Raw genomic sequence first — 144179 nt, forward strand, 5'->3', positions numbered from 1 at the left:
TTACTAAACCCCTTCCAATGTCTAAGCATGAGAAGCATACTAGTGCAACTGGATTGAAGAGAATGATGTAATTAGAAGTTTTTATTTGTTTTGAGAAAATAAATTACATATGTAATACATTCATTTGCAGAATTATGTTTAATCAGAAATTATCATTTCTCTTATTTAATTGTGGTTTCAATAATAAATAAAATGTCCAAAATAATTATGAATTGATGTGCTCACTAGGTTGATGACCTTTTGAATGAAACCCCACAGGTGAAAAAAATTCATACATTATTTAAGTTTCTAGTTCGGAATCATTAAAGTGGACATAAATGATTTCAATTTGGACTAGCATGTTAAGATTGATTGGATAGCGCAGTTTCATGGGCTATAGGAGCGTAGTGATGTTCGGTCAATCACATGGATATGCATGAATGATGCATGATCGAACTATAGACCAACTTTGATGTTCAAGTATAGAGCTTCCGGATATATTAGTGGATTCCTTTGACATGAGTGGAACATTGATCTCATTCAATGGATGATATAACTGTGGTACATTCAAACGTCTGCCTGTAACTGGAGATTATAAAGGGTGTTTCCTGGTGTATGGAATATTTCAAGCATTATGACCCCATACTTGAACCCCACTGTGATCATACACTCAAGTACGGTGGCGTTCCAAAGGGAAGAAAAAGAGAGCAAAAGAGTCGCCAACAAGTTTTAGGAACTTGTAAACCCAAAAGACAATCCAAAAGGACCATCAACTCCATAAGGTCTTGAACCAAACAGGGTTTGGGGATGAGGGTACGAATCCAATCTACAAAAGAAAAAGGACCCGCCCTATAAAATAGGCCTCTACTTTGTTCTGCTCGTATTTATGTGCGCTTTTCGAATAACATACAAACATCATATTAAACCTAACCTGTTTAATCTATGTTGGTTGAATATTAATGCACAAATAACACTATTATTGGCGATCACTTGAATTAAAATCACATTAGCCTAAACCAAATTATTAATTATCTTATTAGGCGTGATTTCAAGTACAAATTCCCTTTAAACATGCATAAAAGGTGTGATCAAGCAATAACAATAAAACATCAAGCAACATAATAATAAACAATACTAAATAATAATAATCATAATATTCATAATAATAATAATAGTCAAAATCATGTTAAGGCATAATAAAGCTTAAATATAATAGCAAGATCCTAGGCATGATACTAACAAGATTAATAACAAATCCTAGCATGTCACTAAACATCAAAGATCAAAGCTTTAAACCTAACATGGTACTAACATGATATTAGAAAGGATAAAGGCATCCTAAACATGACACTAGAAAGCATAAAATAACATCCTAACATGATACTAGAAAGCATTAAAAGCATCATAACATGATACTAGGAATCATAAAACAATAATAAATATGCTTTCTACATTGTGAATAAAATAGGGAGTAAGCTAATCTACTTACTTTGAAGCCTCGTACATCTTTCTAATAACAAAATACACAAGTTAGTAAACTTCAATGAAAATATTAAAGAACAATTAAATAATTAAAGGAATTAAATTAAACAAAGTTTTGACTAGATTTGGACCAAACCCTCAGAAAATATCAAACCTTGCACGTCTAGGGCGAAGACAACTTCGAACTTGGCTAAGAGATTCCAAATCTTGTGAATGCGGAATTGTGTATTTGTAAAAGGGTTGGTTTAGAAAGAGAGAGAGAGAATAAGAATTAAGTAATTCTTGATGAGAGTTGATGAATAAAAACGGAGGTTTGAGACCCCATTTATAAGAAAATAGTTCGGAAAATCATAGAATTTGATAAGGAATAAAACTCCACGCTGTCGCCAGGAATTCACTCTGTCGCGAGTCGACAGCCTTGTCGTTTGGCGACAGCCTGGCTTAGGCGTGTTTTTCCACGCGGAATCCGATCTTTAATCAACTTGATCTACGGAATCCGTACAGAAGATAAAAAACGTATTTTTCAAAGTTAATAATAATAATGTTTTATTCCAAATAAAAGTCTACTTTAAAATAAATAATTATTAAATCTAATAATATTAGAATTAAAAGGAACCTTCTAGAAAATTATAAATAATTCTAATAATTTTAGGAATAATAATTAACATTGGGCCCTCCTCTAGATCATTGGGACGTATGTAAATAATTAACCGGGCCCAGTTTAGTATTTTGGCCATAACTTCCTCAATTTTCATCGGAATTGGGCTTATAATATATCGTTGGAAAGATCTCTTCGAGCCCCATCCAACTACACTATTATTGGACCTTAATTATGGACCAAAGTAAACTGGTTTGGCTATTTTTAAATAAACAAAGTTATTTTCAAAAACAGAGAGAAGAGAATTTTAAAATAAGACTAAACCGCAACACTTGACTTTCAAACATTTTCACCTCATTCGATTATGGTTCGACGTAAAAGGCATTCATCACTGGGTTTGGTTTTGGGGAGACACAAATGGGTGTCTATAGAAGCCCTAACTTTGACTGAGTTTGGAGAAACCATGTTTCGAAAACAAAAGTCAAAGTATCGATAGGGACGGAGAATGATTCAGAACGTTCTGCGATTCCAAATCATTCTTATAACGCCGATACTTGAAAAACAATGTCAGCTAAACAGATAAGAGAGTTAAGAAACGCGTATCTTGCACCGTCGAGCACACGTCTCTGAAAGTAACCATTTTGATGCTTTTATTGTGATAACCTCCACAGTATCTCGTGAACGCCATCATTGAAGGTAACCATATGTCGTCATCTTTAATACTCTTGGTGACAATCCTCCACAGTATTTCGGGAACATCGTCGAAAATAACTTTATGTTGTCATCTTCTAGGTTGTTGTAGTACGTCGCCACGGCAGTACATCGCCGCTATAGACAATCTCCTCTTTACCTTGAGGGATCGTCGAAGGTGACCTTACTTCTCCATCTTCAAAACTTGTGACATTACCTCGCCGCGGCAGTATTTCGCCACTAGAAAACTCCTCTCACCGTTGGGATATCGCCAAAGAATCATTCTGTGTATTTAATATATCGTTATTTTTTATTCCAATGCCTCGGTGCTTCTACTTTAATGAACCATTATTTCGGTGCTTCGTTATGAGCCAATACTTAGGCGCTTTAAGCTAAGTGAGATGATCTTTCATCAAGTCGATCACTTAATACAATTGCAATCAAGCTGACTAAATCATGTCAATTTTGCTTAAAGGGGCTAACTGGCGTACCAAGGAACCCAAACTGCCAAAAGAGGTCCACAAAGTCATAATGTGGGGCCCAGCATCTTGTCGCCGCTCCAGCGCTGGCCAGAGACAACTGTCGCCAGCAATCGCGTATGTCGCCTCGCGACAGAGTCTGTCACCTCGCGACAGTCCTATCGTTTGGCGACAGAATTGGGGTTTTAAAACCCGTCTTCTTCTTCTTTCTCATTTGCTGCTCTGCTTGTGCGTTTTTCACAAAAACTTCAAATCGCTCGTTCTCACTCATTTCTCAACCAAATTCGCTCAAACTTGTTGCAAATCGAAGCTTTCTCATCTATTTTCCCGATCTATGTAAGTTTTGCTCAAACTCTACTCGGTTTTTGATGAATTACACGTTCTTGCTCGCGGTTTTTCGAAAAAATTCGAAAATATTCTTGCTTAATTTGCTTTGTTTGTTGAATTTTATGCCTTGAATTTGTTTAATTATGGTTGTATATCGCCTTGGGAGTATTTTGAGACTTGTTTGACTTAATTTGGTGAAGAAATGAACAATACACCATTGTTGGACCTCTTAAGGTCGTGAAGAACAATGTGACTCGTTCTTCGCATTTTTACTGCTTTTGCTTGTACAATTTGTCACAATATTCATCATATGTTTGCAAGAAATTGTTTGTTTGCTTGAAAAATGCTTATATGCTTAGTTGAATTTTTGCTCTGTTTTAGTACTACGTACTCTGTTTTGTGAACATAGTATCATGCAGCCTATGCGAACCTTAGATACTGTAGAGTCTTAAAATTTATTACTTTTATATACTTTAGCATGGCTAGACGACGTGGTTCTGGCTCTCGATCGAGAGACTCGCGCCGAGAGGACGAGCCTACTAGCGAGGGCGAGGACATTCCTTCTACCTCCAGGTTGGGTCTCATGCCAGATTGGGACGAGCGCACCCTGTTCCATGCACCAGTCCACCACCTGTCGGAGCGAGTCCAACGTGGTCTTACGAGTGGGAGGACCCGTAGCCATGGCTTGGGTAACTCCACCATCGGTTCTCTCTACGACAATTTCATCAGCCGAGATGAGGGTTTGCGTCGTCTTTGGGAGTCATGTGGGTTGACTCTTCTTCTGGCCACCCGGGCCATGTTTTCATACGATGGGGGTAACCTCGTCGTTCGATCTTTGGTGGAGTTCTTTTGGGACACCACCAACACTTTCCACTTTCCTTGGGGTGAGATGACGGTCACTCCAGCTGACTTCAGCCTCATCACGGGGTTAGAGTTCCAGTCTACTCCTCTACCGTTCGACACCGACGTCACTGTCTACTCGCTGGAGGTTCAGGAGTTGTTGGGGCCCATCGTTGTTCGGGCCCAGGCTGAGGCTTAGTCGGGATAGATGAGTTCCCGATGTATTCATCGCTGCACACTGGCTGCAGCTTTTGAGGATGATGACACCACCCGAGAACAGTGGGTGCGTATCTTTGTGTTGATCTTGCTGTCAGGGACGTTTTCCCCTGAACGAGGTAGTAGAGTACTTCTTTACTACCTGCCCGCCGTTCGCGACCTTCACCTGGTCGGGACATATGACTGGGCCAGCATGGCCTATGCGGACTTTCTACTGGGCCTGCGGCGTTCTTGTCGTCACAGGGCCTTGTCTGGAGAGGTGGCCCTTTCCAGCTTTTGGAGGGTCGTAGAGGTATATCTCTTTTCTTTTTGAGATTTAACTCTAGGTTAGAAGCATAATCTTTACTGACTTTTGCCTTTCACATAGATCTGGTTCTACGAGTATTTCCCCTCACTTGCGCCTGCGAGGCCTTCTCCTCGCGTGCTCCCAGTTGCTGCTAGTTGGGGAGGCCGCAGAGGTCCACCGGAGGTGCTACGCCTTCGAGAGATGATCCTCTCGGTAGGTTTCTATAACTATTACTAATTTCTTTTATCGCCTTTTGGTAATAGTTCCTTACATAGTGATTTTGCAGGAGCCCAGCCCGGTCTATCGACCCTGGGCTGCTTTTCCTATTCCTGGGGACGTATGACGCGGTGGTCTACCTAGGGGAGAGGGTAGCCATTCAGCACTCCTCAGACGTTTTTGTAGTTCCTGCTCCTCCACCCCGGCACATGTTTCATGATGCCTTGCAGCGGGATCGAGCTAGTGGATCTTCTTGGGGTACTCCTTAGAGATCCTATATTCTCCTCGAGCAGAGTTACGAGGAGGATCTGCTACCGTTGCTAGCGCCGGCTCCCGTCCTTTCGGAGGAGGCAGCGGTATGCTTTTATTTATTTCTTGTCTTTCATTAGGTAGCCCCCAAGCATTTTCCTAACCTTTTATTCTTACCAGGTTGGTCCTAGGGAGTTCATTCCCCCGAGGATGTCCATACGTTACCAGGGTATGTATGGGCCGATCGAGGAGCTCATTCCACCAGCTCCAGAGGGGGAGTAGTTTGTGGAGCGTTCTATCCCCCGTCACCAGACTCGAGTAAGTAACTTCACATGTCTTGTCTTTATATTTGCTTATAGTTGTTACTGACTTAGTTACTTTGGCAGTTTTCTCGCGAGGAGGTGACAGCTATGGCTAGGTGCATAGACGCTTTTCGCAGCCAGATCGTGAGGTTGCGGAACCGTGCTACCTGTCGTAGGAACGACGCTGAGGAGGTATTATTCCTTACATTTAGCATCGTTATCTTGCCTTTTACTTGCATTTGCTAACTTTGATTTACTTTTGCAGGGACAGCCTATTCCTTCTCCATGCACTCGGTCGAGACCCGAGCCTAGGAGAGAGACTACTAGGTCTGACTCGAGGCGTCGTCGGACTACTTCAGGTGGTCGGGGTGGTCGTTCTGAGGCCGCCGCTGTGGAGGACTCAACATCATCTCTTGAGGATGTTCCGACCGGGCCGACCAGTCGAGGTGGGATGGGTGGTGGGACGTACGAGGTTGGCTCGTCGTCGCAGCAGCCTTTGCAGCCCCAGCCTCTTTCCGTCGGGTACCAGGGTGAGGTTAGATGGCCTGGCCCTGAGTTGCAGTTTGCGCCGACTTGTGGTTCGGGGGATGGTGACGGACATACTCCACGGAGTAGGACTTTCTTTGACACTTTTGGTGTGCCTCACCATTTGCGACCTCCTGCACCGTAGTTGTACCTGTATTTTTATTTATTTTGACTTTGTAGGACTTTGTCTATTTTTATTTACATGACTCATGTATTAGACACTTTGTATATGTGCACTTGTTATGTATTAAACATTTTATCTTTTATTTTTTTCATTTTATTTTATGTGCGTGTGAGTGTGTGAGAAAGTGTAATTTTTGCGCAAAATTTCCGTCATTTTTAATATTAGTGGAGGGTACCGACTCTCTCCCCCAAAAGAAGAATGAAAAAAATAAAATGAAGGAACAAAAGTATAATCACCAAAAATAAGCCTAAAATTAATTATTATTTAGTGGTAAAGATAATGAAGGCACGTTATTATTTTGACAAACCTAATTCTGGATTTTTTCATGTCTATAAAAGAAGAGCTTTCCTCTTTTGCATGTTTAGCCAACTTCTTTTATTGAGTGGTAAAGATAATGAAGGCCAAGCAATAATCATATCTGTTATAGAACAAGTTGAATCCGGGAGAAACCCAATGCCACTAATTGTTGGAGAGACCATGTTGTGGCTAGATGCATTGAGAAAGAATCCAAAAGCACCTTTTCGAGGTTCTCCAATTTTATTATAGGTATAAAATAATACTATTCTTAATTACAAGGAATTAAAAATATTTTTACACTGCGATGCTAATCAAATGTATGTCTACAGATATGGCTCATGGAGAGGCTAAAATTTATTTATCCTCCTGATGATATCGAAAAATACACTCCCAATTGCGTGGTTTGGCGAAAGAAACGATTTTTGAGGATAGGTCGCCGTGAGTGGAGCAAGGTGTTTGCTGCTGGTGATTTTACTCTGAACTGGGTCATCCCTTGGTGGAAGATTGAGAAGATGGTTGGTTGTAATAGCCAAGCATACTGTCGTCTCCCGAGCTTATCAAAGTTGACTTTTTATTTCCCTTGTAGAGTTAAGAGACAATATGGTCTTGCACAAACCATCCCTACAGGAGATCTCCGCCGTCCTTATGAATTTCCTATGTCGCAAGAAGTTGAGCGTTTTGACAAATATTGGAGTGGTAGGCCCTTATGGGAGGTGATTACCCACAGGGTTCCACCTTGTTTGTCAAATAGTGTAAAGCAATGGCTTGATGGAAAACTTCAGAAATCCCAAGTCAAGGTTGAGAAGACCGATGTGAAGAATCGTCTGGGTGACAAAAAGGTCCCTGCTAAAGAACGCCTAGGAGAAAGAAGTGAATTTAAGACTCCTATTATGCCAAAAAAGAAAAGTTCTAAGAAAAACAAAGGAAAAAGAAAAGTTGATTCTACAGAAAAGAAAGCTTGGGTGGAAAAGAAGCATGGAGTCTTAGCGGAGGGAGAAACTATTTATACTAAAATAGAATGTATATCTTCTAATGGATGTCTCCTAGCAAAGGTTATGGACGAAGAGGAAGAGAATGCGTACAAAAATTGGAAAAGAATTAAGAAGGAGAAGAAAGATTAGAGCATTGCTTTTCCTTTGATTTATTAGACAATGTTAATTTGTTTTAGTTAATTTTTAAGCTTTTATTTCATCAATAATGTAATTTCTTTATTAATTAATAAAATTTCAGCTTTTAACTTTACGTTTAAAGCAATGAAAACAATTACAACATTTATTTTTCGGAGAACTTTTTCGAGTACGGAAGTCGAACAAATTTCCAGAATATACAAAATCTGCCCAGACACTTGCAGAACCTTAGCGCTATTATCCAAATGATTGTCGCTGACGAATTGCCTCTGTCGCCTGGCGACAGAGTCCTTTTTTTGGCGCCAGTCTTGAAATTTTGCAGACATGTATTTTTTAACTCTGGGATGCGAGATTTTGAAAAATTAAAGTGGCCGCACCCTGTTTTGGTTGCCTACGTATCCTTTGTTTAAGGAATCAGGCCAAACGTAGCTCTCTTGAGTGTTTTACTCAAGTAATTATGGGTAGTATTTCTTAAGTTGGTCAAGATTTGTCATGTTTGAAAACTCGTTACCATCCATGTCAATTAACTTAGCCGCGCCTCCTGACAGGATTGTTTTGACAATGTATGGTCCGGACCAATTAGGCCTAAAATTGCCTCTTGGGTCCAAAACATTTTTTCTTAATGCTTTTAATACCAAGTCCCCAACCTTGATATTTCTAGTCTTGACCTTCTTATTGAAATATCTAGCCATGCGGGTTTGATAGCATTGGGTATGATGTAGAGCTTCCAGTCGTTTTTCATCGAGTAGAATTAACTCTTCATACCGTGCTCTAGTCCATTCGACTTCATCAAGTTTACTTTCTAACGCAATGCGTAGAGAAGGTATTTCTAACTCTACAGGTTGTACGGCATCCATTCCATATACTAGGTTGAATGGCGTATTTCCTGTTGATGTTCGGATTGACGTGCGATAGCCCCACAGTGCGAAGTGAAGTTTGTCAGGCCAATCCTTATAATTTTCAGTCATTTTTTCGATAATCGTCTTTAAATTTTTATTAGCGGCCTCAACTGCTCCCTTTGCTTGAGGTCTATAAGGGGAAGAATGATGATGTTGAATACCATACTTTTGTAGCAATTCTTCACATTCAGCTTGAAAGTGAGTTCCATTGTCAGTTATCATTTCATGTGGGACTCCGTATCGACAGATTATGTTTCCTTCGATAAAGAGTGCTACATGTTTTGCAGTGAGTTTAGCATATGATTGTGCTTCTACCCACTTTGTGAAGTAATCTATTGCGACTAAGATGAATTCATGACCTCTGTTCCGGGAGGTGTAATTTTTCCAATTATGTCTATTCCCCATGTAGAGAAAGGCCATGGTGAAGTGTATGTGTAGAGGAGAGATGGTGGAACATGTTGCAAATTTGCGTAAATTTGGCATTTGGGGCATCTTTTTACATATTGATGACAATCCCTATTCATGGTAGTCCAATAATACCCTTCTCGCATTATCTTTTGGACTAGCATTTTGCCATTAACATGTGTTCCACATATTCCTTCGTGGACTACTCTCATAGCTATTTGAGCGTCTTTTTTGCCTACACATAATAAAGCTCGACCTTTAGGTACCCTTTTATGTAACTCATCTCCTATGAGTACAAACTGGGAAGCTAAAAGCCTTAGTGCTCTTTTTGCCCTTTTGTCAACATGAGGAGGATATTCTCCTTTGGTGACATAATTTAGTATGTCTGTAAACCATGGTTCTTCTTCATGTTCTTCCTCTTGAACCACTTCATCGTCTTCTATAGCTTGAATGTATGCTGGTTTATGCCTTTTTTCTATGGTCAAAGGCATTTGCTCAATTTCCTTAGGAATTCTAACCATTGAGGCTAGTCTTGCCAAGGCATCGGCAAATTGGTTTTCCTCTCTAGGTAGATAAGTGTATTCCACCTTTTCCAACTGATCAGTGAGGGTTTCCAAATATTTTTGGTAGGGAGCTAAGCTTTCACTCCTAACCTTCCATCTCTTCGAGATTTGATTGATGATCAATGAAGAATCTCCAAATATCCGGAGTTTATTTACTCCTAAGGCTAAAGCAGTTTCGAGGCCCACCACACATGCTTCATATTCGGTTGCGTTGTTGGTAACGTCGAAATCTAACTTAATGGATATAGGAACATGTTCCTCTTTAGGTGATACTAGTAAGACTCCTACGCTGCATCCCTTTTGGTTTGAGGCTCCATCAAAATACAAAGTCCATGTATCATCCTCTGTCATCATTAAACTTTCATCTGGAAATTCGTTTTCTTCCAAAGGTGTCGAATCTTCTATTGGGAAATCTGCCAGAAAATCCGATACCACTTATCCTTTGATTGCCTTTTGAGGCATGAATCTTATATCAAATTGGGCCAAGTTTACTATCCACCTTGAGATACGCCCGTTAAGTGTAGATCTTTCGAATAGATATTTGAGAGGATCCATTCGTGATACTACGTAAACGGTATGTACAAGCATGTAATGTCTTAATTTAGTTGTGGCCCACACCAATGCGAGGCACAACTTCTCTAGTGGTGTATAGCGCGTCTCGTACTCAAGCATTTTCTTACGTAGGTAGTAAATAGCATTTTCTTTATTTTCTACCTCTTGCGCAAGCATAGCTCCCATTGTTTCTTTTGTAACGGTTAAGTATAACCTAAGGGGTATTCCAAGGAGTGCTGGAGCTAATACAAGAGGATTCGAGAGATAGGCTTTGATCTTTTCAAAGGCTTTTTGACACTCGTCGTCCCATATGATTGGTACGTTCTTCTTAAGCTTCTTGAATATTGGTTCACATATTATGGTTAACTTGGATATGAACCTACTTATGTATTGCAACCGGCCAATAAACCCCCGAATTTGCTTTTCGGTTTTGGGCGGTGGCATGGACATGATTGCCTTGATTTTGGTGGGGTCTATCTCTATTCCTCTAGAGCTTATGACGTATCCCAAGAGCTTTCCTGAGGTTACTCCGAAAGCACATTTAGAAGGGTTTAATCTCATGTTATATTTCCTTAGCCTTTCAAAGAAATTTTTTAAGGCTATTGGGTGTCCTGGGCGGTCTTTGGATTTTACAATCATATCATCTACATAAACCTCTACTTCTTTATGCATCATGTCATGGAGTAGGGCAGTCGCTGCTCGTTGGTAAGTGGCACCCGCGTTTTTCAACCCGAATGGCATTACCGTGTAGCAGTAAGTACCCCAAGTTGTTATGAACGCTGTCTTTTCATGTCCTCTTCAGCCATAAGGATTTGATTGTATCCTGCGTACCCATCCATAAATGAGAGAAGCGCATGATTTGCCGTATTATCTACTAAAATATCGATGTGCGGTAAAGGGAAATCGTCCTTTGGACTTGCCTTATTTAGATCTCGATAGTCGAGACACATTCGAACTCTACCATCTTTTTTCGGAACTGGGACGACATTGGCGATCCATTCGGGGTATTTAGATACCCTAATAAACCTGCAGTTATTTGTTTTTGTACTTCTTGTTTTATTTTAAGAGCTACGTCGGGTTTCATTCGACGTAACTTTTGTTTTACAGGTTTCATTCATGGGATTAATGGTATTGTGTGTTGAGCTATCTCTCTATTAATGCCTGGCATATCTTCGTATGACCAAGCGAATACATCAATGAAGTCTTTAAGTAGGTTAATTAAATCGGTTCTTTCATCTTTGCTTAGCGTTAGTCCGATTTTAACTTCTCTTTTAATGGTTGGATCTTTTGAGATGTCAACCGTTTCTGTATCCTCAATTATTGGCGTTTTATTTTCAAGTGTTTCCATTGCTTTAATTATTTCTTTTTCATTTTCATCATTTGTTAAGCAATGCTCGTCATCTTTAGATAAAGAAAAGCAAGAGGAATAAGGGGAAGAAGACATATTATTGAATTCTGAAATCATTACATCGAATAAAGAAATGTCCGTTGGGACTTGATTGCTAACTATCCTAGAAGTAGAAATAGAAGGTGGGGGTGCTACAACTAAGGATTTGGAAGACTCGATAGGGGAAGACTCTGACTCGGACTATGACTCAGACAATTCTTCGAACATTGGCCCTTGTCCTGTAGAAACTGAAATCTTCTTTCCATTTATAGTGGTCACCTTCACCGTTTTGCGCCATCCTCGCTCTTGATCTTCTATTGGAGTGATGAATTTCGAGGGATCAAAGTTTTCACTTTGAAGGATCGTTTGAATGAGTGAAGAGTTGTCTTCCGCATATATTGGCTCATTCTTTTCTCTTCCAAAGAGGAGTCCCATGACGTTAAAGTCAAAGCAAGGGGGTGCTTTCTCCTTATAAATTGGAGTTGGGATTTCGTCTAGGAAGTAACAATCTAAAAAGATCTTGAACCCTGGTTGTCTTATGCCATTTGCAACGAAAGGTTCAGGAAATTCATGACAAGGGTTATCCTCCCCTTCTCTTATAAATTGTCCATTTAGAGTGAGAGGATATTGATCCATTGGTATTTCCCTCTTTTGTGCACGAGCATTCTTTCGTGCTCTCGACTTTTCCTGGGCCCGCTTAAGATCTTCGCGAGTTGGTTCAAAACCAAGTCCGAAAGTATCCAACTTAGGGAGGCCAGGTAATCCCATATGCTTAGCTATTCCTTTCTTCTTTCCTAGAGTCATTCTAGGAAAGTGTCCTTGTTTTCTTAGAATAGCATTAGTTACCATGTTTGAGTGGAGGTCGTAATGACGAGGGGTCCTTTCATCTTCTTCTATTAAGGAGACCTCTTCGCTAAAGCCCCACAAATCTTCATCATTTTCATCGTGCTCTACATTGATTAGTGGATTTTCCACCGATTTTGATCCTCATAGATGAAGCATCGATGGTGATTGGAATTCCTCCAACTATAGCTTTACTTGTTGGTGAAGAGATGAAGGGACGGCCTTTAGATCATGAAGCCAAGGGCGTCCCAATAATAAGTTGAAAGATGCTTTAATGTCCACTACTTGGAATGTAGTGGCATGCTCAATTGCACCCGTCGTTATGTTCATGGTGATTGTTCCTAATTCTTGACGGTGTGGGTTATCATAAGCCCTTATTCCTTGAGTTGATGGGGGCAAATCCTCATCTCTTATTCCTAACATTCTTGCAGTCCTAAGTGGGTAAACATTGATTGCCGAACCATTATCCACAAGAGTCATAGGAACATTCATCCTCTTACATATTACTGTGAGGTTTAGAGCTTTGTTGTGTTTGTCACCTTCCGGTGGTAAATCCTTATCCGAAAAAATAACCAAGTTGATTGGACTTGGAAGATCACTCGTGAGGAAGTAGCTAGTCCCTCAGGAGTGGTGTCCGAATCTATGCCTACTTTAACCAAAGCATCCATGACTGCAACTCTATGCTCTCGGGATGTGGCTAAGAGCTTCCATACGTTCATTTCAACCTTAGTCTTTTTTAGTTGTTTGACAACATCGTTGTCTTCTATGATTGGTATGGGAATTTGCTGAATAGTGGGCATAGGTTGTGTTAAAATGGGAGGTTGCATTCTCCCGGACCAGGTGAGGACGTCTATGGGCGAATCTTCCTCGTCCCAAATGTCATTTACTGGGTATATTGTTGATAGAGGAGTCTCTTCGATATCTTTGATGTAAACATCCTCATCATCACTGTCCCACACTCCATTGATTGTAGCATCCTGTGGGAGTTGAACCAGTTTCTTATCATCAATCAATCGTTGAACCAAATCTTTGAACTTAAAGCAATTCTGTATTGTATGTCCCCCTGATTGATGGTATAAACAATAATATTTGTCCATCCTTTTTAGTGACTCAAATGGTCTCGGTTCGAGAGGTTGGATTTTACCATTCTCGGAGAGCATTTTGAACATGTTAGCATATGACGTCCCAATTGGAGTATAACGTTTGTTATTTTTCTTGGGAGTATCAATTACTTGGAGAGAAAAGGATTTCTTCTCCTTGGGTGGAGGTCTACTCTTGAGCAACTCATTTTTCTCTCTTAAAGCTTCATAGGTTTGGAAACACAACTTGTACATTTCCGACAATACTAGTGTTAATACATAGACGTCTTGCTTAGTTGCAGGTTCTTGGTCATGAGATTCAACAGCATCTTCGAAGATTTCATCTTCAATAGTCTCGATAGGTTCTATGAGACTAGATGGGTCCACTTGATTTTCTTCGTCAGAAATAGCCAAGGAATCCGACAGTGGCGCGGTGTTGATGCTTGGCTTCTTACTTGCAGGGGGCAATGGAAGCTTGTTACTATCAATCAAATCTTGATTGGCTTCCTTTAGCCTCCAACAATTTTCCGTAGGATGGCCCCTGCCTTGATGATATTTACAGTGTGCATTTGGGTTCCAGCTAGCCGTTCTCCTTTCGACAGGTGGGTCCCCAAATGGTCCAATGGGAGTTATAAGACCTTTTGCGTGTAGACGGTCAAATGCGGTGTCATAACTCATACCAATAGGAGTATAGTTCTTCCTAAATGGTTTCTTTTGTCCTTGATTGTTGTTCATAGCTAGGACTTCATTCAAATTAAAGGTGCTAACATTGTTTGAGTGGGTGGATTTAGATGAAGAAGGATTGTCGGTCTTCTTACCCTTCCAGCCACTATTGGAATTATTGTTAGCAGCTTTTTGTTTGGCTAGGTCATCTTCAATATTAATACCAATATCATAGACGGCCTTAAAGGTATGCAGATTGCTTTGGTACCTTAGAATATTTTTCTTGGAGGTTCTTAATGAACATCCTGACAGATTCTTTTTCACTAGGTACTTCAACCATTTTTGCAGTGGTTTCCCTCCATTTATTAAAGAAGGAAGTGAAACCTTCATTTTCTTTTTGCTTTAGAATTGCAAGCTCTCTATGATCAGTTTCAATTTGAATATTGCATTTATATCTTTCAATGAAAGCACTTACAATAGACTCCCAACTAGAGGTCTTTTCTTTATCAAGTGAAAAGTATCACTGTTGACATACAGCTTCTAAAGACAAAGAAAATACATAATGAAAAGCTTTCTTATCTATCCCCTTAATATTCATTATAGTTTCAAATGCTCTTAAATGAAAGTAAGGGTTATCCATAGCCTTAAATTTAGGGATGTCATTGGGATTGAACTTCTGCGGGAGAAGGTCTTTATCCACCGAGACCCCTTGTGAGCTAATCCCTTGGAATCTAAAGTCGTTGGACAGCTTGCCCAAGCTTTCCTTGATTAGGTCCATTTGTTTTTGTCTCGCAGGGTCACTTATTTGCAGAGTTAAGTTTTGCAATGTCTCAGCCAAGTTGGCTACCTGTCCCTTGATTTCATTAAGCTCTTCTTGACTAGCCATTGTCTTCTTAGCTTTCCTTTTCCTACTAACCGGTTTGTCAAAAAGTAAGATTTGCACAAAGGTGTTTTCCTTGATTAAACGCCCTTCCTTTCTTGTCCACGCGCTGTAAGTTAAACCATATTTGTTTTAATACTCGACTCTAATTGACTTGACTTCATGGTCTAAAATTAAAAAGAAAAGGCAAAAGATAGGGTATACTTCCTCCGTTTCTTTTTACTTGCAACACAGTCTTGTGGCACGTGTTTTGAGGTTGGGTTTATGTAATGTAAACGGATAAATTATTCATTATAATTTTTATAAATGATACTTAACCCTATTCTAATCTTCGTGTAGAAATTATATTGATAAAATTGCTCGTTTACCCTCACTAATCATCTTTTAAAACTGCGTGCCTAAAAGGTGTGTTGCAAGTAAAAGAAAACGGAGGAAGTATATTTTAAGGGAAGATTTAATGAAGTTTTAAATTGGAGGATTAATATCCGACTTACCCCCCTAAAAAAAATGACGGAAAACACGCATGCAAGACTCTCTAGACATGGTCATAATGTGACAAACATGTTATGTGTGTGCTTTATGAATGTGTGTGAGTGACATGCTTTGACTCTTAGTGTATGACCATTGGACTTTAAGTTCCTAAACTCAATTAAAGACTTGAACGTGGTTTGAACCATTTATAAATTGGTAAACTGATTAGTAGACTGTTTAATTAGACTCGTCGTGATGACCCGAGCAAGAAATTGGACTGTCGCTAAAATGACAGGACTGTCGCCACCGTTTAAAGCCTGTCGCCAGACGACAGAACCGTCGCCAGGCGACAGACACTAAACAGCGGCGCCACAGCCCAAATTTCTGTGCCATTGCTGGAACATCAATCTGGACTATTTCCAGTAATTTTACTCTAAGTGGACATGCCTAAAGTCGTACTAAGTCAAGTTGATTAATTTATTAGCCTTTAATTAATTCGAGATTAATTAATTACTAGACAAAGTCCTTTTAGTCATTAGTCAATTTATTTAGTCTTAATCACAAGTCAAACAAACGGTTAACACATATATAGTATCCACAAACAAGGATGCACAAGTAGTTCACATAGTCATAATATGATGCAATGAGTTTGCAACCTAACCATGGCTCTAGTTCTCTAAAGTTCAAGGATATGGGTTAAGTCAAAAAGGTCCATGGCTATGAATCCGTATGCATTGCACACAAGCCTACCGTGAGGGTTGGTGCGAATGGACGGGACCCCGCGAGTTCGTGATGAAATCGAACTCGACTCCATGGTTTGGTGGATTCATAAACTTTGCACGTACCCGTTGTTGCACATATAGTGGATATTCAATTGGGCAGGTGAAGCAGGAACCCCCAGAGGGTTATGTCCATATGTAGAACACATATGGGTTCAGAAAAGTGAGAAAAGGACTCAATCAATAAGTACAATCGAGCTAACAGTACTAGAAATGGTCAAAACAAGAAGGCAGATCCCTGGCTCGGTATTGGAAGAACTTGGCGCCAGACTACAGGGACTGTTGCCGCAAAAGAACCTCTGTCGCCAAGCGACAGAAGCTCTTTACGGGCGACAAGCCTTGCTTTCTAGGCGCTAGTTCCTACATGCCTTGGCAAGTTTCTGTGTTCTTAGAATTTTCCAAATTTCGCATTGTTTTTTAGATTCTAGTCATGAAAGATATTTCTCAAATTTCCTACGTCTAAAAATCCTATGTTTTTTACTCATTGGTCTATCCAACGAGAACCTTTTAATGCATATGACAATAATGTTAATCAAATCACCCACATGAAATATTTAGAATTTTTCGAGTCTCATCCGCTCATTCTAAATAATTGCGCATTATGACCCCAAACTTGAACCCCACTGTGATCATACACTCAAGTACGGTGGCGTTCCAAAGGGAAGAAAAAGAGAGCAAAAGAGTCGCCAACAAGTTTTAGGAACTTGTAAACCCAAAAGACAATCCAAAAGGACCATCAACTCCATAAGGTCTTGAACCAAACAGGGTTCGGGGATGAGGGTACGAATCCAATCTACAAAAGAAAGGACCTGCCCTATAAATTAGGCCTCTACTTTGTTCTGCTCGTATTCATGTGCGCTTTTCGAATAACATACAAACATCATATTAAACCTAACCTGTTTAATCTATGTTGGTTGAATATTAATGCACAAATAACACTATTATTTGCGATCACTTGAATTAAAATCACATTAGCCTAAACCAAATTATTAATTATCTTATTAGGCGTGATTTCAAGTACAAATTCCCTTTAAACATGCATAAAAGGTGTGATCAAGCAATAACAATAAAACATCAAGCAACATAATAATAAACAATATTAAATAATAATAATCATAATATTCATAATAATAATAATAGTCAAAATCATGTTAAGCCATAATAAAGCTTAAATATAATAGCAAAATCCTAGGCATGATACTAACAAGATTAATAACAAATCCTAGCATGTCACTAAACATCAAAGATCAAAGCTTTAAACCTAACATGGTACTAACATGATATTAGAAAGGATAAAGGCATCCTAAACATGACACTAGAAAGCATAAAATAACATCCTAACATGATACTAGAAAGCATTAAAAGCATCCTAACATGATACTAGGAATCATAAAACAATAATAAATATGCTTTCCACATTGTGAATAAAATAGGGAGTAAGCTAATCTACTTACTTTGAAGCCTCGTACCTCTTTCTAATAACAAAATACACAAGTTAGTAAACTTCAATGAAAATATTAAAGAACAATTAAATAATTAAAGGAATTAAATTAAACAAAGTTTTGACTAGATTTGGACCAAACCCTCAGAAAATATCAAACCGTGCACGTCTAGGGCGGAGGCAACTTCGAACTTGGCTAATAGATTCTAAATCTTATGAATGCGGAATTGTGTATTTGTAAAAGGGTTAGTTTAGAAAAAAGAGAGAGAGAATAAGAATTAAGTAATTCTTGATGAGAGTTGATGAATAAAAACGGAGGTTTGAGACCCCATTTATAAGAAAATAGTCCGGAAAATCATAGAATTTAATAAGGAATAAAACCCCACGCTGTCGCTAGGAATTCACTCTGTCGCGACGCGACAGGGTCTGTCGCGAGGCGAAAGCCTTGTCGTTTGGCGACAGCCTGGCTTAGGCGCGTTTTTCTACGCGGAATCCGATCTTTAATCAACTTGATCTACGGAATCCGTACAGAAGATAAAAAAAGCGTATTTTTCAAAGATGATAATAATAATGTTTTATTCCAAATAAAAGTCTACTTTAATATAAATAATTATTAAATCTAATAATATTAGAATTAAAAGGAACCTTCTAGAAACTTCTAGAAAATTATAATTAATTCTAATAATTTTAGGAATAATAATTAACATTGGGCCCTCCTCTAGATCATTGGGCCGTATGTAAATAATTAACCGGGCCTAGTTTAGTATTTTGGCCATAACTTCCTCAATTTTCATTGGAATTGGGCTTATAATATATCGTTGGAAAGATCTCTTCGAGCCCCATCCAACTACACTATTATTGGACCTTAATTATGGACCAAACTAAACTATTTTGGCTATTTTTAAATAAACAGAGTTATTTTCAAAAACAGAGAGAAGAGAATTTTAAAATAAGACTAAACCGCAACACTTGACTTTCAAACACTTTCACCTCATTCGATTATGGTTCGACGTAAAAGGCATTCATCACTGGGTTTGGTTTTGGGGAGACACAAATGGGTGTCTACACCTGGTTATTTCAGAAGTTGAGTGGGAGCTTTGGTTGCCACAAGATTGGATAGAGTCTTCCTATTTAATTAGGAATGTGTCTTATTTTGGCCTCTTGAAGAGGGAGAATTCTGAAAATGCATGGCCGTGCTCAAATGTGTTACATAGTAACCATTTGTTTTGTAATTCTAATTCGGATTTCAAGAAATGATTTGTAGATTAATAATGATTACATAAGATGCAATCATATTATCAAATCGACACAAAATGACTTAAGGAATTTGAATATTGCGCACTTGTCTCAGACAAGTGGGAGATTGAAGGAATTGTGTCTTCGATAAGTGCAATTACTAGATATATCAAGGATCACTATTATGGAGATAATAAGTTCATTCTATTGGGGCGTCATCCTCTGTTGCTAGACTATGAGAGATGATCTTTGGGCTAGTCAAATGGTCCAAATCCCTTTAGAATGGATCCTATATTAGTCACACACAAGGGTAATGGGTTAAGCAAGTTAGAGGCCCATTAATGGGCCTCATGAGCAATTAATTAGTCATAAGTATGATTGGGCTAAGTGTAGTTTGAGTGGGATTAGGAATTGGGCTTGGATTTGGACTTGGACTATTATTTAGAGATATGATCTATAAATATTAGTCATGCCTAGGGTTGATAAATTTAAGTCACAATTAACATACAGTGAATTGTGAATCTAAGCAACCAACATCCAAAAGCCCTCACCCCTCTCTCTCTCACACGCACGCCTCTCTCTCTCCACTCTCACCCACGGCCGGCCACCCCTAGTGGCCCACGTGGTGTTGCGCGGTGGTTCTTGGCTAGTTGATCGTTCGTTCATCTCCGTAGAAGGTTGATAGAAGGGTTCTTTCGCGACTAACTAGCATTAGTGGAGGTCTTAATATGTTCCCGTGGACCGAGTAGAGGAATCACGTTTGAGGTTCTTTATCTCCCTTATTGTTCTTGCTCGATCACCGTGGAATCACGCTTCAAAGGTATAATTCTTACTTCTTTATGTGTTATGCATGAGATCCTTTGTTTGGTGCTATGTGAATATGATTTTTCGCATTTAGTACCTATAATCTCCTACAGGAAATCCCACCATCATCCTCAAAAGTCATCAAATGAGGCAATTGGGGGACTTAAGGTTTTTCAAGAGGAAGGCATATGAGAAAAGAAGGTAATGACATGGGATAGGAGGGAGCAAGGTCAAGCTTTCTTGACAATGAGGTGTAAGGTGAAGAAATAGGAATTGGTCGCTCACTTACACCACTATCCATTGAAACACAAGTTCTCTCATCCAATGAACTCACATCCAAAGGGCTCTCCTCCAACTCATCATCATTCAAATCAAGCTCATTCTCAATCATATCCTCCTCATAAACTTCACACCCTAAGTGAGCTCTCAAAAGCTTCAAATCATGATCAAGGTTCAAAGGAAGCTCATCAAAGGGTTGAGGGTCAAACTTGGGAGGTAGCTCCAAATAATAATGAGAAGTACAATCTCCCTCTAAGTAGGCCTCATCCATCTCAATGGTGGAAAATGTAGAAGAGAAAGGGTCATCAAAGGTGAAAGAGGAGGGCAATGGTTGAAAATTTGAGATAGGAGTTGGAGACTCAACCTCACCAAACACTTCACTCTCATCTTCATAATCATCAAAAGTAAGCTCCACCTCCTCAACCTTATCACATGGAACCTCTTCTTCATCAAAATCATCTAAGCTCAAGGCTTCACCCTCGAAGCAACCATGGTCATCATACAAAGGAGATGGGGTGGAAGAAGGTTGGTCTTCAAAAGTAAGGAATGGGGGAATGAAATTGCAATAATCAAGGGAGGTGGGTGGGGAAATTGACTCGTCAATTGGTTTTTCAACACTCAAAACCTCTTGGTTCTCATCACCCTCAAACATCCAATCTCCTATGGAGACTACTTCATCCTTCTCATCCTCACTCTCTTTCTTCACAACTTCTCCACTCTTCAACAATTGCAATGTCCCATCCTTACATAACTTAAAAAACGTTTCCTCAAAATTAAGAGAAATCAACCATTTTAGTTTCTCTTCAACTCCATATAAAGGGTCAATGGAACGAAATTCAAATTGGGAAGAAGGTTCAAAATGCAAACTCTCTCTTGGAACATCCATCTCTACACCCTTTTCTTCACTCATAGGCTCTCTAACGTCCTCCTCACACACCTTAGGCCTCTCAAAATAATCATCATCATCATCTTCCATATCTACCAATGTAGTAGAAACTTCATTTACATTCAACATCGATGACAATTCATTTCTCATCTCCTCATTTCTACTAAGAATGTCCTCACATTTCTCTTCCATCGTTTTCAACAATTCCAATTGGCCTCCCATATTCTCCGAATATCTAATTTGATCATGAGAAGACTCAATGCTAGACTCCAAAGTTTTCAAAGGTGAAGAGAGTTGAGGAGCATAATGAGGATAGAATTATGTGTAAGCATGTGAGGATCAACACTAGAGATATGAGTGACATCATCAATATGGGGGGTGGGGGCACAAGAAGGCATGCAAGATTTATTATTCATGGAACATGGATCATAACAATCATCAATAGAAGCATTTGAACAAGAAGGCATGCAAGATTTATTATTCATGGAACCTCTCATTGGAGTCGGCTTCTCAAGAGTTAGCCGATCCTTTTTTTCCAAAAGGATGGAGCAGCTGTCCTTGTGGAACTCGTACCTTGGGACGTACGGTTTCCACTCTTTCTTCTTTTTCTGGGCCGGCTGATCGGAGTTATCAACGGCCTAGATTTGTTTTTTCTTTTTGCTCTCTTCTGGCTTAGGAGCCGGCTGAGCAGGCCGACTCTCCTTCTGTCGGTCGGACCTTTTAGAGTCCGACTGCTTGCTGGAGGAGCAGAGCTCGGTCGCCTATATATAGGCTTCCGCCTCTCGTAGTGCCCCCTGCAAGGTGAAGATTTGTTTGCGGACGAGTTCATACTTGAAAGTAGAACCGTCCTTCAGACCCTTGAAGAAGTCTGTAAAGGCGACCTCATCAGAAAGCCCATGGATCTGGATTCTCACCAGATTGAACCGCCTAACGTAGGAGCGCAAGCCTTCTCTATCTCCCTGCTGTACATTGCCAAGATCAAGGCTTGTCTTTTTGGCACGAATGTTCATAGAGAAGTTAGAAGCAAACAAGAACGCAAGCGTCTTGAAGCTATTGATGCAACCAGCCGGCAGATTGCCGAACCACTACTGGGCTATGCCCTTCAGGGTGGCTGGAAAGCAGCAACACCATGCGGCATCATCCAACCCCTGTAAATACATGAGGCGGGCGTATGCTAGCAGGTGGTCTTCAGGGTTGGTGGTCCTATCATAGGTCCCAACCAGCACATTTTTAACCTTGGTTTGATAGCCGCATGCCAACTGCCCTACAAAGAAGGCAGGTTGAATAAAAGGTTGGGCATCCGACTGGTACAATGGCTGGGCCATGTACTGAGCCGACTGGATTACATGAGGTCCAGCTTGAACCCGAGGGCTGCTTGCTAGGGTCTCATGCGCAGATTGTGAATACCTAAAAGAGGTAGTCTAGAAGCTATCATGATAAGTCGACGTTAAAGCCGACTCTGAAAGCTCATTCCTCTTCTACTCGATGTAATGTCGAGCGTTAGAGAATGTTTTCTTGCTACCATCCGGCTGAACATGCCGAATGGCTTTTCTTGTACCCGTTTCTGGGAAACGGAGTCTGGTAAGGTCAAATTGAGGCCGATCCTTCTCCTTAGGGGCAGGATGAGGAGTCGGCTGTCGATCCCTGACCGATTTGTGCTTGCCTATCTGGGCTGACTTCTTGGCCGACTGCTCCTTTCTAGGAGAAGCCGACTTCTTGTCGGTGAGTTGTTTAATCTCACCTCGGAGATTGCTCACAAGCTTCATGAGCTCGTCTCTGGTTATTGGGGCTGATCTTGTCGCCTAGGTAGGATCAACCGACTTCTTTGACTGTCCGGCTGATTTGCTCGGAGCAGTCTGAGAATGAGGGTGTTCCCGCTTTTCCTTGCTGCCGATGCGCCTAGAGATGAAAGACCCATCTCGGGCAGTATAGGTTTCGACGTCACCGTCGTCACCTGAGTCATGGTCCGTTTGGACCAACACTTCTTCCAGGGACTGATTGGTCTCTGGTGGCTGTTTAGTCTCCGGAGGCCGATTGGTTTCCGGAGGCCGGTTGATTTTAGGAGTTGGTACAGTTTCCAGTGAGGCCATCTTAGAGGTACTCTCCCCACAGACGGCGCCAAATGTTTCGGGGTTTTTTGTGTCCCTCGGGAGAGTTACAACACTAAGACTGGATGCTCAACTTGGATGTCTGTACCTGCAAAACAACGGAGCACCGAATGGTCGGTGTTCCGCCTCCGAAGCTTGATAAGTGACTTTTATGTCACTTTTAGGGTATTTATCGAGTCGTTTCTCGGCTTATTTTCCAATAATTTAACCCTATTTGTCCTTTATTTCTTTTATTTACTTATTCTCGTCTTTTATCTTTATTTCGAGTATTTTAGTAGTTTTTAATAGTTTTTAGCTTATTTTCTTAATTTATTTTAATTATCTTATTTCCTTTGTTTTTATTTTAAGTTTTTAGTTCTTGTTATTTTAATAAGTTTCTAGTTTCTTTTATTTTCTTATTTTATTTTATTTTCATATTTGTTTTACTTTATTTTATTAAATTTCTTTTGATTTTATTTTTAAGTTTATTTTATTTTATTTTATTTTTATTTTATTTTTATTTTGTCTTTTGATAATGCCCTCGTGTTTTTGTTGTAGGTCGAGTTTGGTGTTTCGGGTTTTAAAGTCGTGTTCGAGTTCAAAGTCCGGGATTCGAGGCACAAATTTGAGTCAAGCCCCTGCTGTCAGCCTTATCCTTCACCACAGCATTGCCTATTCTCCACCACACACTCCCAACGCACCACCTCTGCCTCCAGTCAATACCCACGCAATCCCACACACACACACCAACAGCAACAGCAACCCAACATCACCAGTAACAATTGCACCTCACGCAACAACACCACCACCGCATCCACTACACCAGCCACCTACCAGCACCAATCTTCACCCCGCAACAAACCCAACACCAACACCAACACCAACAGCAGCCCTCACTCCCCTGCTTCACGCCATCAACAACACCAACAACAACCAGCAGCACCTCGCAACTCACCCCGCAAAACCACCAATCAACCAACCACCGCGAAGCCACAGCAGCCACCAAACCACGACACCAACACCAACAGCAGCAGAAATTGCGCCACCATTAACGCACCAATTCTCAGCAACAAATCGAACAACAGCGCCCAAAATTTAGAGCAATTCAAATCAATTGGGTTTGAGCAAACCCATTGAGAAGTTCGGTCGAATTAATTATGCAAAAACACTCAGAATCATTCTAGTTTTTCAGATTTTTAGTGGAGTGGTCGGACACACCCATGGTTCGACCGAACCAACCCATAGTTCGGTCGAACCCACCTTTGGTTTGATCGAACCACCTCACGAGCTTCGCACATGGTATTTAATGAGATCGAACGGTTGATAGCGAAGATGAAAGATGATGTTTGATGATGGTGAATGGCGGTTGAATGGCGGTGATGATGGTTTTTCGATGCTGATTGATGAGGGAAATCAGAGAGCCACGAAGAGGGGGTCTGATTGTGTTTTGGGGGATTTGCTTTTGTTTTTCCCTTTTTTTTACTTTATTTTCTTTTTTTTATTTTAGTTTTGTCATTTTAATTGTTTTATTAGTTTTATTTCATTTTATTTTCTTTTTTTTATTTTTTTAGCCTTGTATTATAAATACCCCCTTTTGGGGTTATTTCTCTCTTAACTTTTTCAAATCTCTCTTAACATTTTAATTCTACCCTAGATTAGATTAGAGTAGTTTTAGTTCCTTTATTTTCTCTCTCTTAGGGTTAGATTAAGATTTTCTCTCTCTAGTTTAGGAGTAGTTTAGAGAGAGAAAGCTTGGATTTTTCATGGAGTTTTGAGAGGTTGAAGATACAATTTGTGGATTTTTCTTCTCATTAATTCAATGAGTCTTTATAACTTTCTCTCACCTTTATTGCTTTCATTTATTATTGTTTTTGCTTATTTATTTGTTATTTTGAGTAGATTAATTAGTTTATTTGTTTAATCTTGTTTTTATTATTACTTTACCTTGTTTTCCATGTCTTTCTTTATTATGTTAGCTTAGATTTTGTTCTAGGGAAATGGATGAAGGTTATGTTAATTAATTTAATGATTGATTGTGGTTAGTATGAAATTGTTTCTTGATTATTGTGTATGGATGATGCTTTTATGGATTAGAATCTTTCTAGCTAATTGATTCTATGTTCTTAATTGTATTTTCAATCAATTGCGCGAGAGTGAGTTGATTGAGAGCCCTAAATTCTTCCATACCTTTGCTAGGCTAGTTGCACGAGAGTGAATTAGTTTAGTAGGATAATTAACATGCTTAATTGTGCGAGAGTGAGTTAAATGTGTTGATTGTTCCTAATCGAGGTCATTTTCATCTAATTGTATGATATTATTGAATGCATTGATGTAATTGGATTCCACTTTCCCTAGTTTTAGTTATTTGCTCTTAATAGTGTTTAGTTGAACCTCTCTCTATCTCACAAGCTTTCCTAGTAGTCTAATTAGCACAAATTGATACACTTAGTCCTTTTGGGTTCGACCCTTTACTTACCCCTATACTCATATTAGGGTAGTTTAGGTTATATAAATTTCTAATTTGATTAGGGTTAGTAGACCAACGACACTATTAATCCCGCGATCAAAGCTTAAGTTAGTAAAGGTCCGGAGAGTAAACGTGCGGAATGAAAAGGTTATCTGTTCGGATTCCGAGCTCGAGTGTACTGTTCTCCTAAGAGAGACAGTTCAGACAACGATTGGTATTCAATCACTGAATATTCCTAGAAAAGTGTGCTCGTAAAGAACATCGTCCCCCATAAATGAGGGGAATGTTCCCTATTTATAGGGTCCAAGAAAAGTGTGCCCTCCCTAGGGTTTTGTGCCCTAGGGAAGGACACGCAGCTTTTTGCAGGGCCTTGGGATTTGGGCCTGAAAGCCGCCATTCACAGGGTCCTTTATCTGCTTGCCACGTGTCATGCCCTGGGAGGTCCAAAGTGGCGCCCCTTCCAGTGACACGTGGAGGACTCTGATTGGGCCAACTGGCCAGGGTATTTTTATAAATATGCGATATACGACAAGATAGTGCAGTTGATACTTCTAAAGTATAATAATAGTATATTAATATCATAGTGTGAGAAATACTCTTAATATGTGGTATGGATATCTGAATTATTATAATAGATAGCCTATTATGTAAGAAACGGTATGATGGTACCAACAATCAGAAATGTATTCAGATATCATTATAAAATAGCATGCGAAATGTACATTTAAATAATTTTATGATACTTTACATAATAGAACCGATGAATAATATGCATATGCATGATAGAATGGATTATTGATCTAAAACATATGTCCATTATGATATCGGCATAATGATAATCATCAAAAGTTTATCATGGACCAAAAGTCCAATGAAATATGGATTTTAAATCCACACTATACAGTGCTTACATTAATTTGAGTCTTATGCCCATGTGCATGCGTGAGTCAAAGGTTAATGGATTGCTTATTACATGTTTAGGAAGTTGTTAGATGCATTACTCATTGTATATATTGTTCAATATCTTATCATGATTCTTATATCTCATATTGCATGCACTAGCTAGTTTCTACATAATAATTGTGGTGTGTGCGAATGTCTGCCCAATGTATAGCATGGCGTCTATACAACATTGATGGGAATTTTGAAAGGAATGGTGTCCTTCGAACAAGTGTATTATTCTAATAGCGGGTTCAGAATTATTAGAAACCTAATATATTCAGTAAGGTCAAGTGATCGGAATGCCTGGGTGGAGGCCGCTTCCGATCAGTAATATTAATATAATAAATATTACAGCTTAATCTTCACTGAACCCTTCGGGTCACACCCAAGAAAATATATGCGAACCAACTCGACGAATTAATTCGGAAGAATTGAAATTAATTCGTCGCCTGAGTGTTAAATATTTAGACGTCGGTAATTCGAGCTTAGAGCGTCGAAATCGATCGTCGGAAGTCGAGTCAAAATGATAAAAGACGAGACGCGCAAAATAATAATAAATCGACCATATTCCCAAAAATACACCTAGCATCGGAGTGCTCCGAGCATCCGAATGCTAGGGGCAAGATGTCCTAGCAAAGGTGGCTAGCAAGTACCAAGCCGAGCCATTGTTGGCTGGTGCGAGCTAGCGCACCGTGCTAGCAGCCACGGCCAGCCGCGGCTAGGCACAGCAGCAGCCGCGCCGCGCCACGGCAGCAGCCGCCGTACCGCGCCACAGCCGCAACCGCACTGCGCCACAGCAGCAGCTGGTGCGGGCTGGGCTCGGGCCAGGTGCGGGCTTGGCTCGGGCCGGGCTCGGGCTTGGCTCATGGCTTGGCTCGGGCCATAGGGCCGTGAATAAGGGGAAGCTTGGAATATGGGAGTAAGTGGGTGAGGACATGTGGCACAAGGAGAGTATTGAGTGGGGAGCAAGTATGGTCCCCTACTCTCCATGTGGTCCTCACCAACCCATCTCACATGGTAATGCCACTTGTAGATTTATTATTAATTTGCAATTTTAATTTAATTTAGCTTTAAATTAATTTGTGGAATTTCATGATCCCACATTGATGGGATAGAAATTCCCACTCATACTTTCCTCTATAAATACCAACCTTGGGATTTGGAGTAAAGTGCTTGAGTGGGATTTAAAAAGAGCATTCCATAATTTTTGGGAAAACTCTTAAACTCATATAACACTCGGGTTTTGGTCGGATCTTGCTAACCCCAAGGTAGTAGACCTTAAAGTTGTGTTCGCCCATTTGTGGGTGGATACCGCGGAGGCGCGGCGCTTGACGTGCTCGTAGCTTTCAAGTAAGAGCCCCGGGTTTTGGGCGAAGCTCGCTTCGAGGGTAAGATTCGTTATCTTTTCTTTGTGATTATTTATTTATGCTTTGTGATTTTAATTATTGCGAGTGGTTCCTCGGGTGGGGTTGTTTCCGCGGTGAGTCGGACTCACCAAACCCCAACAGCGGTATCGGAGCCCCGCTCGTTTATTTTTATAATCATGTTTTTCAAGGTTTATTTTTGGCTTATTTTTCTGGTTTATGTTGCTAATTAGATTAGTAGCTCGGTTTTATTTATTTAATCCCGTTTTTAATGTCGAATTTGGCCCAGAACCCAGATTTTTGCCCAAGACTAGTGAATTTTGGGTGGAAAACATGTTCTGGAAAGGTTTTTACTCCTTTGGGACTGTGATTTTAGCCAAATTCTGACCTGAAATGCCTTTTTCGAGGGGTTTTTCGTTTTTGACGAAAAATTTTAAGTCTTTTCTAACCTTGAAATTAATGGCATAAATTGTTGATTATATGGTTGTTTATTTGAATTATTTTGTGCATTTTTATGTCCCCTTAAAGCACACTTACTTGGTAGTATTTGATGCTTAAAGGTTGATTTATTTTCACATAATTGCAAACTAATTGCTTTTTAGTGTGAAAAATTTATTTTTTGAGGCTTCCTAAGTCTTAAAGATTCAATCTTTATTTGTGATAAGTGATTGAGACTTTAAAAACCACTAAATTCCATGTTATTTTGAGTTGAACTTTGTTGTTTTAATCATTTTGAGTTGATTAGAAACATAAAGTTTCGATTTTTGTGATAGAAATTTGGTTATCTTCATGTTGGAAGATATAATTTTCAAGGATTCGCAAATTTTAGATGTTGGAATTTTCATTTGAACATTAAAGTTCATATTTTTCCAACTTCCCTTTACTTTGTCAAATTCTCAAGTTTAATTTAAATTGATTAAATTGAAAGTGAGAAATTGCCTCAATTTTATTTTGCACCAAGCTAAACCAATTTAATTAAAGATGGTTCTTGGAATTATTTTGGTTATTGCACTTTGAAAATTTTATTAATAAGTTAGACTTGTTTAAAATTTTATTTTGCTCACTAAATTAGTTCTAAAATTAATTTAGAATTAATTATTTTTGTCTCGCGAAAAAGGGATCAAATCCCAAGGTTGTGGCACGCAAAACGAGGTAATGCACCACCATGGCGAGCCAGGCTGCGCAGCAGCCCGCATGTGGCTGCCAAGGTGGTTGCGCCGCCTCACTTGTGGGCCAGATGGGCGGCAGCAGCCACGCACAGCAGCAGCACACGCGCGGCAGCAGCAGCCACGCGCGGCTGTGCTGTGGCAGCAGCTCGCGGCCGTGTGCTGTGGGCCGTGTGTTCGTGGTTTTAGCGTGTGCGTATGCTTGGTGCGGTGAGGTGACTAGCCGTAGTAGGCTTAATTTTAATTATTTTGCCGTTTTATTTATTTTAATTAATTTTGTTTATTTTAATTAAAATTTTGGGAGGCTAGGCCTCGGTTTTGAGCGGCGTTGGCAAAATTTCATTTTGACAAGTTTGGGTGCTACCGACTTAATTAATTAGATTAATTAAGGAAATGTGGAATTTAGTGGGAGCTTCAATTATTAATGACATAAATTATATAATCGGTTAAACAACTTTGACTAGTTTTAATTAGGCGTGTTAATCGGATTAACCACCTAGATTAGTTACTAGTGCGCGCGTTGTTTAAATGCATTTTACTTGTTTTAATTTTGTAAATTGCATGGGCCATTCACAAATAGTGAATGGATGAATGAAATATATATATATTCTCTCTCACAGGTTTTATGAAATGGCAACTAGTGGGACCCGAATAGGATAGAAAATACGGACTACGTGTCGTTATGTATTTTTGTAAATCTAAATACGGTCTACGCACCGTTAAGTATTTTTGTACTTTAATATTTAGATTATTCCTAGTTGTAGACACTAGTTTTTGCATAGTTTTGTTAAGTCTTGAAGACGGCGTATCTTGGAAGACAAAGCCTTGAATTGCAAATGAAGACCTTTTGAAGATATGAAGATTTCAAGGGGTCATGCTAGTTGCCAATATGCATCTATAATTTCGCTTTATATTTATGCTTATATATATATGTGTGAATTATTCGTTAGATGCATGTTTAGGTTTTCTTGATGTTGCGATGATTAGTTAAGCTCACTTAAATCAACCAACATATAAATCCTAAGTCCCTAATAATATTGAGTCAAACTTGCCTTTCCAAAACAACACTTACTAACCGGACGATGGTGATGGTAGGCTACGCCAAAGCGAGGTGCCGTCACTTCTCTAAGGGGCAAAAGGCACACCGGGTGTGCACGTTGGTTTTGGTTTAACTCATCGGTATGAGTGAGGAGTCCTCACATACCGTGGCAAAAGAGATACATCGTCAAAGATGCATTAGATGCGACAATTGTCTAACCAAGAGTGGCTTAGAGCCATTAGCAAGGCAATACTTACCCTAGAAGATTGAGTGTTTAAGTCAAGCTAAAGCATGCTTAACCACTCTTTGTTTCTTCGGATCTTGGAATCGCCTTATTTTCGCCAAATAGGGACAATTTTTATGCGTAAATAAGACGTTTAATAAGATTGACGTTTGCATGAATGCTATTTCAAACTTATTATGTTCTTGATAAATGGTTATACTTTGCACTTATATTTATAGTTTTCTAAATCAAATAATATTGTTTCCATGATTGGTAAAGGAAATCCTTGATAATAGTTCTCAAAGACAGGAAAAGCATTTCTAAAATACAATTCTCATAAATGACTTTTATAACTAAGTCCGAAGGGACGGTTGGACATCATGTATTCAAAATACTAGGTAGTTTTGATAAAACATGTGGTATTGAGTTGCAAACCCAAGATTGCCAATGTTTGACAACCAACGTATCTTTTCGCATCACAATTGAGTAGGACTCATTGATGTAGTAATTCGAGTAAGAATTAATGGAAAAGATGGAACTTCATTTAACAGCGCACTAGGTGCTTGATTATGCCTAACAAAATATAAGAGTCAAGGTACTTAAAGAAATTATTCTTAAAGTAAGATTATGAGATATTGTATGATAAGAAATATAGGAAAGAAGGAACGAAGAAAAGGAATTAGATTTCATTTCAACTCATGAGTTCATGTTATTGTAGTTAACTTAGCAATTCATTATCTTCACATGTATCGGATACTGCTTGAGTGTTCCACTATGATAGTGACCTCAAACTATTGAAGTTAAGCTAAGTTATCGACTTACAAGCTTAGAATGAAGCAAGAAGAGCTACATCAGTTGTAAGGTCGTATGTTTTGTTTAAAGACCTTTTAAGCCAAAGGCTGGAACAAGTAATGGTTATTATGTTCCATAATCAGCAATTGATCCGTTTACACACAAAAGACTCACAATCAAAGTAATGAGCAATAGTTGCGAGATTTATTTGAATGGCATGGCTATCCAAGCGTTAAGTCAAGAATGCTTGATTATAAACAAACATTTCCCTAACATGATAAACTCACTAAGTTCAAGTCATGGGCTTGATTTGCGTTCCAAACATCTTTAGCAATGTCACATCGACAAGAACGTACTCAAGGCTCTATTAGATAGGCTCTTGATAGTTGCTCGAATTGGAATCGTTCTAAGACAAGAAAGTCTTACTTGTTGAAACCGACCAAGCAGAGAGCTATTGTTCTTGGTATAGACAATTGACTCCGAAGGCTAAAGAGAATTCAATTACTTCAACATTTCACAAAGAATTTGAAAGGATATGGCTATATTCATCAAATGTGAACAAACTTGACTTGAGTAGCTCAAGAGTTCAATGAAGTATAGAATCGACTTGGCAAGATATCAAAACGTCTAGATTATATCGAGCGATGTTTGCTTGAGCCAAGCGTGACTATCTCAAAGTTATGAATGGAAATTTTCATAAAGAACTCCACAAAGAACATAGTGTGTCTTCACGGAGACCTCGGTGTCATTTGAAAATGACTCGAACGATGATGGTTCATAACCCTTCCTATAAAGTTCTTAAAGATTTGCACAAATGACTGATGTTACACTAAACAAAATGTCGAAGCTAAAAAAGGACGCCATATTTAGTTATGGATAGAAATAACTTCTAAAAGTCTTTTCAAGTATATGTCTAAGGCTCTTAGTCTCAGTGGGAGCAAAGTCGCTCAGTGGGAGTTGAATGGCTCAATAAAGACTAAGATAGCTCAAGTGGGAGCTAACTGTTTGTTTCACAACGAACTTTTACCCAAACACAATATACATGTCTCTTTGTAAGCATTCAAGTGAGACTACAGGTATTACCTCCACATCCTAATTAAGAACAAAAATGTTTATTGCTCTAAGTAATGTCTTTCTGGAAAGTAACACGTTTCTAAAACGACAAGTGGGAGGAAAATGAACTCGATGACCATCGAGCTTAGCAACAAACTAGAACTGAGAATCTCGGAAGACCTTAAAGGACTTCGTGATAATGCTTGATCAAGAATACTCAAAAGGACTTTACAAGTGCCTTAAAAGAGAATTCATTACTCACAAAACATTAAAGATGTTGGAGTAAGATCAACATAATAAAAGGGCTTTGAAAGCGCCTTAAAACTCAGTGTTTGATGCAATTACCCCGTATAGGTATAGAATTCACCAAAGGCTTATATTGAATCCTATAAATTTTCTATTAAGTTAGAAACAAACCTAAGACTTACAAGCATACTATTTACTATTAGATAGTAAAGGAATAATGTCTTGTAAGATAGCTACGACAAATCCAAATTCCGAATAATGGTTAAAAGTCATGAAAATCCGAAATAGACTCCATGTTTGAAAATCATGTTTGAAACTTGATTAATTTGCATGAAAGTTGAAAGACCCATCGATTGCAAATAAGTTTTCAAGGAGAAAACTAACAAATGTGGAAATGTATATGCATACATAGCTAGATTGGTTGTAAAAGTTATAATTAATTTCAAGGAGATGATTTTAATAAAATCCCATTCACCAATCGGAATGCTCAAGTCTTTTCGTGATTGATCTAGCAAAATTGCGCATATGAAATATGGCAAAATAGATACCAAAACCGCCTTCCCAAAATGGAATTTTGGAAGTGACTATGGAATAGTCTAAGGGTTTTGAAAATCTAAATAATGCTAGATTTGAAAGCAAGCACGTGAAATCCGTCATGGGATTAAAGGAAGCATTACATGAAGGAATTGGAACGTGTTTTTTCATAAAGTTTTGTCCCACATTGGGTTTTCCTGGTAAGGTTTTTAATGAGGCAGTATCCGAAGCGTATTACGAAGAATGTTGTACTCTTTTTCCTTCATTAGGTTTTTATCCCACATGGTTTTTCCTAATAAGGTTTTAACGAGGCACATTCTTAGATAATGGACATCCAAGGGGGAGTGTTATGAAATATATATATGTGGATGCCCATTATACCCTAGTATTATTCCAGAACTTTCTAGATTTTAGGGTTTATTATTCTCCAAGCAAATCCTATCAATTGTATTGTATCTATATAAATCTATACCTCCATTATATGAAATACAAGTAGAACACACAGATTAATTCTCTCTCTATCTCTTATATTTCCACCTTATTTTATAACACCACTGGTCTTTTTTTTTTTTTCCTAATAACACACACTACCCTAAAAAACTAACTACGTAGCATTTTTTTATATTACCCAATTTCTTTTTACAAACACCAATATTACAATAATTGCATATTTTTTCCAAAATTATGTGCATTTTTTTTAATAATATCGCTACCATAAGCTCCACTATTTTTTATCCATTTGTTTATTTATATTTTTTAAAATCAGTTAACTACCTTATTATTGGTTCAATAATCATCGAAACAAAAATATATACATGATGTTTTTAATGTGACAAGACATTTTTTTTTGCGACAAGCAATGTGACTAGAGTAACCCCTATAATATTGACGAAGTGACCCCCCCATAACACAAAACGCATAACTCTTATAACACTGGCGGGATAACAGCTATAACGCCGAACGAGTAACTTGTATAACATTGACAAAGTAACCCCTATAACATTGACAAAGTAACTTCCATAATAGCTAGCTACACGGAGTATCCGGCCGCATAAAAGAGTAGGTTACTATATCCCAAACAATTTCACGTAGTTAAAATATATTTTTATTATTAGATATTTGTAATATCTTTCTATAATATATATATCTCGTGCATTTTGCACGGGTACACTCCAGTCTTATATATAATTTAAGAGTTATTTTGCCAACTTTCATTCAAAACACTCCAAAGTTCCATCCTTGCAATTCTAGCCCTTCTAATTTTTAATTTTTTTTCCTACCATTTTTTTCCCTTAAATATATATACTACATATGTCCTGCATGAGCACAATTTTCAGAGATTTATTTTATTTATTTATTTATTTATTTGTTTAGAAGACAAGAATTTTTTTTTTTAAAAAAAAAAAGAAAAAAAGAAAACGGAGTAAAAAATAACTCGTACGGGGTACAAAACTCGAAAGTTCCACAACCATTTTGTTATGCAGTGTGTAAGCTCTTTCCCGCTCTCATTAATGGCGGCTTCCACCACTACCCCTACAACCTTCTGGGATCCTGAAGACTGGGAAATCGTCAACGACGATGGCTTCGTCTACAAGCGCAAGAAACGTCGAATCGACCCTTTTTCCTTCCCTCGTGCGTCAGATCCCGAACCAGATCCTGCTTTTCAAATCAAGCAAACAAGGAAGAAAAAACTTGCAACTTTGCGCAACTTGAAGGATAAATATCAAACCGAAATTTGTCTCTGGGACAATTTGTCGAACACCTTGAAGACAATGGAAGACAGTGTTAAATCTAAGCTTGAACAGGTTAAGGAGAAAGATGACGAGGAGAGAGAAGGTGGGAAGGTTCTAGAAATGGGTGGTAAAGGGTCTGGATCTGTTGTTTCAGTCGAAAAAGGTTCTGGGTCTTTGGTTGATGAGCTTCTTTTGCAGGTAACCATTCAATAATTCGTGGTTTAATGCCATTTAATATGTGATTGCTTTTTCTATGTTTAAACCTAGCTTATTGTTTAAATTTTTCTATTTCAAATTTAGTATTGTGAGCTTTTAGTATTGGAATTATAAGTGTTGGGATTTCTAGGTTTTGAAGAAGTTTTGGTAGATTGCATTATTATAATTTTATTAATTCATAGGAGTATGTCTTGATTTGGTTATTTGAGTATTAAATTGTGTAATTTCAATTGAAAATTGGAATTAAAATTGCTTTGCGATGGTATTAATTGAGTATAGACCTTCAACATTAGGGAAATACCAAGTGAATTTTGGGTATTTTGGAAGAATTTGGTTTGTGTTTGTGTTTGTGACGTGGGTTTCTGCTAGTAGTGTTGTTGCAGAACTTTCTATCATTGTATTTGGATTACAACTAAATTTCGAGATGTTTTGTGTGTTCTAAGGTTGAAGCACAGGAAGCAATAATACACAGCTTTGAGCAACTTTGTGATGTAGCAGAGTCCTTGTGCAATGCCCGGGAGGAGAAGGCAAAAGAACATTACTTTAATCTCCCAATTTGGAATTCGCCTCGTGAACTTATGGCATCGCTTTGTGAGGATTGAGTATTGCTGGGCTCATGCCAGTGGTGGCTGTTTATGGGCTATGCCTGAGTGTTAAGCACGTAGGTGTCAGGTTAGTTAAAATAGTTTTGTGACCTGTTATTCAACTGAAGTAGTGTACAAGGATGGGTACTATTTTTACTCAAACTTTGGTATGGTTTTGTTTGGAACTTGAGTCTTGTTATTAAAATACTCAGTAATTTGGCTATTTCTGTGACCCTGTTCTGCAATTGATTGGTGTGATGTTGATATTGATATGAATCGTGTTGGGATGGGGTGTTGTTGGTTATGGAATAACCATTATCTATACTCCTAGATTGAGCTAATGATCCAGTAACAGGTGTATTTTTTCCAAAATATCTCTCTATAAAGTCAGAAAAAACTGGTACATGCCGTGCACTTAAAATATCTCAAATATGCCACTGGCATTGGGTATGAGTTTCAGATTCGGTGCATTTCCTAGTCTTGGATATCATAGGGCTCAAAGTTTTGGACACAACAAATTGGAGGCATATGTGAAGATACAATATTCATATAACACTTTTTCCATTCTTAAGACATTTGTACAAGCTTTTCCCATTGTATAAGGTTAAACACATTTGAAGTTAATGTGTTCAGCTTCTTACAAGTTATAGTTAAAAATCTTCATCTCTGATTTTAAAGCTTGTATGATATACAGAAGCTCTTGATTGTCTTTTCCCTCTCCTTTTACATTTGTTGAGGAGTTGAGGTGAAAATTGAATTGTCGAAGGCAAGGATTCCACTCTCATATTCTTGTTGAATGAGTGTCCAACACATTTACATACCATAAAATGTAGAGTTGAATTCACATATTTTTCGGCTTACTACATGATGCAAATGAGAAGTATTAGCACTTCAGCTCTTTAATAACTAGGTAGAATGATACTCACCTGCTTATTCTTTGTTGGCCTGTCCAGTTCTGATGAATTGTTGAGGCTGTCTGGACATAAGTTTAACTTAATGCATACCTTTTCTTGAGATCGGAGGCCTATATTTCATAGCATGACCTCGTTCGCAAAGTCTCAAACTGACATGGTCATAGTTACTTTGGTTTGTTCAAGTCAAAGAATTCGGGTTGTTTCACTTCCAGGTTGCAAATTGCAATTATGTTGTATGAAGTGAAGAGATGGCTAAAAAAGCTTTGAGTGCGCTCTGGTCTCTTTCTAGTCTTTGTCCTGTCCTGTCCTGTTCTTCAATTCCTTCAATCACGATACAGTACACACTACACAAATCTACTTTGGTTCGGATACTTTGGACCATCCTTGGGATGGATGGTTCCTCGCACTTCATACAGACCACTCTTATTATTTGCTGCATCGTCGGTGAAGGATAAAAGCAGAAAGCAAATTTTGACTGGTGCTACAAGCCCTACAGCTTTAAGGTAGTTAGACAACAAGTTGCTAAAGCATCAAATATTTACAGATTGCAGAAAGTGAGGCAATTTGTTGTAACTGTGCCAGATTCTATGATAATGTGTATACACATCCACAAAAAATTAAAAACATTAAGGACCTTCTAATGTAATTGACGTTATTGAAGAGTATCTTCTAATGTAATTGAGGTAATTGAAAAGAAAATTTCGATTCGATCAGTTGAAGACACCAATTTTATTTTACTTTTATCGTTTTCTATTTTTAATAATTTTTTGGAAAGGAAAAACACTACAAATATTAGGGCTTTACACTCCCTCTAGCCTATAGTACATTAGTAAATACTGATAGGTGTCAATTGAGATAACCGGATGGAGTTTGGGTTGATCCATGAGTCATGATACGTCAGGCTTATTCGGGTTTGGTATAGTTGGTTTAAAATTACCCTTTTAACCCGCCTCGGTCGGATCGGGTCACTTTCGGTCGGATCAAATTCGGGTTTAAATCTATCGCGTCTAGATCAGGTTTGGGTTGGGTCAACTTCATTTCGGTTCATATTCAGTTTGGATAAGTTTGGATCGAATTCAAAACGATCGGGTTAATTTTGGGTTGGATGACTTTGGATTGGGTTGGTTCCGATTCTAATTTTGATTCTGTTAAGTTCGGTTTAATTACTTAGGTTGATTCGGTATTCGATTAATTCTGATACAAAAACTTTTTGTGTTTGGTTGAGTTGACCAAACTTTTTGTGTTGGCGAAATTGCCCTCAATAGCACCAACTATAGGTTGTGTGTAAAGAATAGCACAACCATGATTGGGTGCACTCTACATATCAAACTATTAAAGGCCTGTTCATATTTACTGAACTGAGCTGAACTGAACTGAACTGAACTGATTGGAGCTGAACTGAACTGAACTGAACTGATTGGAACTGAACTGAACTGAACTGAATTGAGCTGAAATGAATATTTTATGTGAGAGGGAAATTAAGAGCTGAACTGAACTGAACTGAACTGATTGAAACTGAACTGAACTGATTGGAGCTGAATTGAACTGAAATTAAGTAAATATGAACAGGCCCTAAGTTTGATGCAAAAAATGTCATAAAAGACATTAGAGATCGGAGATTATGCTTGAAAAACATTTTTTTTTTTACTTATTTTAATCTATTTTACCAATTTCATTGTTTTTTTAACCCGTTAGCCCCAATTAGTAAATTTAATACTACTCCTTGGAGAACACCATGGTAAATGAGGAAGTAGACGAATACTAATCCTAAATCCTAGGCAATCAATCGGTACAAGACATTCTTTAAATTTTACTTTGGTAGATTTTGAAATTTAATTTCTATTTTCGTGCTGAATTGATGCATAGTTATTTATCTTTTTTTTTTTCTTCATAATTTCATAAACTTAGGATATTAGTCGGTGTTATGATGATTTGTTGAAATTGATGTGTTGTTTGGACGGATTTGTATAATTAGTAGATTTCAATATATTTTGCCAAACATAATCCACTCGTTGCAATTCATTATGAATGTCGTTACAAAATAAGTTAAAAATAAAAGTAATTAGGGAGCTCGTGCTAGGTATAATAAAGTAACAAAATAAGCTAGAGAAGAAGGGTGAAAATTCGTTTAAATGTTAAAATAATATAAATACACTTTCTTCGATGTTATTTATGACATTTTTTGCACCAAACATGATAGTTTGTGATGTACAGTGCACCCGATCAAGGTTGTGACCCAACCTATAGTCGGTGCTATTGACACTAATTTTGCCTTATTAAAACTAAAGTAATTATTGAGTTTTATTATTTTGTTACTAGGTCGATATCAAGTCATTCATGTGTCATTTTTCATATCGTGTTATTAGTACTAGTATATGTTTAAGTAAAAAAAAGAAGTAAATAATAAGTTAGGTTTAAAATTATGGTTGGTTTAAAATCATGTCAAGTCAAAATCAGGTCTGGTTAGTATCATTTCGAATAAAAAACATATCGTATTGAATCGGCTATTTGTCGGGTCAATTTCAGTTCGGATTGAGTTCAAGCCGGGTCAAATTGGTTTTGGGTTGAGTTCAAGTCTGGTCAAATCAGTGCCTTCGAATTCGGGTTGAGTTCAATTCGGTTGCAGATCGGGTTTGAGTCTTGAATTTCTCGAATCAAATCGGGTAGATTACAGTTCGAAACGGAATTTTTTTTTTCCGAATCACTTCGATTTTGACACCTCCCACATGCTTGTATTCTTATAATCAATTATCCTACAATGTTAAGCCTATAGAAGATAATTTCTTACATTACTTAAATATTGCAAAATGGCCATCAGTTGCATGGGAAGGTACATAAGATTTTAGGTAATAGGAAAAAGAGGAGAAAGGTAAAGTTACTTATTTGTCTATTAAGTGATTGCAAACATTAAATATGCAACAAGATTGTATTGGATATATATGCAGTGCATAAGAGATTTATCCATAAGGGAGGGGGGACATCTTATGAATAGTGTGAAGACAATAATATCCTCAAAATGTTAGTTTACATCTACTCCCTCAATTGATTTCAGATTAATTACCCTTTTTTTTATTTCATCTTTTCTTTCTCTTAAACGCTCCTCCTTCCAACATCTTATGAATAGTGTGAAGACAATAATATCCTCAAAATGTTACTTTACATCTACGCCCTCAATTGATATAATATTAATTACCCTTTTATTAATTCCTCTTTTCTTTCTCTTAAACGCTCCTCCTGCCTTCAATAATAAAAAAAAGCTCCTCCTTCATCCTTTGCCTCCCTCCTCTATTGAAGTGACTTATGAGCTCTCCATTGAAGCACTTAGCAAGCTTCTCTCCTCCATTGTAATAGTTTATAAGGTGAGGCAGAATTGTTTATTCATTTTTTAATTTGAATTATTGTATATCAAGTTCATAATCTAGGTTTGTTAAGTTTATTGTCTACCTTTTTTTTTCCATTAATTTTAGTAGCGAAGAACACAGATACACATGCATCTGAATCAATTGAGCATGTATTTCGAAATTGACGTTTAAATTTATTGGCAATCGAAATTTAAATTCCATATTTTCTGCTTTTTTCACTTTCTCTTGCCTTTTGTTTGATTTAATTTTACAACCCTGAGATGAATTAATTGTAGAAAGGAGTTTGATTAGGAGACACCATTGCTGTCTAATATGGTTACATGAGATATGTTGTTTAATAAGTGTTTCAAAGGCTACAAATAATAGAATGAATAATGTAATTGTTTGATCAAAAGGAAGATGGTGTGGCGTATGTTTGGGGTAAAAATACCTTAGACACCTGGACCAATGAGAGAGTGCCACGTGTCAAGGGCTAGCAGGTCATCCCAGACCACTCATCAGCTGACACGTGGAAATCTAAGATATTCATTCTGAATTGCGGCCTTCAAGGGCTCAATTCCCAAAATCCGCACTTTACGGCGCAGCCCATCAGTCCTAGGTTAGAGTGACCTAGGGACGGGCACATTTCCCAACGACCCAATAAATAGGGAGATATTCCCCCATTTTGGGGACATCTACAATCATTTATTACACCCTTATTCTCTCACATCAGAAAACACCCGAGCTTGGAATCCAAGCAGATACCCACCTTCCGCACTTTTTACTCCTTTACCAGTTACTAACTTGACCGTCGGAGGCGGAGCTCCAACAACCGGAGTCTCCATGTTTTTGCAGGTACAACTTGAGCCGAACCAGACTTTATGACGTAACTCTCCCAAGGTACAGGCGTCATCTGTGGGGAGAGTACCTCAAAGATTATTCAAGGGTTTGTACCACATCCTAATCCCAACAATCTACAACCGGTTATCCAACCGGGTGGTTTAAGCGTTCCTCAACCGGTACATCAGCCGGATGTCTTTATTAACCACGAAGATGATGATGTGGAGACGTATGTAGCCAAGGATGGCTCATTTATCTCCAAGTACAAACGTTCTAAAGACCAGCTGGAACGTAATACAGACCAAGTAGGTCCAAGCAGGCGGCCCCCTAGGAGGCCAGAAGGGGAAATCTCGAAGGCCAGAGGAGAAGCTCCAGTCACCCGGGACGAGCTCATGAAATTCATGAACTCCTTCAAGGGTGAAATCAAGGAGATGATCAACAAAAACAAGGCTTGCTCTAGCAAGGGTCAGCCGGCTAAGAAGACTACTCCATCTGAGAGGAAGAAGCCGGTCAAGGACAGGCGGCTAATCCTCATGCCAAAGAGAAGGAGAAGGCAGTCGCAAAACTTGACTGGATAACCTCCACTTTGAGCTTTCTAGACAACTTTAGAGAAACTTCTGTAAGGAACTCACAGTCCTTACATGAGAGTCGGACAGGCGGCAAGACCGTGCATACTGACCCTTAGATGATGATTGGGTCTGTCTCGTATGCACCCCATGCGCAATATGGCCAGTATGGCCTTTAATTTATGCAGTTGCCTCCCTTCGGAGGTCAGGAGGCATACAACAATAATGTCCAGCCATTGGACTGATAGCTCCGACTGCTCAAACTTGGTGAACAACCTTTTGCGTTCACCAAGAATATAACCAAGGCGGCCCAGCCGGCCAAGGTTAAGAATGTATTGGTAAGTACCTATGATGGTACCTCCAACCCAGAAGACCACCTAATGGCATACACCAACCTCAAGTGCTTACAGGGTTGGGACGATGCCACTTGGTGTCGATGTTTCCTTGCTACATTGAAGGGCATTGCCCAACAATGGTTTGGCAACTTGCCAGCCGACTCTATTGATTGCTTCAAGAAGCTAACCTTCTTGTTTGCCACCAACTTCTCAATGATCATTCCTGCCAAGAAAACAAGTCTAGACTTGAGCACCATTAAGCAGGGTGAGAGAGAAGGGCTACGCTCATATGTTAGGCGGTTCAACCTGGTTAGAATCCAGATTTAGGGACTGTCTGACGAGGTAGCATTTACAGACTTCTTCAAGGGTCTGAGAGACGGGTCAAACTTTAAGTTTGACCTCGTCAGAAAAGGCTGACAAAGGGATGTTGAAGTCCTACATTTCTAAGTCCCCAGGTGGGACCAAAAAGAAGAACAAAGTGCAGTCATCCAAGACTACCCAGCCTAATAGTAGTTCTGACACCGATAAGGAGCCGGTCTACACTATAGCAAGCGGATTCTCATGTGGTGGCCCTACCATCCGGGGCACCAAAAAATATCTTCGAAAGATGAACAAGGAGATGATGAGCAGGCGTGTGGCAGTTCCACCTTCCCAAACGTCCGGATCACTGAGAAAGACAGGAGCAGCGTTCGCCGTCCGCAAGACGACCCGGTCGGCATTGAATGTAAGGTTGCCAACCAACTAGTTGGGCGTATCCTTATAGACACCGGTAGCTCGTAGGATATCATCAGCCTCCGGTGCTTGGAAAAGCTGAGGTACAAGCCCAACATCATGCATCCGGTAACCCACCCCTTGGTTGGTTTTGGGGGTGGGATTGTTTACCTAGTCGGTCGGATTGACTTACCCATCCGACTGGGAGAGAAAGGAGAAGGACGACATCTGGTCGTTAAGTTCTTGGTCGTCGAGGAACTGACCGCCTATAATATCATTTAGGTCGTCCCACCCTTAACGAAGCCAAGGCTGTAATCATCCCTTCTTTCATGCTCATCAAGTATGAGAGGGATGATGGCTCTGTTGGTTCCTTAAACGGGGATCAGAAGACGGCCCGGGAGTGTTATCTCTCAGCCGTCAAAGATACTGTGGCCCCAGACGGCCAAGGGCAGGAACCAATAGACCTTGACAATGTCAAGGAGGCCAATCCAGCCCCACCAGCAGCTGGAAAGAAAATAAAAGTTGCTCGGTGGAGGTAATAATGAAAGAGAAGAAATAACAATCACTGACCGGAGAGCGGTCAGATGAGCTCTATCCCCAACCGGCTGGTGAAAACATTGATCTTGCTCTAGACGACAGCTGTCCAGAGCGTACGATAAAGGTTGGGACGGTTGCTTATGCAACCTTGGGTGCAAGCTTGCACCTTCTGCTGAAGGTATTCAAAGACATTTTTGGCTTTGAAGTGGAAGAGATGCCAGGTGTCAGCCCGGATCTCGCTTTCCACAAACTCGCCGTAGATCCAAAAAAGAAGCCCATCCGGCAAAAGAAAAGAAATCACGGCGAGGAAAGAAGTTAGGCGGCAGTTGTCGAAGTAAAAAAGCTGTTAGATGCTGGGTTCATTCGGCCATGTAATTTCCCCGACTGGGTGGCGAATGTTGTGCTTGTAAAAAATTCGAATGGTACCTGGCGTATGTGTGTTGATTACACAGACCTCAACAAGGCATGTCCGAAGGACAGTTATCCACTTCCAAAGATCGACAGCCTAGTCGATTCAACAGCGGGTCATGCCTTGATGAGTTTCATGGATGCCTATTCCGGCTTCCATCAGATACCCCTTTGGAAAAACGATTAAGAGAAGACGACCTTCGTCACTGATTTGGGGTTATTCTGTTATACTGTGATGCCTTTTGGCTTGAAGAATGCGCCGGCAACGTTCTAACTGATGATTAATACAGTCTTCATCAATCAAATTGGGAGGAATGTAGAAGCGTATATTGATGACATGATATTCAAATCCAAGCAGCAGGCGGATCACCTTGCTGACCTTCGAGAAACCTTCACCACACTCAGGCGGCATAAGGTTATGTTAAATTCCAAGCAATGCGTCTTTGGAATTGAATCAGGAAAGTTTCTTGGATTCCTGATTGATCAAAAGGAAATAGTGGCTAACCCTTAGAAGATACAGGCGGTGATTGACATGAAGTCACCTCGCACTGTCAAGGAAGTACAGAGACTTACCGGTTGCCTGGCTGCATTGGGGAGGTTCCTCAGCCGGTCTGGTGACAAATGCCTTTACTTCTTCCAAGCAATCAGGAAAAAGACTAGATTTGAATGGGGGGATGACACGGAGGCAGCCTTTCAGAAACGGAAAGAACACATGCACTCTTTGCCAAGGCTTGTTAGCCCTTTGCCTAAAGAGACGTTATACATGTACCTAGCCGTTTCAGACCATGCCCTCAGTGCTGTTCTCCTTGCTGAGAGAGACGACATCCAGCTCCCGGTCTATTTCATTAGCCATGTGCTAAAAAATGCTGAACTCCGGTACCCCATGTTTGAAAAATTTGGCCTTGCTCTGTATATGGCATTCAAGAAGCTGAAGCCTTATTTTCTGGCACATCCGGTTGTAATTTACACCGATCAGCCCCTCAAGCGGCCAATGTCCACCTTGGAGTCATCCGGCAGAATGTTGAAATGGGCTATTGAAATGCAAAGCCTTGAAATCTCTTACGAACCAAGAAAAGCAGTGAAATGTCAGGTGTTTGCCGACTTCATTGTCGAAATGACTCGTCTGGTTGCTCAGAATAATCTTGATTGGGTTTGATAGGTTTATGTAGACGTGAGCTATATAAAGAACGGCTGTGGTGCAGGCATTATCTATGAGTCTCCTGAAGGGGACAAATTTGAATATGCACTACGGTTCAAGATTCAGGCCTCAAACAACGAGGTAGAATACGAAGCTCTTCTTGCCGGTATCTGCATGTGTAAGGCAGCAGGGGCAACAAAGATTGACGCCTTTTCTGATTGATAGTTGGTCGTTAGTCAGTATGAGGGTAAATATGAAGCAACTCATCCGGCTATGAGCAAATATCTTCAGGCGGTCAAAGAAGAGGCTGGGGCACTTGAAGAATTCCGTCTGAGTTAGGTGCCCAGGTAAGACAACAACCAGGCGGATGCATTGTCCAAGCTGGCATTTTCTGCATGTTGTGATACACCACCGTCAGTCTTTTGGGAAGTTTTGGAAAAAAGAAGCATATATGAAGAGCCCCATTGGAATTCAGGACCGAAGCTCTACCTGGATGGATGGCATCCGGGTATATTTAACAGATGACACGCTCCCTGATTCACCACTGGAAGCAGACGTCATGAAGAAACGAACAGAAAACTTCGAGATGAGAAATGGAGAGCTTTTCAAGGCTGGTTTTCTTAAACCATTATTGAAGTTTGTTACCCCGGAAAAGGGGAAGGAAGTTCTCGAAGAATTGCATGCTGGATACTGCGCCTCCCATATAGGCAACAGATCCCTAGCCTTTAGAGCCAGGCGCCACTATGTCTGGCCTACTCTTGAGGCAGATGCCAAGGAACTGGTGAAGAAGTGTGAAAAATGTCAGAGGTTTGGCAAACTTCACCGCCCGACTACTGATCTGACAACAATTCACAGCCTAGTCCCATTTGCTAAGTGGGGCACGGACATTCTAGGTCTGTATACGCCTGCACCAGGCAGAAAACGTTACATTTTGGTGGCTGTGGATTACTTCACCAAGTGGGTGGAGGCGGAGGCGGTTAAAAACATTAAAACAAAGGATGTCATCTCTTTCATCTGGAAGAACATCATACCCGGTTTGGGGTACCTATGTCTTTGGTGTTTGATAATGACCCTCAGTTTGAGACGCCTCGGCTCAAGACTTGGTTGGGAGATAAAGGGATCTCAAACTATTTTGCATCAGTCGGCCGACCCCAAGCAAATGGCCAAGTTGAAGCCTTCAACAAACTTTTCTTAGACGGCATCAAAAAGAAAATTGAAAGAGCCGGTGGCTTATGGGCATCATGTCCTATGGGCCATCCGGACAACTGCCAAAGGGGCAATCGGAGAGACCCCATTTCTCATGGTACACGGTGCTGAACCCGTCTTGCCCATTGAACATTACGAGCCAACTCTCAGAGTGATGCTCTTTGATGAAAAGGCAAATTGGGAGGCCATGCGGCTAGCATTGGACTCCCTCTCGGAACGCAGGGGAAATGCTGCCCTACGTTATAAGATATACCGTCTGAGAATGACGAGAGCCTACAACAAGAAAGTGCACAAGCGCCCTTTGAAAGTTGGCAACTTTGTGTTACGAAAAATGGAGGCAACCGGTAGAGCCAATGAGCTTGGAAAGCTAACTCCCAATTGGGAAGGCCCCTACCTGATCTATGAAGAAGTTGAGGATGGCACCTACCACTTGAAAACTCCAGATGGCAGACGCTTGCCTATAACTTGGAATGAAGACAACTTAAAAAAGTACTACTACTGAATTTGTAAATGTTTTGTAAACAAAAAGTATTAATGAAAAATTGCCTTTTGTTTTCAATTGTGTTACTGCCTTTTAATTTTCATCCCGTTTGAGCAATGCACAGACGGGCCTTTTGCTAAAAACACTTAGTCTGAAGCTTAGTGGAAAAATTCAATGTTCAAAGAGACATGCGACCAATGGCCAGATAGTTAAACTAGGCACAAAACCGCCTAGTGGCTATATAGTCGGTCTCAACCTAGACAAGTGGCCAGTGGCCGGATGGTTGCTTTCTTCATCAAACCGCCTATCCCAACATGGATAATGGTGTCCGGCGATACCCTTCCGAGTGCAATCGTCACAGAGGGAAGCCTACCTGCTTGCTCTACGTACCCATGCAGACGGCAAAAATTGAACGACCAAATTGGTCAACTCATAGCCATCTGACCCAAACAGTCTTTAGAACGTTTAAGTTTTCGAAGTTTCGGATGTCTTAAGACATCACCGGAGATCGACCAAAGTTCTTACTTAGGCTTTTTCATTCCTAAATTACGCACTCTCCTATTAGGGCAAACATCTCGCGTAATGGGTATCCACTATACCCCAGACGATCATTTACCGCCCGGGTCAGAGGCTGGAACGCCTGTTTAATGGCCGGCTGTGCACTTGGTTTGGGGCAATCACCATTGTGATTGATTAGCTTATAAAATTCTCATACTCTTTAAAGTATCAAACGTTTCCAAGCCAACCAATCAATCTCTGATGAAACCAACCCCACAACCGTGCAGGGACAAGGATAGCTGGATAAGTACCTGTCGCATGCTTTTCATAAGTTAGGCAAAATATCAAGTATATATCTAGTATATATACAAAATTCAAAAATCAAACGCAAGTATAATAAACCGACTGAGTCGGCATACTTCATAAATTAGAAATTGGCACAATGGACAAAAGGAGAGTTAACCAGAATCACATCTGGTGCAAAAACAGAAACTAATGTTACTCGACTCCATAGTCGGTAAAAATACAACAATTACTCGGCACACAGGCCGGAAAAGAAAGTAGATGGCATACTGCCGCAGAAATGGAGTGGCTGACTCAGGTTTGCTGAGGTTGCTGCTCCGGCTGATCTTGGCCTGTTAGGAGGGTTCCTTCCTAATCATCAGCCGCTTGAGGCTGGCTATCTTTGTTGCCCTGATCCTTAGCCGGATCCTCCTCCTCATCGTCGGAGACCTCATACCCCAGGCCTTGAAATGAGGCGGAGCTGCCTCTCCCAGAAGATGGGCATCATACACCGTAGTGGCGTAATCATACCTTAGCTTATAGACTTCAAAGTTTATGGTTGGTTAGAGGAGCCCCCAGGCTATCTTCAGCCGGGCCTCATTGTCCCGCTCATTTTCATCCACCATCTGGCGCTGCTCTGCTGCAATTTCACTACTGGTTCTTCAGTGTGACCAGTTCAATTCCCAACTGGGTAACATCTGCCCGGAGCTTGGTGTTCTCCTGGTCAGCCCCCTCCAATGCCTTGAGATCAGATTGAGCATTCTTCAGTTGTAGCTCAAGGTCATTAGCCTGGTTGGTAGCAGCATTGTTGGCAGCCATCAAGTTCCGGATCAGCTTCTCCTGTAGCAACTCTACTGCTTTAATCTTTAATTTAGACATATAATTAGCATATTCAGCAGAGTAGAGGTTTTGAGTGTGATCAGTGTCATTTATGGCACTCATTTAGCTTCTTTTAGGATGACTTTCATGCTATTTTATAGCTCTTTTCCTTAGTTTTCCTTAGTTTTGTTCTTTATTTCTTAGGTTGTGCTTTCCTTAGTTAGTTTTATGCATTTCTTTGTTTATTTATTCTTTTTCCCTTTTATTTGCTTGTTTTCAGGTTATGATCGTGTTTCCAAGGATTCCTGAGCCTTCCTCTCACATTTCTCATCAATTGGGATGCCTCATTTTCGTCTTTTGGAGCTCAAGTTTGAAGGAACGCAAGGAGAAAGTCAAGAGATCGGTGCACACATGCGGTGGGGCATCATCTTTGGCATGAACCCACCAAAATATCTATTTCAAGACTGCCTACCTTAGGGTTCATCATCATTACCAAGACGAGCGCACGAGGATGAGGTAGGACGAAGAAGAGGGGGCTTACCCTGCTGCCAGGTGCAGGCGCGCATAAGGGTGGTGCGGCCGCGCACCTGGGTGGTGCAGGCGTGCCATGTGCAGGTGCGGGCGCGCCATGTGCGGGTGCGGGCGCTCCTCCTCTTGCCCCTGTTCCGTACCCATTTTACCGTGGCCGCGCCTCTTCCTTGATGCGATCGCGCCTTCCTGGGTTTCCTTTGGGACGATGTAACTACTTCTTCTTTTGTATCTTTCCTATATATAGTCTTTCCTTCTATTTTTAGAGAGAGAATAATTAGAATAGAATTCGAATTAGTTTTTGATCAAATTAGAGAGATTTTTAGAGAGAAAAACTCTAGGTTTTAGTGAGAGAAATTCATGGTGGATTGTTGATGATTGAAGCTTTCTTTAATTCCTTTGATCTTTGATCAAGATTGTAAGATTTCCGTTTCTTTAATTCAATATTTAGTTTGATCTTTAGTTTGATTTCAATTGTTTTGTTGAATGTTTAAGTTTGATTGATTTGTGATTTGATTTAATTTGATCATGATGAATTTGTTTCTTAGTATTGTTTTGATCTTGATTTCAATGGCTAGTGAGTAGATTACTTGCCAGGGTAATGGTGAAGCATGTATGAGTAATGGATCTATGCTAATTGGGGAAAATTGATGGAGTTGATGATGTGATTAAATTTGATTGATGATCATGTGCATGTGTGTGATTAATTAAAGAGTAGCTAACTTTGATTGTTGTACTAGATTGCATTGTAAGTTCACATTGATATGGACCATTGATTTGTGGCTTATATTTACACGATTGAGGTGTCTTGTGATGTTTCCTAGCTAGAGTTTATGGTAGTTGACGCTAGTTAAACCTCTAGGAGAATAGCTTGATATGCTCTATTAGTTGCATGGTTGATCTTCTCTCACATTGCTTGACTTAGTCAATTTGACCTCCCAATTAGTTGATTCCATTATGACTACATGTGGATCCTAGCCCTAGTGCTTATTACATTTGATTTCTTCGTTCACGTTTATTAATCATCTTTGTCCTAGCATAGAATTCTCACCCTATCTCTAGACTTCGGTATAGCTTGACTATAGACAATAGACAATAGCCCACCATTCCTTTGGGCTCGACCCTCGACTTACCGTTATACTTGTGTAGGGGTGTGTTGAGTGTTTATAAATTTTGTTTGACCTTGGGTAGGGGTTAGCCTCAACGACCTAGCTTCGACCCTCAATCAAAATGGTGCCGTTGCCGGGGAATGGTGTCGTGATTGTATATTGTTGTTGAGTCTATTCCACTTAATTCAAAAACACAAAAAGATTTTCCTTTAGGCTACACTTGTAGCCGTGCTAGTAATAATTTCGTTTGAGATTGTGTGCAAGTGAACATGGGATAAGCTCATAGAGTGACGTTGAAGGAGTTGTGCACACCGAGCACTTACAAGTATGAGAGCGGGATTATATCCTCATAGCACAAGAAACAGTGCTATAAATCATACTACACACTAATCTCTAATGGTCATTAATCGTCCACAAAAATATGACCTTGATTAGGGATAATTTTCGATTAAAATATTCAACGTTCACTTAATAGGTGTTTTTTTATCCAAGCCATTGACTTGATACCCTATTTTGAATATTTATTAAAATCGAATGGACTCACTATTTAATTCTAAACCATAATTAAATAGAGACGGAGTGATTTAAATTGCATGAAAAATTTTAATTACTCCAAAAAACTGAATGGTTCATCATAGTGCTTTACATCAACATTGTCCAAAATTTAATTAAAACACTATAATATGGAAATCAAAGCCAGTTCACGACATGCTTGATTCCCATTACCTCAATGTGTTTGTTGTGCTTCACTTGAGACAAAGGTTTAGTAAGTGGATCGACTACATTGTCATCCGTTCCCACTTTGCAAATTCTGATTTCACCCTCTGACTTCCATTCTCGAATCATGTGGAATCGCCGTTGGACATGTTTGACTTTCTGATGTTCTCGTGGCTCTCTAGCCTGAGCAATAGCTCCATTGTTGTCACAATAGAGGTCTATTGGACCCTTGATGGAGGGTACAACACCAAGTTCATCAATATACTTGCGAACCCAAACTGCCTCCTTGGTCGTCTCAGATGCTGCCAAGTACTCGGCTTCAGTTGTAGAATTAGCGGTTGTGCTTTGCTTTGCACTCTTCCAACTAAACGCTCCTCCATTGAGACAGAATATGTATCCGGATTGTGACTAGAAGTCGTCTCTGTCTGTCTGGAAGCTTGCGTCGGTATATCCCTCAACAACCAATTCATCTTTACTGCCATAGACCAGGAATTTATCCTTGTTCCTTTTCAGGTACTTCAGAATATTCTTGGCCGCAGTCCAATGCGCCTCTCCTGGGTCTGATTGGTATCGGTTCGTAGCACTCAAGGCATACGATACATCTGGCATAGTACATATCATGGCATACACGATCGATCTAATAAGCGAAGCATATGGAATACGACTCATCCTTTCTCGCTCATCAGGTGTCTTTGGACACTGCTTCTTGCTTAAGGTTATGCCATATGACATGGGTAGGTGCCCTCTCTTGGCTCCTTCCATTTGGAATCGAGCTAGTATCTTATCGATGTAAGTACTTTGACTCATTCCTATCATCCTTTTTGATCTATCCCTATAGATCTTGATGCCTAGTATGTACTGAGCCTCTCCCAAGTCTTTCATTGAAAAACATTTCCCAAGCCAAGCCTTTACAGACTCTAACAATGAAATGCTATTTCCAATGAGCAAAATGTCATCGACATATAAGACTAGGAAAGCGATGTCACTGCCACTAACTCTCTTGTAAACACAAGACTCATCTGGATTCTTGATAAACCAAATTTACTGATGGCTTCATCAAATCGCAGATTCAAACTTCTGCTTGCTTGCTTTAATCCATAAATGGACTTCTTAAACTCGCATACCTTCTTAGGATTGTTCTGGTCGACAAAACCTTCAGGCTGTGTCATGTACACAGTTTCTTCCAAAATTCCATTGAGGAAGGCGGTTTTGACGTCCATCTGCCATATTTCATAATTGTAATATGCAGCAATCGCTTGAAGAATTCGAACGAACTTAAGCATAGCTATTGGAGAAAAGGTTTCACCATAATCAACCCCGTGAATTTGCCTGTAACCTTTTGCTACCAGCCTTGCTTTGTAAATGAATACATTTCCATCTTTGTTGCTTTTCATCTTGAAAATCCATTTACATCCGATAGGTGTGTAACCCACGGGTAAATCAACCAAGTCCCATACTTGATTTTCAAACATGGAGTCCATTTCGGATTTCATGGCCTCTTGCCATTTTGCAGAGTCGGGGCTCGTCATAGCTTGCTTGTAGGTTGCCGGCTCATCTCCATCCACTACTAGGATGTCCTGATCTTCGGTTAATACAACACCGAGATATCTGTCAGGTTGAGATCTTGGCCGAGTTGACCTACGTAGGGTAATGGACTGAGCATTTGCATTGTCGGTTTGACTTTGCATATTTTGACTTTGACCAATGTCAACAGATGCTTTGTGAGCACTTTGATTGTCAACTTGTCCTTGTTACTCGTCTTCTCGAACTTCGTCGAGTTCGATTTTCCTCCCACTTGGCATTTTGGAGAGATGCTCCTTCTCCAAAAAGACACCATCACGAGCAACAAACACTTTGTTGTCAGATTTGTTGTAGAAGTAATACCCTTTGGTTTCTTTTGGATAACCCACAAAGTAAATCTTGTCATATTTCGGATGAAGTTTGTCAGAAATGAGTTTCTTGACATATGCTTCGCATCCCCAAATCTTGAGAAAAGACAACCTTGGCGGTTTATTTTTCCATAATTCATATGGAGTCTTTTCCACTGCCTTTGACGGAGCACGATTTAGTGTAAGTGCCGCAGTTAAAAGTGCATGTCCCCAGAAAGAGATTGGAAGTTCATTAAGACCCATAGTCGATCGGACCATGTCTAACAGGGTTCGACTCCTTCTTTCAAATACTCCATTCCATTGAGGTGTTCCCGGAGGTGTCAACTCTGAAACTATTCCATGTTCTTTCAGATAGTCATCGAATTCTTGGCTCAAATATTCGCCACCTCGATCTGATCGAAGCGCTTTGATTTTCTTGCCGAGTTGATTTTCAACTTCGTTCTGAAATTCTTTGAATTTATCAAACGATTCAGATTTGTGCGACATTAGATAGACATAACCATATCTACTATAGTCGTCCGTGAATGTTATGAAATACCGTTAACCACTCCTTGCGGGTGTACTCATTGGCCCACATACATCGGTGTGTATTAGTCCCAACAAGTCACCGGCCCTTTCTCCCAACTTGGAGAATGGTTGCTTTATCATCTTGTCTAATAAACATCCTTCGCAATTCTCAAAGGATTCTAAATCAAATGAGTCAAGAATACCCTCTTGAAGAAGTTTCTTGATGCGTTTGATGTTAATGTGGCCAATACGACAATGCCACAAGTAAGTTTGACTAGACGGTGTAGTCTTAGCTTTCTTTGCAGGATTATTAACGTTATAAATTTCTCTGTCTAGTGATAACACATAAAGACCATTTTCTGATTGTGCCGTACCATATAAAACATCATCGAGATAAAATGAACATGATTGGTCTTGAACTCGAAATTCAAAACCTTTGGCGTCCAACGCCGAAATTGAAATGATGTTTTTGGTAATGTTGGGAACACAATAAACATTGTCAAGTTCCAAAACTAGCCCTGTGGGCAAAGAGAAACTAAGAGATCCTACGGATATAGCACCAATCCTTGCTCCATTTCCTACCCGGAGCTCGATCTCTCCCTTCGCTAGCCTCCTAGTGTTCCTTAGTGCCTGTTAATCGGAACGAAGGTGTGAGACACATCCGGTATCTAATACCCATGAAGCCGAGCTAGTGAAGTTAAAGTCTATAACGTAAATATCTGATGTAGAAGCAACGGTTCCGTTCTTCTTATCTTCCTTGAATTTGAGGCAGTCTCTCTTCCAATGTCCCTTCTTCTTATAATAGAAGCATTCGAAATCAGACTTAGAAGATGCTACCTTTTTCTCCTTGTTGTCTTTGGTAGCTTTCGGCTTAGGTGGGAAGTACTTCTTTCCTTTCCCCTTGAAGCCCTTCTTCTTTTTGCCTGCCCTTTTGAATGGCTTTCCCTTCTTAATCATGAGCATATAATGCCTTCCCTCATCCTTGAGCGTCTGCTAAGCTTGCTTCAACATCCCATGAAGCTCGGTGAGGGTATTCTCCATGCTTTGCATGTTGTAGTTCATCTTGAACTGGTCATAGCCTTTGTGAAGGGAATGGAGAATGATGTCAATAGCCATTTCAGTTCAATACCCCGCATCAAGCCTTCCCATGTTCTCAAATAATCCGATCATTTTGAGCACATGTGGGTTGATTGGCTCTCATTTCTTGAGCTTAGTCTCAAGGATCTGCCTGTGGGTTTTAAACCTTTCAGTTCGAGCCTGTTCTTGAAACATATTCTGTAACTCAGAAATGATCTCATAGGCTGATTCCTTCTCGAAGAAGGTTTTTTGAAGTTCAGGAGACATAGTGGCTAGCATTACGCACTTGACATCCCGATCGGCTACTTGCCATCGGTTAAGGGCTGCTTGAGTTACCTCCTCATTGGGAGCCTCGGGCATTTCCTCATCAAGGACATACTCTTTCTGTTCTTGCATAAGAACGATGCGCAAATTCCTTTGCCAATCAAGGAAATTGGTACCACTCAACTTCTCCATGTCGAGAATTGAGCGTAATGAAAACTGGTTGTTTGAGGTTGAAGACATGATTCTACAATTGAAAGAATTTTAATGAAAAACCATTCAAAATTACTTAAATAAGATTGAATTTTATTCATGCAAATTTTCAATACTTATTTAACATCTCATTTACACGTAAATTGTCCCTATTTTGTGAAAATAAGGCGATTCCAAGATCTGAAGAAACAAAGAGTGGTTAAGCATGCTTTGGCTTGTCTTAAACACTCAATCTTCTAGGGTAAACATTGCCTTGCTAATGGCTCTAAGCCACTCTTGGTTAGACAATCGTCGCATCTAATGCATCTTTGACGATGTATCTCTTTTGCCACGGTATGTGAGGACTCCTCACTCATACTGATGAGTTAAACCAAAACCAACGTGCACAACCGGTGTGCCTTATGAGCCTTGGAGAAGTGATGGCACCTCGCTTTAGCGTAGCCTAGCATCACCCTTGTCCGGTTAGTAAGTGTTGTTTTGGAAAAGGCAAGTTTGACTCAATATTATTAGGGACCTAGGAATTCTATGTTGGTTGATTTAAGTGAACTTAACTAATCATCGCAACATAAAGAAAACCTAAACATGCATCTAACGAATACTTCACATATATATAAGCATAAAATATAAAGCGAAATTATAGATGCATATTGGCAACTAGCATGACCCCTTGAATTCTTCAAATCTTCAAAAGGTCTTCATTTGCAATTCAAGGCTTTGTCTTCCAAGATACGCCGTCTTCAAGACTTAACAAAACTATGCAAATACTAATGTCTACGACTAGGAATAATCTAAATATTAAGGTACAAAAATACATAACGGTGCGTAGACCGTATTTAGATTTACAAAAATACATAACGGCATGTAGTCCGTATTTTCTATCCTAGTCGGGTCCCACTAGTTGCCATTTCATAAAACCTGTGAGAGAGAATATACATTCCATTCATCCATTCACTATTTGTGAATGGCCCATGCAATTTACAAAATCAAACAAGTAAAATGCATTTAAACAACGCGCGCACTAGTAACTAATCTAGGTGGTTAATCCGATTAACACGCCTAATTAAAACTAGTCAAAGTTGTTTAACCGATTATGTAATTGGCATCATTAATAATTGAAGCTCTCACTAAATTCCGCATTTTACTTAATTAATCCAATTAATTAAGTCGGTAGCACCCAAACTTGTCAAAATAAAATTTTGCCAATGCCGCTCAAAAACCGAGGCCTAGACTCCCAAAATTTAGATTAAAATAAAAAAAATTTAATTAAAATAAATAAAACCGCAAAATAAGCAACATTAAGCCAATCGCATTTCAAATGGCTTTCGCTTTAAGCGTTTTGCCAAGGAAACACAAATAATCGCGGCTCATGCAAAATTAAGCATATTACGGCTAGTCACCTCACCGTGCCAAGCATATCCACACACCCAAAAATCCGCACACACGGCCCGCGGCAAGCAGCCATAGGCTGTTGCCACTGCCGTACGCACATGGCTGCTGCGGCCGTGTGCTGCTGCCGCGCGTGTGGCTGCACGCAAGGCGGGGCAGCCACCTTGGCAGCCACATGCGGGCTGCTATGCAGCCCGGCTAGCCAAGGTGGCAATAAGGAGGAATGAGAGAGAATCCAAGGGTAGCTTTGAAGGAGTTGGGCATTCCCGGTGCTTATAGGTTTGAGAGTGGCATTGCTCCACCTACAACACCGGCGAACGATTTCGAGATAAGACCGGCCATGATTACATTGATAGAACGGAGGCAATTTAGTGGAGCTAAGAGTGAGAGTCCGTTAAATCACCTAAAGGAATTTGAGAAGTATTGCAATACCATTAAGGTGAACGACATTTCTCAAGAGTTCATTCGGCTAAAGTTGTTTCTCTTTTCTCTCATTGGTCGTGCCTTAGAGTGGTTGGATAAAGAGGTTAAGCCCAATTCGCTTAGAACATGGGATGATGTTACTTAAGCTTTCTTGTCTCACTTTTACCCACAAAAGAAGACGGCGGAGGCTAGGGCATTAATCCAAGGATTCAATCAAAGACCCAATGAAAATCTCTATAAAGCATGGGAGAGGTAAAAGGAGTACCAAAGAGAATGTCCACATCATGGGATTCCTACTTATCAAGTGATCCAAATTTTCTATGGAGGATTGAGTGCTCAAGGCAACTCATGCCTAGATGGAGGAGCCGGAGGTCCTATAATGAATAGGACGGAAGAAGAAGTAGTTGACATAATTGAGGATGTTGTGAGATACTATAGAGATTGGCAAGAAGGAGAGAGAGAGTCTACTAGCAAGAGTGGCTCAACGGTCTATTCCGTGGATCATCTCAACGCAATCAACAACTTGTCATCCCAAATTTCATATCTAGAGAAAAAGATGGCATCAATCAAAGCGAAGCTTGAGAGTGTGTCCGCGAATTCTTTGAGTTTTCCCTCCCAATCCAAAGGGAGAGGTACAATCTATAAATCTTCTCCTTTTACTTCTAATAACATGCCAAGTGGTTGTCTATTTTGTAATTCATGTGGTTCTTATGATCATGATTCTTCCATGTGTTCACAAGCTTTTATTGTGATGATGTTGAAAATAATGAATGTGAACATGTGAATTTTGTGTCTAATGCTAATGGTGATCAAAGGTTTGAAGGACCTAAGAACTTTGGTAATAGGAATTCTCACCCTCAAGGTGGTTTCGATAATTATAACAATGGAGGATATAGGAACCAAGGAAACCAAGGTTTCCGAGGTAACTATAACAACCAAGGTAATAATAATCAAAACTCAAGCCATGGGTATGGTATTCGAGGCCAATCTCAAGGTTATGGTAACCATTACCATAATGGTGGAAATAGTCAAGGCCGAGGGAATTGGAACAATAGCCAAAATAGGGGAAATTTTCAAAACAACAATCAAAGGGGACCCCCTCCCGGTTTTGCTCCAAAGCCCCAAGCCAATGGTGAAAATTTTTATTCCCAACCATCATCATTTAAGTCAAATTTGGAAGAGTTGATTGATAATCAAACCAAGATCATTAACATCTATATGGCGGTTAGTGATAAGAAGTTTAATGAGATGATGACTCATAACAAAATGCTTGAGACACAAATAACCCAACTTGCAAGCACTCTTAAGGATTATGCTAGTCCTTCCTCTTTGCCTTCTCAAGGAGTGGAACTTAAGAAACCCGTTTATTCCGTCACCACTAGGAGTGGAAGAGTTCTTAATGAGGGAGTTTCTAGGTTCATTGAGGAAGATGAGGAGAGGAGTGTTTTGAGGGAGGAAGATGAGAGAGTTGTGTCCAAAGGTTTTAGTTGTGAGGAAGAGCAAGAGAAAAAGAAGGATGATAAGAAAAAGTGTGAGGAGATAAGAATTCCCGATCTACCCTATCCTCAAAAGTTATTGAGGCACAAGATGGATGAGCAATTCGGCAAATTTCTTGAGATGCTTAAGGAGGTTCATGTTTCTATCCCTTTCACCGAAGCTATCCCACAAATGGCTAGATATTTCAAATTCCTCAAAGAAATTCTAGATGCGAAGAGAGGTTGCAATGAAGTTAATTCGGTGGAAGTGGGAAAGTGCTTTAGTGCTCTAATCCATAGGGAGTTACCGGAAAAGTTGGAAGATCCGGGGAATTTTTCTATCCCCTTCAAAATCAAGAAGTTGATGTTTGAGAATGCTCTTTGTGACTTAGGTGCTAGTGTGAGCATCATGCCTTACTCGATTTTCAAAATACTCAATCTAGGTGGACTTCTACCATCCAATATAGCCCTTCAATTGGCCGATCGATCTATCAAGATTCCTAAGGGGAGAGTTGAGGATGTCCCACTCAAGATAAGAGAGTTTGTTTTTCCCGTTTATTTTGTGGTGTTAGAAATTGAGGAAGATGAACACATTCCTATCATCTTAGGGAGACCTTTCTTAGCCACCTCGGGAGCTTTGATATATGTGAAAGGGGGCCGCATTACTTTGAGATGTGGTAAGAAAGAGGAAAGTTTTAAGTTGAAATCAATGCAGGAGTCTTTGTCTCTTGTGCAAGAAATGATGTGTGTAAGTTCCTCTCGTTCTATTGACAATGTTTGTATGATTGACTCTTCTACTAACGATGCTCTTGATAATTTTGACGATGTTTCAAGTTTTGATAGCATGAAGGTTAGTGAAGAGAAAATGATGATTCCTAAGCTCGTACACGAGGAGGAAGTTGAGATTCCTAGTTGGTTTGAGCTTATTCCTCAAGATGAATGGGAGGTCTATATGATTGTGGATGTTGAAGTTCCATCTACATTTGAACAACAAGCCAAAGAAGAAGGCTCGTGATTCCAAGAAGTTGAGAAAAAGGAAGAAGTTGAGAAAAGAAAAATGTGAATTTGAGAAGTGTTTCATGGAAGTTTCATCAGGTAACGAAGGAACACTAGTAGAAAAATCGAAATAGGCACCGCCAAATGGCCACCGGTTTTTAAAAACCGGTGGGGAAATAGTGGGGGAAAATGGGCGGGATTTTGTGGGAAGGGTATTGCCACCGGTTCGGTTCGAACCGGTGGGAAATTATTAATTCCACCGGTTCAAAACCGGTGGCTTTGTTTTTTTTTTTTAATTATTAAAACCGCCCCTCCCCTTTATAAACCCCTAACCCTAACTTAATCCTCTCCCCAGCCTCTTTCCTCCCTCCCCTTTCCTCATTCTCCCTCCTGCTCTCTCTCTCTCTCCTGTTCGTCTCTCTCTCCTGCTCTCATTCTCCCTCCTGCTCTCTCTCTCTCCTGTTCGTCTCTCTTCTCTTTTCTCTTCGCACCTCCTTCTCGTCGCACCTCCTCCTTCTCGTCGCACCTCCTCCTTCTCGTCGCACCTCCTGCTTTCTCGTCGCACCTCCTTCTCTTCGCATCTCCTGATTTCTCGTCGCACCTCCTTCTCGTCTCACTTCTCTTTTCTCTTCTCTCATCTCAATGCTTTGTCGTCGCCGGCGGTTTTGTGGTTGCTGGTGTTAAAAAATTAATGGTTTTAAAGGTTAAATTCGACCATGAAAACTCTAGATCTAGACTTTTCATGGTCGAATTTGACCTTATTAAACCAAATTCAAATCAATTTTGGTTTTTAAGGTATGTATTTTGGTTTTTTTTTTTAATTTTTCGTTTGTTGTTGGCGGATCTGGCGGTGGGTAGGGTTTTAGTTGCTGTCGTGGTAGATCTGGCGGTGGTTAGGGTTTTGGTTTGGTTGTGTGTTCGATCAGGATCGTCGCGGGTTTGGTGATGGGTCGTGGTGGGTGGGTTTGGGTGATGGGTCGTGGTGGGTGGGTTTGGGTGATGGGTTGGTTTCGGTGATGGGTCCTTGTGGGTTGCATGCGGTTTGGGCTGGGTTGGAGCTGGTGGTGTGTGGTGACGGTTGGTGGTGGTGTGTTCTGGGTTGTGTGTTCTGGGTGGTGTGTTCTGGGTTGGCGGTTGTGTGTTCTGGGTTGTGGGTGGGTCGTGGGTTTTATTGGTTATTTTGTTTTTTTTTTTTTATTTTGAGAAAATTAGTTTTTTAAGTGAATATATATGTGTTTAACAATGCAGGGTAGAATATGGAACAACAGACACCAATTCAATGTATAAGAAACTCTCGTCAATATATGTTGGTGTTCAAAATGGCCAGATTGAAGACAAGAAGGGTTGGATAGTTGAAATTAACTAACTAAGTTTTTATAGTTTCATATTATTGCTTGTTTCATTAGTATGAAATTGAAAATTAAATTTAATTTGTAGTTTATTTTATCGAAGTATTTATTGTGTTTTGCAAGTATTATTCATAATTTTCAAATAATATTGCAGACATTAGTTAAGCATTCAATATAATGCACTAGACCATTTTATAATTTTAACCGATTAGCATTCAAATTAGTTTTTTAAGTGAATATATATGTGTTATATATATATAATGTATATATATATATGTTTATACTACTTTTTAAGTGAAAAAAATGAAAAAAAAAAAAAATTGTTTTTAAGGGCATTATTGCCACCGGTTAACCGGTGGCAATACTTTATAATACCAAAAAAAAAAAATTGCGGGAAGGATTTTTGCCACCGGTTAACCGGTGGCAATTAGTTATTTTGCCACCAGTTTTGAACCGGTGGCCTTTTGTTCTAGGATTTGCCACCCCCCAACTGACCACCGGTTCAAAACCGGTGGCATAAGGGGGTTTTGAACCGGTGGCCAACTAGTATTTTCGCCTAGTGGAAGGTTGCCAAAGAATGAAGAAGATTTCTCTCTATCTACTACCTTGAAAAAGGTGGTGTTCTTTGACCCTCCATGACTTGGAGAAGGGTCGAGCTTAGGACCTTAAGCAAGCGCTTCCCGGGAGGCAACCTGGAGTTTCTAACCTTTTCCTTTGATTTTTGAATTTTTCTTATTTTTCCCTCTTTTATTTCCTTTTTTTTCTTTCACTTTTCTACTTGTTTGGATTTGTAGGGTGAATTTTTCGGGATTGGATTTCACCAAGCGAGCATGAAGAATGAGGAGATGTTTTGCGATATTTGTCATGATTATGTTCGATTTTAATTGAAATTTGAGGTAAAGGGGTAAGAATTTTAGTGAGGTGAGTTAGGAAATTCAAGCTTTGAATGTTGAAGGAAATTGATGCTTGGTGAGTTCTTGTAGTGGGTTCATGAATCTCTAGCTTTGAGCTCACTAAAATTGTATTTTGCTACTGCCTATATTGGTGTTTATCACCATCAAGATTCATGTACGCACCCAAGAACACATTGAGAATCAAAGAAAAATAAAAAAAAGGAAGAAGGAGGGGGCTTGACTGGTGCGGGCGCGCACGGGGTTGGTGCGACCGTGCTCCAGTCTGGTGCGGCTGCGCATCACATGGACGCGGGCGCACCTGAGCCTGTGCACCCCCTCCCTATTTCTTCTTCTTTCCTTTCCTTTTCCTTCATTTTCCCCTACCTCTTTCTCACTTATCGAAAACCTATCACCCTCATCTCCAAAACCGCACCTCCACAACTTCCATACTCCATCAATTCTCATCAAATTTCTTCAAATTTTCACTCCAAAACCATTAAAATCAACTACATTTCCATTCTACTTATCAAAAACCATACAAATTCACCAAAATAAACCCCTAATCTCTCTCCTCCAAGGTTGGGTATAATTTGGGGTTTTTGTGTGTGGTCAAAATTGGTGGCTCAAAGTTGTTCAATCTTGCTCCATATATGGTATAATAATCTTCTCTATCTTCTATTTTCTTAATTATGTCATTTATATGCATGTATTGAATTTTTCTATGAGCATGAATAGTAGTAGTATGGGTTTTGTTGATTTTGATGATTGATATTGATTTTGGATGTTAATTTGAGTTGTTTGTTGATTGATTTTGCATAACATTGTGTTGTTTGTTGATTTTGTAGCATTTGTGAACATTTTGGTTGGAATTTGTTGAAGTTGAATTTTTGTAGTATTGGTAGTAAGGTGCTCGTTTTGGTATTGGTTGATTTCTTATGTATTAGATTGTTGTGAAGGATTTTCTTGGTTGATTGGTGATATTTGGTTGTTTGAATTGAGCTTGAATATTGGTGGAAGTGCTGTTTCTTGAATTGGTGATTCTTGGAGTTTTGGTGTTGGTATAGTGTTGATTGTTTTTGGTGAACCAAACAAGCTTCAAACATGTCTAACCTTCTCAAAAAGTTTACCAAAAAGCGCAAAACCAATGTCTCCATTGATGAAGCCACTCCTAGCACCTCTACTCCACAAAAACAACCTCCTACTCCACTTCTAAGACGACAAATCCTTGACCCTAAACAAAAAGCCCTATACCAAAAGCTCAAGGATGAAAGAACCCTCAAACCCACTCGCCACTATCTCCAACATGACATGACTAGTTTGGGGATAGATGAGGATGTTAGGGAGTTTCTTTTGAACTTGAGAATGGGTTCCTTTATTGCAAATTCCTACCGCACCTACAAGGAGCCAACATTGGAGTTCTTGGCTACTCTTGAGCTTGTGCCCGTGGAGAGGCAATACCGGGTGCAATTTCAACTCTTCAATGAATTCTTTGACCGCTCCTTAGAAGAGTTCAATGCGGCTTTGGATTTTGATCCACATGGAGATATTTTGGATCTTGAGCCGTACATCATTCCGGAGTATGATCAAAATACTTGGTGGGAAGATATCTCGGGGGTTGGTGAGTTCATCACCAAGGATGCCAAGATTTCTATTGTGTACCAACCTTGTCTTTGGGTGGTACACCGGCTTTTGGGTTACGCGGTGTTCCCCAATAAGGAAGAGTTGGGGAAGATGAGCAAGCTAGAGCTCATGATCTTGTGGTTGGCCACCCGTGGAGAGTATCGTGGCTGGTTAAACTTGGGTTACGTGTTTGCCACCTATTACATTTCATTTAGGAACCGGAGCACCGGTGAGATTCCATGTGGGGGTATGGTGACGAGACTCTTGACTCACCTTCACCTTGATCATTACTTGCCTTATTGCAAGGAAATTGGGGATGGCACTACTATCTTTCTTGACTTGAAACAATTGGGGCAAGTGCAATTCATCTCCAAGCACTATGAGGAAGGGAAGTATGAATGGTTCAGGGACAACAAGCATTGGTGCTTCTTGCCTAACCCCGCATTGACTTCTTTGCACCGGATCGACACCGAGAACGTGTGGCACATTCCTAAGTCCTACCGGCGCCCCAACTTTGACTCCGATGATGAAGAAGAGGAGGAAGAAGATGAAGAAGAAGAACAAAATCAACAACAACAACATCAACAACGTCAACAACAACTACAAGATCCACAACAACAACAACAACAACAAGGGCGACAATCTACTTTTGCTAGTGCCGATTTAGAGGCACTAAGTGAACAAATGAGCGGTTTGCAAATCCGCTTAGAGAGGATGTATGATCAAGACTTTGAAGCAATCTATAACCAAATGAGAGGTATTTCTTAGATGCAACATGGTATGTTCATACAACAACAACAATTATATGATGCGGAAGTAAACCGCAGGAACATTGTTCCCCCGGTTAACAATCCTTACTTCCCGCCCCATCAAGGTCCTATACCTTCTTATGGGCACCTGTATTGGCCGGGACCTTTTGAGCCCGGTACCGAGCGTCGTTTCTACCCGGATGGGCAAGGTAATTACGATTACAAGGCTCCCGAAGGGTGTGACTATAGGGGTGATCCTAACTACCCATATGTACACCCTAACCACCCACTCAAGCTTGCTTTGCCCGAGAACTTCACTCCTCTTGCCCCTTGGCAACAAGATAACTTCAAGGGGCATTATGGGTGGCCCGATAGTTTCACCGGAGGTTGGGAGCCTTATCCATCCCCAACCTTCGATGACCACTTGGGCAACAATGACCCAGATGGGGCCGGGCCGAGTGGTAGTGGTGGTAGTGGTCATTAGTTCCCTATCTTCTTGTGGTTTTTTTGCCTCCATCCCTTATGTTTATGTGCTTGCTTTGTATTGTTAGGATGTTGAGATGTATCATTGTTTAGCTTGGGGGAACTAATTTCATGACTCGATGGCCTATACTTGTTGTTGTGTACATACTTTATTTGCTTGTTTGATCTTTATGCTCTTCTTGTTTGGTTAGCTTTATTTTCTTGATCTTTTGTCCTCTTAATGCATGATTGCTTGCCCGGTGTGCTTGATTTTGTGTTGTTTTTGTGATGATTTGATTATGATGATGTTGTTGTGTTTTCGCTCCCTTAATCCAAATCCCTTTGATCCAAAACCCTTTTTTATCCAAATCCCTTGAATTCAAATCCTGTAGTTTAGTTTAGTTTTCTAGTTAGTTAGTTGCTTTCTTGTTTTCTTAGCTTTTCTTTCTTTTATTCTTTGATAGTTTATTTCTTGTTTTGATTAGTTGTTTATTGTTTTTGATTAGCTTGGTTTCCCTTTATTTGGTATTTTTCTTTTATTTGTTTTGAAGTTTTTAACCTTTTTCTTTGTTTATAGCTTCTTTTATTTTTCCTTTTTCACTTGGCTTTTTGAAGATGCTTTCGGTCTTGGAACGCAACGAAAGTGGTTTCTATATTTCTCTCGTTTATTTTACTAAGCATGGATAGCCCGATGAGTTCTTTCTAATTTTTCTCTTTATTTTTCTTTGGTTGCATAGACTAGGATTAGTTTAGGGGAAGTTGAATGGTTCGAGGATGAATGCTTGTTAACACGTAATGTGTTTGGGATCGACGACAATGTTGTCTTTCGATCACTTGTTTGTCAATTGGGATATATGTGTTTAACTTGCTTTCTAGTCCTTTTCTCCTTTTCTCCTATTTTCCTTTATCTATGTTTCCCTTTCTTTTCCTTTCTTTTCCTTTCTTTTATTTTTCTTTTCCTTTATTTTCTTCTATTTTCTTTCTTATTTGTGGTTTGATTTTGAGGGTTATTTTTCATTTTTGTTTCTTTATGAGTTGGACTTTGTACATTGGACTTTGTCTTTTGCATGATTTTCTTCCTAGGTGGTAAAGGTATGCACGGTTTGAGACTGTGTTTGGTTGACTCTAGGATGGGTGTATGCTAGGGTAGTCGGTTTGAACTAGGAGGATCATAAAGCCGGATTCTACTTGTTTGTGGCATGCTTGGTAGTTGCTCCCTATAGTCAATTTGACACCACTAGTGAGTTTTTGCTACATCCATGTGAGGTTCATCGTTTTTCAAGCTTCAACCTATTTTGTATGAGCGGCGTAGATCCTTGGCTTTGCAAACCTAATCTATAAAGCTTGATGTACGATTCTTAAACCTGAGACCGAGCTATCTAGGGAGGACAAAGGCACATTTTTCGGGGTGGTATTTTTCATTTTTAGGATAGTTTGTTTCATCTTTATTTTTGGGTTTACATTTGCCTTCTTGCAACCATTTGAGCCTATTCCCTTCTTTTCAAGCCACATCTTTAGTTCTTTGGCCTTTTGTTTCATTTTCTTTCTTTTCTTGGTTTTTGTGAAGCAAATTGATCATATTTGATGGAGTTTGTGTGGAGAAGTTGGATGTTTGGTTTTTATGAGTGCAAGATTGTATTAAGTTTTCTTTGTGAATAATGGCGATTGTTTGAGTAAAAGCCGTCCTTAATCATAAAAGGCATAGACAAATAAATTGCATTATAGAAAAAGCCGTCCGAATTTAGCAAAAGGCAAGGACATTGCAAGTTTAAGTATAAAAAAAAAAGATAAAAATTGAAAAAGTAAAAATTCAAAAATATTTTGATGTATTCTTTTCTCCTTCTAAGCATTGAGGACAATGCATCATTTTAGATTGGGGGAGAAGCGTTTACGCTTTTTGTATATATTTTTTGTGAGTATAGCTTCAAATAAGGTTGGGGGTGTTGTTTTTGTTTGGTGATTTCTTAATCGTGTTGTTGAGGATTGATCACCCTTTTGCTTCACTTTTTAGGAAAACCGCCAAATTTTAAATTTTAGCCTACCTTCACCCTTTATGCCTTACGTTACAACCTTGGGGAAAGACCTTTCGACGTAGAAAGTTGAGTCACTATTTGGGGGAGGGAATCATGGGTCATTGCCTAAGGAAAAGGGATGCATAGTCAAGATTGTCGAGTAGACTAAATAAATCTCTTTTTCCGATTCCTTCGAGGAGTCATTGGGATGCTCACTAAGGGGAGATTTGAGACTAGTTGGGAGAACGCGGTAAGATCGTTTGGGATGAACGTGGATTGTGATGTCTAGTTCCTATGCCTAGCATACCCTATGTTTCAATCAACCTTAGATATCTTGAGAAGTGCATACCTTGATTACTTGAGAAAGACTTTCATTCACTTGCATTATAGTCTCTATGTAAGTCCATTTTGCAAAGGTTTTGTTTTCATTTTTCCCTTTCTTTTCTTTTTATGGTTTTGCCTCTTTGATGTTGGTTGATAGTTGTAGGTAAACTCTTAGGAAACCCTTACGAGACCTCACTCGTCCTCATAGGCGACTTTGGGGTTTAAAGGGCTTGTTGTAGCTAAAAACAACCGTGATTCCTACGATAGTGAGACTTAGTGTACATTCCTCTCTTGAGTCTTTCTTTTTCATTGTAAATAAATTTTTCATCCTTATTCTTTCTTGCTTTGTTTTGCTCGAGGACGAGCTAAAGTTTAGCTTGGGGGAATTTGATGAGTGACATTTATGGCACTCATTTGATCTCTTTTAGGATGATTTCCATTTTATTTTGTAGCTCTTTTCCTTAGTTTTCCTTAGTTTTGCTCAATATTTCGTTACTTTATGCTTTTCGTAGTCAGTTTCTTTATTTTGTGCATTTCTTTGTTTATTCGTTGTTTTTCTCTATTATTTGTTTGTTTTCGTTTGTTTTTAGGTTATGATCGAGCTTCCAAAGATTTCCGAACTTCCCTTCTACATTTCTCATCATTTTGGATGCCTTGTGCTAGCATTTGGAGCTTCAAGCTTGGAGGAACTCAAGGGGCAAGTCTAGAGACCGGTGCACGTATGCGGTGGGGGCATCATCTATGCCACAAACCCACCAAAATACTCATTTCAAGACTACATACTTTGATGTTCATCACCATCACCAAGTCATGCGCACAAGGTTGATCAAGGTCGAAGAAGGGGAGGAGGAATACCCACCAAGGTGCGGGCGCACCCAGGTCAAGTGCGGGCGCACCTACCTGGGTTTGCCCGTACCCTGCTCCGTGCGCCCTCTTCTCCCCCTTGTGCGGCCGCATCTCCGTGGGTCTATTTTTGGACGATCTAACCGACTTTTCCTTGTATATATAGTAGTTTCTTTCTATTTTTAGAGAGAGATTCATGAGAGGAAAATTAAAGAATTAATGAGAGAGAGAAAGAGAACTTTTGATCATATTTTGTAGAGAAAGAAACACTAATTTGAAGAGAGAGAAATTCATGGTGTATTGTTGATGATTCAAGTTTTCTTTATTCCAATTGATCTTTGATCAAGTTTTGTAAGGATTACTCATCTTAGATTCAATATAAGTTTGATTTTAGTTGATTTCATTTGTTTTTCATATGATTGTTGATTGTTTGATGTTTGATTGAAGTTTGATTGAAGTTTCATTGATTTTTGTATTGATTTTAGATTACTTAATATGATCATGATGAAATTGTTGATTAGTTGTGTTTTGATCTTAATTACCATGTCTAGTGAGTAGTTTACTTGCTAGGGCGATGGTGAAGCATGTATGAGTAATGGATTAGTGCTAATTGGGGATAATTGATGGAGTTGATGATGTGATTAAACTTGGTTGATGAATCATGTGCATGTGTGTGATTAATTGAAGATTGGCCAACTTTGATTGTTGCACTAGATTGCATTGTAAGTTCACATTGATACGGACCATTGATTTCTGGCTTGCATTTACACGATTGAGGTGTCTTGTTTCCTAGCTAGAGTTTATCGTAGTTGACGCTAGTTAGACCTCTTGAAAAATAGCTTGATATGCTCTTTTGGTTGCATGATTGATTTTCCCTTACATTGTTTGACTTAGCCAATTTGACCTCCCAATTAGTCATTTCCATTTTGAATGCATGTGGATCCTAGCCCTAGTGTTTATCACACTTGATTTCTACAAGTTTAATTGTTGTTTTAGCTCTAGTTTTAGCATTACAACCCCACCTTTGATTTCGAGATAGCTTAGCGAAAGACAATAGACCATCACTCAATATTCCTTTGGGTTCGACCCTTGACTTACTAATATACTTGTATATGGGTTGGTTGAGTGTTATAAATTTTTTTTGACCGGTTAGGGAGGGTAGTCCAACGAACTACCATTTCACCATCGATCAAAATACCAACCAAGGGTTTCAAATCCACTATAGAGAGCAACTTCATCTTACCACATTCCCGTGAGTTAAGGCTTCATGGACCCCTAAAAGTTCTTAAACCGGCTACCTTAACATATAGTATCCTAGAGTCAAGCAATGACACTCTCAAACCGTGCACACATTTACCACTTAGGAAGAAAAACATTCAAGGATTCAAGTCCCAAAACAAAATTTCCAAAATAAGAACAAACAAAACACATTTTGCCAAAAATTACCTTGAGAGTAAACAAAAATCTTTTTGGACTTTTCAAAATAAAAGAGAAGGAATGAAAATGCATATACTTAAGTGCATGGCATATATGAACCAACATTCTACCCAATTTTGATAGAATACCCTCCTCCCAAGCTTGAATAAGACAACATTTAGATTTCGGCATTTTTTTATTTCCGGGCGAAAAAAAGTAATAGAAAAATTCCAAAATTGAAGGCTAATATATCTTTGCTATTTGAGAAATTTTGGAGGTTTCGGGGGCCCGGTGTCGAAAAGCCTTTAGAATTTAAGGGATACATATTGGGGTCATATAATGCCGTTTGGAACCATATATGATCATATATGTTGTCATAAATGTTTGTGGTAGGCTTGAGTTAATGAAATCGACGCAAGTTGTAAACCGGTAAATTGTACGATAAAGGCAAATTGGATGGTTCCACCAACCCAATTGGACTCCAGAGGATATTAGAGACCATGGTAAACATTTCGGCAATTTTTATTTCCGGACGAAAAAAGTCAAAAAATTCAAAAATTGAAGGCTAATATCCATGCTTTTTGAGAAAATTCGAATGTTTCGGGGCCCGGTATCGAAAAGCATTGAGATTTTAAAGGATACATCTCGGGGTCATATAACGCTGTTTGGATCCATATATGATAATTATATGTTGTCATAAATGTTCGTGGTAAGATTGATTTAATGAAATCGGCGTAAGTCGTTAAAGGCAAATTGGATGGTTCGACCCAGCCAATTGGACTCCCGGAAGGTATTAGGGCCATGGAAAATATTTCGGCAATTTTTATTCTCGGGTGATAAAAAGTCAAAAAATTCAAAAATTGAAGTTTAATATCCACGCTTTTTGAAAATTTTTGGAGGTTTCGGTTAAACGGGTCGGGTTGGGGTCGGTAAGAGTGGGTCGGGTCAACTCGGGTTGGGTCGATTCGGATTAATTCCATAACCTATGCGGGTTGGGTTTGGGTTGGGTCATGCTTGAGTTGGGTCACGTCAAGTCATACTTCTTTTCGGGTTTGTGTTGGGTTTAGGTTAGGTTAATAACAGGTCGGGTTACATTCGGGTCAGGTGAACTATAGGTCAGTTTTAATTCGGGTTTTCACGGGTTAAAACGGGGTAGGGTAATTCTCAGGTTTGAGTCGAGTTCGGTTCAAGTCAATAATTTGTGGGTTAGAATTAGGTTGGGTCATTCTCGGGTTTGAGTTGGGTTCAGTTCAAGTCAATAATTTGCGGATTATAATCAGGTCGGGTCATTTTCAAGTCGGGTCATTCTCGGATTCAAGTTGGGTTCGATTCAAGTCAATAATTTGTGGGTTATAATCAGGTTGGGTCATTCCAAGTCGGGTCATTCTCGGAGTCAAGTCGGGTTATGTTCAAGTCCATAATTTGCAGGTTAGAATCAGGTTGGGTCATTTTGCAAGTCTGGTCATATTCAGGTTCAACCTATAGTTTATAATTTAGGAAGATAATTATCTCTTTTGACCATACAACAAATATATATTGTATTTAACTCTTAAATTTGAGGATGATGCTCATTTCTTTTGCTGGCCTAGACCGACTTGGTCTCCCTAGACGAAAATGCTTGATAAACAATAATAAGGTGGTCTAAACTGCATTTAAGGTGATTTGAAATCGGGTCAGGAACAACTTGGGTCGGGTCAATAACAAGTCGTGTTGATTTCGAGTCGGGTTATAACAGATCGGGTTGAATTTTTAGGTCGGATTAGTAATAGCTCTGGTTAAATTCGGGTCGGGTTAATAATAAGTCATGTTGAGTTTGGGTTAGGTTAATAACAAGTCAGGTCGATTTCAGGTCGGGTTTGTAACAGGTTGGGTTAAATTCGGGTCGGGTTAGGAACGGACCGAGTTGAATTCGGGTCGGGTTAGGAACGGACCGAGTTGAATTCTGGTCAGGTTAGTAACATGTCTGGTTAAATTCTGATTTTGATGGGTTTAAACGGGTTTGGGTCAATTTTTGTTCAAATCGGGTTCGGTTCAGGTCTATAATTTACGGGTTGTCGGGTTACATTCGAGTCGAGTCATCTCCAAGTCAGTTCATATTCAGGTTTGGGTCACACATACTCGGGTCAAGTTGGGTCTAGGGTTGGTTTCAGATCCCGTCAGGTCTGGTTTGGGTCACCATTTTTTTGGGTTCAGATGGGTCAGTTAATAATCGGGTTTAAGTCGGTATTTAAATTATTTTTCGAACAGCTCTAACTTGAAATTACTACTCAAATAGTAGACCTGTTTTGAAATTACCACTCGTAATTTTTTTTAATATTTTGTTGGAACTTTTAGCTTACTGCTTGTATGCTGGATTTTAGATATATACTTATTGTTCTTTCTATAATAAAAACCTCGTGATTTGAGTAAATTTCATTAATTAATATATATTACATCAAGAGTTCTAATTACGGAATATATTAGGAATCCAATAACAAGTTTGTAAATAATTACTTTACATAATACAGAGTACATGTACATATCTTAAACTTAGGAAGTGAACACAATGTGTGTATATTGATATTTTGATATTCTCCATCAAACCAGCCTTGTTGCCCTTGTACCACGAATTTCTAAACCCCTTTAGTACCTGCACGATGTACAATACTAGTGAACATCCTACATATAACCGAACGTGCATTATAATAAGTACTCTCTTTGTCTGATTTTCCATTAACATTTTTATTATAAGCGTAATTTGAACTAGTATTGTGGCATTTAATCTGGACAAATATGTAAAAATAAGATAATAACTAAAATGTGTCAGTAAAACTGAAATAGAGGGCTGGATTCTAAGGCCTTAATGGAAAAGATTTTCATGGAAAATGATTTTTCCATATTTTACCCATTTTCCTTTGTTTGGTTTGTCAAGGGGTGGAAAATAATTTTTCCAAGGGTAGAAAATTCCATCCTTAATGATAGAAAACATTTTCCTCTCTCCTCCTTACCTCCTTTTTACTTCCCTCTCATTCATCCTTACATTTCCATTCCTATTGTTTATTTTTCTTGAACTTTTCTTGTATGCAACCAAACAAAGGAAAACTAATCTGTAATTGTGTTTTTCCTTGAAAATATGTTTTCCATGAAAACTAATTTTTCACTGAAAATATTTTCCATTAAACCAAATAGGGCCTTGATTTCTAATACAGCATTTAATAGAGCATAAACTTTAATAGTTGACTATGTTTATTATGATGGAGTTTCAGTTGTAAAATTTCATCCTTATATTTTTGTTAGATAATATTTATAACAAAGCTACTCCAAACTAAGAAAACTTGTAACAAATCAGCATAAGACCGACCCATCTAGAAAAAGCAGCAATGCTGTTAGTTATATAACATGAGAATGCTAAGAAAATACGAAGTACGAAGTATTATGGAAGGAGGAAGTATATTGTTTAAGAAATAGTACTACTGCGGATGTAAGTCATAAACATTGGTCAACTTCGATGAAGGGGATGTGTTTTATGTAAGACCTATCCTTCCCGGGGGGATCTTTTTGGCATCTACTCTTCAGGCTCTTTGAACATCTGCTGAGCTGAAGTCGGTTCAGAGAGGTGAGTTTGGGCATCCAATCCGGTATTGATTCGAGTCTTTTGCAATCCCGAATTTCAAGGATTTCGAGGGCAGACAAGGATTGCATCCAATCTGGCAGACTCACTAGCTGTGGGAGACCCCTAAATTCCAACTTCCGGAGGGAGTGATGAAGGGATCCCCATGGCCTGCCATCCTCTGTCTCTTCTGATAGCCTCACATTTGGACAATCGCCTATCAATAACTTCTTTAAGGCAATGAGATGCTCTAATTCTCCACAAACACTCCTTAGTTTTTTACAATTACTAATTTTCAAGGTTTGCAGAGACGACGAACAATTACGAAACAAATCCTCTACTTCTTCCAAGCTCTCCACCTCCCCCTTGATAATTTCTAACTTTTCAAGACACTGAAAAGCCACCATGGGCAGAAAAATCAACCACGCCACATTGTCTATTCTCACTTTCCTTAATGTAGGAATTGGAATAGTACTGCTTTTACTCAAATTTTCAGGATCAAACAATGACTGCGACAACTTATCACACGAGAATACTGATGCTGAGGGAGGAACCTCTCCTATATTTTCACTCCTTTTCATTTGGAATATTTTTAGTCTTTTTTTGAAGTTTTCTAACCGTAGATCTTCCTCCTTGAGACGCAACGGAATACTTGTCAACTCTGGGCAATCCACTATTCTTAGTTCAGAGAGACATAATTGCATGTTTTTGTTATCTTCAAGGAGATGAAGATCATCTCTCCATCCTTTCAGCTTCGGCAAACCAAACAACTCAAGGCATTCCAAGGAGGGGAAGATTGATACTCCCTGAGCACATTCTGATCCAGGAGTCCAACTGAAAGCTGATTGGTTAATTAGTATGTACTCCAGCTTATTACAACACCCAAGCCAAAGAAATTTGAGATGCCTTAAGCTTCCAAGACACGGCAGGTACTCTAACTCGCAAGAAACAATGGTAATTTTTACAAGATTTGGGAGAAGGGTTGTCCAACCAGGCATTCTCACACCACGATACCCCAATACAAATAACTGCTCGAGGTTTGAATGTGGTTGCAGTTCTTCCATAAATCTTCTTGCTTCCTCAGTATCCACATCTCCATCTACCTTCTGATGATTAAAATAAAACGAAATGCTTTTAAGATGTTCCTTACGTCTTAGATAATGTTCTTCAGTTCTGCTGCTGCATTCGGCATATTTAGGCGAGTTAAACCAGATTTTAAGACTACCTTTGAGGTTGTTCATAGCCTTAAGATCTTCTAGTCCATCAAACCATTGCATTGTACTTGAATAACTCCCTTCACCACTTACTATAAAGTCACTTAGCCTCTGAAGGCAATTCAACTTACCCATCCCCTTGGGAAAACATGTCATGCCGCAAAATAATGTAAGCAAGGTCCTAAGCTTCACCAGCCTGCTGAAATCTTTCGGCAACTCTTTCAACTGACAGCAATATTTTAAATTTAGGGTTTGTAAATTACTTAGTCTTGTAATCGACTTCGGAAGCAATTCTAGTTTGGAGTTCTGCGAGAGATCTAAATACCTCAAATGCAACAGTTCACCTATTGATTCCGGCAATGTTTTGAAACTTGAATGACTCAAATCCAATGCCCTGAGGCGAACACAATTAGCCAATAATGCCTCTGCATGGAATTGTTCCATTTCAACTTGTCTCCCTTGGCCAACACAAAGATACGTTCGAATATGGGACTTGTATAACGAACATCTAGCAACTTCGTTTCCGGTAACAGACAGATGGCGAGCTTTATCACCCAAGTTGCCCTCTAAGTTATCAGTTGCACAAATCTCCTTTTTGGTTACTAATTGGGCAACATCATGCATGAGATCATGTATCTTAAAATACTTAATAACACCAATTTTATCTCTTTCTACGTCTTGAAAGAAACATCTTTGCAGCAAAATTGAAAAATATTCTTCAGCCGCATCTTCAATCGTTTGACCTTCATCTAAAGGGACGATATAGCCTTGTGCCATCCAAAGGCTTATTAGCATCTCCTTTTCTATTACATAATCCTTGGGAAACAACGCACAATAGCTGAAACAACTTTTCAAAGGAGATTCAAGATTATGATAACTCAACTTCAATATAGGCATGATGTCATTCTGGCTCTCTCTGAGGTTGGCTAATTGAATTTGCACAAGTGATAGCCACTTACTTTTGTCTTGACCATATAAGAGACTTCCTACCACTCTTATAGCAAGAGGGACTCTAGAGCATCCTTTTACAATCTCTTGCCCAATCTTGATCAAGTCGTGAGGAGGGTTAGATGAATGCAATCCAAAAGCCATCCTTTCAAACAAACACCAAGAATTCTCCTTTGACAAGCCTTGGAGCTTGTATGTTAGACCATCTCCTATAATTTTTGCTGTCGCTAGTGAACGTGTTGTTATTAAAATCCAGCTTCCTTTTTGACCTCCGATTAAGAATCTTTCCAGGTTACGCCACTGATCACACTTCTCAGACCATACATCGTCTAAAACGAGCAAGTATTTTTTGTCTACTAGTCGATCGCGTAACTGTTTTTGTACCTGATCCAAGGTGATGTGCTCATGTAATTGGCTAGTAGCTGAAGCCAAAATCTTACAAAGAATTTCTTTTACATCGAGTTGCTTTTGATCTTGATCAGAGACACAAGTCCACAACCTCAATGGAAATGCACTTGTAATCCTTGGATCATTGTGCACAAGTTGAGCAAGGGCTGTTTTGCCCAACCCTCCAATTCCCACAATCGTGAGAGAAGATAAATCGCGTTGCACATTAGAATCGAGCATCATATCAACAATCTTCTCCAGGTCATCCTCTCTCCCAATGATATCACCTGCTTCCACATAAGAGCATGTCTCCGGCCTTCTCCTCCTGATAGGCTCAAGATCATGCTTAAAGCTAAACTGAGTGTTATAAGCAATAGCATCCAGTTTCTTTCTGATTTTCTTAACCCCTCGAGACATTCTGTAAGCAACACCAAGTGGTTTATCAGAAAATAATCGGCGCACCTTTTTAGAGAGACCACCACCAGCCTCTAAGAGTTGCTTCTGCTCAGCACGAGTAACAAACTCGTCCAGCAGGTCGTCTGCTTCAAAGATCGCGTCCTTGAGCTCCTCAAGCCGATGCTGTGCTTCATGGGAGAGCTCCGGCTTGGCCTCTGCATCAAGAAGCACAGCATTGACAGCAGAGACGGTGCGCCGAAGATCATCAAGCTGCGATTTGTAGCCAAAGATTGAAAGGATCTCTTGAAGCTCTGAAGACTGCAAAGCTGTAAGCAGAGTTTGAGCTGCTGATAGCACTGTACCAACAACATCCATTTTTCTTTTTTCTGTAAAAAGATGTGAATGAACAAGGTATATGATTTGCAAGCTCTACTATACTCCACTCGAAAGAAAAACTAATGTGAAACCTTGACTGATTGATGGGTAAAATGCAGCGGCAAGCAAACTGTAATAGATCTAAAAAAGTATTATCACATGGATAAACGTAATTAGGTAGTGGAGGGACTTCGTTCCATGTTTTGCGCTGACGTATCATGTGTGAGGGTAAGGTTTTAAATCAGGAATCTCTTTCTCTCTCCTGATTGCAAATTATGAATACTTAATAATTATTGACAGATGCTAGCCAATGTTTATTTTTAAATTTTTTTAAGTATGCTCCACCGGAATTTTACGTTTTCTGGATTTGGTAAGACAACTTGAAATCTTGCTTAACTAATATCAAGCTGCTTAACACTTGAGTCAACTTGTTACTTAGAGAAACTATATAGCTGTATGACACAATGTAGTTTCACACAATACAACTATACAAGTATACAATACTAGGAATTCCAAGTTAATCTTCTTGATTAACTAACTTTGTCAATCTAAGTGCAGTTTCAGTGTTTCAACCGATACCATTGTAAAATTCACCTCATGACTTGGATTACTAACCTTGACTGAGCAGCCACGTAAGAAGACCGATTTCCAATTGGACTTCACGCCTTCTAACAGCCGTATGTTAACTAAAGTTTGAAAAGATGCCTCCAAAACTCTGAAATAAATTTTGCAAAATACCTTCACTAATTGGCACACACATGGCACAATTTGATTTACGAAAAATGAGGCCACCCATTTATGAAGAGTTGAAGACATCTGATTATTAACTAAAACGGTAATTTTTCATTGTTTATTTGTGTAAATAAACATGTAAATAATTATCATAAGCAAAATTGTAATTTTTCATTGTCTAAAGTCTATTTGCGTTGCACATTAGAATTGAGCATCATACCAACAATCTTCTCCAAGTCATCCTTCCTTCCAATGATATCACCAGCATCCACATAAGAACAGGTCTCGGGCCTTCTCCCGGATAGGCTAAACCGCTAAACTGAGTGTTATAAGCAATAGCATCCAGTTTCTTTCTGATTTTCTTAACCCCTCTAGACATTCTGTAAGCAACACCTAGCGCGTTATCAGAAAAGAAATAACGCACCTTTTTAGAGAGACTGCTGATAGAGTATAAAACATATTCCTGGGCTTCAACCATCAGCTTAAGCTTTTGGTTGAGTTGGTCCACTAACATGGTATCGGAGCCAGCGTGACACAAAGGTCACGGGTTCGAATCTCATCCACCCCCCCCCCCACTTTCAAGTGGAATATTAAGCGCAGGGTATGAGGAGGGCCCATGCTGCATCCACACTTGTGTTTAAAACATATTCCTGGGCTTCAACCATCTGATTAAGCTTTTGGTTGAGTTGGTCCACTAACAACCGCCACCAGATCATCTGCTTCAAAGACGGCATCCTTGAGCTCCTCGAGCTTATACTGCGCTTCATGGGAGGGCCCCTGCTTGGCCTCTGCATCAAGAAGCACAACATTGACAGCAGAGACAATGCGACGGAGATCACCAAGCTGTGATTTGTAGCCTAAGGATGAAAGGATCTCTTGAAGCTCTAAACACTGAAAAGGTGTAAGCAGAGTGTTAAATATGTAAATACTAGATAAAGCCCGTGCGATGCACGCTTTGTTTGATTTTTTTTTTTTATTTTTTTTTTTTTATGAGTTAAAAATTGTTATATATTTAGATAAAATTCCTAATATTAAAAGATAATACTTAATATTTAATTAATTTAAACTTAAAAATCCCATTCGCCAATTTTGCTTGCATGGCATTTGAATTATTTAATTCTAAAAGAAATTAATAATCTCTTATTTAATTGGCTACTACTAAGATTTATAATCCTACATGGCACGCTGAGAAAATTAGATCCTATGTGGCTCTCTAAAAACTCTAGAAAAAACTCTCCTTTATGTATCACTAGTGGAAAAAAGGTCATCCGCAACGGGCAAAAAGGGCCCATCCGTTACGTATGCGGCCGTTACGGTTGGCCATTATTATTCGTAACGGGCACCGTCCGTTACGAATAACTACTTATTCGTAACGGGCACTTACATTGTCCGTTACGAATAAGTAGTTATTCGTAACGAGCGTTTCAAGTGCCCGTTACGAATAACCCGTTATTCGTAACGGGCAGATATAATGCCTGTTACGAATAATGGGTTATTCGTAACGGGCAATTTTGCCCGTTACGAATAACCCATTATTCGTAACAGGCATTATATCTGCCCGTTACGAATAGTGTTTGATGCAATTAAAAAAATATCCAGCACGTGCTAGCACATACTGGATCATTTTATCAAATAATGAGATAATATTTTTTTTACACAAATATAATACACAGATAAACTTTTTATTACACAAGTATAATACACATTTAATATACTCAAAAATACATCAACTTTTTGCTCCAAAAAAAAAAAATACATCAACTTTAAAATACATCAACTTTAAAATACATCAACTTGCTCATATAATGTCGCAAGTTTCTTAAGACTAAGACTAATAAAAGAGCAAAAAAATCGTAATTGTAATAAATACAAGTTTTATCCCAACATTTATGGTCTGAGACGTTGAGTCTTAAGCTCCCTAGTGTAGATATTATATGCTCCACCTACATTCAATAATTTCAACAAACCAAAATTAACATAATTGAAACAAAAAATAATATCAAAATTAAAAAAATAGTTGAATCATAATTGAATCAGCCCGTAAATAATAATAATAATAATAATAATAATAATAATAATAATAAAGATCAGCAACAAATAAAAGCTCAATAAACAAACCAAATTCAGTGTCAGATCTAAGTAATGAACAATCACAATAATAATCATAATCAAAATCAAAATCAATCCGCAATTGAATTCATCAAATTAACCCTAGAATTTCTAACAAACGCAAATCAAATTCAATCTTCAGATAGAGAAAAAGAGAGATTACTTGGACCGGATCCATGGAGAAAAGCTAGACAAATGAAAGATTTGGCGTTGAAAATTGCGAAATTGTAAGAAATGGCTTCGTATTTGAAATATCGGGGGAAGTAAAAGCGAGTTGTGTTGCTTCTTTCTCCTTCTTCCACCTCGTTCCTCCTGTATTCAAAAAATCACCAAATTAAAACCACAAATTCATCTTAAAAAACAACAAAATCATCTAAAATTGAAACCACCTGCCAAAGAGAACAACCAGCAGAATGAAGCCAATCGATGAACCGAAAAGCTACATCTCCGAGATCGCCAATTCTGCTGCAACGATGTCGGATGCAGCAGAATTCCAGCTCTCCGGCGGTCCGACGGAGACGACTCCGGCAAAAACTTGTTGTTGGGACCCTGGTCGAACCAGAGTTCCGTCACCGTCGGTTACACCTCTGCCCAAAACACCAAAATAATCACCTCCGAAGATAGAATGACGGAGAAAGAGGAGAGGAGATAGAGAGGATAGGAGATAGAGAGGTGGATGACGGAGAAAGAGGAGAGGAGATAGAGAGGTGAATGACGGAGAGGAGAGAGAGAGGAGAGAGAGAGGTGAATGACGGCCAGAGGAGGGAGTGAGGGACTAATGAGAGAGAGAGGGAGTGAAACCCTAAAAAGCAAAGTATTGGGCTCTTCTCTCATCAGTTGGGCTAAGTTTGGTCATTTACCTGTAATATAGTATTCGTAACGGGCAAAATAGTGTCCGTTACGAATAATTATTATTCGTAACGGACACTATTTTGTCCGTTACGAATAAATAAGTATTCGTAACGGACACTATTTTGCCCGTTACGAATATCTTTATTCGTAACAGGCACTATTTTGCCCGTTAAGAATAAATAAGTATTCGTAACGGACACTATTTTGCCCGTTACGAATATCTTAATTGTAACGGGCAAAGCTTTGCCCGTTACAAATAGCTTGTTACGAATGAGAAATTTTCCACTAGTATATATATTAGATTTTGTATATTATATTCTCTAGTCAAAGGATATATTTAGTTCCTTAATATATGCCTCTAGTTATGTATATAAGCTGACTTGATTAATGAAATATTTGCTTCAAATTGTTATTGGTTAGTTAACTCCTAATGTTAGTAGAGTCATAACAGTAGTCGATTAGTTTAGTGAGAGTTAATGTTAGTATGATCAATGGTCGTGGGATTATATATTTAAATTCCTTATTTTTAGCTTTATTTTGCACTATATATACATGTTGATATGTAGTACAATTTTCAATGAATTGAATACAAATTTTATTCTTCTTTCCCTTCTCTAATCTCTATTATTATAATATAACTAATATATAGGATAGTTTTCAAATGGCTACAATTTCAATAAATTTGTAGCCATTTTACTAGATCAAATCTTACCCCTTCATTAAATTTTGACTAATCCAAACTGTTTATGAGATGACTTTGTGGTTAAAAAATATTTTGATAAAATAGAAAAAAAAAAAAAACAAAAAAAACTACTACACGTTTTTTTCAGTTTCTATCTTTCAATCTTACTGTGTAACAATACCATACTGTTCAAAAATTTCCCAGGAAAAAAAAATAGGGCTAAGATCCGATTACGGTAAACTGATTGTTTGCGATTACCTTTTTAATTAAATAGATTACTACTCCTCACACATCCTACATGGGATGATTGGAGTTGGGTGAATTTTTTTAAGGCATGATGATGATGAATGTTTAATTTGCATTGGGTGGGGCGGAAAAAAATCCAATTGTATATTTGATGGAGATATACTATCCTTCGTTTAGAGTTAGAGAAACCATTAATGGCGAATTGAAAAACTTTTTTTTTCATTTTTAATTTTGAATAAAATCCATTTTATTTTTAAGTAAGAAATACAAACAGTTTTTTTCCAAATTGTAATTTTTTATATCAAAAAACTAAATTAACGGACTAGATTGATCCCTAAATTTGAAGGGTCAAGATTGAAAATAGTTACAATGACTACATTTTTATTGTAGCCATTGAAAAGTCCTAATATATAAAGCTAAACTTTTAGCTAGGTCGCGAGACAGCGACACTTGGCGTCCCAACTTTTCGCCAAGTGTAGCGCCATGTAGGATATAGTTTTAAGGAATTCAATTTGTAGCATAAAAAAATTAGTTTATAATTCTATTTTCAATCATTCTATAGTATAATAAAAATAACTGCCCAAAATGTTGATACAGTACTATCCTAGTTGATTCCAATTACTATGTGCTAAATAATTTATGGGAACTAATCATTCTATAGTAACCCTCTAGAGAGCACATTTAAGCACACTTGGATTATTATCTTTGTACATTGTTAAGTCAAAGGCATTTCTTCTAGGACCAATAACGGCTCTTTTATCACATATGAACATTCTTGAAAAATACTTGTTCTTAATACTTTTTCTGATCAAAATTTGACATGAACATAGAATTGAAGCAAGCAACTAAGCCTACAATCACAACAACAAAATACAAAATGTAACAATTAAGAACATTTCAAGAATGAACAAAATGAAATAACAATTAAAGTTAGCTGCAGAGCTTACAACATAAAGTACGGTCGAAGTTAAATCAGTGTTATCCGGATACACAAAAATCTGTTGCTGCCATGAAGAGAGAGGAGTGAGGTACTAATGTAGTACCAATGTTATAACATGAAAAATGCAAAGGACAACAAAAATATAGGGACTAATTCCAATTAAATTAATTTTTGTTATGCTAAAATTTTCACCTGTAAATTCATATGTTCTACAGGTAGTCAGGTTGCAGGTTACAGGTCAAACGAAGCACAGGTTCTCTATAGCTATGAAGTTGATGTCCAATAATCAAGTAAGCTGGAAGCAGCCTTGAAGAATATTCTCCAGAATCTTCGAGTCAAGTCTTTACCCGAGTAAATAGGAGCCACTTTCTACAACCTAACCGTTGGAGAAGACCAGTTCAAATTAAAGAAGCCTTTGACCAAGAAAGATGGTGAAAAAGGAGGAACCACTCCAGCCCTCAACCCTGTGATTCTAGGAGCAGTAAAAGAGTGCCGTTGAAGGGATCTTAGAAGGCTGATGAAGCATATAAAAAACAAGGAACCATCGGAGGAAAGATCATCACAAATAATATAGCTAGAGTTACAAAATATTATCAAGACTTATTGTTCTAGTGATTAAATTGCAATCTACATTGTAACCTGTAAACCTTGATTATCTAGTGGATTGGTGGACTCATAGCCACCCGCAGTTTTTACCCTTATTCTTGGGGTTTTCTGCGTCACCATCTTGTGTGTCTTCTCCCCATTTTCCCTTTTTTGTTCTTGTGGATTCTAATCTAGCCAATTTCGTCCTTGCAATCTAGCTGTAGTTATCGCAACCCAGGTCGAACCTGGTTATCAGTTTTTTGACCAAAACAGTTTGGCGCCGTCTGTGGGGATACAGTTAGATAAATTGGTCCACCCTTCATCATGGGAGAAGATCCAGATCCAAATGCAAATGCGTTAATCGAGCAACTGCGCGATGAGCTGAAAGGCTCCATTGAGCGGAGCCGGAAGCTAGAAGAAGAATCTCAAGCAACCCTGGCGAGGCTTAAAGCTGAATCTGAAGCATCCTTAGAAAAGCTATCCAGAGAGCTCGAATCTGTCAGGAGCAACAAAAAGAAGAGGGTAAAAATCGATGATATACCCTAATTCACCCTGGTGTCCTCTGATGAGTCTGAAGAAGAAGACGAGAGAGAAGTATCCCGCAATAATGAGGAGCAAGGTGGTGGGGACCCTAACCCTATGGCCAGAGAAGTTGCTGTTATCAAAGCTCAAAATCGGAAGATGATGAAGCTCCTGACTCGGCTACCAGGTGCTCCCAAACCTGTAGCCTATGAATCTCGTGATGGATTCGCCGAATCCCCCTTTGTGGAAGAAATAGCAAAAGTGCGCATTCCCACAAAGTTAAGCATCCCCTCTTTTTCAAAGATGTACGATGGGACTACTGACCCTCAAGATCATGTGGCTCAGTACAAGCATAAAATGTGGCAGTTATCAATACCGTGGGAACTAATTGAACCCACCATGTGCAAGTCCTTCGGCGCTACCTTATCAGGACCTGCACTCCAGTGGCTTATTAATCTGAAGCCAGGTTCCATCGCCAGCTTCTCCAGTTTGGTGAACAAATTCTACCAGCAATTCGCCACTAGCCGAGAGCTAGATAAGCATAGCAGTGACCTGTATCGGATCGTTCAGAAGCAAAACGAGACGACCCGGCAGTTCTGGGACAGGTTCAATCGGGAAATGGTCAGCATCAAAAATTGTGACCACTCAACTGCTATTGAAGCTTTTCGAAAGGGTCTCAATTACAGATCCAGGTTGTATTATGAGCTGACAAGGTACCCGTGTTCCTCATTCGAAGAAGTTAGAACCAGGGCAATGGCCGAAGTCCGTGTAGAAGAGGACGAGCATGCTAGAAGCTGGTTCGAAAGGAGACCGTCAGGGTATACGGGGAACCAGTCTTTTAACAATCAAAACCCTGGAACCAGGCAAAGTAGCTAGCAACCAAGGCGCAACAACATCAACAACATATCTGAACCAGGAGCAGGTGAAGGCTCCAGCAGGCCAGCAATAGAGTACCACCCAGATGTCAGCTCGTATGGTTTCGACACCGATGTAGTAGGGATAGTAAACGCCCTCAAGGATATTGGGCCACCTGTTAGATGGCCCAGGAATAGTGATAAGCCTGAGCATCAGAAAGACAAATCAAAGTGGTGTGAATACCATGGAGACCATGGGCATAGGACTGACGAATGTAACAGTCTCAAAAGAGAAGTAGCCTGGCTACTCAAGAAAGGGTACCTAAAAGATCTCCTCGAGAAAAAAGGAAAGGGACCTGAAATCAAGCGAGAAGCCCAATCAGGACTGCCAGCTTCACCAACCCCAGGTGTCGTGATTCAAGCAATATCAGGAGGATCTAGCATCAGCGGTTTGACCTATTCCAGTGCAAAGCGTATCTCAAGAATCGGTACCTCAACATCCAACATCCCCCAAACCTATCCAAGTAGCGAAGAAAAGAAGCTAGATGATATGGCAGTCGTATTCGATGAGAGCAGGTTCAACGAGCCCGAGCACCTTGATTGCCTGGTGATTTCCCTCCATGTAGGTCATTGCAAGATGAAGAGAGTACTGGTAGATAATGGAAGCTCAGCCAATATAATTTTCAAGGATGCCTTAGATCAAGCCGGTTTTAAGGAGTCAGATATCATCAAGAGGTCTACAGTACTAGTTGGGTTCAATGGCGAACCTATGAATTCCTTAGGAGAAATCCAGCTTCCAACGCTGCTCAAAGGGGTTAATATGATGCACAAATTCTACGTGATAGACTGCAAAACTGCCTGCAATGTTATAGTGGGAACTCCGTGGATCCATAAAATGAAAGCTATTCCATCAACCTATCACCAGCTGCTTAAATTCCCAAGCCCATGGGGGGTAGCAGTAGTCGAAGGGGATAGGAGGCAAGCGCGAGAATGCTACCAGCTCGCCCTGAAACCCCATGGCCCCGCCATCTAGCAATTACAGAAAAATCCAGCACCCAAGCGTCCAGATGAGTTACAATTAGATGAAGTTGTGTTGGATGAATCAAAGCCAGAGCAGAATGTCTAGATTGGCGCTGCATTGGCAGCAGAGCAGAAAGATGCTATCATTAAGTGCCTCAAAGAGAATTCAGATTGCTTCGCATGGTCACATCAAGATATGAAAGGAATCAGCCCTGAGATAATTACACACAAGCTAAATGTGGATCCCAGTGTAAGACCACACTACTAAAATTCAGTCAAATTGCGACCGTTTTTTTACGACCGTCATTAAAACGTTTTTTTGCGCAGACCACCCCATAGTGGTGAAAACTAACTAGCCTGTGAAGGCTGTTTTGCGCAGACCAGAGTTGACAGGTCGAATGAGCAAATGGGCAATCGAGCTTAGTGGATTTGGCATCACATATGAACCAAGAACAGCCATAAAATCATAAGCACTAGCCGACTTTGTGGCTGACTTCAGCCCCGACCTTGAGCAGCAGGCAGCCTTAGAATCTGAGCAAATTAACCAAATCGTAAACCCAGGTACCTGAACACTTTATGTTGATGGTTCTTCTAACTTTCGAGGTGCAGGTCTTGGCGTAGTGCTGAAGTAGCCACTGGGGGACATGATGGTACAAGCTATTTGCTGTAATTTTAAAGCTACTAACAATGAAGCAGAGTATGAGGCTTTGATTGCAGGTATGAATCTTGCGAAGGACCTAGGTGTCACCAATCTACAAGTGTTCTGCGACTCCCTCCTAATAGCAAGCCAGATGAATGGTGAATTCACAGCCAAAGACTCCAAAATGGTTTTGTACCTAGACTTCGCTAAATCCTTAGCAACTAAGTTCCCAACTTTCACCATAAAGCAAATACCTAGGGATAAAAACACGCAAGCAGATGCCCTAGCCAACTTGGGATCAGCCTTAGGAAAATCCAAATTCTCGTCCATCCCTCTCATCCATTTGCTAGCTCCTGCCGTGGATACAGCCAGCCCACCACCTAAACCTAGCATCCCAGAACCTGTAAAACCAGACCCAGACAACCTGGAAACATCCATTCCTGCCCAAAGCCAAACCATTAAGGTTGAACCAGAGGAGCCCAACTTTATTGCACCTGTTACCAACCCAACCAGTTAGATGCAGCCCATACTTGACTATCTGGAGCGCGACATACAACCTGAAAACAAAGCAGAAGCAAGGGCACTAAGGTTTAAAGCTAGCAGATACACGGTTATACAAGGTGTCCTATTCAAGAAATCCACCAGAGATATCCTGCAACGTTGTATAAAGGAAGATGGCTCTGAGCAGATCCTGAAAGATTTCCACGATGGGGAATGCGGAGCTCATTCAGCTGGACGAACTCTATCCAACAGGATACTAGCATATGGATACTATTGGCCAAGCCTGCGAGAAGACGCTCATAGGTATGTACGCAAATGCGATAGCTGTCAGCGACATTCAGGTATCACTCACAAACCCTCTATGCCTTTACATCCCACTCTAACACCTTGGCCATTCATGAGGTGGGGTATGGATATAGTAGGTAAACTACCTGTTGCACTAGGCCAAAAGGTCTACATGTTAGCTCTAACAGATTATTTTTCTAAGTGGATTGAATTAGATGCATTCCAGCAAGTCAGAGACAAAGAATTTATCAATTTTATCTGGACTAACATAATCTGCAGGTTTGGAGTTCCATCTGAAATAGTGTGCGACAACGGGTCCCAGTTCATAAGCGCCCCAACCAGATATTTCTGCGACAAATGGAATATCACGTTGGTCACCTCGACGCCCAGGTACCCTCAAGCAAACGGGCAAGCTGAATCTAGCAACAAGGTCATCATCGGATCCTTGAAAAAGAAGCTGAAAGATAAGAAGGGTAAGTGGGCAGAAGAGTTACCAAGAATCCTTTGGGCCAACAGAACCACACCTAGAACCGCAACGGGCCAGACACCTTTCTCGTTAGTCTACGAATGTGAAGCCGTGCTACCCATAGAAATCACTACCCCAACAGCTAGATACGGCTTGATGACACCAGAGCGCAACAACGAGGAGCTGTCGCATGACCTAGATACCGTAGAGGAACGAAGAGACCTAGCATACATAAGGATGGCTACCTACCAACATATGGTAGCTAGAAGCTTCAACAAGAATGTTAGAGCAAAGATGTTCAAGGTAGGAGATTGGGTCTTGAGGAAAGTCTTCCAAAATACCCAAGAGCTCAACGCAAGTAAGCTGGGGGCAACCTGGGAAGGCCCATACCAAATCATAGAAGTCATCGGCAAAGGGGCCTACAGGTTAGCTACCATAAACGGTAAGCTGGTACCCAGAAGCTGGAACGCAGCACACCTGAAACTCTATCACTTCTAGAATTTTCATTTGCAAAAAAAAAAAAAAAAAAAAAAAAGCGTTTGTACATATTCTTTTTCTTAGCTCCAAAAACGTTCAGTACTAACTTAAGCATCGGAGGGCCGTTGACGGCAACGCCAACGGTCAGCTCTAACCTGTTGATATGCAGTAAACAAGACAATACGAGCACGTACTCAAAAAGAACCTGGAAAGCAGCAGGAGAGCACAAGAAGCAAGAGTAACTTCATAACTCTTATCTTTATTCATTTAATTCCTACAAATGGTACTGACTTAAGCGTGGAGGGCCGTTGGCTATGCAGGAACAACCTCTAACCCCTGTGATGCAGGAACAACCTCAATGGACAAAGCAACGATGGGCCTAAGCGCCAGACACCGTAGATTCACAAAGCCAAAGGAAATACCAAGCATCGTCACAAGTCAAAGAAATCAAAGCAAAGCTAAGGTACCATAGAATTATCTAAAGAAAAATCAATGTTCAAAAGTTCTTAGCAAAAGATGATCCAAAGTTTAAACCTTCGTTTCCATAAACTAAGTAAAACAAAAGCCCTAGAAAACCAAAGATTATTCTGATAACAAAGCTAAAAGTACTTAGAAAGCTGGGAACGCTAGGAAATAAGCATCAGGCATATGTTCATCTTCAACCCTCTTGGGAGGGGACTCTACATGATGACCTGGAGAAGACTCAGCAGTAGATTTTGTAGCTTCAGGTTCCCCAGGATCAGCCTCCTCAGATACCAAATCCTTGATATAGCCAACAGATAGGTAGTCATCAACCAGCTGACGAAGCCTCTAAGTACCTGTATCACCTTCAAATTTCTTCAGCAAGAAGCCATTAGCCATATAAGCCTTAATCTTCAAAGTGATCTCAGCTTCTTTGTCCTTGAGATCATCCTCAAGGTTAACCACCCTTTTGTACAGATCACTCACTTCCTTATCCTTCTCCTTCAGCTGCATGTCTTTAGCCTTCAAAGCCTCCTCTTTCTTTTTCATCTCTTCTTCAAACTGCTTCTGCTTGCTCTCCAGCAGGGAGTTAGCATCATCCACCTTCTTCTGGGCTGCATCTGCTTTAAGCTGCAGTTCTTTCCTAGCCTTGTCAGATTCGTGCAACTTCCTCTCCAAGCCATCAAAATGGTACTTAGAGTACAGGATGTTTTGGAAGCCCTGCCAACAATCGCAACATACTAAGTCAGCACAAGACCTAGCAGAAAGTAAATAAAATTCAGCCCAAACATAGAGCAGACCTGTAGAATCAGTTGGGCCCCGTCAGCTAGAGCCAAAGAACCTCCCAGGTTAGCCAAACGCTTAGCTGCTGGAAACAAGAGCTTCTGAGCATCAGGCCAGATCCCGTTATTTGAACCCTCTTCAGCTAGGAAGTCAGGAGGAAGGCTGACATCATATGTATCTGGGATGATTACAGCTTCAAAAGGGCCAATAGTGGACCTAGTATGATGAGCCTTAGGAGCCACTCTGTTAGATAGAGTCCTAGAAGGGCTGTCCTCAGCCTGATGGACAGTAGTGTCAATAGAACCTCCAAGTGAGCCACTACCTCTCTTCCTCTTCACACGATTAAGTGACTCTTCACGTGACATAATACCAGCCTTCCCTATTAAAAACAAATAAGCAAGTACCCTTAGCACACCACTCAAAGAGTTACACAACTAAGAAAGCCAAAAAAGAAATGAATCGTACCTGATGTCATAGTAACACTAGTGGTAGTAGCAGAGGGAACAGAGTGAGTATCAGCAACCTTCTCAGGAACAGATTGAGTCCCTAAAGTCCTCTCAGGAACCTGGTACAGTGAGTTCACAATAGATTCTGAACCGTCTGCTGGTTTGATGATGTCCAAATGCAGATCTGAAAAGAAAACACCAATTCAAAACACTTAGTTAATATACCTCACTCCAAAATCCATCACACTTAGGACAAAGAGTTTACCTTTGTGCCAGCCACTCCTAATCCACCTTCCAGATTCCCCTAGAGAATCCTTTAGCACAAAGAAAAACCTCGATTTCCATGACCTGTCTTGGGTTTCATATCCAAGGAAGGGGGGAGGGTTGTATGAGGCTTTCTTGTATATAGTGACCCTGTCAAGGTCTTTCTTTCTCAATTCATAACACCTTACGAAGTCAGCAGCAGTCACCCTAGTCTCCCACTTAGCAGTGGCCTCATTCACAATTGTTATCAAATTCCAAACCGCAGGCATAAGTTGCCAAGGCTCAGGTCGAATGTTTCAAGAATTTGCCTAGCCAAGTGAGAGAAAGGGTAGGTAAAACCATGTCTAAAGGGGTACTCATAGAATACAATGTTAGCAAAACTGTGGCCTATCATCTGGTCTAGGCACAACGAGCACAGCAGATTCAGGGAACCCAGCTGTTGCTTTCAGCTCCGCCAAATCGGCCTCTGTAATTTTGCTAGCTTTGTCCTCATCAGCTTTCCCCATCTTATTTTGGTTCACTCTCAAGTTCCTATTCGTATGTCTATGGCATTTTTTCTTAGCAACATGCTTAATTTTTACCATAATTGAAAACAAATTTCGCAAGAAAAATTGAGAAAACAGCAAAATTGAGGAAAGAGAAACTCAATTACTTACCAGAACAGAGGAAATTGGTGAAGTTTGACTTCCCTGCAATAGGATCCAAGCTTAAATCGTGCTACCTCTTCGTTGATCTGATTCCCCCAATTTTCGCGAAAGAAAACCCTAGATTTTCTGAGATTATGTTTATCGTGAGAAGAAAAGTGGTTGGAAGATTCTTGTTTATCTATTTATAATGCATTAATGAGTCTAACGGCTTGAATTTATCTTTTCAAAGAGTTTTTATCTTTTGCAACGGATTGAAGGTTATCCTTGAGATAATAAATTGAATTTGTATCTTTTTTAGAAAAATGCAAATTCTTTGGAGCTTGCCTCATAGAAGTCACTGGAACATCTAAGAGACAAGCTGGGGGCAAACTGTTACGCTATTTTCACCTGTAAATTCATATGTTCTACAGGTAGTCAGGTTGCAGGTTACAGGTCAAACGAAGCACAGGTTCTCTATAGCTATGAAGCTGATGTCCAATAATCAAGTAAGCTGGAAGCAGCCTTGAAGAATATTCTCCAGAATCTTCGAGTCAAGTCTTTACCCGAGTAAATAAGAGCCACTTTCTACAACCTAGCCGTTGGAGAAGACCAGCTCAAATTAAAGAAGCCTTTGACCAGGAATGATGGAGAAAAAGGAGGAACCACTCCAGCCCTCAACCCCGTGATTCTAGGAGCAGTAAAAGAGTGTCGTTGAAGGGATCTTAGAAGGCTGATGAAGCATATAAAAAACAAGGAACCATCGGAGGAAAGATCATCACAAATAATATAGCTATAGTTACAAAATATTATCAAAGACTTATTGTTCTAGTGATTAAATTGCAATCTACATTGTAACCTGTAAACCTTGATTATCTAGTGGATTGGTGGACTCATAGCCACCCGCAGTTTTTACCCTTATTCTTGGGGTTTTCTGCGTCACCATCTTGTGTGTCTTCTGCCCATTTTCCCTTTTTCGTTCTTGTGGATTCTAATCTAGCCAATTTCGTCCTTGCAATCCAGCTATAGTTATCGCAACCCAGGTCGAACCTGGTGATCAGTTTTTTGACCAAAACAATTTTCATCCTCTGACAATAAATCAAGCCTTTTAATAACAAATAGAATTAAAAAAAATCAACATCTATACAAGTTCACCTTGTTTGATTATACAACATTTCATTTGCTCTAGCATCAATGTTTTCCTTTAATTTCGGCACTTGTAATGGTAAGTTTTGTTGCTAAATTATCGACAACAATAAAATTAATAACTTTTGCTTATTTTCTTTATATGATATCCTATAATTACATCTACTGATAATAGTATGTTTATTTGAGTTTTAAACTTTGGAATCAGCACATCTCAGGCAAGCTGTATTATTCCAAAGTATTTGTGATCGCACATAATCATTTTTCATGACACGATTCATTATAGACATCAACAGAAGTGAAGTATGTTATATTGAAAAAAAATACAATAACACTAATTGTCATAATGTATGTATTAATTCAAACTAAAAACCATATGATTCATACTTGATGTTATTGAAAATTTGAAACAGAGGTTGCTAATTCACAATGAGGAGAGATAAAGATGATACACTTAATGGCTTTGAGAATTGAGAATGAGAATTTTGACACCTTTCTTCTTCGTAGTTGCTGCTCGGGGAGGATTTCACATTGACGATCATCCCTCAAATTTTCAATGGAAAGTTGTTATTTTAGATTAAATTGAATCCCAAATTCGTAATCACAAATAATTTGAAGAGTGGCAAAATTAAGAAACCCTGTATTCTTCTGTTGATTCGCTGGGTTTGCTTGTTTTACCCGAATATCGAGCTGAAATCTAAGGATTTTTGAAGTGGTTGCAAATTAGAGCAGCCCAATTCGGTGATTTTCTGAAATTTGGTTTTGAATTTGAGGTGAGACATAGATTAAGGTGACCCATCTGATGAGCAATTTCCTGGAGAATTCATATACAAGTACAAGCTTATACAGAACAAAGAGACTGATTGTGTGAAGTATCACGTGTGAGCACTCTTCACAAGGTAAGGGAGGATGAAGCATTAAAAACAAAAGTAGACAAAGGCACGCATGGCCGGGTGCGTAGAGGTGTCAATTCGGGTAAACGAGTTGGGTTTGGGTCGGGTAAGAGTGGGCCAAGTCAATTCATATAAATTCCATAACCTATGAGGATCGGGTTTGGGTTGGGTCATGCTTGAGTCGGGTCACGTCGGGTCACACTTCTTATCGGGTTTGGGTCGAGTTTAGGTCGGGTTAATAACATGTCGGGTTACATTCGGGTCAGGTAAACAATAGATCGGGTTAAAACGGGTTAGGGTAATTCTCGGGTTCGAGTCGGGTTTGGTTCAAGTCAATAATATGCGGGTTAGAATCAGGTCGGGTCGTTTTCGGGTTTGAGTTGGGTTCGGTTCAACTTAGTATTTTGCGGATTATAATCAGGTCGGGTCATTCTCGGGTTCAAATCGGGTTCGATTCAAGTCAATAATTTGCGGGTTATAATCAGGTTGGGTCATTTCTAAGTCGGGTCATTTTCGGATTCAAGTCGAGTTATGTCAAGTCAATAATTTGCAGGTTACAATCAAGTCGGGTCATATTCGGGTTCAACTAACTATAAATAGATAATTATCATTTTCATCAAGCTAATTATCTCCTTTGCAGCGCGTTTCTAGTGCGGTTGGCTACACGGTGCGGCAAGGTGCCATATCAGTAATCCCTCAAGTAACCCCACTTAAGTAGCCCCTCTTGTAACCCCCAGACAAAGTAACCCCTGATTGATTTAGTAACCCCTGACCAAGTAACCCTTGACTGACCTAGTAACCCCTAGTAACCCCCGACCTAGTAACCCCTGACCGACCTAGTAAGAGCAACTCCAATGGTTGTATCTAGGAACTTGCTTGCAGTTTTCAAAAGTTTTTAGCTACTAGCTTGACCATTAGAGCTAAAAATACAATTATCTTGGCCAAGCATAAGCTAATTTGCTTGAGCAAAAGTTTCCAAAATTTATGGAGATCAATATATTAATATAATTAAATTTATAAGGCTAATTGAGAATGTCAAACTTATTGATTAGCAAGCTAGTAGCTAACCATTGGGGCACAAAAATACCTACAAACATAATTAGCTTGAATATGTGGCATGTCAAGCTAATTTAACAATTAGCTAACCATTGAAGATGCTTTAACCCATAACCTAGTAATCCCTAATAACCCCAAGTAACCCATAACAGACCTAGTAACCCACTAACCCCTAACCTAACAACCCCTAACCGACCTAGTAACCCCTAACCTAGTAACCCCAAGTAACCTCAAACCGACCTAGTAACCCTTAGTAACCCCTGACCGACCTAGTAACCCCTAACCAACCTAGTAACCATTTACACACACCCAAACCCACCGTAACCACCACCAACACCAACCATTCTTAACCGCTGTCCTCAAAACCTTAAACTCCACCACACCACCACTAACTCCTGTACCACTAACAACCACACTTAGATCCAACCAAACCGAACCCATATATGCTCAAACATAAACCAAATAATCAATGAGAGGGGGAGAATAAGAAATCAATCCAACAAACCAACACATGTCCAACAAGTCACCAACCATTAGAGAAAGAGCTAAGAAATATATAACCAGATATAAGTAGGTGTAAATACCCGCAAATGACCCGATTTTACCTTTCAAAGCCAATTTTCTCTTAAAGTTGCATCTTGGTTTCCATGTGCTAGCAAAAATAGAAGTCAAACTTCCTTGTTTCTTGATCCAAACCAATGCATAAGTGTATATGTAGTCATGTACCTAGAAAAAGGCACACAAGCATTTCCATGAGAGAAAATCTAATCTAAAAAGAAAATGAAAGCAATAAAAACCTCGGGATACTTCCCGAGAAAGGCTTGTTTAACGTTCAAGCGAGACCGCTCTAGTAAATAATATTGAAACGAACGCAAGAGCTTATCAAATGCACTACTACACATTTCATATGATAACAAGTAGGCAAATGAAGGAAGGAGGACGTGTAACAAGATTATTGCACGTAAGTGAGGAGGAAGATGCCAAAAGAAAGAAAAAAAATCGAAAGAAAAATCAAGAAAATAAAAAGAGAAAGAAGAAGAAAAATAAGGCAAACTCTCCTCAAAATATTTTTGGGTGGCACAATCACCCATTTCCTCAATAATGTAAGGATGAAAAGAAAGAGTCTCATTAAAGAAAAGAGGGTTCTCAATAGGCTTTAAGACAAAAGAAGGGAGGAACATAGGTGTAGACACCTAAAAATGTCTCCCCAAAACCAAACCCGATGATGAACATCTTTCACTGCCATTATTGGTTGGGTTGAGTATTTAATCTTTGGAGTGCTTAAATCCATGTTCTATCCAATACATTTCATAAACCAATCTATTTCCTAGCTCATTTTCCTAAACCATAACCTATTTTCCACTTTTCGTATCCACGTCACAAACCGAGCTAAACTGATTTTATGGCTATATAATTTTGATCCAATTATTATTTGATTTGGACTAACATTATTGTTGTTGAATTGCTTCAAATATTAATATTTATTCTACTATATTTATTGATCCCCATATTGCATGTTAATTTAAAGGGAATATGTAATTAAAAATCACGCCTACTAAGATAATTTGGACAACCGGTTTAGGTTCCTTTAATCTTCTTATTTAATCAAGTGGTTACGATATTTTAGAATAATGTGTGCATTAATATTCAACCAATTTAGCATAATAATAGTTTGGAGCGAATTGAATATTTTATTTGTATGCCTTTGAGATCGCAGGAAATACTTTTCACAATAAGAATCGAGTAGAGGCCAATACGAGCGAAGGTGACTCCATAACTCACTTCGTACCATCATCCCCAATCCTCCTTTCGAGGTTCCGAACCATATGGAGTTAGTAATCTCATGGATTATGAATGGGGTGTAACCTTCACGGGTCAATCGTTGTTGCCTATCGTTGTCCCTTTTCGTGGTTGCCTTTAATGATCCGTGAACGGTTTACAAGTTCCTTAAAAACTTGTTGGCGGCTCCCTACTTTCCTTGTCCCTGATCGTATATATCAATTCCTACTTCCTATGAGTGCCAGGCATATTCACACATGCTTAGCGTATAGATAACGGCAAGATAACGGCAAGGTTACCGTATAGAAGCTAAATGTATTTTTAGGTTACAGTGTAGATTTCTCAAAAAGGGGGGGCACATCGTAGAAAACGGAAAGTTGGAGGGTTATAATGTAGAAAAACCCAAAAAAAAAAAATATGAAAATTAAAACTTGCAAAGTCCAATACACAATTGCATATCTTGGGGGCTTCTCTCGGGTCTTGAGCCTTTTACCCCTTTTTTCCTTAAACCATCAGCATAACCACATTACAAACCTTGAAAGACCGCTTTCAGATGTACACACACTTGTGCAAAGTTCGGTTAGAGCTACGTTCGGCCTGAAACCTAATGGATATATAGGCAACCTCACATCGAGGTGCGACCACATTCATATTCATATCCATGCATGATCGAGTCAAAGGATATACAATACTTATCCCTACCCATTTAGAGCTAGACTTGGGGGCTTGAACCCACATCACTTAGCTTACCCAGCCTAACCAGAGTCATCATCTTTGACTCTTCTCACATCTATTTCCATCACCACAGCCTTTGCAGCTAACCTTAGTATCATTTTCACACACTTCACTCACACATACATAGCCATACCATCCTTCCCTTTAAGAACCCTTTATCATGAAAGCTTGTTTCAACACTGTGCATGTTATCATCTTTCATTAGAAGAAACATTGTATACTTGCCTAGCTTCCTAACCTGAGCAATGTTCATTGTTTCAAGCATCGCATAATGCGTTGAGCAACATTTATATGTCAATGATTTTTAATCATACAAAGCATATCGTGTTTAGCTCCTTGACCTAGTTCATTATGCAATAATCACTTCATCTATATACGTGCTTAGTTTCTAGACCTAAGTATTGCTCAAGATCACTTCTTTATACCATATATATGATGCTTAGCTCCATGACCTAAGTTCATTCATCTATCATGTCACATGATGTAATTGTCCTTAGCCTCCTAGCCTAAGAACATGCATCATGCATACATTATTTTCAAGACAAGCAATTTAATCCATACGATTCATTTCGTCTTGCTCAACGACGAAGTTCAAAACTTTTTCCCTTTTTCATAACTTTTCATTTGGGGAAATTTAAAAACTTTTTCAAATTTTATTATTTAGGGAAGTTCGAAAATAAAATTTCTTTTTTCACGTCTTTCTTTTTCGGGAGAAAGTCGGTACCCTCCACTCGTCTCATGACAAAAATGATTGAAAATTTTTGCTCACAATTTAAATCATACTTATACACGCACATCACAAGTCATACACATGTCATGTAATGTCGTGTCAAGTCAAACTTGGTCAAGTCAGTTGACCGAGTCAATCATAGTCTATACGAGTCCATTGGCAAATTTTATTTTGCAGGTCTCAATTACAGCCCACATTCGGGGACAAGCTGACCATCTACAACCCACGTCCGGGGACAAGCGGACCATCTACAACCCACGTCCGGGGACAAGCGGACCATCTACATCCCACATCCTGGGACAAGCGGACCATCTACAGCCCACGTCCGGGGACAAGCGGACCATCTACAGCCCACGTCCAGGGACAAGCGGACCATCTATAGCCCACGTTCGGTGACAAGCGGACTAACTACAGCCCACGTTCGGGGACAAGCGGACCAACTACAGCCCACGTCCGGGGACAAGCGGACCATCTACAGCCCACGCTCGGGGACAATCTAACCACCATCATTTCCCGACTCAAAGTTCTCAATACATAGAGACTTGCAATCTCATCATCCGACAAATCTTTCCTCAAGCATGGAAAGTGTCATCCGGTGGATTTCTTCAAGCATAGGAGGCTACAAAACTCATTTGTCAGCGATACACTGATGTCAGATACGTATTCTATCTCTTTATTCTTTGATCTGTAGAACTAACATTTTTCTGCAGGTATCGGCGTATACAGAGTGATTTAGGATCGCAGAACGTCTTAAATCATTCTCCGTCCCTATCAACTACTTTGGCTATTGTTTTCAAAACAGACGTTTCTACAAACTCAGTAAAAGTGGGGGCTTCTGTAAACATCTAAAAATGTCTCCCCAAACCAAACCCGATGATGAACATCTTTCACCGCCATTATTGGTCGGGTTGAGTATTTAATCTTTGGAGTGCTTAAATCCATGTTCTATCCAATACATTTCATTAACCAATCCATTTCCTAGCTCATTTCCCTAAACCATAACCTATTTTCCACTTTTTGTAACCACGTCACAAACCGAGCTAAACTGATTTTATGGCTATATAACCACGTCACAAACCAAAAACACCGTGTCGCGGGAGTTTGCCCCGTCTGACGGTGGGATTCCCTGTGACACGGTGCCTCTGAAGTGACACGGGGCAATTTTGTGTCTTTTCCGCATAAACCCTTCACGCATTTTTATCCCCAGCACCCTAATTATTTCCCGCGTCACATTGTAGTCCACCGTGTCATGGGATTTTTCCCCATCTGACGGCGGGATTCCCCGTGACACGGTGGCCTTTGCCGTGTCGCGGTGCAATTTTTTAGGGTTTTTATCGTTTTAGGGTTCCGTGTGTTCCCCCAACTCATTTTCCCTATAAATACCCCCTCCTTTCTGCAGTTCGGGGCATCAAATCCTTCTCTCTTCCTCTCTTTTCCACCAAAAATTATTCTCTTCTCTTTATCTTATATTCTAAGCCTCAAACCTATATTCCTAATTACATCATTCTTCCTCTAAGCACTCCAAGGAGTCCATACTTAACTCGAGGTTCCGTCCTTAAACCAAGGCGTGAAAGGTACAAATAACTGAGGGTTTGGACCAAAATAAATCTACATTTATTTAATTTAATTTTCATTTAATTTATATTTTTTATTGAAGTTACTAACAATTTATTCATGATGTAGTAATTTAAAGGAACGCGAGGAATGTGAGTAATTAATTTAATTACTTATTTTATTTTATGTTGCTAATATCATGATTAGGGTTATTTTTATTTGATTTGGACTAACGTTATTATTGTTGAATTGCTTCCAATATTAATGTTTATTCTACTATATTTATTGATCACCATATTGCATGTTTAAAGGGAATACGTAATTGAAAATCACGCCTACTAAGATAATTTGGACAACCGGTTTAGGTTCCTTTAATCTTGTTATTTAATCAAGTGGTCACGATATTTTAGAATAATGTGTGCATTAATATTCAACCAATTTAGCATAATAATAGTTTGGTGCGAATTGAATAATTTGTTTGTATGCCTTTGGGATCGCAGGAAATACTTTTCACAATAAGAATCGAGTAGAGGCCAATAGAGGCGAACGTGACTCCATGACTCACTTCGTACCATCATCCCCGATCCTCCTTTCGCGGTTCCGAACCATATGGAGTTAGTAATCTCATGGATTATGAATGGGGTGTAACCTTCACGGGTCAATCGTTGTTGCCTATCGTTGTCCCTTTTCGTGGTTGCCTTAAATGATCCGTGAACGGTTTACAAGTTCCTTAAAAACTTGTTGGCGGCTCCTTACTTTCCTTGTCCCTAATCATTGTCCCTAATCGTATATATCAATTCCCACTTCCTATGAGTGCTAAGCATATTCACACATGCTTAGCGTAGGCGCACTTCGAACGACGCCTACAATAGGATAGTAGGGGATGTGGTCGAATTTCTGTGAAAAAGGGATATGAGGAAGGGAAGGAGAAACAATGGTCTCACAAAGCTTCACATCACCAATGAGGGCATGAAAATCAATCATAGAATCCTCAAAAGAACACTCATGACTCACATCTCCCTCAAACAAAAACTCTCCAATAGAAACAACGTTACCCATATTGGGAGGGGCCTAATGTGGCCCCAAGTGCTATTCGTGGGGCTTCTCCGGGAAATTATGACTACAAGAGGTCTGGAGGATGTGACTTTGCGTATGACCCGGTCAACCCTAACCCTTTCCCTAAACTAGAGACTAGTGGTAGGTGTGGACTTCCGGGGCCGCCCGTCTTAGATGATAGGTCCCTCTTCTATGCCTTGGATTTGTTGAGGAAAGAGAGTAGGTTAAGGAGCAAGGCGCCCATGGTTGGTGATGATGTTGTGAGTCATGTGATTTCCGATGTTGGTGAGGGGAGTACTCATTCTACCCTTTACCATAGTGCCTAGTGATACCATTTTGGCTACCCTCCATTTTGCTTGTTTTTCACTTGTCTTGTTTTGTATGCCTTGTTTCTAGGTTTAGCTTGGGGGGGGGGGGGGGGGGGGGGGGAAGGGTAGCTCATTCGAGCTTGGGGGACTTTTATAGTGATTGGTTGTGCTTCATGTGTTTCCCCCTGTCTTTAGTGGTTCACTATGGCTATATACAAATTTCTTTCGTGTTGATGTTTTTGATGCTGTTATTCTTCTTCTGTTCGTTGATGTTCTGTTCTGAGGAAGTTTGCTGATGATACTTTGATTCTGCTGTCCTGATGATGATTTTCTAATGATTCTCTGCTGATGATGATTGATGTACGTCTGTCTTACTATTGATTGCTTCTGTTTGATGATGATTTATCGTTCTCTCTGTTCTCAGCCCTTATTTTCTCGATTTCTTTTCTTTTTATGCTTTTCTAGTCCTTTTGTTTTGCTTAGAAGTTACTACAAGAAAAAGGGAAATTAGCGATGGCCAAAGTAGTCGCAAATCCGTCGCAAAAATGGATTTGCGACGGATTTGCAACTACTTTGGTTCGTTGCCAAAGACCTCGTCGCAAATCCATTTTTGCGACTAATTTTTGGACAGTCGCAAATTTAGCGACGGATTTGCAACGCCTTTGCAACTACCATTTAGCGACTAACTTTCAAATTTTAGCAACTAAATTATTGTCCATCGTAAAATATTTGCAACGGATTAGCAACTACTTAGAACAATGTTTTAAGACTACTTTTGCGACGGATTAGCGACTACAAGACCAAACTTTTGCAACTACGAGACTAAACTTTTGCGACTACGAAGACTAGTTTAATTGCGATGGATTTGTGACTATTGAGACTAATGTTTTTTGCGACGGATTAGCAACTACTTATGAAACAAATTTTTGCGACTACAAAACTAATTATTTGTGACAGATTAGCGACTACTGAGACTAATGATTTTGCAACTAACCAATCAGTCTCTAAACCAAATTTGCAGTTGCTAAATATTTGCGACTGACGATCAATATTTGAGACCATAATTTAGCAACAACCAATATCAATCACAAAAAAAAGGTACCCACGCATAAATTCAAATAACCAAAATGTTAATTTTATTCAAATATCCAAAATATCATCAAATTTGTATCAATGTATTAAAAAACAATATTTAACTCATATGATGCTGTAAGTTGAGAAGCGGGATCGCTCTTGTAATACATTTGTGAAGCACTCCCTAAACCGTAGACTTTTCCTTTCTTTTGCCCACCTATAACCTCCAAATAGACTTTGTCGGGGTTTATCTCAATTCCTTTGTTCTTATATTCCTCAAGTTTTTCCATATATTCTCCCTGCATTAAGATATGTATTAGTAACTATGATCTCAAATGTTAAAACTTAAAAAGATTAAAAACATCAAAAAAAAAAAAAGAAGTTAAAATAAAAAATGCAACATTTATAGCAAAATAATTTATGTAAGCAGTTATTAGTAAAAATTTCGGCAGAGTTTCCTTTGTAAATTGAAGAATCCCCTCCTATAGGGTATGGCTTCATAATAAACCTGTCTCAATTCACATTGTGCCATACCATATTAATCATATGATTAATGCCGCAAATCATTCTCATCCTCCAACTCAATTACACAAACAAATAAACAATCTATAATATCTCCAAACATTAACTACCATATATATATTTTTTTTGTAATCTTAGCAAAATTTAGAAGTATACTCATACCATGACTTTTTGAGACTTGTCACCCATCAATTCAACTTCATCATTGCCTACACAAACAGAATGAGTGCTCTCATAAACTTCAGCAGCAGTTGGTAAAATTCCATCCTTTTTCTTTGCCTTGTATTAGAAGAAGTTGTTAGCACTAAAAAAAATACAACAAAAAATAGGGGACATATACTACAGAGCAATTGTAATAAAGACTAGTTATTGTCATTTCTTAGTGGCTAAAAATTTTCTACTTGCTTCAATCTTATATAAAATAATAAGTTTGCTACTAAAATCATACACTTACCATTTTTTTAACCATTTGAGGAGTAGATATGCTACCTTGGCGATGGCCAGGGTCAAACTTCTCTAATGTTTGGCCAGATAACCGATTATCTCTTGCTTGGTTAGAACGTTTCGGAAAATCAGGATGCTTACGCTTATTTATGAATTCAGCTTGAACACTGTCAGTCATGAAACTAACTCCCTTATGGAGAGGCATTTTGTAAACTTGGTTCAATGTGCCCCTAAGTCGGTCCCCAGCTTTTTTGTCAAATTCTCTCCTAACCTTAGCATCGAACTTAGTTCTCCAAGTATATGTACGCTGCACATAATTAACATGTAAAGCTTATAATTTTAACTCAAAATAGCATATTATACATAAATAATTTTATTTCTGATTTATTTAACAAAAAGCAGCCCAACTTCAGACTGTTTTCATAGTATATCGCTAAATCTGAATAGCAACACCCCAACAGGGCAATAGAGTATAAATCAGACACAATTTTGCCAACACTCCAAAAGGGCAACAGAGTAATATGCATTAATTTAACAATTGTCTGCTACCTATATAGTTTAAAAAATTCGTTACTGTTTTTATGAAGCTTTGTGCTTAGTATTTTTTATATATAAATAATTTGTGCTAATGATTATGCAACACTCAACTTAGATCAATGCAAGAATAAAATAGAAAAGCAATAAAGAACTGAACATTGAGGGAAATAGGCAGATGTTTCATTCAATAAAGATCAAATCTTGCAACAATGGTGGCTCGAGGCCACTACTCTCACTGGTACCTTATTGAATATATGCAACACACTCACCACCACCACCCGTTACTCTCACATATTAGAGGAGGCAGAAACAACAGCAGGTTCAGAACAGCAACAACAACAAGCCGTGGCTAAGGTAAGGTCAGGCAGAGGACCGTTGACACAGGGCAGACAAGGTAGCTTTGGTCATTTGTTTGCACTATGCTAAAAGAGGAAGAGGACAAGAGTAGTCTCTTGTGGGATTAGAAGTGCTGCTGCTGTGGGTCGTGGCTGTTGGAGGTGCCCTGCTGCTGGCATATAATTTCCATTTTACTTATCATAGTATAATGAACTGAAACTCTTGTCTGGCAAAGATTTTTAGATTCTCTTCTATATAGTGTAATAAACTGAAATTCTGGGCAAAAATAAGAGGGAGATGAACTTGATTGATTATATGAGAATTACCGAAGATATAATTGATATTGAGCTTTTGAGAGTATCTCTCTCAGGTACAAATTGAAACTAAAATGAAACTTGATAAAATTCTTCATCATTTATGTCTTTCTAATTCCTCTGATTATAGATTATAGATTAACTGATCTTCCTCTTCTTGCTGCTAAAGCTACTTGTAATTGAATTGTAATGCAATTCCTAATTTGTCCATCTCCTATCCAGCTATCCCCAATGCATTACACATAGCAAACATGTTGTAAAACTGCAGAATTCAATATTCTAGAGACGTGTTCTAGGATAAAAAGAAAGCATGAAAAGATATCACAGTGCAGAATGGTTGTCTTATTTATTTTGGCTTATGATTTTGGATTGTTAATATAGTCTACAATAGAACACTTGTTCAAATTCTGGTTTCTCTGATCCTTGTCTGGCCTAAGTGTTTTGATAGGTATACATATGTATTAATTATACTGGCAGGTAACCTGTGGTATATGTGATTGAGTGATTCTCTTCGATATAATAAGTGTCTAGAAGTTAAACCACTTGACAGAGCCACATATAATTTTCTCTTCTTTTAGCATGATACATTGTCTAGCATTAGTAATTAGGTGATGTACTAGGCCAATACGTAAAAAGATTAAAGACAATGTCTCATGTTACCCCCATATATGTAATTTATTCTTATTATATACGTTACTTAGTTATTTAGGCAATTACTTAGAAGACAAAAGAAAGATAAGCAAGAAAAGGTGCAGCAGTTAAGTCATATAGCGTATACACAATGGAAAAAGAAGTGTTCAGTATTCATTTGGTGGGACAACATAAATATAGAGAAACCAAAAAAAGAAACTTAATAGGAACAAAAAAAAATGCAAGGGATCTCAGAGTGACTCAATATTAATTTTTTTAATATAAATCCGTTCAAATGCAACATTTTTGAGCTTCAGATAAAACCATCATCAATCTGCTGTCAGAAGCTGACAACATGGATACCCAAGATTAAGTCTACACCCTCAGGTGCCATTAGTGCAATACTGCCTTGATAGAAGAAAAATGCAGATAATTAAACTGTTTAAATGCAATGGGGAAAAGGAATGCACAAGATGACTGGAAGACAGCAACCAAGGGAAGAGTAAGCCAGTTAGTCACAGAAATTTGCTTCGATGTGCTATCAAGATGCATCAGCAAAAGAGCCGAAGAAGCTGAGTATTGATCAGGAAAAGTCAGGTGAAAGCTGATAACAGTTGGATACTAATGAACAGATTTCACTCATAGCATGCATGATATTTCGTCTAAGTTGACATTGGCAGCATCAAATCCAGAACTCCACCATTAAATACCCCAACTTGAATACACCATAGGTACTCGGAAAATGAAGTTATCATCAAATATTCACTTATCACAATTGGTGTACAAAGTTTGACTTGGTTACAAAAACAACTATATTAGAGCCTAAATCCCCCCTCCCTTCAGAAAAAAAAAAATTAAAAAAAAATATCAGCTTCATGAGCCAAAAATGTCAAAGATGCATCTCCATGAGTCACTCAAGTAGAATCTTCTCCACCTAACTCATCTATAACATCATATAGTTACGATTTTCTTTATTATATAAGTTGAAATATTTTTGAACAGATTAAATAGTTTGTTACATATAAAACAAAAAATTTGATAAAAAAGAATCTGATTATTATCTATACCTTTTTATACCACTTTAATTCAACTGATCCTTGATTTACCTCTACTTAAAAAGAATTCTTTAAACATCTATGCAAACCAATAGTTCCCAGCCACCTAATGAATCCTAAGTCCTAACACTCTGCAAGTAGTTGCGAAGAATTTGGCAGGGAGATTGGTAACTCCGTAACATGAACATATTAAGCTCTGTTTGATACTTTGATAGTGTGTCTGGTGATAATACATGCTTAATTACTCATGTATGCATTTTGTGGAAGTGGAGTGATGTAATTGTGACTCCCATAGCAATGACCTGGAATTGAGTCCTCATACATGTCATCACTCAGAAAACAATCACCCCATTTGAGTTTCCTTGAGACAGATACAAGAGGGCAAGTATAGAAACCAAATTAAAATAAAAAATTGAACAAAAAAAACTCAATGATAACCCTAAAATTCGCAATTCCTAATTCTAGTTACTTACTATGTATTATTTTTAAGAATAACCCCTTATAACCCATAAACATAATCGAGAAATACTAATTCCTAATTCTAGTTACTTAATTCGTATTATTTTCAAGAATAATTCTCGCATCTGTGATATTATCAGATTAAACCGATTTGGAATTCAATCAATAATCAGATTAATATCAATTCGCAATAGAAACCCAATTAAAATCAAAAATTGGACAAAAAACTCAAAGATAACCCTAAAATTCACAATTGACATAATGCAGTAAGAGAAAGATTGAATGGAAGGTAGAAGGGGAAGAACGTGTACTTACCTGGGTGAAGTAGTGGTGGCGCAACGGCAGCAGAGGAAGACGACGGTGATGCTTGATTTCAAGTTATGAACCTTTTTTTTTTTTTTTTTTTGAGGAAGAGAGTTTAGTTCTTGTTTTTTACAGTGATTCGGTGAATAAGAGTATAAGACTGATTGATAATTCTTTTTTTTTTGGCGGCAATATTTTTTTTTTCTTTTTTTTTAGGAATAAGGGGTTTTGTTTTATTTTTTTTTATTATTATACTAAGGGTTTTTTTATTTCTTTTTAATAAATATTAAAAATAATAGTAGCGACTACCGTGTTAGTTGCAAATTATTACAAGAGCGTCGCACATTAGCGACCGCATAGCAACGGTTATAAATTCGGTTGCAAATTTTGTGACTACTCGTCTTTTTCCGTCGCAAAAATATTTTTTGCAACTGATTATTATAGTAGTCGCTAATTAACGACCACATAGCAACTACTGCAAATTCGGTTGCAAAATTTGCGACTACTCGTCTTTTTCAGTCGCTAAAATTATTTTTGCAACTAATTATTATGGTAGTTGCAAAATTCCGTTGCTAATTCACCTTTTTCTTGTAGTGGTATATAGCTTTCTCTTCTATTTTTGATCTCATCCAGTTCTCTTATTCTTGCTTATGCTTTTGGAGCTCTATTCGGTGATAATTTTCTTGACTTTCTTGTTATTGGCTAAGCATGGATTGCCCGCTGAGACCTTTCTAATTTTTCTCTTTTATTTTCTTAGATGCATAGATTAGGATTACTTTAGGGGAAATTGAATGGTTCGAGGATGTATGCTTATAACACCTAGAGTGTTTGGGATCTTTGGTGATGTTGCCATTTGATAACTTATATTATGATTGGGAATAATGTGTTATGTGTGCATTTTTGTTCCTTTTGTTGTTTTCCTATTCTTCCTTTATCTTTGTTTTTCCTCTCTTCTTTGATTTTCTTTCCTTTGTTTTTCTTTTCGTTTCTTTTCTTTCTTTTTCTTTTGTATATAGTTTTTGAGGCTCTTTCTTTTATTCTCTTTTATGAATTGGACTACATATCACTTGACTTTTGCCTTTGCATGAATAACTTCCTAAGTAGTAGTAGTATGCACGGTTTGAGATTATGCACAGTTGATTCAAGAATAACATATGCTAAGGTAGTTGGCTAGTACTAGGAGGATCATGAAGCCGGAATCTACTTCTTTGCGGCATGCTTGGTAGTTGCTTCCTATAGTTGATTTGACACCAATAGTGAATTTTTGCTACATCCGTGTGAGATTCATTATTTTTCAAGCCTTCTACATCTATTCGTATGAGCGGTATGGATCCTTGACTATTGCGGACCTAATCTTGAATCTTGACTCATAATTCTTAAACCCGAGACTGAACCGTTTAGGGAGGATAAAGGCATCTTTTCGGGGTGGTATTTTTCTTTTTCTAGGATAGTATTCATCATTTTTGTTTTTGGGTTTACATTTGCCTACTTGCTAACCGTTTGAGCCTTTTTCCCTTCTTTTCAAGCCACATCTTTAGACTTTGAACCTTTTCTTTCATTTTTGTTCCATTTTTGGTTTTTGTGAAGCAATTGTTCACTTTATTGGAGATTGTGGTGAAAAGTTAGATTATTGGTTCTTATTGTAAGCAAGCTTGTGTTGTGAATATTTTGTGAATAATGGCAAGTGAATAAATGAAAAAAACAAAAGCCGTCCATAGTTAAAAGAGGCTAGGACATATCAAATGCAAAGTTAAAAACGCCGTACATAGTTAAAAAAGGCAAGGACAAGGCATGCTAAAAATAAAAAGTGGAGTATGGAAAATGCAAAAATATTTTGTTGTGAGTGTCTTTCTCCTTCTAAGCATTGAGGACAATGCTTCTTTTAGCTTGGGGGGAAAGCGTTACGCTTTTTGTTTATATTCATGTGGTTGTTGCTTTAAATAAGCTTGGGGTATGGGGTGTTTATATTTTTGTTTAGTTTGGTGACTTCTTGATTGGAAGTCCTTATGACCTAAGTGGTTGAGTCATTCATCGGGGGAGGGAAATGTGAGTTATAGCCTAAGGAGAGGGGATGCATAGTCAAGATGTCGAGTAGCCTATAAATTCTTCTTTTCCGGTTCCTTCGAGAAACCATTGAGATGCTCACTAGAGGTAGATTTAAAGATAGTAGGATCGGAGGACGCGGTAAGATTGAACGGGATGAAAGTGGAGTGTGATACCAAGTTCTCTGTGCTTAGCATATTTTATGTTTAAATCAACCTTGGATATCTTGGAACGTGCATACCTCTACTTGCTTGAGAAAGTTGTTCATTCATTTGAAATATAGTCATGTTGTAAAGTCCAATTCGTAGAGGTTTCCATTTTCTCTTTCCTTTTGTTTTGATTTTACCTTTGTGTTTTGCCTCATGCTTTCTTTTGAAGAGTTATAGGTCAGGCTCTTAGGAAACCTTTATAAGACCTCACTCGTCATCATGAGCGACATTGGGGTTTAAAGGGCTTATAGCTAAAAACAACCGTGATTCCTACGTTAGTGAGTCTTAGTGTATATTCCCATCTTGAGTCTTTCTTTTTCTTTTAGAATAAGTCTTTCATCCTTATTCTTTCTTGCTTTGTTTTGCTCGAGGACGAGCAAAATTTTAGCTAGGGGGAATTTGATGGGTGTCATTTATGGCACCATTTGATCCTCTTTAGGGTGAAATTCATGCTATTATATATCTCTTTAATTTAGCATTCCCTTAGTTTTGCTCTTTATTTCTTTAGTTTGCATTTCTCTTAGTTGACTTTCTATTTTCTTGCATTACTTAGTTTATTATGCTAGTTTTCCCTTTATTTGCTTGTTTTTGGTTCATTTCTCAGGTTGTGGTCATAATCCGAAGATTCCCGAGTTTCCTTTCCTAGTCTTACATCGCTTGAGATGCCTCCTGACTGCCATTTGAAGTCCAAGTTTGAAGGAGTGCAAGATTCAAGAGTTCTAGCCCGTGCATTCAAGCGGTGGGGGCACCATACTTGGTGTTGAACCCACTGTGGGGGCTATTTGAAGACTTCCACCTTCCGTGTTCATCAACATCATCAAGTGGAGCACACGAGGAAGAGTTCATTGAAGGAGAAGGAAGCTGCCCTAGTCCCAGGCGCAGGCGCGCGCGACCATGGCGTGGCCGCGCAGCCTGGTGGCGCGGGCACGCCTCCCAGGGTCTCTGTTCCGTACCCTTTTATGAGCGGCCGCGCATCTTCTTTGGTGATAGTCGCGCCTGTATGGGACTCTTTGGACGATCTGACTACCTTCTCTTTGTTAGTTTTACTATATATAGTTTTTCCTTCTATTTTTATAGATAGAAGTTTTAAGTTTGAGAATTATGTTAGATTTTCAAAGAGAGAGAATCTCTACTTCTTAGTTTTGTAGAGAGAGAAACTTATGGATTGATGATTGTTAGTTGATGAATGTTGCAATTGGATGATTTCAAGTATAATTTCTTTGATCTTGATCAAGTTTGTAAGAATTTCTTTTACCTTAATTCAATCTTTAGTTTTGATTTCAATTGTTTTGTTAATTGTCCAAGTTTATTGATTGTTTGATTGATATAGTTTGATTTCAATTGATGATGATGAAATTGTTGGTTAACTTAGTTTTGATTTTAATTTTCTTGATGGATTGTGAGTACTTTACTTGCTAGGCTGATTGATTATGTGCATGTGTGTGTTTAATTTAGGAGTGATCAACCTAGTTATTCACACTAGATTGCATTGTAGGTTCACATTAATACGAACAATTGATTTGTGGCTTGCATTTGTCGATTGAGTTGGTTTGTGAAGTTCCTAGCTAGAGTCTCTTGTAGTTGACGCTAGTTTGACCTCTAGGAGATTAGCTTATCATTCTCTTTTGATTGTACTATTGATTTTCCCTCGCAACACTCGACTTAGTCAATACCAATCCCAATTAATTGTATTCATTGCAAGTATATGTGGATCCTAAACCATAGTGTTTGATATATTTGATTTCTTCTTGTTCGTTTAGTAGTTTTAGTATTAACAAACCTCTATTTCACCTCTTCGGAATAGCTTAACTCTAGCAATAGGGAACACCTCCCATTCCTAGTGGTTCGACCCTCGACTTACTCCTATACTAGCATAAGGGTCTGTTGAGTGATATAAATTTTGTTTGGCCTAGGGAGGATTAGGCCAACGACTTAGTCTTACCCCTAGTCAGAGTCCATCATAATTGCCATTGAAACTTAGTGACTCTCACATTGACAATGTCCTTAAGTGTTTGGAGGAACATGTCCGGAAAATAAGAGGAGAACTTTTCCTTCCATTCTTCCGGGATGGAATTAGCCATTAGTCGTGAGACTTTCTTACAATGGGAAGGCCCAGCATCATGAGTCTCGTCACTCATGATTCCCTTCGAGTAGAAGCTCATAATGGGAGTATCAAGAATATACTCCATGGAACAATTCCGAAGAGTTTTTCGGAGTTCTTCTTCCCATTCCTTGAAGTTCACCAGATTCATGGAAAATGGTTCTATGAAAAACCATTCATAAAACCAATAAGTTTGAAATTAAAGCATTCATGCAAATTTCAAGCTTATTAAGCATTTTATTCAGACATATAATCTATCCCTTTTTAGGCGAGAATAAAACGATTCCAAGATTCAAAAAATCAAAGAGTTATTAATCATTCTTTGGCTTGTCTGAACACTTAATAGTTTAAGGTAAGCGATCTAATTGCTAATAGCTCCAAGCTATTCTTGGTTCGATAAATAAAAACGTGGCATCTAATTCTTTGGAGACGTTTAACTCCGTTACCACGACATCTAAGGACTCCTTACTGATATCGTTGAGTTTAACCAAAATCAACTTGTATATTTAGTATACCTTACGTTCCTAGAAAAGTAGTGATGCCTCTCTTTGGGGTAGCCCATCATTGTTCTCATTAGTTCGGTACGTGTCATTTAGGAATAGCACATTTGACTCAATTTTATAGGGACCTAGGGTCACTGTGTTAGTTGATTCAAGTGAACTTAATTAATCATTGCAACATTTGAAATCCTAAACATGAATCAAACATATCATTCATATACAAGAACAATTATATATAGAAAACATAATTAACAGATGCATTTGGCAACTAGCATGGCCTCATGAGTCTTCAAGGGTCTCCATTACAACTTCATGGATTTGTCTTCTAAGAAACGCCGTCTTCAAGACATCACCATCAAATATGAAACTATTAGTAATAATTACGATTAGGACTAATCTAAATATTAAGGTACAAAAATACGCAATGGTTCATAGACCGCATTTAGATTTATCAAATAATTAGACTTGATTTTGTGATAATTGATGAACGATGTATAGATGGCTTGTCTAAAACATCTAGCATGAAGTTCCTAGGCTGAAAAATTATGTGGCGACCACTCCTTCCTAGTCTTTAAGTAATAAGATACGAGGTTAATGAAGTGAAATCAAGTACCACTTCTCCTTCTTAAATTGAGTTTGTGCAGTGCTAATGAGCACTAATACAAGTTCTTCCATCTGATTATTGATTCTCTTAAGTTAATCGGCACTAATGAAAGCAGTCGAGATGCATACTTGACAATTCCTCTTTAGGTCCGTTTCTATAACAATATTCGTTTTACTTTTAAGATTTTGATATTTACTTTTTGAGTTTATTTTCTTCACTTTGAACATTTGACACGAAGTATTACTAGAGCACTAGTTCAACAGGTAGATTCAAATCCCACGTAGATTTATTTATCTAATGATTATTTTGGTTTGGTTTGATTTAATTTTTGCTATTCGCAAAGCTTTATGTGAACTTTGATGAAAATTTGGCTCTGTCTTTATGTTGAAACTCAATACAATGATAGACTGTCTAATTAACATTATAATGTTAATGGTCCAAATTTTCCAATGCTTGTATATATACTAAATAGATTTTTTTTATTCACCTTAGAGATTATTGTATTTACTTTTGAGGCATTTTGTTTTACTTCGATTGTTTCATCTGATATAATACACTGACCATTGTGTAATAAATGGACAAAAGATATGTAGGTGTCGATCCCATGGATGTTTATTTATTAGATAAAATTAATTTTTATTTACTCCACTTTTGAGATTTTTTTTTTTTACATTTAAAATATTTCGATTTACTTTTTAGTTTTTTGTATCTAAGTTTGAAATATATTATAGGACAAGTTCAAAGTACAATCTAAGAAGCATGTGTAACAAGCTTCTCTTTCTCTTTCTTTTTCTTACTATAAAATACTATATGATGGTATTTTTGTAAGAGTCAGACCCATACTATTGCTATATACTACTGTATTTTTAAATTTTGATATTTTGTAAGCTAATGTGATTTACTTTTTAGTTATTTTCTTTTACTTTTGAGAAATTTTGTGTTACTTTACAGTGTTATATATTTTTTTAGAGATAACCTATGTAGGAATCGAACCTACTCCTTTATGCATTCACATAGTGTTCTACCACTTGAGCTAATAGATTTACTTTAAAGTCTTTTTTATTTACTTTAGAGATCACTTAGGATTATGATCGTTCTATGAAATTAGAAAATTGCTAATCTTGAGGACAAAAGGATTAATAAAAACCTATGGTTCTAACTCACAACAAACATAGCATCATACTCGAACTCCATATATTGACATGACATTCTTCTAGCAAGCGCCATTCTCATTCTTAAAGCCAAGAATTCTTCCATGACAAGAACCCACTCTACATTTAATTTTTTCACCATAATAACCATAATCTTCCCTTGTTCATCACTAATTACAACACCCAAGCCAACCCCCTACCTTCGAAAATTGCTACTTCTAATTTGAAAAACGAACTCTGCAAGAGCTTCTAGCAAGTGCCTACTAAAACTCCTCTCTACATGTCTCAGAATATCTATCAATGTAGTTTTTATAATACCCCACACCAGCTTTCAAATCTCTGATTCCACATTCCCTCAGATTTCGATTGCTCATATATTATAAATCATAGTTTAGCTTTTATTGATTTACTATAAATTATAATTGATTTACTTTAACCTGGATTCTGTCTACATTTGAAATTGACAATATACTTGGATTTGGGGAATTTCGTACAGTTAAACAAATAAAAAAAATGTACGCATTAGTTCACTTAGCTTACAACCTCAATGCATTATGGTATCTATTCTGCTTCTAATTTTAAATCTAGCCCCCAACCTACTGTCTAGGTGAGGCTAATTTGGAACTACTGCATATAAAAGCAATAATTAACATTATTAAAATATGCAAATTTTATAAGATTTGAAACGAAATTTGTTTCCAACATCAATTTGTATCAACACATATTTTAGCTGGAATCTTCTCAGCATAAGCATTTGTTATAATTAGTAGAAAAATACAAAAATAAATTTAATTTTTAACGATTAACTGAATTTAAACCTAAGTAAGAATTGAACCTACATCTATATGCATCTGTATAATGCGCTACCACTTGAGCTACTAGGTTTACTTCAATGTTCTTTTTATTCACTTCATATCATTTTTTATTTACTTAGAGACAAATGATGTATTTCTTGTCATGAAAGCTTTTTTTTTCGCAAACTTGGGGTGTGTCCACCCGCACCCAACAGTTTGTGTGTCCCGACTATTTTGTATTTTCTATATCTCTCATTCTTTCTCTTCCCTTCTATTTGCTTTCATTGATGATTGGGTTCGGTGGTTGCAGAGGAGGCCACAACAGAGGAAGAATCATGATTATCAAAAGAACCAACACTAGATATCATATTAGGATCACACAATTCGCCTGTAATTTAAACTCGTTATCGAGGAATTAAACCTGTTGTGGTGGTTCGAGGAGGAAGAGGTGGCGAATCAACGGAGGAATTGTGAACATTAGTGGAACAATTAGCACTACCATTGAGGAAATCCTGTAAGATGAAACCCTTGTAATGGGAAGTAGTGTTGGTTGAAGTAGGGTGATTAATTGAGTGAATGTGAGAAATTCGGGTGTTTGGGAGTGAATTAATGGTGATAGGGTTTGGATCCTCTAGAGTTGAACTCTATAGAGTTCAATAAATCTAGACCCTCCACAAAAGATCAATGGCTAATATTCATCTTGCATGCATTTCAAAATAAAAAAATAAAAGTTCAATAAAAATAATTAAAAACTCTCACTCTCACAACTCTACAACTCTATAATTTTCAAACTCTAGAGGATCATCGTTTTCTGGGTTTGAGTTGTTGATTGAGAATTTTGGTGGTTGGTGGTTCATGGGTGTGATGGGATCAGTGGCTGGGGTGGCGTGGATTTGTGGGTTCTTTGAGACTTTGAGAAAAAAAAAGAGGAAGAGGGGGAAATAGGAGAGAGAGAAAGAAATGATTGTGGGTATGTTGTTAATATTAGCCAATAAAAGATGTATATTAGCCATTAAAGTGAACATATAAGCTAATTACTGTCTTATATCAATCAGATTAGGGAGATATAAGACATTAGTAAAAACGTAACAACCAACAAAAGATACATATAAGCCAACAAGAGGAGTATATCATCTAACAAATGATACGTATAAGCTAACACGATGACTCTATCAGCCAACAAATGAATCGTATTAGCCAACAAAACCAACAGGTAAGCCAACAAAATAAACATATAAGCCAATAATTAAAATAAACATATCAGCCAACTAAAGAAACATATAAGTCAAATGATGTTTGATATTAACTATAAAAAAGAACTCATCAAAATTTTTTAAAAATAATAATCCAACAAAAAGAATACATTAGCCAACCCAAAAATTCATATCAGCTAACAAATGAAACATATCAGCTAACTCGTGAAACATATAAGCCAACAAGTAAAAAATATCAGCCAGGCTATTCGCGCGGAAATTTGTGTGTGGGCATCTGTACGCAATAGCTACTTTTTTTTCCGACAAAAAGCAGCAATATACTTTATTAAGGAATGCTAGCGTAGCAACATCCATTACACAAGGAGGTGTTAGGGTTTGGTGAGTCCGACTCACCGTGGAAGAAACCCCGAAAATAAGACTGCACTCGCAATAAATAAAACCACATAAGTATAACTAAATAAACACAAAGTGTAGAATAGTAATTATACCTTTGAAGCGTGCTTCACCCGACCACTATGGCTCTTACTTGAAAGCACGCCTCGAAATTACGACGGCCTCCGACGGTGATCCACCCGCAGCACGACCACCGACAAAAAGGTCTATTGCCTTGGGGGTTAACAAGGCCCGACCAAGCCCGAGTAATTACGAGTTCAAGGATTTTTACAATGGTAATGCCCTATTCAACTCTTATTCAAGCAAAGAATCCTCAAGCCATGCTTTGGTTATTTATAAGGAAAGCTCCCTTGTGAATTCCACTAATCTTTCAATATAGGACTTTTTCACAAAAAGATCCCACACGGAAATATTGATGAATTCAACCCTTACTTAAATAAACCAAGGAACAAGTAACAAGTGTCACATGGTTAGGTAAGGACCACTTTCTCACTTGATCCCCAAGGCAACTCACATGTATTGTGAGTTAACCATGTGTCACCCAACCTTGAGCCCCAAGTTGGGTTCGGTTGGGCCACTTTCTTTTGGCCCGTGTCCATGACCCGTCACCCGGGTCCACGGCCCCTTGCCACATGCGCTGCCACCGTGGCGCGCTGCCACCCTGGCACGCTGTCGCTTGGTGGCAGCCAACATGGTGCTGCCATGTGTGCTGCCATGTGGCGTTCTACCATATGTGCTGCCACGTGGCACGCTCCTATATGGCGCGCTTCCCTAGCCTTTCGCGTGGCTAAGATTTTACTTGTTACTTGAAGCATTTTCCCGTCTCGCTAAATCCTAAATTTTGGCTCGACATTTGAGATTTTCCGACGCTTGGTTTCGACGTTCCAAGCTCGAATCTCCAGCGCTTAAATATTAATTACTCGGTCGACTCATTAATTCCTTCCGAATTAATTCGTCGTGTTGGCTCGTTAGTTGCTTGGGTGTGACCCGAAGGGTTCAGTTAAGATTAAGGTTTAATATTAGTTATGCATTAACATTACTGATCGGCAGCGGCCTCCACCCAGGCGTTCCGATCACTTGACCTTACTGAATATGTTAGCTTTCTAAATAATTCTTAACCTACTATCAGAATAATACACTTGTTCGACAGACACTATTCCTTTCAAGAGGAGCTCCTAAATCAATACTCTCATCTCCACATACTCTTTTATTTAACGTAGAAGAGGATAAAGTGGTAAGACCACTCTTTGAATAAAAAAGATTACAAAAACACAAAGAAAGCACAAGATAGTAACTAAACATAAAGCTGGTAACAAAATACCAAGTGAAGGTGACAGTTGAAGCAAAAGTTTAGCGAGGAACAACAGCAATGAACCCTTGATCAAGCAGTGTATGTGTCAACCCTTGATCAAGATCTGGTGTTTTAGTATTGTATGTGTCAAACATCTCATTAGCAAGACAGAGATGGAACATTCTTACCTGAGGTTGACATCTTCCAAGAGAAGCTAGCTGATGAGCCAAATAGGTTGACTACCCTCCCAGCATGGAGAATAGGAACAAACCGATTTGGTCAGAGAAGATGACCAATGCCCTTAATAATGTTTCCCATGTCATGGTTAAATAGAAATCTGGGTCATTGAGTAATGAGCATTTCCCTTAGAGCATCAACACTTTCACGTTCCTACCACCAGAGGATTTCAATGAAACCATATATGCTCTCCCTACCACAAAATAGGGAATAAGTAACACACAATACACAACGGTCGAGTCTCATAGGCGATCTCTAGAATTATACAGATCGCCTATGTAAGATAGGCGTGTTGTATGTTAAAACTTTTAGAGCACCTGTATAGCTCTATTTTATACATCCAAATTTACACTATACAATATAGAACGCCAATGTAAGATAAGCGTTCTATAAGTATTATTATATTTTTTAAAAAAAAAATAAAGAAAAAGTTGAACGTATCATGTACTATTCCCACATCTTGCCTAACCCTAAAACATAATTCTTATTCCCAATAAGCTGCCCCCTCCCTATCTTCTTATGTTTTTCACTCCCTTTATTTTTTTATCAAAAATTAACAACTTCCTGGCTCCCTCCTCTCTCTCATCGTCCCCCTCTTCCTCTCTCCTCAAATTCTAAGCAACACCATCGATTGTCCAGCTTCTCACAACAACAGGTACACCACTTCTCAAGCCTTTTACGCCCACCGCTAACGCACTAACCACCGTCGAGCAATGATCGTTGTTCAATCTTTCTTATAAAGCCACAACGCGCATTGATTTGAATGACTGCTTAAGATTTTGTGAGTTATGCAAGGGCTAGATTACAATGAATTTCAAAATCAACAGGTCAGCATTAAAATTAAGAACAATGAAATGAGCAGCTTCATATCAACCAATGATCAAGAATAGCAAAAAAAAAAAAAAAAAAGACGAGCTCTGCAATAGATAACTACCTAGTTGTGAATGTAAACTGCAATGTTTTCCAAGTTTGAAGCATTGCCAATACATCATCAAGTATAACTTCAGTCTTGAAACCAAGTTTTGTCAATACTTTAACACTTTTAACCTGTTTAAAAAAATTTACATCTGAGAAATATTCAAATCATCTTACAGCAAATAATTACCAATGTTACACATACAAAAGAACACTCTCCTTTCAGTTTTACCATAATACGTGGTTAGAGTAGAAGCTCAAAATTTATGCAAAAATATAAGTTAAAAACTAACATTCAAAAAATCATAAAACTCAATCGTCATAAAATTCCATGACAATTCACTAAATCCACATAGATTTGTTCACAAACTCACCAACATTCACAAAAATTTCAATGTCGGTGTTTTATTATCAAGGTACTTTAGAAATTCTAGCAATAAAATTAATCACTGTAATCATTCACAATTTAACCTCAAAAATTATATACTTCTTCCATTTCTTATTTCTTGCAACAAAGGGGGGTTGCACAATTTCCAAGTCAAAACTTTTAAGGGAGTAAAGCATGTTCTAATCCCATGTGATTAAGTTTAAAAAAGGAGGGAAGTAAAAGGGACCACCTTTTTTTTCAAATTTTTTACATGGGCTGGTTTTGGGAGGGTGTACTTTTCCCTCCCAAATTTTCACCAAATTTTTAAAAGGAAAATTTGTTAATTACTACCTCAAAAAAATGGTCTTTGCGAATTACTACCCGTAAAAAAAAAGTTGTTAATTACTACCCTAAAACTGATGAATTCTATAGATTGCCACCCTTTTCTCTAATCAGCCCCTAATTAGCTGATTTAATCTATTAATGATATCATTAGCCGGCTAATTTGTAATTAGTTACTTTTAAGGCATGATTAATTAAATAAACCCTAACACCACCTCTAAACCACCACTGCACCACCTCCCAGGGTCTCTGTTCCGTACCCTTTTATGAGTGGCCGCGCATCTTCTTTGGTGATAATCGCGCCTGTATGGGACTCTTTGGACGATCTGACTACCTTCTCTTTGTTAGTTTTACTATATATAGTTTTTCCTTCTATTTTTATAGATAGAAGTTTTAAGTTTGAGAATTATGTTAGATTTTCAAAGAGAGAGAATCTCTACTTCTTAGTTTTGTAGAGAGAGAAACTTATGGATTGATGATTGTTAGTTGATGAATGTTGCAATTGGATGATTTCAAGTATAATTTCTTTGATCTTGATCAAGTTTGTAAGAATTTCTTTTACCTTAATTCAATCTTTAGTTTTGATTTCAATTGTTTTGTTAATTGTCCAAGTTTATTGATTGTTTGATTGATATAGTTTGATTTCAATTGATGATGATGAAATTGTTGGTTAACTTAGTTTTGATTTTAATTTTCTTGATGGATTGTGAGTACTTTACTTGCTAGGCTGATTGATTATGTGCATGTGTGTGTTTAATTTAGGAGTGATCAACCTAGTTATTCACACTAGATTGCATTGTAGGTTCACATTAATACGAACAATTGATTTATGGCTTGCATTTGTCGATTGAGTTGGTTTGTGAAGTTCCTAGCTAGAGTCTCTTGTAGTTGACGCTAGTTTGACCTCTAGGAGATTAGCTTATCATTCTCTTTTGATTGTACTATTGATTTTCCCTCGCAGCACTCGACTTAGTCAATACCAATCCCAATTAATTGTATTCATTGCAAGTATACGTGGATCCTAAACCATAGTGTTTGATATATTTGATTTCTTCTTGTTCGTTTAGTAGTTTTAGTATTAACACACCTCTATTTCACCTCTTCGGAATAACTTAACTCTAGCAATAGTGACCACCTCCCATTCCTAGTGGTTCGACCCTCGACTTACTCCTATACTAGCATAAGGGTCTGTTGAGTGATATAAATTTTGTTTGGCCTAGGAAGGATTAGGCCAACGACCTAGTCTTACCCCTAGTCAGAGTCCATCATAATTGCCATTGAGACTTAGTGACTCTCACATTGACAATTTCCTCAAGTGTTTGGAGGAACATGTCCGGAAAATAAGAGGAGAACTTTTCCTTCCATTCTTCCGGAATGGAATTAGCCATTAGTCGTGAGACTTTCTTACAATGGGAAGGCCCGGCATCATGAGTCTCGTCACTCATGATTCCCTTCGAGTAGAAGCTCATAATGGGAGTATCAAGAATATACTCCATGGAACAATTCCGAAGAGTTTTTCGGAGTTCTTCTTCCCATTCCTTGAAGTTCACCAGATTCATGGAAAATGGTTCTATGAAAAACCATTCATAAAACCAATAAGTTTGAAATTAAAGCATTCATGCAAATTTCAAGCTTATTAAGCATTTTATTCAGACATATAATCTATCCCTTTTTAGGCGAGAATAAAACGATTCCAAGATTCAAAAAACCAAAGAGTTATTAATCATTCTTTGGCTTGTCTGAACACTTAATAGTTTAAGGTAAGCGATCTAATTGCTAATAGCTCCAAGCTATTCTTGGTTCGATAAATAAAAACGTGGCATCTAATTCTTTGGAGACGTTTAACTCCGTTACCACGACATCTAAGGACTCCTTACTGATATCGTTGAGTTTAACCAAAATCAACTTGTATATTTAGTATACCTTACGTTCCTAGAAAAGTAGTGATGCCTCTCTTTGGGGTAGCCCATCATTGTTCTCATTAGTTCGGTACGTGTCATTTAGGAATAGCAAATTTGACTAAATTTTATTGGGACCTAGGGTCACTGTGTTAGTTGATTCAAGTGAACTTAATTAATCATTGCAACATTTGAAATCCTAAACATGAATCAAACATATCATTCATATACAAGAACAATTATATATAGAAAACATAATTAAAAGATGCATTTGGCAACTAGCATGGCCTCATGAGTCTTCAAGGGTCTCCATTACAACTTCATGGATTTGTCTTCTAAGAAACGCCGTCTTCAAGACATCACCATCAAATATGAAACTATTAGTAATAATTACGATTAAGACTAATCTAAATATTAAGGTACAAAAATACGCAATGGTTCATAGACCGCATTTAGATTTATCAAATAATTAGACTTGATTTTGTGATAATTGATGAATGATGTATAGATGGCTTGTCTAAAACATCTAGCATGAAGTTCCTAGGCTGAAAAATTATGTGGCGACCACTCCTTCCTAGTCTTTAAGTAATAAGATACGAGGTTAATGAAGTGAAATCAAGTGCCACTTCTCCTTCATAAATTGAGTTTGTGCAGTGCTAATGAGCACTAATACAAGTTCTTCCATCTGATTATTGATTCTTTTAAGTTAATCGGCACTAATGAAAGCAGTCGAGATGCATACTTGACAATTCCTCTTTAGGTCCGTTTCTATAACAATATTCGTTTTACTTTTAAGATTTTGATATTTACTTTTTGAGTTTATTTTCTTCACTTTGAATATTTGATACGAAGTATTACTAGAGCACTAGTTTAACAGGTAGATTCAAATCCCACGTAGATTTATTTATCTAATGATTATTTTGGTTTGGTTTGATTTAATTTTTGCTATTCGCAAAGCTTTATGTGAACTTTGATGAAAATTTGGCTCTTTCTTTATGTTGAAACTCGATATAATGATATACTGTCTAATTAACATTATAATGTTAATGGTCCAAATTTTCCAATGCTTGTATATATACTAAATAGATTTTTTTTATTCACCTTAGAGAATATTGTATTTACTTTTGAGGCATTTTGTTTTACTTCGATTGTTTCATCTGATATAATACACTGGCTTACTAGCTAAATACACCGACCATTGTGTAATAAATGGACAAAAGATATGTATGTGTCGATCCCATGGAGGTTTATTTATTAGATAAAATTAATTTTTATTTACTCCACTTTTGAGATTTTTTTTTTTTTTACATTTAAAATATTTCGATTTACTTTTTAGTATTTTGTATCTAAGTTTGAAATATATTATAGGACAAGTTCAAAGTACAATCTAAGAAGCATGTGTAACAAGCTTCTCTTTCTCTTTCTCTTTCTTTTTCTTACTATAAAATACTATATGATGGTATTTTTGTAAGAGTCAGACCCATACTACTGCTATATACTACTGTATTTTTAAATTTTGATATTTTGTAAGCTAATGTGATTTACTTTTTAGTTATTTTCTTTTACTTTTGAGAAATTTTGTGTTACTTTACAGTGTTATATATTTTTTTTAGAGATAACCTATGTAGGAATCGAACCTACTCCTTTATGCATTCACATAGTGTTCTACCACTTGAGCTAATAGATTTACTTTAAAGTCTTTTTTATTTACTTTAGATATCACTTAGGATTATGATCGTTCTATGAAATTAGAAAATTGCTAATCTTGAGGACAAAAGGATTAATGAAAACCTATGGTTCTAATTCACAACAAACATAGCATCATACTCGAACTCCATATATTGACATGACATTCTTCTAGCAAGCGCCATTCTCATTCTTAAAGCCAAGAATTCTTCCATGACAAGAACCCACTCTACATTTAATTTTTTCACCATAATAACCATAATCTTCCCTTGTTCATCACTAATTACAACACCCAAGCCAACCCCCTACCTTCGAAAATTGCTACTTCTAATTTGAAAAACGAACTCTGCAAGAGCTTCTAGCAAGTGCCTACTAAAACTCCTCTCTACATGTCTCAGAATATCTATCAATGTAGTTTTTATAATACCCCACACCAGCTTTCAAATCTCTGATTCCACATTCCCTCAGATTTCGATTGCTCATATATTATAAATCATAGTTTAGCTTTTATTGATTTACTATAAATTATAATTGATTTACTTTAACCTGGATTCTGTCTACATTTGAAATTGACAATATACTTGGATTTGGGGAATTTCGTACAGTTAAACAAATAAAAAAAATGTACGCATTAGTTCACTTAGCTTACAACCTCAATGCATTATGGTATCTATTCTGCTTCTAATTTTAAATCTAGCCCCCAACCTACTGTCTAGGTGAGGCTAATTTGGAACTACTGCATATAAAAGCAATAATTAACATTATTAAAATATGCAAATTTTATAAGATTTGAAACGAAATTTGTTTCCAACATCAATTTGTATCAACACATATTTTAGCTGGAAACTTCTCAGCATAAGCATCTGTTATAATTAGTAGAAAAATACAAAAATAAATTTAATTTTTAGCGATTAACTAAATTTAAACCTAAGTAAGAATTTAACCTACATCTATATGCATCTGTATAATGCGCTACCACTTGAGCTAATAGGTTTACTTCAATGTTCTTTTTATTCACTTCATATCATTTTTTATTTACTTAGAGACAAAGGATGTATTTCTTGTCATGAAAGCTTTTTTTTTGCAAACTTTGGGTGTGTCCACCCGCACCCAACAGTTTGTGTGTCCCGACTATTTTGTATTTTCTATATCTCTCATTCTTTCTCTTCCCTTCTATTTTCTTTCATTGATGATTGGGTTCGGTGGTTGCAGAGGAGGCTACAACAGAGGAAGAATCAAGATTATCAAAAGAACCAACACTAGAAATCATATTAGGATCACACAATTCGCCTGTAATTTAAACTCGTTATCGAGGAATTAAACCAGTTGTGGTGGTTCGAGTTGGAAGAGGTGGCGAATCAACGGAGGAATTGTGAACATTAGTGGAACAATTAGCACTACCATTGAGCAAATCCTGTAAGATGAAACCCTTGTAAGGGGAAGTAGTGTTGGTTAAAGTAGGGTGATTAATTGAGTGAATGTGAGAAATTCGGGTGTTTGGGAGTGAATTAATGGTGATAGGGTTTGGATCCTCTAGAGTTGAACTCTATAGAGTTCAATAAATCTAGACCCTCCACAAAAGATCAATGGCTAATATTCATCTTGCATGCATTTCAAAATAAAAAAAAATAAAAGTTCAATAAAAATAATTAAAAACTCTCACTCTCACAACTCTACAACTCTATAATTTTCAAACTCTAGAGGATCATCGTTTTCTGGGTTTGAGTTGTTGATTGAGAATTTTGGTGGTTGGTGGTTCATGGGTGTGATGGGATCAGTGGTTGGGGTGGCGTGGATTTGTGGGTTCTTTGAGACTTTGAGAAAAAAAAAAGAGGAAGAGGGGGAAATAGGAGAGAGAGAAAGAAATGATTGTGGGTATGTTGTTAATATTAGCCAATAAAAGATGTATATTAGCCATTAAAGTGAACATATAAGCTAATTACTGTCTTATATCAATTAGATTAGGGAGATATAAGACATTAGTAAAAACGTAACAACCAACAAAAGATACATATAAGCCAACAAGAGGAGTATATCAGCTAACAAATGATACGTATAAGCTAACACGATGACTCTATCAGCCAACAAATGAATCGTATTAGCCAACAAAACCAACAGGTAAGCCAATAAAATAAACATATAAGCCAATAATTAAAATAAACATATCAGCCAACTAAAGAAACATAAAAGTCAAATGATGTTTGATATTAGCTAAAAAAAAGAACTCATCAAAAATTTTTAAAAATAATAATCCAACAAAAAGAATACATTAGCCAACCCAAAAATTCATATCAGCTAACAAATGAAACATATCAGCTAACTCGTGAAACATATAAGCCAAGAAGTAAAAAATATCAGCCAGGCCATTCGCGCAGAAATTTGTGTGCGGGCATCTGTACGCAATAGCTATTTTTTTTTGCCGACAAAAAACAGCAATATACTTTATTAAAGAAATGCTAGCGTAGCAACATCCATTACACAAGGAGGTGTTAGGGTTTGGTGAGTCCGACTCACCGTGGAAGAAACCCCGAAAATAAGACTGCACTCGCAATAAATAAAACCACATAAGCATAACTAAATAAACACAAAGTGTAGAATAGTAATTATACCTTTGAAGCGTGCTTCACCCTACCACTATGGCTCTTACTTGAAAGCACGCCTCGAAATTACGACGGCCTCCGACGGTGATCCACCCGCAGAACGACCACCGACAAAAAGGTCTATTGCCTTGGGGGTTAACAAGGCCCGACCAAGCCCGAGTAATTACGAGTTCAAGGATTTTTACAATGGTAATGCCCTATTCAACTCTTATTCAAGCAAAGAATCCTTAAGCCATGCTTTGGTTATTTATAAGGAAAGCTCCCTTGTGAATTCCACTAATCTTTCAATATAGGACTTTTTCACAAAAAGATCCCACACGGAAATATTGATGAATTCAACCCTTACTTAAATAAACCAAGGAACAAGTAACAAGTGTCACATGGTTAGGTAAGAACCACTTTCTCACTTGATCCCCAAGGCAACTCACATGTATTGTGAGTTAACCATGTGTCACCCAACCTTGAGCCCCAAGTTGGGTTCGGTTGGGACACTTTCTTTTGGCCCGTGTCCATGACCAGTCACCCGGGTCCACGGCCCCTTGCCACATGCGCTGCCACCGTGGCGCGCTGCCACCTTGGCACGTTGTCACTTGGTGGCAGCCAACATGGCGCTGCCACGTGTGCTGCCATGTGGCGTTCTACCATATGTGCTGCCACGTGGCATGCTCCTATATGGCGCGCTTACCTAGCCTTTCGCGTGGCTAAGATTTTACTTGTTACTTGAAGCATTTTCCCGTCTCGCTAAATCCTAAATTTTGGCTCGACATTTGAGATTTTCCGACGCTCGGTTTCGACGTTCCAAGCTCGAATCTCCGGCGCTTAAATATTAATTACTCGGTCGACTCATTAATTCCTTCCGAATTAATTCGTCGTGTTGGCTCGTTAGTTGCTTGGGTGTGACCCGAAGGGTTCAGTTAAGATTAAGGTTTAATATTAGTTATGCATTAACATTACTGATCGGCAGCGGCCTCCACCCAGGCGTTCCGATCACTTGACCTTACTGAATATGTTAGCTTTCTAAATAATTCTTAACCTACTATCAGAATAATACACTTGTTCGACAGACACTATTCCTTTCAAGAGGAGCTCCTAAATCAATACTCTCATCTCCACATACTCTTTTATTTAACGTAGAAGAGGATAAAGTGGTAAGACCACTCTTTGAATAAAAAAGATTACAAAAACACAAAGAAAGCACAAGATAGTAACTAAACATAAAGCTGGTAACAAAATACCAAGTGAAGGTGACAGTTGAAGCAAAAGTTTAGCGAGGAACAACAGCAATGAACCCTTGATCAAGCAGTGTATGTGTCAACCCTTGATCAAGATCTGGTGTTTTAGTATTGTATGTGTCAAACATCTCATTAGCAAGACAGAGATGGAACATTCTTACCTGAGGTTGACATCTTCCAAGAGAAGCTAGCTGATGAGCCAAATAGGTTGACTACCCTCCCAGCATGGAGAATAGGAACAAACCGATTTGGTCAGAGAAGATGACCAATGCCCTTAATAATGTTTCCCATGTCATGGTTAAATAGAAATCTGGGTCATTGAGTAATGAGCATTTCCCTTAGAGCATCAACACTTTCACGTTCCTACCACCAGAGGATTTCAATGAAACCATATATGCTCTCCCTACCACAAAATAGGGAATAAGTAACACACAATACACAACGGTCGAGTCTCATAGGCGATCTCTAGAATTATACAGATCGCCTATGTAAGATAGGCGTGTTGTATGTTAAAACTAATAGAGCACCTGTCTAGCTCTATTTTATACATCCAAATTTACAGTATACAATATAGAACGCCAATGTAAGATAAGCGTTCTATAAGTATTATTATATTTTTTTTTTTTAAAAAAAAGAAAAAGTTGAACGTATCATGTACTATTCCCACATCCTTCCTAACCCTAAAACATAATTCTTATTCCCAATAAGCTGCCCCCTCCCTATCTTCTTATGTTTTTCACTCCCTTTATTTTTTATCAAAAATTAACAACTTCCTGGCTCCCTCCTCTCTCTCATCGTCCCCCTCTTCCTCTCTCCTCAAATTCTAAGCAACACCATCGATTGTCCAGCTTCTCACGCCAACAGGTACACCACTTCTCAAGCCTTTTATGCCCACCGCTAACGCACTAACCACCGTCGAGCAATGATCGTTGTTCAATCTTTCTTACAAAGCCACAACGCGCATTGATTTGAATGACTGCTTAAGATTTTGTGAGTTATGCAAGGGCTAGATTACAATGAATTTCCAAATCAACAGGTCAGCATTAAAATTAAGAACAATGAAATGAGCAGCTTCATATCAACCAATGATCAAGAATAGCAAAAAAAAAAAAAAAAAACGAGCTCTGCAATAGATAACTACCTAGTTGTGAATGTAAACTGCAATGTTTTCCAAGTTTGAAGCATTGCCAATACATCATCAAGTATAACTTCAGTCTTGAAACCAAGTTTTGTCAATACTTTAACACTTTTAACCTGTTTAAAAAAATTTACATCTGAGAAATATTCAAATTATCTTACAGCATGTAAATAATTACCAATGTTACACATACAAAAGAACACTCTCTGTTCAGTTTTACCATAATACGTGGTTAGAGTAGAAGCTCAAAATTTATGCAAAAATATAAGTTAAAAACTAACATTCAAAAAATCATAAAACTCAATCGTCATAAAATTCCATGAGAATTCACTCAATCCACATAGATTTGTTCACAAACTCACCAACATTCACAAAAATTTTAATGTCGGTGTTTTATTATCAAGGTACTTTAGAAATTCTAGCAATAAAATTAATCACTGTAATCATTCACAATTTAACCTCAAAAATTATATACTTCTTCCATTTCTTATTTCTTGCAACAAAGGGGGGTTGCACAATTCCCAAGTCAAAACTTTTAAGGGAGTAAAGCATGTTCTAATCCCATGTGATTAAGTTTAAAAAAGGAGGGAAGTAAAAGGGACCACCTTTTTTTTCAAATTTTTTACATGGGCTGGTTTTGGGAGGGTGTACTTTTCCCTCCCAAATTTTCACCAAATTTTTAAAAGGAAAATTTGTTAATTACTACCTCAAAAAATGGTCTTTGTGAATTACTACCCGTAAAAAAAAAGTTGTTAATTACTACCCTAAAACTGATGAATTCTATAGATTGCCACCCTTTTCTCTAATCAGCCCCTAATTAGCTGATTTAATCTATTAATGATATCATTATCCGGCTAATTTGTAATTAGTTACTTTTAAGGCTTGATTAATTAAATAAACCCTAACACCACCTCTAAACCACCACTGCACCACCTCCGGCAGCCCCCTTACCCCATCCCCACCATCTCCGGCAGCCTACCCCCGCCTCGGCATCCACCCCACCTCTAAACCACCCATTGCACCACCTCTAAACCCCCCAACAATCCCTACAACCCTCGAAAAAATCCCTCCTCCCCATCCACCGACGACCCTAGCCCCCTCCCCCTTGCTAGATAACCCTATTAGGCCCTCCCTAAGCCTCCTCCACCCCTTTCCCCCCTTTAATCACCGCCCTAATGTTCCAAAATTAAAACCCTAAATCCCTATAATTGAAACCCTAGGGTGGTGATTAGGGGGAAAGGGGATAAAGGAAGATTGGGGATGGTCGAGCAAGGTTTTCCGGCGAGGAGTAGGGGGTCAGGGCCGCCGCGGGTAGGGGATGGGGGTATCGTGAAAGGAAGGTGGTTTTAGGGTGGGGACCAAGAAAGGGGTGTTGTCATGGTGGGGAGTTGGAGGAGGTAGGTTCGGTAGTGGGTGGAGGGTGGCCGGAGGTGGTGCAATGGTGGTGTTTCAACAACCAATTTCCAGTGCTTCATCAGACACAAGTAGTGATTCAAAGGATGAAGGGCATACTCTCAGATTTTAAACAATCAACAAACAATCCAGAAAGGAGAGATGAGGAGAGACCTCACCATGGAACTGAAATGGCAAATTGTAGATGCCATTTTGTTACAAATGCAAGGAAGTGAAATTCCAAGGGGATTTTATCACAAAAACCAATAAAATTCGACATTCACAAATCAACAATGTCTAGGTTATATGCAGACATTAAGAAGCAAATGACCCAGGGGAATGTCATTGATGTCAGGTCAAAAAAACTGGGCACAACAGGTCCCAAATCCAAAGAGTACTCTGATGAATGGTTACAATATGTCCCATTGTACAAGAGGACAACATAGGGAAGTTATGCTGGAGCACTAAATGTTTCACATTCAACAATTCACAGATTAAGGAATAAAAGGAGACTTAGGACTCACACAAGCACAAATCAACCTGCATTAACATCCAACTAGGTTGAAGTGGGTTTTAAGTCACATAAATCCAATTCCAACTCATGGGGACCCAAAGTTTGTTGACATGCAACAAGTCATTCACATTGATGAGAAAGGGTTCTACTTAAACATAGAAACCAGAAAGTTATATCTACTTCGAAAAGAGGAAGATCCCTATAGGTGTCAACAGTCAAAGGGGTTTAAGGTGAAGGCCATGTTCATGCCAATGATAGGGAAACCATTGTATGCAAGGGATGGGACTCTATTGCATGATGGGAAGCATGGTCTATTTCCATTTGTCAAGAAAAAAATGGCAAAGAAAAAGAGCAAAAACAGAGAAGCTGAAATAATGGAGACTAAGGCTCTACAAAATGTCAACAAAGAGGCAATCAGAGAAATGCTAATGGAACACATCATCCTAGCAATATATCAACAATGGCCACATAATGTACCTAAAAAAGTCAAAATTCAATGGGATAATGCAAGGCCTTAACAAATTCCTAAAGATGAGGAATTCATTGCTGTCTGTCATGCAAATGGTTTCAATGTTGAAATGGTGTACCAACCAGCACAGTCTACTGACTTAAATGTGTTAGATCTAGGGTTGTTCAAAGTCATTCAATCCCTCCAATACCTAGTCTTCCCAACAACTTTGAATTACTTAATCAAAGAGGTCATCAATGCATACAATGCATTTAAGGCTAAGGCCAACAAGTATTTATGGCTAACACTACAGTCAGTGATGATAAAGGTACTAGAAAAGCAAGGGGGAAATCATTTCTCTCCAGCACATATGAAGAAGAAGAAGCTGGACTAATTAGGGGTACTACCCAAATATACATGTTCCAAAGGAGCTCATACTTAAAGCTGTGAATTATCTAGATTCCATGTTCATCCCAACACCACATGCAACAAACATGGAAGTAGATGCTAACTAAAGACATGACAAAAAAAAGGAGCCTCACATGTGCATAACTAACTGTCACACATAACCTTCATAGTATTTTGAAGACTCTGGTAAGAAGCATTCTGTTTTATTAAGCTGTGACCATCTTTTGTTCTAGTTATGTAGTTAATGCTTAGGTTATGTGTATTTTGATCAATCAAATTGAAGACATGTAAAGCGGTCATGTAATTTAGGGGGCTCATTATTTTGAAATCATGTGTAAACAGTTTAATCAAAGTTTGCTAATATGATATAAATGTCGGTTTATTAAAGAAAAGTACTGTGCACCATCAGGAAGGGTATGCATATATCAAACAGTTGCTTAATGTAGTTACCTCAGCACAAAGGCCATATGACCATAGGTGGAGCAAATCTAGCACTAGCAACTATCACTAGTACAAAACTTACCTCAAGTAACACCCAAAAAGTGTTACATGAAGTGGTAAAAGTGTTATTATAGACAATAGGTAACACTTTATTGGGTGATTCTTCCGCCCATGTTACCTAAGATCTTAACTAACACTTTGGGTAATGTATGATAATACTTTCTAAAGTGTTACTACAAATCCTACTTATGTAACACTTTTTATATTATTAGTATCATTTTTAAAGTGTTATTTTTTATTTCTTGTGTAACACTTATTTATCTTTAGTAACATTTTTTAATCATATAGTATCACTTTATCCGACATTATGTATCAACTTTTCGAACTAATATAAAACTTTATTGACTATTAGGTAACATTTTTCAATCATCTTTTACATGTAGTAACACTTTATTTGACATTATGTATCACTTTTTGCAAACTAATATAACACCTTATTGATTAAAAGGGATTATTTTTATTATTATTATTATTCTTATAATTAATACTATTATTACTATTATTATTATTATTACTATTATTACTATTTGTTATTGTTATTATTGTTATTGTTATTATTTGTTATTGTTATTGTTATTGTTATTGTTATATATTGTTATTATTATTATTATTATTGTTATTGTTATTGTTATTGTTATTGTTATTGTTATTATTATTGTTATTATTATTATTATTATTATTATTATTATTATTATTATTATTACTATTACTATTATTATTACTATTATTATTACTATTACTATTACTATTACTTTTACTATTACTATTATTACTATTACTATTACTATTACTATTACTATTATTACTATTACTATTATTACTATTACTACTACTACTATTATTATTATTATTATTATTATTATTATTATTATTATTACTATTACTACTATTACTACTATTACTATTATTATTACTATTATTATTACTATTACTATTATTACTGTTTTACTATTATTATTACTATTATTACTACTATTATTATTATTATTATTATTATTACTAATTTAGAATTATTATTATTATTATTATTATTATTATTATTATTAATTTCTCATTCATAGTTGTACAACAACTATGAATGAGAAATTAACATATATGATGGACAACAATTTAGATTGAAATAATTTCATAATTCTTACAATAAAATCCTCAAACACCAATTTTAATGTTTGGCTAAACAATAAATATTCCAAACAAAAAGAAAATCAACTTCGATCTCTAGCTTGGAAAAATGAGGGAATAATAAAAAAAAAACTTCCAAATTTCAATAGCAGCTAGCGCCATTGCAATTAAACATTAGATAGAAGCAACTTGCTACAGCAGAACGACAGTAGCAGTAACGGAAGCAACGAGCAGACAACAATATGTAGCAGCAGACAGCAGTATCAGACAACAGTAGCAGGAGTCAGCAGCAAACATCAGTATCTCGATCTGACACAGTGGCAACATACATCAGTGGCAGCATACAGCAGTAGACAGTAGTAACAACACTAGTAACAGCAGCAAAACAAGAGTAACAATAAGTGCTTCTTATAACATCATCACTTGATATCTTCATCTTGAAGACTTGAACCATTATTTGATCCTATGTGTGAAAGCATCGTATATCAAACAACTAGAACAAAAATGAAATAACGCAATAATAGGACTTGCTGCTTTTTAAAACAGAATATATTAACCAAGGACATGAATTGTTAATATTAAACATGCATAAGATACTAGTAGACATGTTAATTATAATTTCCATAACATATTCTTCTTCATCAGAACCTAATAGGTTTCCTTCATTGACAAAGGCAAATAAGTTATGTGCATAAGACTAGCTCTTTTAGGAAAAATAATTAAACATATAAGATAATCGTGCTGTCTTGGTTTGATCACTAGTTAGCCAGTTTATATTGAGTTACTGACCCTCGTAGAAGATGCTGCACTGGCTGGCATTACCGCAGAGATTGGCTACTGGTCTTGATCTTTGGTTTTTAATATTTAGCTCTGCCATATTTCTGTAGCAAGGGCATCTCGAATAAAATAAAAGAACTCCAAAAATCTATTTTGTTCTTACAACGACATATTTAGAGAGTCGAGTCAATAACTACCTTCTCATGACGCTAAGTTCATCTTTAAGCATCTTTACTTCTTAACGACACAAACCCCTCGTAACGTTAATAGTCCCTCCAAGCTTCCCTGAGGTGGAATCGAGTAGGGATCTTTAACCCCAGCCTCCTTCCTAATGTTAGACAAATCAATACTCTCAAGCCAATACTCCATCTTACCTCATGCATCACACCTCCTACGAAGGCGATCATTGACATCGCATGACACCACTTGGCCAGTTTGCCGAGTAAGGTGCTTGAGCATATAGTTAACACTCTAACACGCCTGTATCACCAATTCTTCTTCGAGCTTCTATCCTTAGTTGCAAACATGAATCGGGTTTTCATGATCAACTCCATATTTTTTAAAAACCTCCACCAATTCCATACTAGTTGCCTACCTGCATTTTAGGCGGCTTTTTGCCATCAAGTTAGCTAAGTAGTAAGAAGTTCCGGACAATCAGACTGAAAATTCATTTTGTGAGTTTTACCTTTTTAAAGGTCATCTGTCAATAAACTCACTACCATTTTTTCCCTTGATTACACCCTAATTTCAATAGCTTTTTGTTTAGAAATGTGGTCAGTCCTCTTGTTTTGAAAATTCGAAGCTCTACCACGCTTAAGCATTCATCGCCCTTCAATATAGCAACAAAAGAGTAACAAATGATTCAATTACAAGCAATATAATATTACTTGTGTATTAATTGCATATAAGATTATGGGGAAAGTACTATAATGTTATCCGAAAGATGATTTGGATTTCCCTAACCAGTCTACTGAGATCAATTAGCCGTCTAAGAAAATTATTAAAAATTAATAGTAATAAAAAAAAAAGGTAGAAGGGGTTTGTAATCCCCCGTATTTATAAATATATTATAAATGAATTTTTATTTTATTTATAATTTTTATGTGTGTTTTTCCGGGATTTAAGTTTTAAAGTTACAAATTATTTTTGGGTTGATGATTGATTTTTTTCAAAAAAGATTTTTAATTTTATTCAACAATTTATGCCATACATATTAAACAAAGCTAGCCCATTTCATTTACCTAATTGGCCCATTAACTTTATGAGGCCCAATCTTAAAACTAACCCTACACCACTCTCTCTCCTATAAATACCCCATACATCCCCAATTTTTTCCCCACACAAAAGGTTAGTCTTATTTCCTTTCTCTTTTGTTTTATTAATTTGTGTAATTATAATTATTGATTATGGGTTTTGATTTTATTGTTTGAATTAATTTAATTAGTATCAAATTGTATATTGATGATTAAACTTTATAATTTCAGATTTTATAAATGTTATAATTTTCAGATTTTGTAAATTTAATAACCTAGGGTTTTTAATTATTGAAAATCATGATTTTAGGGTTTTTATGAACAATTGATTTAGGGCTTTTATAGTAATGATGTTTTGAAATTTTGGTGATTATACTACTAATTAGTTTCCAGATTATTTTGAACACGTAAATTCGTGTTTTAATGTTTAGATTTCGGTTCGTTAATATTAATCCCTTTTTAATCCCGATCAGATTCTGAACTCATCCGATTTTGACAAATAAAGTAGTGTTTTCCATGTGGAAACAATGTGTTAAAAGAGACTCACTACCTTTGGTAGTGAGCACTACCCTCTCGTGGCCAAATTCTACCTCTAAATATGATTTTCGGGCAATTTTTCATTTTTAACGAAGTTTTTTATGCTTAAAATTTTATCCTTGATTTTGATTAATAAAATTAATTATGTTTAAAGTTAATTAAGCATATAAATATGTTTTTTTTATTTTAATAAGTTTTTCATCATATTATATTGTTGGAAATTATTTGGGATAGTAATATTAATTGTTGGTTGTTTTCTAGGAAGTGATTATTCCCTAGGAGAATTTTAAGTGATTAAAAGTGGCTCAAAGGATTGTTTGTACGAGGTACGTACATGTCTACTTCGTTGTAAGTAGTATCATGTTTAGGTACCAAAGAAAAGAACTTAGTTTCATGATTAGAGAACACTTGGATGGAAATTGTTTGGTTAAATATTTAATTAATTCATGTATTTATATTTATGAGGCATCTTTTGGTGAATTAATTATGCTTGTATGAAATTATGGATGCAAGTATGTTGAATTATATTGGATTAATTGTTTGTATGAAATGTTGATACAAACATATTTTATTGGATTGGTTTGTTAACCACATTTGGATTATTAAAGGATTGGAATTTAATGGTTTAAGTGGAATGAATTTATTAATTATTCCACAAGGTTGTTATTTATTTTATTTATTACCCAATCATGACATGTTAGTATGTTGAGTAAAGGTGGATTAAGCCGAAATGGCTAGGTGGGTTGACTATGTTCAACAATTTTGAATAATTTGGAAGTTTAATTGGAATTAAAGGTCAATTTGTGATGTGATCACCATTGTGCTAAATAAGATTAAAAATGAATTGATGTATGATTGTTATGTATGGTCTTCTTGATTGAGTCGGCTATTAATTAAAATTGTAATCACGTAAAGTGAAACATGGATGAGCAATAAAACTCTGGAAAGCGTGCACTTCTAGAGTATTGACAATTATGGGTTGGGGTACACGGTGGTAGCCCGTGGCTTTTCGAGGCTTGTTTGATCAACATGTCCTCTTCTCTTTTGGTATTTACATTTTATTTTATAATGAAAGTTAGATGGGATCCTAGACTAACTTTGTGAGAATGGAGTCGCGCCCATTCTTGCATCGCGCTAAACTTTTATTTCAAATGGTCATTTGGGACCAAAATGATTTGGTGGATTGGACAACCTGGTCTATTGCTTACTCCAAATTAAATTAATTGGATTAATTATAAAGAGTCAAGTGTTTGGAATTAGTTAGTAAGTATGTTGAGTCAGTTGAATTGTTTAAGTGTGGAGTCTTGATTAAATAAATTTGTATTATATGTTTATTTACTTTAAATAGTTAAGCATGCTAGGTCTTTTGCGTTGTAGCTTGTATGTACTCAGCTTTGCTGATTGTGTGCTTTTGTGTGTGTCTTTCTTTTGGTCATGGCCTTCGCCTTTCAATGACCTTGTGATGATCCAATTATTACACTTGTATTATTGGGGAGCAGTGTTGCACAGGTTAGCTTGATGATGTGAAGTTCGGGGATTTGACATACGCATTGTCAAGGGATTGGTGTGATTGAGCGTAGTCGTTCTTTGTGTCGAACTTATTTATGTTTTGCAATTTCATTTATGTTTTGGATTTTTAATATTGGTTTGGTTTTAAATAAGGGCCTTACATGGTTCCAATTTGTAAGCTTTGACTTATTAATTTCCTAAACTATGTTATTTTAAAGACTTATGCTTGGTTTTCCGCTGCAATACTTTGATAAAGCCTTAACGTTTTAACACGTGGCGGTAACATGTCAATGGTTCTCCACTATTTTATTTAAAGTAAGTGATTTGGAATACGGAGAATTATTGGGGTGTTACAAAGTGGTATCTGGGAGCTTAGGTTCGATTTAATTACCACTAAAATTAATTTAAAGTTTTTAGGCGCCTAACGTTTTAAATATAATGAGTTTTGTTTAACTACCTTATTTAAAGTTAACTTAGGTTTTCAAAAATTATTCTATTCTAATATATTTATTTCGGCATTTTTTTTAAAAAAATATTGTTTTATTTATTTTGAATTATTTAGTTATTTTGAAATAAAATGAATTTAATTATTTATTTTATTCCTAACTTGTATCCTTATTTTCTTTACCGGTGAGATTTGGGTAGCATTAGGAAGGGCGTATAGAATAGATTATTTATTTCTATATGCATTGTAATTAATTACTTTATGCTATTATTCATGTATGAAGTGATCATGCAAGTTATTTAATTTATCTATGTTTTATGTAATGGTGCAAACATGAGTGATCACTTAGTATCATGTTTAAGGATTAAAGCATGTAATATGGAATGGAATGAGATTCTTTGTGCAATGTGAAATGTTTAAATGATTTAATTTGTTTGTGTGAAGCATGTAATTATGTGTCTACTAATATGTGTTTATTTAATGATGCTATGCACTTGATGCATGAATTTTTGGTGGAATTGAATCAAGGGAATTATTTTATTTAAATTTTGTGTGAGTAGGAATGATTAAAATTTAATAATCATTTCCTTTAAAGTGACTTATTAGGGGCGATTGTGTGGCCATGTCCACCTTTCTACCTTAATATATATATTTGATGACTGTAACACCCCCAAAATTCGAGTCTTTTAAAAAAAAAACAATAAGAGTAACCTTTAACTTTCAAACCGAACCGAACCATCGAACCCTGGGAGTGTTACTGCTACACTTATTTTCCGTAGAAAATAAATGCAAAGCAAAATGAAATAATATTTAAATAAACTAAGTGGTCTAAGTTGTGGCAAATAAAATAGTCATTACATAAAAACTGAAAATAATTTGAAACCAAGAATTGAGAGGAAATAATTAAATTCGGGAATAAACTAAATTGTCTTAGCTACGTGATTATTCTAACGTCTCCTCACACGTAACCGAGTACCCTCTTACCAACCTGCAAAATAAATCAGAAACAAGAAAAGAGAGAAAACTCCCAAAAATCAGATAAACTGAGTAATTTCAACTCCATCCCGTAAAATAAATAATTTTAGTTCAAAAATTTTTTTATACATAATATAGTCTCATAAATACTTTAATACTCAACCAATTTCAAATAGCCACATAACATACTATTTCTTTATTTAAGAAAGGGAAAGAGAACGCTAGTAAGCCGGGACTAGTCCCTGTCACCACCTACTTTACAGAGGGTCGCGCGTAACCCCAATTGGCCATAAATAAAACAGAATGTCCCTAGTGTGCACACCCCTCACTAATACCCAGTGATTAGGAGGAAGACTAACAGCAATATACAATAATTTAAACCAACTAGTAGCAACCATAACTACTAGTGGGCAACCTGTTCTTCACCCTTTCGGGTTTCATTTCCCTTCTTAAGTTAAATTTCACTGTACATTTTATTAGATTAAATCATTCGGTCACAAGCATTATATTGCACAAATCAATTTAATCCCAAGTAACAATATTTCAATTCCAATATTATTAGCACATAGTCGTTCCACATGACATACTAATTATAACTCAATTCTCAATAGGCCTTAGAGACCATCAATTATTTATAATCAATCATCTAATTCCCAAGATTATATTTACTTAAAATAACTCATACGATAACAAATAATCATATTTTTTTTGAAATTACATATACTAGTTCACAAAATAGAAAAACTCATATATAATATATATGATTCCATATTATCATACGATAGCACACTCATCACATATAATTACATAAGCACGTATTTGACACATAATATTTCAAAACAATTTCCTAACGGGTTTCTAAAGATGATGGACATTGAAAATTACCTTGATCGTGCGAAAAATCTCAAGGTAATTAACCTCCGAAACGTTCACCTACAAGCCTCCGTCTACAAATAAACGATTCTAAGTTAGATAATTATACGACTATACAAAAAAAATTGAGCGTGTGATTAATTTATCGTAACCCGTAATCTAGTCGCCCTAAAATAAAATATAAACAACTAATTATAGAGTTAGATGGATAGTATTATATCATCATCATCTCCACCATTGGGCTACAGAGTACATCATCAACATCACCATAACCATCACCCATCATCATCATCACCGACATTATCATCATCACCAATGTCCCCAAGATTCCACTAAAGCCCAATCCCAAATTCCACTGAAACATACAAAATCGTTTTTTTTTTTTTTTTTAATTTTAGAAATCAATAAGCACAAAAATCCAATAGACCAAATACATACTGAAACCGAAACAATGGAGTGACGAGTTGCGGTGACTTCCGAACTCGTCAAAATATCGATTATAAATTATTTATTTTATTTTTTTTTTTTTTTTTTTTTTTTTTTAGAAGAGATAGTTTACCTGAGAAAAGATTGAAAGTACGTTATTGAAATTTGAGGTTAAGGGGAGGGGTTTATATAATTGAGTTGTTTAGCATTCTAGAAATTTCACAAGATAAGGGTCAAACTTATTGTGAGTTTGTTACATAAACTCAGTAAACAGATTTTCAAAATTCCTTTTTATCAGCTTTCAAACCAATCTCTGTATGTTATCCAAAATCAGTTTTTTTTTTTTTTTTTTTTTTTTTTTTTTTTTTTTTTTTTAAATCCGAAAATAGAAAAAAGAAATTATTAATATATATATATTTGAAAAAAAAATATCATAAATTTAAAGTTTATACTTACTTGAAAATTGGGGTGTTACATCTACTCCCCCTTAAAACGAAAGTTCGTCCTCGAACTTTAAAGTTATCTCTCAACTAAGGCTTACGCGATGACAAGGGCTAAGTTAGTATTACATTCTACCCCCCTTTAAGAGTTTCGACCTCGAAACTTAGCATACCTGCTCAAAAAGTTCTGGGTAACGCTTTTTCATGTCATGTTCAGCTTCCCAAGTCGCTTCTTCAGAATTCTGATTAGACCATAGCACTTTAACTAACTTTACCGCCTTATTTCGAGTACTTCTCGTTTTGGTGTCAAGAATTTTCACAGGGCGTTCTTCGAAAGTTAAGGTCTCATCTAGCTCAATAGTCTCGGGTTGGATAACATGGGTAGGGTCATGAACATACTTTCGGAGTTGGGAAACATGAAAAACATTGTGAACATTGGCTAACTCCATGGGTAAGGCTAGTTGATATGCTACCTCTCCAACTCTCTTCAATACTTCATACGGGCCAATGTATCTAGGACTCAACTTCCCTTTTCTACCAAACCGCATGACTCCCTTGGTAGGAGAAACCTTAAGTAAAGCCTTTTCCCCAACTTCAAATTCCACTATTCTCCTATTCTGGTCTGCATATGACTTTTGTCGATCCTGAGCTGCCTTCATGTTCGCCTGGATAAGCTTAACTTGCTTCGTTGTTTCTTCAATCATTTCTGGCCCCAAAGTCAAAGACTCACTGATATCGCTCCAACACAAGGGACTCCTACATTTTCTCCCATACAACGCTTCATAAGGTGCCATTCCTATACTCGCATGATGGCTATTATTGTATGAAAATTCGATCATAGGTAATCTTTCGTCCCACGATCCACCAAAGTCCATCACACAAGCTCTCAACATGTCCTCCAAGGTTTGGATTGTTCTCTCTGTCTGTCCATCTGTAGCAGGGTGAAACGCTGTGCTAAACTTCAGGATAGTGCCAAATGCTTGCTGAAACATCTCCCAGAATTTGGATAAAAATCTTGGATCTCTGTCTGAAATAATATCTTTAGAAACTCCATGTAGCCTCACAATTTCCTTCACATAGGCATCTGCCAACTGAGTCACATTCCAAGTGTCCTTTATTGCTATGAATCTTGCTGTTTTCGTTAGACGATCAACTATGACCCAAATAGCATTCTTCGCTGCCCTTGTAAGTGGTAATCCCATCACAAAATCCATAGAGATAGACTCCCACTTCCATCCTGGCACATCTAACGATTGCAGCTTCCCTCCAGGTCTCATATGTTGTATCTTCACTTTCTGACATGTAAGGCACTTTGCCACAAACTCGGCTACTTCACGCTTCATGTTCGGCCACCAGAAATGTTGCTTAAGATCCTTATAGAGCTTATCTCCTCCTGGGTGTACAGAGTACGGGGTGTTGTGAGATTCTTCTAAAATCTTCCTTTTGAGATCTTCATTTTTAGGAATACACCATCTCCCTTTGTATTTCACTGTTCCACTATCATCTACATCAAATTCAGTTGTCGCTCCTTCTTCTTTCATCTTTCTCACCTTGGTCAACCACTCATCTAACATTTGCTTCTCACGAATCACATCATATATGGTAGGTTTGACTGACATTGCATTTAACTGAGCGTTTACCTGACCATACTCTACAACCTCCAAGTTCAACTTCCTAAATTCTTCACAAAGTTCCATGGCTAAAATCATCAAGTTCACTGTATGACTTGTCTTCCTACTCAAAGCATCAGCTACCTTATTCGCCCTTCCTTCGTGATATAGAATGTCTGGGTTGTAGTCGGTTAGCACCTCAAGCCATCTCCTTTGCCTCATGTTCAAATGAGTCTGTGTGAATATGTATTTAAGACTCTTGTGGTCCGTATACACCTTACATCTCACACCATACAAATAGTGTCTCCAAATCTTGAGAGCAAACACTACAGCTCCTAGCTCTAAATCATGAGTAGGGTAATTATGTTCATGTTGCTTGAGCTGCCTCGATGCATAAGCTACAACCTTCCCATGTTGCATACCACACACCCAAAACCATTCTTAGATGCGTCACTGTAGATTTCAAACCCCTCAGTCCCTGATGGTAAGGTTAAGACTGGTGCTGAGGTGAGTCTTCGCTTCAATTCTTGAAAAGATTGCTCACACCTCTCATCCCATCGAAACTTAGTAGTTTTCTTCATCAAATTTGTTAAGGGTTGAGCTATCCTCGAAAAGTCTTGTACAAATCTCCTATAGTATCCAGCAAGCCCTAAGAAACTTCTCACTTCGGTCACACTTTTGGGTCTTGGCCAATCAGAAACTGCTCGAATCTTAGATGGGTCCACCGCAACTCCTTCCTTTGAGATTACATGGCCTAGAAATGCTACCTTCTCTAGCCAAAATTCACATTTTGAAAATTTGGCATACAACTTCTTTTCTCTAAGAATCTCTAACACTTTTCTTAGATGTTCTTCGTGCTCTTCTCTATCCCTCGAGTACACCAAAATATCATCTATGAATACCACCACAAATTTATCTAAATATGGCTGAAAAGTTCTATTCATGAGATCCATAAAAGCTGCCGGCGCATTAGTGAGTCCAAAAGGCATAACAGTGAACTCATAATGGCCGTATCTTGTGCGGAACGCTGTCTTTGGTATATCTTCCTCAGCAATCCTTAACTGATGGTATCCTGTCCTCAAGTCAATCTTTGAAAAGATCCCAGCACCTTTAAGCTGATCAAACAAGTCTTCAATCCTAGGCAATGGATATTTGTTCTTTATAGTGACATTATTCAACTCTCGGTAGTCAATACACAACCTTAAGGATCCGTCCTTCTTCCTCACAAATAAAACCGGTGCTCCCCAAGGTGACACACTTGGCCTTATATAACCCTTTTCCAGCAACTCCTCTAACTGTACCTTCAACTCTTTCATCTCTGCTGGTGCCATTCTATATGGTGCCTTAGAGATAGCTCCAGTTCCAGGTACTAAGTCTATTTTGAAATCCATCTCCCTAATTGGTGGCATCCCTGAGATTTCATCTGGAAACACATCCTGGAATTCTCTCACCACTGGAATGTGATCTATGGACGTCTCTTCTACACTCACATCTTGCACGTGGCATAAATAAATAGGGTAGCCCTTTCGGATATAAGAATGAAAAGTCATGGCCGACACAATACTGATCCCTGGTTTTGACACAACCCCCTGGTAAGAGATTCTATTCCCTCTTGGCCCCCTAAGAGACACCTTTTGGGTATGACACTCAATTCTAGCCTTATATTTACTAAGCCAATCCATCCCCAATATCACATCAAAGTCAGTTAAGTCAAACTGAATAAGGTTAGCGAGCAACTCAGTTCCTGCAATGTTAACTGGAATGTCTTGGTATATGGATCTACAAGGAACTACCTCCCCTGAAGGAATTGTTATATTGGTTTGACACAAAGATGAAGGTTTTAAAGCAGGTTTATTCACAAAAGAAGTGGCTACAAAAGAATGAGATGCCCCAGAATCAAAAAGTAAGTAAGCGGGTTTTGAGTTCACGAGAAAAGTACCCGTCACAACGTTGGCATTAGAGTCAATCTCGTTCTGGTTCATGACATAGATTCTTCCATTACTGGTCCTACCATTGCCATTGTGGTTGCTTCCTCCGCCATTGTTGTTGTTTTGGCCATTCCCTCCTTGAGCATTGCCATTTTGGCCCTGAGAATTGTTGTTGTTGAAGCGGTTGTTATAGTTTGAGTTCCTCCTATAACCACCTCCATTATTGCCATTGTTGTTACCTTGCCCATTCTGAGCCTGATTATTGCCATTCTGCTTCTTTGGGCACTCAAATTTCTTATGACCAACCTCCCCACATTCAAAGCAAGTAAGCAAATCTCCATTGCAGTTGCGTCCTGGATGGCTCTTGTCACATTTACGGCATGGTCGGTTGCGAGATCCTTGCTGATTCTGTTGTCCCTGGCCCCGGTGATTGTTGCTTCGATTGTTGTTATTACGGCCTCCCTGCTGACCATTTCCACCATTCCCATTGCTATTACCCCCTAGGCGTGGTCTCTTGTCATAACCTTGAGGGTTTGATGAACTCTCACCATCCCTTTTCCTCTTATGCCTATCCTTCACCTCCTGCTCACGTTTCAAAATCCTTTCGATATTACAAGCTCTATCATAGGCCTCCTTATAGGTAGCAGCAGTACCAGCCCCAATCACCTTCTTTTGAATCCTAAAAGTCAATCCGTCTTCAAACTTCTGAGCTTTGGATCTCTCATCAGGCACTACATTAGGACAAAACCTAGCATACTCATTAAATTTCTCAGCATACTCCTGCACACTCATACCAGCTGTTTGGTTAAACCTACTAAACTCACTGTATTTCTGCCTCTTGATATGCTCAGGAAAGAAACGATCCCTGATTGCTTTCTTAAAAGCCTCCCAGTTAAAGTTTTGTTGAGCTCTTATAATGGCTCCTTCATTTTCCCACCATATATCCGCAGCCTCACGTAGATAGAAAGTGGCTTGGTCCACCTTCTGAGCATCAGGGGTACCAGCAGCAGTAAAAATCTTGTCAAAGTCGCGTACCCAGTTCTCAACTAACATGGGATCTTCCTTCCCCATGAATAGTGGAGGTTTAAGTGCAGCAAGTTTCTTAGCCATGGCAGCTTGAGGGTCGTTATCATTGTTGTTGTTGTTATTCAGCTGGTTTTGCAACAACATTCCAAGATTCTGGTTCATTTGTTCAAGAGCTCTCAACCTTGCAGCAAGTTGTTCAGGAGTCTCAGCCATTTGTGCGATTCTTCTCCAACGAGACCTAGTGTAAACGTTGTAATTTTATATACACAATCTGCACAATTTCAACACTGGTGTTACCACCACACACATTTTAACACGACTTATTAGATCGTGTGAATTGCAATTAAATTAACAACCACATTCTTTCATGTCACACATCAGCACATATAGACAAGAATTAAGCAATTTATAGAGTCGTCCAAGCATCCAAACCAAATAATGCATCAACTTAGCATTAGACTATAAATTCGCGCATTGCTTTGTGATTTCACTATCACCCGACCAAGTTATTACTAGTCTTGACTAAAGTAAGCATAAGAAAATAAGAGCTTTGGCCTATATAAATACAATAGATAGAAGAGAGAAAAAAAAATGAATTGATTTTGATTAATAATCATAAAATAGCAAGGTATAAATATATTAATCAAAATTATTTTATTGCAAAACCAGAAGAGAATGAAAATTGTCTTTGAAATACTAGTACTAAATAGCTCAATAACTACTAGTTACAAATAAACCAAAACTATAGTTTCTAGTCATAAGAAACTAGCTTTTATTTGCAAAATTAATATAAAAAAAATTTTAATCAAATAGACTAAACGCAGCTTAAAAAAAAATTCAATTATTATTTTCCCCTTGACTCTCACGAGCTTCACTTTCCTGGGGCTCATCCTCCTCATCATCATCCAGGTTATAGTCAAAGTCTCGCTTGGCTTCCATCATTGCCTTTTCAAGGTAGTCCACAGTAGGGATCCATCTTCCATCATAATAATACTTATCACTCGGTTTACCATTAATATATAAGTCAACATACTTCTTTGTAAGTTGGGCATAGGGTCCCCTCCCAACTAACGTGTGTATAAGAATTTGAGATCGCCTTTCCGGAGTAATGTAATCAGATTGGCCACCAAGTACATTGTAATGGAAGTGTTCAATACAGAGATTTAAGCGGTGCACATAGTGTCGAATGTTTTCGTTATAATTCATACGAATCCCGTAAGGAGAATCAGGTAATAAATGTGTACTCTTCCTAGCACTCGACTTTCTTGCAGTTTTAAGTGCTCGTACCATCTAATAAAAGAAAGTAAATAATCACATAATAAGTATTAAATAAAAGTACTATAAAACACATAAATCCCTTATCGTGATTCCCACACTCACGGCTTTCCTAAGCTTAAATCAATTTTAAACTTATATACAAATTTTAGCCTAAGTCTTTACTTTAATTCATTTTAGTCCCTAAATTTTGAAAAACCTGGGCTCTGCATACCAATTTGTAACACCCCCAAAATTCGAGTCTTTTAAAAAAAAAACAATAAGAGTAACCTTTAACTTTCAAACCGAACCGAACCATCGAACCCTGGGAGTGTTACTGCTACACTTATTTTCCGTAGAAAATAAATGCAAAGCAAAATGAAATAATATTTAAATAAACTAAGTGGTCTAAGTTGTGGCAAATAAAATAGTCATTACATAAAAACTGAAAATAATTTGAAACCAAGAATTGAGAGGAAATAATTAAATTCGGGAATAAACTAAATTGTCTTAGCTACGTGATTATTCTAACGTCTCCTCACACGTAACCGAGTACCCTCTTACCAACCTGCAAAATAAATCAGAAACAAGAAAAGAGAGAAAACTCCCAAAAATCGGATAAACTGAGTAATTTCAACTCCATCCCGTAAAATAAATAATTTTAGTTCAAAAATTTTTTTATACATAATATAGTCTCATAAATACTTTAATACTCAACCAATTTCAAATAGCCACATAACATACTATTTCTTTATTTAAGAAAGGGAAAGAGAACGCTAGTAAGCCGGGACTAGTCCCTGTCACCACCTACTTTACAGAGGGTCGCGCGTAACCCCAATTGGCCATAAATAAAACAGAATGTCCCTAGTGTGCACACCCCTCACTAATACCCAGTGATTAGGAGGAAGACTAACAGCAATATACAATAATTTAAACCAACTAGTAGCAACCATAACTACTAGTGGGCAACCTGTTCTTCACCCTTTCGGGTTTCATTTCCCTTCTTAAGTTAAATTTCACTGTACATTTTATTAGATTAAATCATTCGGTCACAAGCATTATATTGCACAAATCAATTTAATCCCAAGTAACAATATTTCAATTCCAATATTATTAGCACATAGTCGTTCCACATGACATACTAATTATAACTCAATTCTCAATAGGCCTTAGAGACCATCAATTATTTATAATCAATCATCTAATTCCCAAGATTATATTTACTTAAAATAACTCATACGATAACAAATAATCATATTTTTTTTGAAATTACATATACTAGTTCACAAAATAGAAAAACTCATATATAATATATATGATTCCATATTATCATACGATAGCACACTCATCACATATAATTACATAAGCACGTATTTGACACATAATATTTCAAAACAATTTCCTAACGGGTTTCTAAAGATGATGGACATTGAAAATTACCTTGATCGTGCGAAAAATCTCAAGGTAATTAACCTCCGAAACGTTCACCTACAAGCCTCCGTCTACAAATAAACGATTCTAAGTTAGATAATTATACGACTATACAAAAAAAATTGAGCGTGTGATTAATTTATCGTAACCCGTAATCTAGTCGCCCTAAAATAAAATATAAACAACTAATTATAGAGTTAGATGGATAGTATTATATCATCATCATCTCCACCATTGGGCTACAGAGTACATCATCAACATCACCATAACCATCACCCATCATCATCATCACCGACATTATCATCATCACCAATGTCCCCAAGATTCCACTAAAGCCCAATCCCAAATTCCACTGAAACATACAAAATCGTTTTTTTTTTTTTTTTTTTTTAATTTTAGAAATCAATAAGCACAAAAATCCAATAGACCAAATACATACTGAAACCGAAACAATGGAGTGACGAGTTGCGGTGACTTCCGAACTCGTCAAAATATCGATTATAAATTTATTTTATTTTATTTTTTATTTTTTTTTTTTTTTTTAGAAGAGATAGTTTACCTGAGAAAAGATTGAAAGTACGTTATTGAAATTTGAGGTTAAGGGGAGGGGTTTATATAATTGAGTTGTTTAGCATTCTAGAAATTTCACAAGATAAGGGTCAAACTTATTGTGAGTTTGTTACATAAACTCAGTAAACAGATTTTCAAAATTCCTTTTTATCAGCTTTCAAACCAATCTCTGTATGTTATCCAAAATCAGTTTTTTTTTTTTTTTTTTTTTTTTTTTTTTTTTTTTTTTTAAATTCGAAAATAGAAAAAAAAAAATTATTAATATATATATATTTGAAAAAAAAAATATCATAAATTTAAAGTTTATACTTACTTGAAAATTGGGGTGTTACAATGACCATGAATGTGATTTATTAAGCAAGTGGAGTTCTTTCGCGCTGATGTCGGCCTAAGAGTGTGTTACATTTCTAGGCAGAGAAGGAAGATGGCTAACAACGATGCTTTAGCTGCTGCTATTAGGCTACTAGCTGAGAACTTGAACCAAAACCGCAATGATAATCCTGATCCTGCGGGTGAGATGTTTAAGAAACTTGCTCAAGTCAAGCCACCATACTTTGAGGGAGGTGGAGACCCAACTTTTCTAGAGAATTGGATTAGGGAGTTTGATAAGATTTTTGCTGCTTTGAATTGCCCTGAGAATATGAGAGTAGATCAAGCTGCCATGTATTTGAAGGAAGAGGCAGATATTTGGTGGAGGGATAATGGAGATGTGCTTCGTGCTGAGGCTAATTTTGGTTGGGAGGCTTTCAAAACCAAACTTAGGGAGAAATTCTATCCACCATTCTTAAAGAAACAAAAGGCTCAAGAGTTCATCAATCTCCAAATGAACAATATGTCGATTACTGAGTACTCCATGAACAAGTTTGTAGTTGTTTTTATTGATGATATTTTGGTATACTCGAAAAGTGAGGAAAACATGAGCCATTGGGAGGCCGAGGATGATATGAGAAAGAGATAACCT

The 144179-nt window shown here is 38.1% G+C and overlaps 5 protein-coding genes and 1 non-coding gene across 6 annotated transcripts; 3 read left to right on the forward strand and 3 right to left on the reverse strand.

Annotated features, from left to right (window-relative positions):
* Positions 1 to 34290: 34290 nt before the first annotated feature.
* LOC145602512 (uncharacterized) lies at positions 34291 to 36207 on the forward strand. Its single transcript, XM_081658705.1, has 2 exons — positions 34291 to 34808; positions 35270 to 36207. The coding sequence occupies exons 1-2, from the start codon at positions 34356 to 34358 to the stop codon at positions 35426 to 35428; spliced, it is 612 nt and encodes a 203-aa protein (XP_081514831.1). The 5' UTR covers positions 34291 to 34355; the 3' UTR covers positions 35429 to 36207.
* A 19574-nt stretch (positions 36208 to 55781) lies between these two features.
* Positions 55782 to 55887, reverse strand: LOC145603292 (small nucleolar RNA R71). Its single transcript, XR_014104809.1, has one exon. It is a non-coding gene; the product is annotated as a small nucleolar RNA R71 (small nucleolar RNA).
* A 15313-nt stretch (positions 55888 to 71200) lies between these two features.
* LOC145600546 (putative disease resistance protein RGA1) lies at positions 71201 to 74644 on the reverse strand. The gene has a single exon (XM_081656430.1). The coding sequence runs from the start codon at positions 74642 to 74644 to the stop codon at positions 71201 to 71203; it is 3444 nt and encodes a 1147-aa protein (XP_081512556.1).
* Positions 74645 to 81429: 6785 nt separating this feature from the next.
* LOC145600547 (uncharacterized) lies at positions 81430 to 83199 on the forward strand. The gene is made up of 2 exons (XM_081656431.1): positions 81430 to 82180; positions 82229 to 83199. The coding sequence occupies exons 1-2, from the start codon at positions 81430 to 81432 to the stop codon at positions 83197 to 83199; spliced, it is 1722 nt and encodes a 573-aa protein (XP_081512557.1).
* Positions 83200 to 98568: 15369 nt separating this feature from the next.
* On the reverse strand, positions 98569 to 103381 carry LOC145600548 (uncharacterized). The gene is made up of 4 exons (XM_081656433.1): positions 103077 to 103381; positions 99441 to 99737; positions 99149 to 99265; positions 98569 to 98763 (listed from the first exon to the last, which is right to left on the reverse strand). Exons 2-4 carry the CDS (start codon positions 99633 to 99635, stop codon positions 98569 to 98571), a joined length of 507 nt encoding a protein of 168 aa, XP_081512559.1. The 5' UTR covers positions 99636 to 99737; positions 103077 to 103381.
* Positions 103382 to 143642: 40261 nt separating this feature from the next.
* LOC145600549 (uncharacterized) lies at positions 143643 to 144176 on the forward strand. The gene has a single exon (XM_081656434.1). The coding sequence runs from the start codon at positions 143643 to 143645 to the stop codon at positions 144174 to 144176; it is 534 nt and encodes a 177-aa protein (XP_081512560.1).
* Positions 144177 to 144179: the final 3 nt, after the last annotated feature.

Source organism: Chenopodium album, chromosome 21, assembly GCF_948465745.1.
Source record: "Chenopodium album chromosome 21, dcCheAlbu1.1, whole genome shotgun sequence".
In the NCBI taxonomy this organism is placed as follows: domain Eukaryota; kingdom Viridiplantae; phylum Streptophyta; class Magnoliopsida; order Caryophyllales; family Amaranthaceae; genus Chenopodium; species Chenopodium album.

Coding starts and splice junctions, on each gene's coding strand:
- LOC145602512 (XM_081658705.1), top strand. CDS start 34,356: ATGCAGTGTGTAAGCTCTTTCCCGCTCTCATTAATGGCGGCTTCCACC. Junction 34,809..35,269: donor TTGATGAGCTTCTTTTGCAG/GTAACCATTCAA, acceptor GTGTGTTCTAAG/GTTGAAGCACAGGAAGCAAT.
- LOC145600546 (XM_081656430.1), bottom strand. CDS start 74,644: ATGGATGTTGTTGGTACAGTGCTATCAGCAGCTCAAACTCTGCTTACA.
- LOC145600547 (XM_081656431.1), top strand. CDS start 81,430: ATGGCCAGAGAAGTTGCTGTTATCAAAGCTCAAAATCGGAAGATGATG. Junction 82,181..82,228: donor AAACCCTGGAACCAGGCAAA/GTAGCTAGCAAC, acceptor TATCTGAACCAG/GAGCAGGTGAAGGCTCCAGC.
- LOC145600548 (XM_081656433.1), bottom strand. CDS start 99,635: ATGCCTCTCCATAAGGGAGTTAGTTTCATGACTGACAGTGTTCAAGCT. Junction 99,266..99,440: donor CTCAAATGGTTAAAAAAATG/GTAAGTGTATGA, acceptor TTCTAATACAAG/GCAAAGAAAAAGGATGGAAT. Junction 98,764..99,148: donor ACAAGTCTCAAAAAGTCATG/GTATGAGTATAC, acceptor ATCTTAATGCAG/GGAGAATATATGGAAAAACT.
- LOC145600549 (XM_081656434.1), top strand. CDS start 143,643: ATGGCTAACAACGATGCTTTAGCTGCTGCTATTAGGCTACTAGCTGAG.